Below are 144,179 nucleotides of genomic sequence, written 5' to 3' on the forward strand. Positions count from 1 at the left end.
AGGAAGAGTACAGGATCTTATGGCTGGCTTCAGAAATGGCTCCAAGGCGCTTTCTGGACTCCGATGCCTCCTCTGGTGCCTGATGCTTAGAGTACTGGGGTAGATCAGGCTTCTAAACCCAAATCCCAAAGGAAGACGGGAGGCCTTCAGCCTAATCCCTTCCTTTGAACCTGAGCCGGAGTCCGTAAAGGCACCTGGTATCTGCACACCAGTGCTGGTGCTTGCTGTATCACGCACGGCCACACCACACATTCGCAAAGACTCCTTTATCTCTACCAACTGCATAACACACTAAAAAGGAGTGCCTTTTTGGGAAAGTATTTTCTTAAAATAAAATGTGGAAACTGACTTTCTGCTTTTTTCAGTAAAACTATTTTGCTGAAAGAGAACCAGGCACATTTACGTTTTGTGGGCACAGTTTCCAGTAATAATGAGAAAAGGATGTCAAAGAAATAACAGAAAGAAATTGCAAAACGAGGAATTTAACAGAATGACTTCAGCTTAATCATAACTTTCCACACATCCTACTTTCAAGCCCATGACACTGACTTGCTGACTTGAAAGAATACTGTTCTGGTTACAATCACCTTTGCCAGAATTATCTGTGAGTTTCAGGCTTTTTCCTCCTAATAACCTCATATTGCTCTTTCATAGAGATACAATGGTCTCACAGATCGACACGCACGCACGCACATACACACGCACACACGCACACACATGCACACACACATCCACATCTAATGAACCACTTCACAATCTGGACATCTCTTTAGTCTTGACTTTCTATTTGGACAGACAACCTCTGAGGTTCAGAACATTTATTTATCACATACTGTGGAGATACTCCAGACAACCGAGCAGAGTAAGCTACTGAAGGCTCTTGTACCTTTAAATACTACACAGTTAGAGGAGTTTCGCGTCATCAGATTCTCCATGCTCAATCTACCAGGGGAAAGGCAGACTCAGAGGTTTGTCAAAGACATGTACCATCACAGACATATGTAAGGTAGCAGCTTGGGAAACTCGTCATACTTTTTCTAAGATTTGCTCCCTGGGAGCATTTTCTTGGGATGATGCAGCTTTCAGCTAGGTACTTCTACACTATATAGTTGTCTAAAGTCCGGCAGGGCAAATATTGCCGTCTCCTTCCAGATGTCTCAGGCTAAGTAATCAGATTCACCTGAATTGAGAAGCAGGGCGAAGAGGAACACGGAATAAGGAAGAAGTATCTTCATGGTGCTTCCAGTACAAATAGTGCTCACCCTCCCTTATTCACAACCTGGCCGTCGCTCCCATCAACAAGCACAGGCGGTGCACAAGCGGGCATGTCAAGGAACAGCAGGGACTGGCTGTGGCGGTGGGTGATGGAGCTGGGGTGGGGCTTGTGCACTAGGAAGAGACACTTGGGATGGAAGCCCAGTCACATCTTCCAATAAAGCTACTCTCCTTTAGAAGCCTCTTCTAGTCAAATCTGAAAGAAGGGGAGCAATGACTATGAATACCGAGAACACCATGAAGGTAGTTACTCCCAATTGTCACATACAATAATACAAATATAAACAAATAAATAACACAATACAATACATAGATAAATAAATAAATAGGAAAAATAAATAAACAATCAAACAAATAAAAAATGCTAGACACTAACATTTGGGAAATGAAGCCTACTGTCACGCCTATATGACATGACATCTACCGGCGTTATTTGAAACACCCTCTGTGCCAGCCACTAATTAAATAAACACATCTTAACGCATATTTTGGAGAAAGTGATCGTCTGACACAATTTCTGTACACAACACATTGTTTTTAGACTTGTCCCATTATCGAACACCCTGGACCACAATACATCATTGAACAAGGGTGGCATTCTGTGGACGTGTGACATATAGGTACCCCAGGACACTGAAAAGGGTAAAGGTTTGAGCAACAAACTGCAGTATGCACAGGAAAATCTGACAGTGCACAGTCTAATAAACAGCACATCAACTACAACAAAAACATGGCTGCACATGGCATCACGCCCCACATGTCCAAGGGTTCAGACACACAGGTGCAAGCTACACACGAAGGCATGGTATTCAAGAAATCCAGGCTTGCCTTCCTGGTGCCACACTGCAGTTACAATCATCACAACTAGAGTTGGGTAGTTCAATGCCACTGAGAGGAGGGTGACATGCCAAGTATGGTCTTTGAACTCAAAAGCCTTACTGAAAAAATGATAAACTTATGTGAGATAATGATGGTGAGGCCTGACTCCAGGACCTGCAAACCAAGGAGGGGTCAGTAGGAGAAATCGAGATATTTAACCCTATTAAGAAGCGTTGAGAGAAACTTGGCCCCCTGAACACCGGCTTCATCCTCGAACTCACTGGCGCTTGTCCTCAAATAGGAAGAGTGGTCTTCAGGACTGCGGCCTGGGAGCTTCCACAAGAGGAATGTTCCCAAGTGCTGCAGAGGATGTAATCTCTCAGTCAAGACTGGCTTGTCCTGCCAGGTGAACACTTTAAACCAGGAATCAACACAACAAGGAATTGATTATCTGAGATCAGAAGAAAGTGTAAGAAGCAAAGAACTGTTCGGAAGATCTTCCCTTTTACCTTGTCAATATCTTAAAGCTGTCTTCACAGCCATCCAAAGTGTGTAGGAAACTACTATACCAGACCTATGGCTTTAGCAAACAAACACTTGTAGGCATACTACTTGGTTAACATGGAAATCTGACAAGACTTTAGGTAACAAAAGAGTATGTCTACAAAGCCACCTTGTGCTGATGAAAAACCAGGCTGTTGTTTATCTTTTAAAAACACCTAGATCTTACCAAGCATCAAACTAATGAAACTGCTTCTTTGAAGGCTGCTCTGCAGGACTGACATTCAGATCTGTGTTACATCATCAGGCTGGTACTCATCAAGGACCCAGGAGAGGGAGAAGATCTTCCCAGGAGGTAACCCTTACACAAGCCTCACTGTGAAGAACAATGATCATTTCTTGAAGGTCGGTGGAGCCCTAAGGTCAGTTACAAGCTTGAATATGTTAAATATGTACAGCAGCAACTCTTCCTCCACCACTGAAAGGTCAGCTTTCCTGAGTCTACAAGTTCCAAAAACTCTTAAAAGTAAGGATCTCTATGGACTGCTCATCTCTTCCAAAATTCACTATGACTGATCTTCAGGCAGAAAAGGGGTCGCAAATGAAATACGTCGGATAAGCTTCCTATGTCACTCAGACTCTAACAACCCCAGGCTTGCTGGGAAAGAAACATTTGAGCCCAGACCTGCAAAGCTCTTAAGGACTGAGAAGGGGACATGTTGTGCTTTATAAAAATTCTACAGTACATCCAAGCTATCCAGCAGAATAGAGAATTTATTTCACTTGATGTTCTAAGGGGTTGGAGCGGATGATACATTTCATGCAGTAAAAACCTAAATATAAAAGTGTTCTCACAATGGCAATCCAAAAATTCTGAAAACTTCAGAAAAATAATTAGCATGTGTAAGATGGGAAACCAAGAAAAAATGGGAACATCTGAAGGTCAGAAGAGTGGCATAGAAAAAAGTTCTGTTGGCAAAGAGGAGGAAAGCAGTACCTACCCTTGCACGCTATGGCGAGCCGTGGTACCCTGCACCCAGGGCACCACGAGTCGTGTCCTACTTCTGTGTCCACTGCACACCCTGGTCCACTTTTGGGCATTCAGGGGTTGAGGCTGGCTGGAGATTGGAATGGTAGTGGTGACCGAAGACTTGCAGTACACAGAGGCGTCTGCGATCCCAATGAGGTGGCACAACAAAGCTGGGGCATCCTCAAAAAACAAAGAAGTGCACCGTGTGCGAAAAAGAGAATACGGCTTGGAATGGCAAGTGGAGAGGGAATAAGGCAACAGTGGATTTCCACTCAGTCCCATTTACCAAAGATTGCAATAAAAATAAAAAGCAAAAAACAAAGAAGACGCAGGCTGGCCCTTGTTGAAACACCATACAGCCGTTTAGTAAGTGACGGAAAACTCATAACATTATTTGATAAGCTATGTTGTATAGAATTTGTCATTTTGGTAAGCGTCTTACGAAGCATATATAATTCAACCTTTCCGACGCAATATTTTAGGCTTTACCCCAAGAGTCGACAATATCGACAGCCAGTAAATAATGACCTAATACCTGGTATCTTGTGCCTCCAGCAAGGGTAGAGCATCCTGCCTGCAAAGCGCCCTCTGTCGCAGAAGCACTGGGAGAAGTTGATCCTGAAGTGATCGAGGGTGGGCAATTAGAGGCACCCGGCCACTGGGTCACAAACCTATGGATCCCTATGGGAATCATGCTGAAAAGACCATGAATCCAAAGGGAATTCTTCAGCGGCTGCAGATCACGGAAGGATCCTACGGCACAACTAGAGTTCTCCATGGTGGGAGTACCTGTCACTGGTCACTGTTTGAATGATTCCCACATGCCGAGCGGAGTCCAAGGAGGTTTCAAAAACTTCATTCTGAAAGCCAAATTATACTCAAAACAAACAAAACGTAGCATTTCCAATCTTTGAAAAAATTTATCCTGGGATCAAACTGGGGTGGCATGGTGAGCAAAAGAACAGTGGATAAACCCAGATCTGTGACTGGGGGTGAGTGTTTGAAAGGTTTCGGCACTCCGTCCATCATCTTGTTATGTTGCTGCCTCCTCTTCGTCTAGCAGAGGATACTTGGGCCACTGGTATCGCTCCAAACCCTCTTCATGCCCAGAGACTTCGCCCCTGAAAGGACAGCTTTATATACCAACGCTTTAAGCTCCTTCTATTATCTGCCTCTGTAAACGTTGACTTCCGCTGAGGTGATGAGGGCTTGGGTGAGGTCTTTCGATGAATTGTCCTAATGGGAGATTTGCAGACGTTCAACAAATCTGCAGAATTTCTTGCTACCTTGGGGAAGGAATTCAGATCACCCTCAGGAGATGGGGTAGGAATGACTAAGATATCCGGTGGTAACAAGGGAGCCAGATTTCACAGCTCTAAGTGAGAGGATGTGTCCAAACCAGAGGAACCTGAATTTCCAGTCAAGAATGGCTCTCTGGAAGGTGACACTGGAGGGTGACTTTCCTCTGTGTAGGAGATACAGGCTACTTACATAGTCTTCTTTCCACGAATGTGGTATTTCCCTCAAATGGTGTTATCCACGTCCTGAAGGTGTAGAGTCACTGAGTGTAGAAGGCATTTTACCAATGTCTCAAATAGACTTTCTGGAGTTTGTGCATTTTAAGGATACATGCATGGTTGTAGAACTGGTGTCTCTGACACCAAATGCTTTTTGATGTCCACTTCCTCAAAAAACTACTTAGCAGCGAAACCCTCCGGGTGAAGGAGCTGTCCCTGAAGGGACATCTCTGCATTGACAGAACTCTGCACTTCTATCAACGGCGATCTTCAGGCCGAAGCCCAAGTCATTGTCAGAGGACACTTTGGCAGCGATGAAAGAGCTGACACAGTTGACTCTGGTGGGCAGGCAGCCACAAGAACACCCCTGATTGTATCAGGAGAGTCTGCCAAATGAGGGCATGGATGAGGCATTCCTTCTTTTGTTTCAGATGACTGTGATCTGTTAGAAAGATCTGTTTAGCAAACAACTGCAAGTCTGGGCAGTATCTGGTGCTGGCCAGCCTGAGGTCTCCTGCCTTCCAGCTCCTTGAGAGATGTGTACATCACATCATGGCTGCAACACAACACTCACAAATACACAGATGGAAGTATCTGCTATGACAAACCCTAAAAAGGTAGACAGAGATGGTTCCTAGAAAAACTGCCCAACACAAAGAGAAGAAAAGTCAGATATTTTAAGGGAGTAGACGGCTGGAAGCCTTAATGTGATGGAGTCTGATTTCCAATCTACCAAAATATTTATTTAAAAAAATATTGCAGGCATTCTGGTTTGTTGTATTTTTTTAAAGAAAATTTTAAATATCAGAAATTGAAATGTTTCTCTGTAGGTGTTCAGGATTCTACCTCTGCTGCGAGAATTACTTTAATGAACATCGTAAGACGAAATTCCTGTGATAAAGAATTTTATGGTTTCGGCTTTGGACAACAAATTATTTTTGAAAATGCTAATCCGATGAACTGCTATGAAACAGTTGAAAACATTAAACCTACAACCTAGAAATGTCTTCAAAAGTCTCAAAATGAAGAGACGCCTTGAAACAACTGAAAAAAACACTTATTTGAAAGGAAAAATGTCTATATCTGAAGTAGAGAAAAATCAAAAAAGCAAACCAGAAGTGCTTGATGATATTGTTTCAAGGAGTAGAAAAGAAGGAGGTTGGCCTGGGAGGTGCAACGCAGCACAAGTGCTCATTCAGCGGTAACTTTAAAGGGACGGCCTTTAAGTTTTACACTGAAACTTCTGACTTTTAAATGTCTTGTTTAGGAATTATATAGCTTTGAAAAGGTTTCCAGCTTGATTATTTCAATCTTCTGACTCTAGGCGAAGGTCCTTAGAGGAGGCCCAGTGTTAAGTGCAGGAGATGTCCCTCTGTGTGGGATCCCATTTAGATTCCCCCTTAGAATACAAATCCCATCAGCTCCTACACTCGGAAGTGGGGCTGACCACAGGCTCGGGCCGAACAGAGCTTCGAAGGAGCTGGTGGTTCTGGACGAGACCATCGTGTCGATAGGTAGACGCTGCACCATATTAGAAGGAAATCCCTCACATCAAAGGATTGGAGGTTGTTAGCAAAGGTTGCTGAGTCCTTTGTATCAAAGAATGGGGGTCCTGGACATCTATTCTGAAGCTGCAGAACATCGCAAGGGCACAAGTCTAGGAAGGAACTTACTTCTAAGCGCTTCAAATGCCCATCAATGGAGAACTCACCTCAGAAAGGTGGTGGCCCAGTGGGTTGTGACCTCACTCCATGGACACCGCTAACGTTTCTGTGGACAATCGGGAAACCTTTGTAAATACATCCATTGAGGAGGGCTTCTTGTGTGCTCATTGGTTCAAAATAGGAGTGTCCAGTGTTGTTCCACAAGGGCAAGAACAAGGCCAGATTATCAGGTCATAAACACAAGAGACATTTAATTAACATTAGACTACATAGGAAGAGTTTGTGTTTGCCCTGAGAACTTGTATTAGATGGGCACAAACGCTGGACATTCCTGGAGTAGAAGAGAGAGGGAGGTTCATGGGGGGAGCACACAGCATACTCTACTTGCAGACAGGTGGACGTTCCACTTGCTTCTTCTGTTTTCAGCCAGCTCAAGGTCCACTCATCACTTTTATTTGGAGGACTCTAGATGAAGCGGGCCCTCTTCTAAACAATAGACTGTCACCTCTGGTGGACAGACTGGCACAAGGCCTGGTGGAGCCGCGGTGTCCTCGTGAGGCACCAATGCGGCACCAATGACAGAGATGATTTTCTGGACCAGCACACAAGGATTCTTTGGGTAGGCGGTAAACAGACAATAAGCAGTGTGTCACCAGTCATGGCTGCCAACCCAGGTGGGCAAGTTCATGTTACTGGGTAGAAGCTTCACTGACCACTAGTTGGAGGTTGGACCTGCTCGCAGACATGGCCACTGTCCAGGAGTTCTAGGTGTGACCTGATGGGAGAAACGGACCAGGCACCTGCTCAGGTACATTTGATCCTTTCTCCCCAGCACCACTGGGTAAGGGTGAGGAGACTTCTAGGTAGACATCGGCAGCTGTAAAGGGGGTACCTCTGCGCCCGGTCTGTGAAAGAAACAATGTAACCCCCAAAGGGTACGTTTGTGTGAACTACTTGAGATCACAATCGCAAGGTGTGACCTGTGGGATTATGTATTAGACTCAGCTTTCTTGAAGGCTCTGGATGTGTGTAGTGAGTCTGAGCCCTGTTGTGACCCGTATATTGTGCAGATAACCTTCCAGAGTCTGTCACCTGGCCTATCTGAGTATTTGTGGTTATTTGCTATGTGAGGCACACAGGGCACTCTCCTGGTCCACAGCTAAGATGGAGGCACTAGTGAGGTATTAGAGCACAACACGTGTGCAGACAAGCTCATGACGTGCCTGCTCCTGTACACGAAGCAGTAAAGCTACTGACCCAAAGTAGCGGTGTGCCATCCCAGGGTGATAGATGGTGCCTATGTGAAGAATCCAGGCCCACAACTAGTCTTCTGAAAGTTCAGCGCACAGAAGGGATCTGAGGCCATGCGACCTGAGCTTTACTCCTCACACTCGAAACTTTCTTCCTACAAGGCATATGGGGCGAGAACAGAAGGTGTTTGTGCTGTGAAGACACCCTGCTTTCCTCACACCAGGCTGTGATTCCCCCTTCACGGTTATCCCCGAGCTGATGAGAAGAGGCGTGAGCCGAGCTCAGAGCTGAAGAGGTAAGGTGTGAGCAGCAGAGAAGGATATCTACTCTGGGAACACATCAGCGGAGTTCACTTACACGTCCGCACACAAACAGACACACAAGATGCAGCAACAACCAGAATATACATGGACTGAGCTGGCTTTGTAACCCCACCACAAGAGGGACAAAAAGCACAGCAATGTATGCTAGGAAATAGGGTTTGAGGCACTGTGAAAGGGAGCTGCTCTCTGGTTGCAGGTGTTGCACAGGGGTGGACTGTTCAGGACTGAAACTGGGATTTCTTCATGCACGTCAACACATCCAGGAAATACTGGTAGAGCTGAAGGGTAAATGTCAACTCATATGAATCTCCGCCAGCCCAAGAGATGTCACAAGCTAGCAGCTGGATCACCTCTGCTCCTGAGCCTTCACACCTGGATACACCAGCGAGGACCTGTGGCCCCTCGGAACTCCCACTTCAAGGTCTGTATCGTTACTACCACCAGAAGAACACAGAGGAACTCAGATAAACTCAGGGGGACCCATATGAAAAGAAAGGAACCCAGCTGAACATAAAGGAATCCAGATGAACACAAAGGAACACAGAAGAACCCATGCTTCAAACAACCAAACCTCTTCCACAAGGAGAGAGACACCACAGCAGTAAAGCTCTCTGATGTCTTTTCCACCCTCTGTGGGAATCACAGCAGTTTCGGTGGACACTAAACCACACCAGGGGTTTCTACATCAACCCAACAAGCCCTCCCAGGCTCTGGGAGTACCCAGGATTGCCTGTGGACAAGGGTTGAGAGAGAATCTTGCTAACAATGACATCTACCTATGATATTCTAAGCAGTATCAGGGCATCATGGAACTATAAAGGCTAAACTACCCCATGAGCACATGTGTGCAGTCTGTGCACTAGCAATCTTACTACACAGGAAGTAGGGCATGGTAAACTCAATGCAGTCAAACCCACACCGCATTCACATGGTTTCTCCTCTACAAAGTCACACATCACAGACAGGAGTACTCAACATTCTCAACAAATAGCCCAGACAACAAAGGCGAACCTACACTACATGCGTTGGGTCTCTGGATAACATAATCACACTGGACAGACATGAAGACACTGTAAACCCAAGCCAGGCCACTTGCGGCAAAGGCAAAGCTACACCGCCACAGTGTGGTCTGCACACTACACAATCACACTGGAGAGGCAGGAGGAGAAACCAATCAGAGTGCACAGCTTTGGCTTGTAGGCCACACACAAGCCCCTCCAGCAGGTTTCGGAGAAGGCCACAACTCGCAGGGAGGGATGGAACAAGACCAGCTCAGGACCATTCACCTACCACAGCAGGACAATGTAGAAAAATAAATATGGAGGGGTTGCATACAGAGACACTACTTACAAACCTGCCTAGTTTATTTGCATTACTTTCTCTCTAAAGGGAAAGGACTTTGGTGCAAGGCGAGCAAAGAGACATGTGATGGAAGAGGCGCAGCGCCCGATGGGGCCCTTCAAAGGGCCCACCCAACTTGCGTAAAACTCCCTCTGCAGCTGAAGGCATTGGCTTCTGCTACACAATAGTAGCGTACTGTACAAGGGGTACGCTGTGCAGAGGTTCGCCGATACAGACCTTGTGCAATACCCTGTCCAGCTAAAGGAACCAGACCCACATCAGGAGAAGTGGGACAGCTACAAAGGACGTGCAGTCCTGCAGCATAACAAGCAGCAAGACCAAAGCACACAGGAAGCTGAAGGACTGAGAAAGAGCATCTTCTATACATAGACCCAGGTCCCTGTCCTGCTGACTCTCACTCAAGGGTCCTGAGCAAGAGCCAGAAAACCCTAAGCTGTCACCCAGAAGAGCCGGGCTGCAGACCAGAAGTTCTAACTTCGTACTTGGAAGAGCCGGTATGGAGTCCGGAAACGCTAACTCCTCACCTGGAAAAGCCTGGCTGGAGTCCGGAAACTCTAACTCCTCACCTGGAAGAGCCTGGCTGGAGTCCGGAAACTCTAGCTCCTCACCTGGAAGAGCCTGGCTGGAGTCCAGAAACTCTAACTCCTCACCTGGAAGAGCCTGGCTGGAGTCCGGAAACTCTAACTCCTCACCTGGAAGAGCCTGGCTGGAGTCCGGAAACTCTAGCTCCTCACCTGGAAGAGCCTGGCTGGAGTCCGGAAACTCTAACTCCTCACCTGGAAGAGCCTGGCTGGAGTCTGGAAACTCTAACTCCTCACCTGGAAAAGCCTGGCTGGAGTCCGGAAACTCTAGCTCCTGACCTGGAAGAGCCGGGCTGGAGTCTGGAAACTTTAACTCCTCACCTGGAAAAGTAGAGTTTGCGTCCGAATTCCCTATGGAATTAGAGCCACCACACACAACTTCCTGACTACATGGAGTAGAGTAACAGTCTAGACAGCCTAAACCTTCCACCAGGAGTGCTGATGAAGGTCCTCGGCATGGTAACTTCTCAACCAGGAGAGCTAGGCTGGTGTCTGGGTGCTCTAGCCCTTCACCCAGGAGAATCTGGCTGGAGTCCTTGCCTCGGAATGCAGAGAAACAGTCCTGACTCCCTACCCCCTCACCAACTAGAGTGCTGGATGAGCCCAGATGCCCTAATCCATCTCCTAGGAGGGCGTAGTCTGTGACCTTTAAGCCCTCCCATGTGGCAGCAGAGGAAGAGCCCACATATGCTAATCCGCCACCCAGCAGTGTACCGGAAGAGCTGTTGTATCCAAACTCCTCTTCCAGCACAGCAGAGAGAGTGTATCCGTTCAAGGCCTCTTCACCTGCCAAGGGCAAATTCTGGAAAGTATCTCGCTCAGAAACACCTTTGCTTAGTAGGACGTGTTCATGCAGGCGCTGTGAAGTCCCTAAACCATATAGCTCTTCGTTGAGTAGAACTATTTCTTGCAGAGTCTGGGAGGTCTCCAGCACAGAAAATTCTTCGCTCAGTAGAATGTTTTCTTGCAGATTTTCAGAGGTCTCTAGCCGAGAAAGCTCTTCACTCAAAAGAATGATTTCTTGCTTACTCTTTGGGGTCACTCGCAAAGAAATATCTCTGTTCAGTAGGGCACTTTCTTGCAGATTATGAGATGTGTCTAGTCCACAAAACTCTTCGCTCAGTAATACACTCTCTTGCAGATTGTGGGACCTCTCTATTTGTGAAAGCTCCTGGCTCAGAAGAATTATTTCTTGTAGGTTCTCAGATGTTTCTAGCTGAGAAAGCTGTTGGCTCAGTGGAAATTTGTCTGGTAGGTTCTCAGTTGTCTCTCTCTGAGAAAGCTCTTGGCTCAGTAGAGCATCCTCAGGCAGGGTCCGGGAGGTATCTACCTCAGAATGGTCTTCACTCAGGGGCACACTGTCTTGAAGATTCTGAGAGGCATCGAAACCCAAACACTCTCGGATCAGTAGAACATTTTCTTCCAGATGCTGCAAGGGCTTTAGTATAGAAAGTCCTTCGTCAGGCAGAGCGGTTTCAAACAGATTCTTGTAGGACTCTAGTCCTGAATGCTCTTGGGTCGGTGGAACGTTTTCGTGCAGATGCCAAGAGGTCTTGAAACCACAAGCCCCTTTGCTTTCCTGCTGTGGTTTTATTTGCAAGCCATGCTGAGAATATATCGACAATGTACCCACGGCATTATCTTGAGTAAGGAGCTTTTTCTCTGCATCTAAGCCCTGACAGATGTTCTTGCCCTCAGTCTTGGGAAGAGGCTTAACTTTATCCCTAGCTGAATAATCTAGCATGTCAGCGGTGCTGTCGAAGTGGCATTCAGAGAATGTGATGGTGTCCTGAGTCACGGAAACAAATTCACAAGGCATACAAGACAACACGCTATCCATGGCTTTCCTTTCTGGCGCAGCTGGAGAGCTGTAGCTGGACTCTTTGCTGGTGTGACTCAGTGCTGAGCTCTGAGCATTGTCTCCCGCATGGAAAACTCCTCCTCCTGGCATCTTGGGCAAATCCATTCCAGAACCATGTGCTTTATCTTTAGAGGCTTTTTTGCTACATAGAGCGTTGCCCTCTTCTTCCGCCAATGAATCTTCTAGTGACTTGGACACACAGACAGTAGGCGAGGCCTCTTTCTTCTCAGACCCTTCTTCCTGGAAGCTTGGTGGCAATTCACAGACAGATGAAGCCAGCTCCGCATCCAGGTGGGCCACAGGCATACCTTCCTCCTCCTCTCCACCGTTGGCATGACGCAGTGAGATCTCTTCCGCCAGCCAAGTGTTCAGTATTCTTTTGGTACCTGCCAGATCTAGCGGGGACACATCAGTGTGCCAATCAGTGTGAATGTGGTTCGTGGTCCCCGGGGCAGCGTCTGCCTCACCCGGCTCCTTTAGGTCTTTGGCAGCCTGCAGACGGCTTAAATGAGACAGGTAAAGCTGCTCTAGCTCCGCCTCTACGGCGTCTTCATTGTCGGAGTCCTCCGGGGCTGGGACAACGTAGGGATGATCCAGCCAGCAGCACGACAAGGGACGATCAACTGGTCTTTCAAGAAGAGACCTTCCAGGCATGAGCTCTTGAGCCAGACCAGTTGTGTCGTCTTCTCCATTCAGAAATCTGGAACCAGCATGGCGCAGCATGCTCAGGTCTCCTATCCATGTGCTTTTATCCTTCCGTGGGCGGTTCTCGTCCTCTTCACAGTGCTCCCGTAGCCCTATCATCGGCTCGGAGGAGCTGCTCACACACTTGCCTTGCTTCGTAGCCAGCTCCAGGTTGGACTCTGTAAACGTCATGGGCCGAGAACTGTGAAAAGTCTCTGGAGAAGTGCTGGTCACCACCAGTCTGGGAACCTGGAGAGGATGAAAAAGGGAAAATCAGGCACAGGCTCAGGCTCAGGGTCCAGACAGTCCAAGATCACAGTGAAATTCAACAGAGTCCCCCTAACACCCACATGTTCTTCAAGTGACCACGCGTTTCATGCATGTGGTGCCACAATGTATCCAGCTTTACACAAACTGCTGCGTAGAGCAGGGGCTGGAGTTACCTATTGCAGTGGACGTCTCGGTGCCTCTCCTGTGGGACCCAATGTATCCCTGCACGGTCTGCGTAAGGAGAAAGTGGTCCAGCTTGGATCACACAGTCTCAATTTTTTAACTTAGGATGAAGCATGAAGACACACATAGATCTCTGTGCTTGTGTTTCATCACTTTTGACAAATCCGCTTTCATACATGTATCATTCATTTAATGCAGCCCCTGAAATGGGAGCAAAGACTGCTCGACCGCTGTGTGCTTTGCATCAGCAAACAAAAGTAGGCTGTGTTACTATTTCCTGCTATTATACTCAAATATTTACATCAAACAAACAATATCACGTTATTTGCACGATGCGGCCAGTGACAAATGTGAATTGTAGTGCATGTCAGATGTAAAGCACCGTTGCCTTCCCCAATCTAACTTCAGTATGTAAACTACCATTACTATCCCTCACTGCATGTCAGCATGTAAAGCCCCAGTACCATCCCTCACCTCCCTCAGTATGAAACGCACTGTTACCATCCCTCACCTCCCTCAGTATGAAATGCACCGTTACCATCCCTCACCTCCCTCAGTATGAAACGCACCGTTACCATCCCTCACCTCCCTCAGTATGAAACGCACCGTTACCATCCCTCACCTCCCTCAGTATGAAACGCACCGTTACCATCCCTCACCTCCCTCAGTATGAAACGCACCGTTACTATCCCTCACCTCCCTCAGTATGAAACGCACTGTTACCATCGCTCACTTCCCTCAGTATGAAACGCACTGTTACCATCCCTCACCTCCCTCAGTATGAAATGCACCGTTACCATCCCTCACCTCCCTCAGTATGAAACGCACCGTTACCATCCCTCACCTCCCTCAGTATGAAACGCACTGTTACCATCCCTCACCTCCCTCAGTATGAAACGCACCATTACTATCCCTCACCTCCCTCAGTATGAAACGCACTGTTACCATCCCTCACCTCCCTCAGTATGAAACGCACTGTTACCATCCCTCACCTCCCTCAGTATGAAACGCACTGTTACCATCCCTCACCTCCCTCAGTATGAAACGCACTGTTACCATCCCTCACCTCCCTCAGTATGAAACGCACTGTTACCATCCCTCACCTCCCTCAGTATGAAACGCACTGTTACCATCCCTCACCTCCCTCAGTATGAAAAGCACCGTTACCATCGCTCACTTCCCTCAGTATGAAACGCACCATTACTATCCCTCACCTCCCTCAGTATGAAACGCAACGTTACCATCCCTCACCTCCCTCCGAATGAAACGCACCATTACCATCCCTCACCTCCCTCAGTATGAAACGCACCGTTACCATCCCTCACTTCCCTCAGTATGAAATGCACCGTTACTATCACTCACCTCTCTCAGTATGAAACGCACCGTTACCATCCCTCACCTCCCTCCGTATGAAATGCACCATTACCATCCCCACCTCCCTCAGTATGAAAGGCACTGTTACCATCCCTCACTTCCCTCAGTATGAAACGCACCGTTACCATCCCTCACCTCCCTCAGTATGAAACGCACCATTATCATCCCTCACCTTCACCCAGCATGTAAAGCACCATTGCCTTCTCATGTCTCCCCCATAGATTCTTTCATCTCCTCCTCAACATGTAGGGTGCCACTGCCTTCCCGCACCTCACCTCAGCATGTAAAGTACCAATGCCTTCCCGCATCTCACCTCATCATGTAAAGTACTACTGCCTTCCCGTATCTCACCTCAGCATGTAAAGTACCACTGCCTTCCCTCATCTCACCTCAGCATGTAAAGTACCACTGCCTTCCCTCATCTCACCTCAGCATGTAAAGGACCACTGCCTTCCCGCATCTCACCTCAGCATGTGAAGTACCACTGCCCTCTCGCATCTCACCTCAGCATGTAAAGTACCACTGCCTTCCCTCATCTCACCTCAGCATGTAAGGTACCACTGCCTTCCCGCATCTCACCTCAGCATGTAAAGTACCACAGCTTTTCCGCATCTCACTCTCAGCATGTAAAGTACCACTGCCTTCCCTCATCTCACCTCAGCAGGTAAAGTACCACTACCTTCCTGCATCTCACCTCAGCATGTAAAGAACCCCTGCCTTCCCGCATCTCACCTCAGCATGTAAAGTGCCACTGCCTTCCCGCATCTCACCTCAGCATGTAAAGTACCACTGCCTTCCTGCATATCACCTCAGCAGGTAAAGTACCACTGCCTTCCCGCATCTCACTCTCATCATGTAAAGTACCACTGCTTTCCCGCATCTCACCTCAGCATGTAAAGTACCACTGCCTTCCCGCATTTCAGTCTCAGCATGTAAAGTACCACTGCCTTCCCGCATCTCACTCTCATCATGTAAAGTACCAGTGCTTTCCCGCGTCTTACCTCAGAAGGTAAAGTACCACTGCCTTCCCGCATCTCACTCTCAGCATGTAAAGTACCACTGCCTTCCCATATCTCACCTCAGCACGTAAAGTACCACTGCCTTCCCGCATCTCACCTCAGCATGTAAAGTAGCACTGATTTCCCGCATCTCACCTCAGCATGTAAAGAGCCCCTGCCTTCCCGCATCTCAGCTCAGCATGTAAAGCGCCACTGCCTTCCCGCATCTCACCTCAGCATGTAAAGCCCCACCGCCTTCCCGCATCTCACTCTCAGCATGTAAAGTACCACTGCCATCTCTCATCTCACCTCAGCATGTAAAGTACCACTGCCTTCCGCATCTCACCTCAGCATGTAAAGTACCACTGCCTTCCGCATCTCACCTCAGCATGTAAAGTACCACTGCCTTCCCGCATCTCACCTCAGCATGTAAAGTGCTACTGCCTTACCGCATCTCACCTCAGCATGTAAAGTACCACTGCATTCCCGCATCTCACCTCAGCATGTAAAGTACCACTGCCTTTCCGCACCTCACCTCAGCATGTAAAGTACCACTGCCTTCCCGCATTTCACCTCAGCATGTAAAGTACCACTGCCTTCCCGCATCTCACCACAGCATGTAAAGTACCAATGCATTCCCGCATCTCACCTCAGCATGTAAAGTACCACTGCCTTTCCGCACCTCACCTCAGCATGGAAAATACCACTGCCTTCCCTCATCTCACCTCAGCATGTAAAGTACCACTGCCTTCCCTCATCTCACATCAGCATGTAAAGAACCACTGCCTTCCCGCATCTCACCTCAGCATGTAAAGTACCACTGCCTTCCCGCATCTCACCTCAGCACGTAAAGTACACTGCCTTATCTTTACTCACCTCAGCATGTAAAATACCACTGCCTTCCCTCATCTCACCTCAGCATGCAAAGTACCACTGCCTTCCCTCATCTCACCTCAGCATGTAAAGAACCACTGCCTTCCCGCATCTCACCTCAGCATGTAAAGTACCACTGCCTTCCAGCATCTCACCACAGCATGTAAAGTACCAATGCCTTCCCGCATCTCACCTCAGCATGTAAAATACCACTGCCTTCCCGCATCTCACCTCAGCATGTAAAGTACCACTCCCTTCCCGCATCTCACCTCAGCATGTAAAGTACTAGTCCCTTCCTGCATCTCACCTCAGCATGTAAAATACCACTGCCTTCCCTCATCTCATCTCACCATGTAAAGTACCACTGCCTTCCCTCATCTCACCTCAACATGTAAAGTACCACTGCCTTCCCGCATCTCACCTCAGCATGTAAAGTACCACTGCCTTCCAGCATCTCCCCTCAGCATGTAAAATACCCCTGCCTTCCCTCATCTCACCTCAGCATTTAAAGTACCACTGCCTTCCCTCATCTCAGCTCAGCATGTAAAGAACCACGGCCTTCCTGCATCTCACCTCAGCATGTAAAGTACCACTGCCTTCCCGCATCTCACCTCAGCATGTAAAGTACCACTGCCTTCCCTCATCTAACCTCAGGATGTAAAATAGCACTGCCTTCCCGCATCTCACCTCAGCATGGAGGGTACCACTGCCTTCCCTCCTCTCACCTAAGCATGTAAAGTACCACTGCCTTCCCGCATCTCACCTCAGCATGTAAGGTGCCCTGCCTTCCCGCATCTCAGCTCAGCATGTAAAGCGCCACTGCCTTCCCGCATCTCACCTCAGCATGTAAAGCCCCACCGCCTTCCCGCATCTCACTCTTAGCATGTAAAGTACCACTGCCATCTCTCATCTCACCTCAGCATGTAAAGTACCACTGCCTTCCACATCTCACCTCAGCATGTAAAGTACCACTGCCTTCCGCATCTCACCTCAGCATGTAAAGTACCACTGCCTTCCCGCATCTCGCCTCAGCATGTAAAGTGCCACTGCCTTCCCGCATCTCACCTCAGCATGTAAAGTACCACTGCATTCCCGCATCTCACCTCAGCATGTAAAGCACCAGTGCCTTTCCGCACCTCACCTCAGCATGTAAAGTACCACTGCCTTCCCGCATCTCAACTCAGCATGTAAAGTACCACTGCCTTCCTGCATCTCACCACAGCACGTAAAGTACCAATGCCTTCCCGCATCTCACCTCAGCATGTAAAGTACCACTGCCTTCCCGCATATTATCTCAGCATGTAAAGTACCACTCCCTTCACGCATCTCACCTCAGCATGTAAACTACTAGTCCCTTTCCGCATCTCACCTCAGCATGTAAAATAGCACTGCCTTCCCTCATCTCACCTCAGCATGTAAAGTACCACTGCCTTCCCTCATCTCAACTCAGCATGTAAAGAACCACTGCCTTCCCGCATCTCACTTCAGCATGTAAAGTACCACTGCCTTCCTGCATCTCACCTCAGCATGTAAAGTACCACTGCCTTATCTCATCTCACCTCAGCATGTAAAATACCACTGCCTTCCCTCATCTCACCTCAGCATGCAAAGTACCACTGCCTTCCCTCATCTCACCTCAGCATGTAAAGAACCACTGCCTTCCCGCATCTCACCTCAGCATGTAAAGTACCACTGCCTTCCAGCATCTCAATACAGCATGTAAAGTACCAATGCCTTCCCGCATCTCACCTCAGCATGTAAAGTACCACTGCCTTCCCGCATCTAACCTCAGCATGTAAAGTACCTCTCCCTTCCTGCATCTCACCTCAGCATGTAAAGTACTAGTCCCTTCCCGCATCTCACCTCAGCATGTAAAATACCACTGCCTTCCCTCATCTCATCTCAGCATGTAAACTGCCTTCCCTCATCTCACCTCAACATGTAAAGTACCACTGCCTTCCAGCATCTCACCTCAGCATGTAAAGTACCACTCCCTTCCCGCATCTCACCTCAGCATGTAAAATACCACTGCCTTCCCTCATCTCACCTCAGCATGTAAAGTACCACTGCCTTCCCTCATCTCACCTCAGCATGTAAAGAACCACTGCCTTCCCGCATCTCACCTCAGCATGTAAAGTACCACTGCCTTCCCGCATCTCACCTCAGTATGTAAAGTACCAATGCCTTCCCTCATCTCACCTCAGCATGTAAAGTAGCACTGCCTTCCCGCAACTCACCTCAGCATGTAAGGTACCACTGCCTTCCCTCCTCTCACCCAAGCATGTAAAGTACCACTGCTTTTCCGCATCTCACCTCAGCATGTAAAGTGCCACTGGCTTCCTCATCTCACCTCAGCATGTAAAGTACCACTGCCTTCCTGCATCTCACCTCAGCATCTAAAGTACTCCTGCCTTCTCACGTTTCACTCTCAGCATGTAAAGTACCACTGCCTGCCCGCATCTCACCTCAGCATGTAAAGTACCACTGCCTTCCCGCATCTCACCTCAGTATGTAAAGCGCCACTGCCTTCCCGCATCTCACCTCATCATGTAAAGTACCACTGCCTTCCCGGATCTCACCTCAGCATGTAAAGCGCCACTGCCTTCCCACATCTCACCTCAGCGTGTAAAGTACCACTGCCTTCCCGTATCTCACCTCAGCATGTAAAGTACCACTGCCTTCCAGCATCTCACCACAGCATGTAAAGTACCAATGCCTTCCCGCATCTCACCTCAGCATGTAAAATACCACTCCCTTCCCGCATCTCACCTCAGCATGTAAAGTACCACTCCCTTCCCGCATCTCACCTCAGCATGTAAAGTACTAGTCCCTTCCCGCATCTCACCTCAGCATGTAAAATACCACTGCCTTCCCTCATCTCATCTCAGCATGTAAAGTACCACTGCCTTCCCTTATCTCACCTCAACATGTAAAGTACCACTGCCTTCCCACATCTCACCTCAGCATGTAAAGTACCACTGCCTTCCAGCATCTCACCTCAGCATGTACAATACCACTGCCTTCCCTCATCTCACCTCAGCATGTAAAGTACCACTGCCTTCCCTCATCTCAGCTCAGCATGTAAAGAACTACTGCCTTCCCGCATCTCACCTCAGCATGTAAAGTACCACTGCCTTCCCGCATCTCACCTCAGCATGTAAAGTACCTCTGCCTTCCCGCATCTCACCTCAGCATGTAAAGTGCCCCTGCCTTCCCGCATCTCAGCTCAGCATGTAAAGCGCCACTGCCTTCCCGCATCTCACCTCAGCATGTAAAGCCCCACCGCCTTCCTGCATCTCACTCTCAGCATGCAAAGTACCACTGCCTTCCCGCATCTCACCTCAGCATGTAAAGTGCCCCTGCCTTCCCGCATCTCAGCTCAGCATGTAAAGCGCCACTGCCTTCCCGCATCTCACCTCAGCATGTAAAGCCCCACCGCCTTCCCGCATCTCACTCTCAGCATGTAAAGTACCACTGCCATCTCTCATCTCACCTGTGAGAAAGTAGCCTCTTTCAAGCCTTGTTACCTCCACTTTTGGCCTGTTTGTGAGTGTATGTTAGGGTGTTTTCACTGTCTCACTGGTATCCTGCTAGCCATGACCCAGTTCTCATAGTGAAAACCCTATGTTTTCAGTATGTTTGTTATGTGTCACTGGGACCCTGCTAGCCAGGACCCCAGTGCTCATAAGTTTGTGGCCTATAGGTATGTGTTCCCTGTGTGATGCCTAACTGTCTCACTGAGGCTCTGCTAACCAGAACCTCAGTGGTTATGCTCTCTCATTTCTTTCAAATTGTCACTAACAGGCTAGTGACCAATTTTACTAATTTACATTGGCATACTGGAACACCCTTATAATTCCCTAGTATATGGTACTGAGGTACCCAGGGAATTGGGGTTCCAGGAGACCCCTATGGGCTGCAGCATTTCTTTTGCCACCCATAGGGAGCTCTGACAATTCTTACACAGGCCTGCCACTGCAGCCTGAGTGAAATAACGTCCACGTTATTTCACAGCCATTTTACACTGCACTTAAGTAACTTATAAGTCACCTATATGTCTAACCTTTACCTGGTAAAGGTTGGGTGCTAAGTTACTTAGTGTGTGGGCACCCTGGCACTAGCCAAGGTGCCCCCACATTGTTCAGGGCCAATTCCCCGGACTTTGTGAGTGCGGGGACACCATTACACGCGTGCACTACATATAGGTCACTACCTATATGTAGCTTCACAATGGTAACTCCGAATATGGCCATGTAACATGTCTGTGATCATGGGATTGCCCCCTCTATGCCATCCTGGCATAGTTGGCACAATCCCATGATCCCAGTGGTCTGTAGCACAGACCCTGGTACTGCCAAACTGCCTTTCCCGGGGTTTCACTGCAGCTGCTGCCAACCCCTCAGACAGGCTTCTGCCCTCCTGGGGTCCAGCCAGGCCTGGCCCAGGATGGCAGAACAAAGGACTTCCTCTGAGAGAGGGTGTTACACCCTCTCCCTTTGGAAAATGGTGTGCAGGCAGGGGAGGAGTAGCCTCCCCCAGCCTCTGGAAATGCTTTCATGGGCACACATGGTGCCCATTTCTGCATAAGCCAGTCTACACCGGTTCAGGGACCCCTTAGCCCTGCTCTGGCGCGAAACTGGATAAAGGAAAGGGGAGTGACCACTCCCCTGACCTGTACCTCCCCTGGGAGGTGCCCAGAGCTCCTCCAGTGTGCTCCAGACCTCTGCCATCTTGGAAACTGAGGTGCTGCTGGCACACTGGACTGCTCTGAGTGGCCAGTGCCAGCAGGTGACGTCAGAGACTCCTTCTGATAGGCTCCTTCAGGTGTTGCTAGCCTATCTTCTCTCCTAAGTAGCCAAACCCTCTTTTCTGGCTATTTAGGGTCTCTGCTTTGGGGATTTCCTTAGATAACGAATGCAAGAGCTCATCCGAGTTCCTCTGCATCTCTCTCTTCACCTTCTGCCAAGGAATCGACTGCTGACCGCGCTGGAAGCCTGCAAAACTGCAACAAAGTAGCTAAGACGACTACTGCAACTCTGTAACGCTTATCCTGCCGCCTTCTCGACTGTTTTCCTGGTGGTGCATGCTGTGGGGGTAGTCTGCCTCCTCTCTGCACTAGAAGCTCCGAAGAAATCTCCTGTGGGTCGACGGAATCGTCCCCCTGCAACCGCAGGCACCAAAGAACTGCATCACCGGTACCCTGGGTCTCCTCTCAGCACGACGAGCGAGGTCCCTTGAATCCAGCAACTCTGTCCAAGTGACTCACACAGTCCAGTGACTCTTCAGTCCACGTTTGGTGGAGGTAAGTTCTTGCCTCCCCACGCCAGACTGCATTGCTGGGAACCGCGACTTTTGCAGCTACACCGGCCTCCGTGCACTTCCGGCGGAAATCCTTTGTGCACAGTCCAGCCTGGGTCCACGGCACTCTAACCTACATTGCACGACCTCCTAAGTTGTACTCCGGCGACGTGGGACTCCTTTGTGCGAATTCGGGTGAGCACCGTTTCTCTCCACTTCGTAGTGCCTGTTCCGGCACTTCTGCGGGTTCTGCCTGCTTCTGAGAGGGCTACTTGTCTTGCTTGACACCCCCTCTGTCCCCAGACGCAATTGGCGACATCCTGGTCCCTCCTGGGCCACAGCAGCATCCAAAAACCCTAACCGCACGATTTGCAGCTAGCAAGGCTTGTTGGCGGTCCTTCTTCAGGAAAACACTTCTGCACGACTCTGCACGGCGTGGGGGATCCATCCTCCAAAGGGGAAGGCTCTAGCCCTTGTCGTTCATGCAGAACCTTCATCTTCTACTGTCCAGTAGCAGCTTCTTTGCACCCACAGCTGGCATTTCCTGGGCATCTGCCCATCTCCGACTTGCTTGTGACTTTTGGACTTGGTCTCCTTGTTCCACAGGTACCCTCGACTGGAAATCCATTGTTGTTGCATTGCTGGTTTGTGTCTTTCCTGCAGAATTCCCCTATCACGACTTCTATGTCCTTTGGGGAACTTTAGTGCACTTTGCACTCACTTTTCAGGGTCTTGGGGTGGGCTATTTTTCTAACTCTTACTATTTTCTAATAGTCCCAGCGACCCTCTACAAGGTCACATAGGTTTGGGGTCCATTCGTGGTTCGCATTCCACTTTTGGAGTATATGGTTTGTGTTGCCCCTATCCCTATGTGTCTCCATTGCATACTATTGTAACTATACATTGTTTGCACTGTTTCTAATACTATTACTGCATATTTTGGTATTGTGTACATATATCTTGTGTATATTTGCTATCCTCATACTGAGGGTACTCACTGAGATACTTTGGCATATTGTCATAAAAATAAAGTACCTTTATTTTTAGTATATCTGTGTATTGTGTTTTCTTATGATATTGTGCATATGACACTAGTGGTACTGTAGGAGCTTCACTCGTCTCCTAGTTCAGCCTAAGCTGCTCTGCTAAGCTACCATTATCTATCAGCCTAAGCTGCTAGACACCCTATACACTAATAAGGGATAACTGGGCCTGGTGCAAGGTGTAGGTACCCCTAGGTACTCACTACATGCCAGTCCAGCCTCCTACATCACCTCAGCATGTAAAGTACTAGTCCCTTCCCGCATCTCACCTCAGCATGTAAAGTACCACTGCCTTCCGCATCTCACCTCAGCATGTAAAGTACCACTGCCTTCCCGCATCTCGCCTCAGCATGTAAAGTGCCACTGCCTTCCCGCATCTCACCTCAGCATGTAAAGTACCACTGCATTCCCGCATCTCACCTCAGCATGTAAAGTACCACTGCCATTCCGCACCTCACCTCATTATGTAAAGTACCAATGCCTTCCCGCATCTCACCTCAGCATGTAAAGTACCACTGCCTTCCCTCATCTCACCTCAGCATGTAAAGTAGCACTGCCTTACCGCATCTCACCTCAGCATGTAAGGTACCACTGCCTTCCCTCCTCTCACCTAAGCATGTAAGGTACCACTGCCTTCCCGCATCTCACCTCAGCATGTAAAGTACCACTGCCTTCCCGCATCTCACCTCAGCATGTAAAGTGCCCCTGCCTTCCCGCATCTCAGCTCAGCATGTAAAGCGCCACTGCCTTCCAGCATCTCACCTCAGCATGTAAAGCCCCACCGCCTTCCCGCATCTCACTCTCAGCATGTAAAGTACCATTGCCATCTCTCATCTCACCTCAGCATGTAAAGTACCACTGCCTTCCGCATCTCACCTCAGCATGTAAAGTACCACTGCCTTCCCGCATCTCACCTCAGCATGTAAAGTGCCACTGCCTTCCTGCATCTCACCTCAGCATGTAAAGTACCACTGCATTCCCGCATCTCACCTCAGCATGTAAAGTACCACTGCCTTTCCGCACCTCACCTCAGCATGTAATGTACCACTGCCTTCCCGCATCTCACCTCAGCATGTAAAGTACCACTGCCTTCCACCATCTCACCTCAGCATGTAAAGTACCACTGCCTTCCCGCATCTTTTCTCAGCATGTAAAGTACCACTCCCTTCCCGCATCTCACCTCAGCATGTAAAGTACTAGTCCCTTCCCGCATCTCACCTCAGCATGTAAAATAGCACTGCCTTCCCTCATCTCACCTCAGCATGTAAAGTACCACTGCCTTCCCTCATCTCACCTCAGCATGTAAAGAACCACTGCCTTCCCGCATCTCACCTCAGCATGTAAAGTACCACTGCCTTCCTGCATCTCACCTCAGCATGTAAAGTACCACTGCCTTATCTCATCTCACCTCAGCATGTAAAATACCACTGCCTTCCCTCATCTCACCTCAGCATGCAAAGTACCACTGCCTTCCCTCATCTCACCTCAGCATGTAAAGAACCACTGCCTTCCCGCATCTCACGTCAGCATGTAAAGTACCACTGCCTTCCAGCATCTCACCACAGCATGTAAAGTACCAATGCCTTCCCGCATCTCACCTCAGGATGTAAAGTATCACTGCCTTCCCGCATCTCACCTCAGCATGTAAAGTCCCCCTCCCTTCCCGCATCTCACCTCAGCATGTAAAGTACTAGTCCCTTCCCGCATCTCACCTCAGCATGAAAAATACCACTGCCTTCCCTCATCTCATCTCAGCATGTAAACTGCCTTCCCTCATCTCACCTCAACATGTAAAGTACCACTGCCTTCCCGCATCTCACCTCAGCATGTAAAGTACCACTCCCTTCCCGCATCTCACCTCAGCATGTAAAATACCACTGCCTTCCCTCATCTCACCTCAGCATGTAAAGTACCACTGCCTTCCCTCATCTCACCTCAGTAAGTAAAGAACCACTGCCTAACCGCATCTCACCTCAGCATGTAAAGTACCATTGCCTTCCCGCATCTTACCTCAGCATGTAAAGTACCACTGCCTTCCCTCATCTCACCTCACCATGTAAAGTAGCACTGCCTTCCCGCATCTCATCTCAGCATGTAAGTTACCACTGCCTTCCCTCCTCTCACCAAAGCATGTAAAGTACCACTGCCTTTCCGCATCTCACCTCAGCATGTAAAGTGCCACTGGCTTCCTCATCTCACCTCAGCATGTAAAGTACCACTGCCTTCCCGCATCTCACCTCAGCATGTAAAGTACCACTGCCTTCCCACATCTCACCTCAGCATGTAAAGTACCACTGCCTTCCCGCATCTTTTCTCAGCATGTAAAGTACCACTCCCTTCCCGCATCTCACCTCAGCATGTAAAGTACTAGTCCCTTCCCGCATCTCACCTCAGCATGTAAAAGAGCACTGCCTTCCCTCATCTCACCTCAGCATGTAAAGTACCACTGCCTTCCCTCATCTCACCTCAGCATGTAAAGAACCACTGCCTTCCCGCATCTCACCTCAGCATGTAAAGTACCACTGCCTTCCTGCATCTCACCTCAGCATGTAAAGTACCACTGCCTTATCTCATCTCACCTCAGCATGTAAAATACCACTGCCTTCCCTCATCTCACCTCAGCATGCAAAGTACCACTGCCTTCCCTCATCTCACCTCAGCATGTAAAGAACCACTGCCTTCCCGCATCTCACCTCAGCATGTAAAGTACCACTGCCTTCCAGCATCTCACCTCAGCATGTGAAGTACCACTGCCCTCTCGCATCTCACCTCAGCATGTAAAGTACCACTGCCTTCCCTCATCTCACCTCAGCATGTAAGGTACCACTGCCTTCCCGCATCTCACCTCAGCATGTAAAGTACCACAGCTTTTCCGCATCTCACTCTCAGCATGTAAAGTACCACTGCCTTCCCTCATCTCACCTCAGCAGGTAAAGTACCACTACCTTCCTGCATCTCACCTCAGCATGTAAAGAACCCCTGCCTTCCCGCATCTCACCTCAGCATGTAAAGTGCCACTGCCTTCCCGCATCTCACCTCAGCATGTAAAGTACCACTGCCTTCCTGCATATCACCTCAGCAGGTAAAGTACCACTGCCTTCCCGCATCTCACTCTCATCATGTAAAGTACCACTGCTTTCCCGCATCTCACCTCAGCATGTAAAGTACCACTGCCTTCCCGCATTTCAGTCTCAGCATGTAAAGTACCACTGCCTTCCCGCATCTCACTCTCATCATGTAAAGTACCAGTGCTTTCCCGCGTCTTACCTCAGAAGGTAAAGTACCACTGCCTTCCCGCATCTCACTCTCAGCATGTAAAGTACCACTGCCTTCCCATATCTCACCTCAGCACGTAAAGTACCACTGCCTTCCCGCATCTCACCTCAGCATGTAAAGTAGCACTGATTTCCCGCATCTCACCTCAGCATGTAAAGAGCCCCTGCCTTCCCGCATCTCAGCTCAGCATGTAAAGCGCCACTGCCTTCCCGCATCTCACCTCAGCATGTAAAGCCCCACCGCCTTCCCGCATCTCACTCTCAGCATGTAAAGTACCACTGCCATCTCTCATCTCACCTCAGCATGTAAAGTACCACTGCCTTCCGCATCTCACCTCAGCATGTAAAGTACCACTGCCTTCCGCATCTCACCTCAGCATGTAAAGTACCACTGCCTTCCCGCATCTCACCTCAGCATGTAAAGTGCTACTGCCTTACCGCATCTCACCTCAGCATGTAAAGTACCACTGCATTCCCGCATCTCACCTCAGCATGTAAAGTACCACTGCCTTTCCGCACCTCACCTCAGCATGTAAAGTACCACTGCCTTCCCGCATTTCACCTCAGCATGTAAAGTACCACTGCCTTCCCGCATCTCACCACAGCATGTAAAGTACCAATGCATTCCCGCATCTCACCTCAGCATGTAAAGTACCACTGCCTTTCCGCACCTCACCTCAGCATGGAAAATACCACTGCCTTCCCTCATCTCACCTCAGCATGTAAAGTACCACTGCCTTCCCTCATCTCACATCAGCATGTAAAGAACCACTGCCTTCCCGCATCTCACCTCAGCATGTAAAGTACCACTGCCTTCCCGCATCTCACCTCAGCACGTAAAGTACACTGCCTTATCTTTACTCACCTCAGCATGTAAAATACCACTGCCTTCCCTCATCTCACCTCAGCATGCAAAGTACCACTGCCTTCCCTCATCTCACCTCAGCATGTAAAGAACCACTGCCTTCCCGCATCTCACCTCAGCATGTAAAGTACCACTGCCTTCCAGCATCTCACCACAGCATGTAAAGTACCAATGCCTTCCCGCATCTCACCTCAGCATGTAAAATACCACTGCCTTCCCGCATCTCACCTCAGCATGTAAAGTACCACTCCCTTCCCGCATCTCACCTCAGCATGTAAAGTACTAGTCCCTTCCTGCATCTCACCTCAGCATGTAAAATACCACTGCCTTCCCTCATCTCATCTCACCATGTAAAGTACCACTGCCTTCCCTCATCTCACCTCAACATGTAAAGTACCACTGCCTTCCCGCATCTCACCTCAGCATGTAAAGTACCACTGCCTTCCAGCATCTCCCCTCAGCATGTAAAATACCCCTGCCTTCCCTCATCTCACCTCAGCATTTAAAGTACCACTGCCTTCCCTCATCTCAGCTCAGCATGTAAAGAACCACGGCCTTCCTGCATCTCACCTCAGCATGTAAAGTACCACTGCCTTCCCGCATCTCACCTCAGCATGTAAAGTACCACTGCCTTCCCTCATCTAACCTCAGGATGTAAAATAGCACTGCCTTCCCGCATCTCACCTCAGCATGGAGGGTACCACTGCCTTCCCTCCTCTCACCTAAGCATGTAAAGTACCACTGCCTTCCCGCATCTCACCTCAGCATGTAAGGTGCCCTGCCTTCCCGCATCTCAGCTCAGCATGTAAAGCGCCACTGCCTTCCCGCATCTCACCTCAGCATGTAAAGCCCCACCGCCTTCCCGCATCTCACTCTTAGCATGTAAAGTACCACTGCCATCTCTCATCTCACCTCAGCATGTAAAGTACCACTGCCTTCCACATCTCACCTCAGCATGTAAAGTACCACTGCCTTCCGCATCTCACCTCAGCATGTAAAGTACCACTGCCTTCCCGCATCTCGCCTCAGCATGTAAAGTGCCACTGCCTTCCCGCATCTCACCTCAGCATGTAAAGTACCACTGCATTCCCGCATCTCACCTCAGCATGTAAAGCACCAGTGCCTTTCCGCACCTCACCTCAGCATGTAAAGTACCACTGCCTTCCCGCATCTCAACTCAGCATGTAAAGTACCACTGCCTTCCTGCATCTCACCACAGCACGTAAAGTACCAATGCCTTCCCGCATCTCACCTCAGCATGTAAAGTACCACTGCCTTCCCGCATATTATCTCAGCATGTAAAGTACCACTCCCTTCACGCATCTCACCTCAGCATGTAAACTACTAGTCCCTTTCCGCATCTCACCTCAGCATGTAAAATAGCACTGCCTTCCCTCATCTCACCTCAGCATGTAAAGTACCACTGCCTTCCCTCATCTCAACTCAGCATGTAAAGAACCACTGCCTTCCCGCATCTCACTTCAGCATGTAAAGTACCACTGCCTTCCTGCATCTCACCTCAGCATGTAAAGTACCACTGCCTTATCTCATCTCACCTCAGCATGTAAAATACCACTGCCTTCCCTCATCTCACCTCAGCATGCAAAGTACCACTGCCTTCCCTCATCTCACCTCAGCATGTAAAGAACCACTGCCTTCCCGCATCTCACCTCAGCATGTAAAGTACCACTGCCTTCCAGCATCTCAATACAGCATGTAAAGTACCAATGCCTTCCCGCATCTCACCTCAGCATGTAAAGTACCACTGCCTTCCCGCATCTAACCTCAGCATGTAAAGTACCTCTCCCTTCCTGCATCTCACCTCAGCATGTAAAGTACTAGTCCCTTCCCGCATCTCACCTCAGCATGTAAAATACCACTGCCTTCCCTCATCTCATCTCAGCATGTAAACTGCCTTCCCTCATCTCACCTCAACATGTAAAGTACCACTGCCTTCCAGCATCTCACCTCAGCATGTAAAGTACCACTCCCTTCCCGCATCTCACCTCAGCATGTAAAATACCACTGCCTTCCCTCATCTCACCTCAGCATGTAAAGTACCACTGCCTTCCCTCATCTCACCTCAGCATGTAAAGAACCACTGCCTTCCCGCATCTCACCTCAGCATGTAAAGTACCACTGCCTTCCCGCATCTCACCTCAGTATGTAAAGTACCAATGCCTTCCCTCATCTCACCTCAGCATGTAAAGTAGCACTGCCTTCCCGCAACTCACCTCAGCATGTAAGGTACCACTGCCTTCCCTCCTCTCACCCAAGCATGTAAAGTACCACTGCTTTTCCGCATCTCACCTCAGCATGTAAAGTGCCACTGGCTTCCTCATCTCACCTCAGCATGTAAAGTACCACTGCCTTCCTGCATCTCACCTCAGCATCTAAAGTACTCCTGCCTTCTCACGTTTCACTCTCAGCATGTAAAGTACCACTGCCTGCCCGCATCTCACCTCAGCATGTAAAGTACCACTGCCTTCCCGCATCTCACCTCAGTATGTAAAGCGCCACTGCCTTCCCGCATCTCACCTCATCATGTAAAGTACCACTGCCTTCCCGGATCTCACCTCAGCATGTAAAGCGCCACTGCCTTCCCACATCTCACCTCAGCGTGTAAAGTACCACTGCCTTCCCGTATCTCACCTCAGCATGTAAAGTACCACTGCCTTCCAGCATCTCACCACAGCATGTAAAGTACCAATGCCTTCCCGCATCTCACCTCAGCATGTAAAATACCACTCCCTTCCCGCATCTCACCTCAGCATGTAAAGTACCACTCCCTTCCCGCATCTCACCTCAGCATGTAAAGTACTAGTCCCTTCCCGCATCTCACCTCAGCATGTAAAATACCACTGCCTTCCCTCATCTCATCTCAGCATGTAAAGTACCACTGCCTTCCCTTATCTCACCTCAACATGTAAAGTACCACTGCCTTCCCACATCTCACCTCAGCATGTAAAGTACCACTGCCTTCCAGCATCTCACCTCAGCATGTACAATACCACTGCCTTCCCTCATCTCACCTCAGCATGTAAAGTACCACTGCCTTCCCTCATCTCAGCTCAGCATGTAAAGAACTACTGCCTTCCCGCATCTCACCTCAGCATGTAAAGTACCACTGCCTTCCCGCATCTCACCTCAGCATGTAAAGTACCTCTGCCTTCCCGCATCTCACCTCAGCATGTAAAGTGCCCCTGCCTTCCCGCATCTCAGCTCAGCATGTAAAGCGCCACTGCCTTCCCGCATCTCACCTCAGCATGTAAAGCCCCACCGCCTTCCTGCATCTCACTCTCAGCATGCAAAGTACCACTGCCTTCCCGCATCTCACCTCAGCATGTAAAGTGCCCCTGCCTTCCCGCATCTCAGCTCAGCATGTAAAGCGCCACTGCCTTCCCGCATCTCACCTCAGCATGTAAAGCCCCACCGCCTTCCCGCATCTCACTCTCAGCATGTAAAGTACCACTGCCATCTCTCATCTCACCTGTGAGAAAGTAGCCTCTTTCAAGCCTTGTTACCTCCACTTTTGGCCTGTTTGTGAGTGTATGTTAGGGTGTTTTCACTGTCTCACTGGTATCCTGCTAGCCATGACCCAGTTCTCATAGTGAAAACCCTATGTTTTCAGTATGTTTGTTATGTGTCACTGGGACCCTGCTAGCCAGGACCCCAGTGCTCATAAGTTTGTGGCCTATAGGTATGTGTTCCCTGTGTGATGCCTAACTGTCTCACTGAGGCTCTGCTAACCAGAACCTCAGTGGTTATGCTCTCTCATTTCTTTCAAATTGTCACTAACAGGCTAGTGACCAATTTTACTAATTTACATTGGCATACTGGAACACCCTTATAATTCCCTAGTATATGGTACTGAGGTACCCAGGGAATTGGGGTTCCAGGAGACCCCTATGGGCTGCAGCATTTCTTTTGCCACCCATAGGGAGCTCTGACAATTCTTACACAGGCCTGCCACTGCAGCCTGAGTGAAATAACGTCCACGTTATTTCACAGCCATTTTACACTGCACTTAAGTAACTTATAAGTCACCTATATGTCTAACCTTTACCTGGTAAAGGTTGGGTGCTAAGTTACTTAGTGTGTGGGCACCCTGGCACTAGCCAAGGTGCCCCCACATTGTTCAGGGCCAATTCCCCGGACTTTGTGAGTGCGGGGACACCATTACACGCGTGCACTACATATAGGTCACTACCTATATGTAGCTTCACAATGGTAACTCCGAATATGGCCATGTAACATGTCTGTGATCATGGGATTGCCCCCTCTATGCCATCCTGGCATAGTTGGCACAATCCCATGATCCCAGTGGTCTGTAGCACAGACCCTGGTACTGCCAAACTGCCTTTCCCGGGGTTTCACTGCAGCTGCTGCCAACCCCTCAGACAGGCTTCTGCCCTCCTGGGGTCCAGCCAGGCCTGGCCCAGGATGGCAGAACAAAGGACTTCCTCTGAGAGAGGGTGTTACACCCTCTCCCTTTGGAAAATGGTGTGCAGGCAGGGGAGGAGTAGCCTCCCCCAGCCTCTGGAAATGCTTTCATGGGCACACATGGTGCCCATTTCTGCATAAGCCAGTCTACACCGGTTCAGGGACCCCTTAGCCCTGCTCTGGCGCGAAACTGGATAAAGGAAAGGGGAGTGACCACTCCCCTGACCTGTACCTCCCCTGGGAGGTGCCCAGAGCTCCTCCAGTGTGCTCCAGACCTCTGCCATCTTGGAAACTGAGGTGCTGCTGGCACACTGGACTGCTCTGAGTGGCCAGTGCCAGCAGGTGACGTCAGAGACTCCTTCTGATAGGCTCCTTCAGGTGTTGCTAGCCTATCTTCTCTCCTAAGTAGCCAAACCCTCTTTTCTGGCTATTTAGGGTCTCTGCTTTGGGGATTTCCTTAGATAACGAATGCAAGAGCTCATCCGAGTTCCTCTGCATCTCTCTCTTCACCTTCTGCCAAGGAATCGACTGCTGACCGCGCTGGAAGCCTGCAAAACTGCAACAAAGTAGCTAAGACGACTACTGCAACTCTGTAACGCTTATCCTGCCGCCTTCTCGACTGTTTTCCTGGTGGTGCATGCTGTGGGGGTAGTCTGCCTCCTCTCTGCACTAGAAGCTCCGAAGAAATCTCCTGTGGGTCGACGGAATCGTCCCCCTGCAACCGCAGGCACCAAAGAACTGCATCACCGGTACCCTGGGTCTCCTCTCAGCACGACGAGCGAGGTCCCTTGAATCCAGCAACTCTGTCCAAGTGACTCACACAGTCCAGTGACTCTTCAGTCCACGTTTGGTGGAGGTAAGTTCTTGCCTCCCCACGCCAGACTGCATTGCTGGGAACCGCGACTTTTGCAGCTACACCGGCCTCCGTGCACTTCCGGCGGAAATCCTTTGTGCACAGTCCAGCCTGGGTCCACGGCACTCTAACCTACATTGCACGACCTCCTAAGTTGTACTCCGGCGACGTGGGACTCCTTTGTGCGAATTCGGGTGAGCACCGTTTCTCTCCACTTCGTAGTGCCTGTTCCGGCACTTCTGCGGGTTCTGCCTGCTTCTGAGAGGGCTACTTGTCTTGCTTGACACCCCCTCTGTCCCCAGACGCAATTGGCGACATCCTGGTCCCTCCTGGGCCACAGCAGCATCCAAAAACCCTAACCGCACGATTTGCAGCTAGCAAGGCTTGTTGGCGGTCCTTCTTCAGGAAAACACTTCTGCACGACTCTGCACGGCGTGGGGGATCCATCCTCCAAAGGGGAAGGCTCTAGCCCTTGTCGTTCATGCAGAACCTTCATCTTCTACTGTCCAGTAGCAGCTTCTTTGCACCCACAGCTGGCATTTCCTGGGCATCTGCCCATCTCCGACTTGCTTGTGACTTTTGGACTTGGTCTCCTTGTTCCACAGGTACCCTCGACTGGAAATCCATTGTTGTTGCATTGCTGGTTTGTGTCTTTCCTGCAGAATTCCCCTATCACGACTTCTATGTCCTTTGGGGAACTTTAGTGCACTTTGCACTCACTTTTCAGGGTCTTGGGGTGGGCTATTTTTCTAACTCTTACTATTTTCTAATAGTCCCAGCGACCCTCTACAAGGTCACATAGGTTTGGGGTCCATTCGTGGTTCGCATTCCACTTTTGGAGTATATGGTTTGTGTTGCCCCTATCCCTATGTGTCTCCATTGCATACTATTGTAACTATACATTGTTTGCACTGTTTCTAATACTATTACTGCATATTTTGGTATTGTGTACATATATCTTGTGTATATTTGCTATCCTCATACTGAGGGTACTCACTGAGATACTTTGGCATATTGTCATAAAAATAAAGTACCTTTATTTTTAGTATATCTGTGTATTGTGTTTTCTTATGATATTGTGCATATGACACTAGTGGTACTGTAGGAGCTTCACTCGTCTCCTAGTTCAGCCTAAGCTGCTCTGCTAAGCTACCATTATCTATCAGCCTAAGCTGCTAGACACCCTATACACTAATAAGGGATAACTGGGCCTGGTGCAAGGTGTAGGTACCCCTAGGTACTCACTACATGCCAGTCCAGCCTCCTACATCACCTCAGCATGTAAAGTACTAGTCCCTTCCCGCATCTCACCTCAGCATGTAAAGTACCACTGCCTTCCGCATCTCACCTCAGCATGTAAAGTACCACTGCCTTCCCGCATCTCGCCTCAGCATGTAAAGTGCCACTGCCTTCCCGCATCTCACCTCAGCATGTAAAGTACCACTGCATTCCCGCATCTCACCTCAGCATGTAAAGTACCACTGCCATTCCGCACCTCACCTCATTATGTAAAGTACCAATGCCTTCCCGCATCTCACCTCAGCATGTAAAGTACCACTGCCTTCCCTCATCTCACCTCAGCATGTAAAGTAGCACTGCCTTACCGCATCTCACCTCAGCATGTAAGGTACCACTGCCTTCCCTCCTCTCACCTAAGCATGTAAGGTACCACTGCCTTCCCGCATCTCACCTCAGCATGTAAAGTACCACTGCCTTCCCGCATCTCACCTCAGCATGTAAAGTGCCCCTGCCTTCCCGCATCTCAGCTCAGCATGTAAAGCGCCACTGCCTTCCAGCATCTCACCTCAGCATGTAAAGCCCCACCGCCTTCCCGCATCTCACTCTCAGCATGTAAAGTACCATTGCCATCTCTCATCTCACCTCAGCATGTAAAGTACCACTGCCTTCCGCATCTCACCTCAGCATGTAAAGTACCACTGCCTTCCCGCATCTCACCTCAGCATGTAAAGTGCCACTGCCTTCCTGCATCTCACCTCAGCATGTAAAGTACCACTGCATTCCCGCATCTCACCTCAGCATGTAAAGTACCACTGCCTTTCCGCACCTCACCTCAGCATGTAATGTACCACTGCCTTCCCGCATCTCACCTCAGCATGTAAAGTACCACTGCCTTCCACCATCTCACCTCAGCATGTAAAGTACCACTGCCTTCCCGCATCTTTTCTCAGCATGTAAAGTACCACTCCCTTCCCGCATCTCACCTCAGCATGTAAAGTACTAGTCCCTTCCCGCATCTCACCTCAGCATGTAAAATAGCACTGCCTTCCCTCATCTCACCTCAGCATGTAAAGTACCACTGCCTTCCCTCATCTCACCTCAGCATGTAAAGAACCACTGCCTTCCCGCATCTCACCTCAGCATGTAAAGTACCACTGCCTTCCTGCATCTCACCTCAGCATGTAAAGTACCACTGCCTTATCTCATCTCACCTCAGCATGTAAAATACCACTGCCTTCCCTCATCTCACCTCAGCATGCAAAGTACCACTGCCTTCCCTCATCTCACCTCAGCATGTAAAGAACCACTGCCTTCCCGCATCTCACGTCAGCATGTAAAGTACCACTGCCTTCCAGCATCTCACCACAGCATGTAAAGTACCAATGCCTTCCCGCATCTCACCTCAGGATGTAAAGTATCACTGCCTTCCCGCATCTCACCTCAGCATGTAAAGTCCCCCTCCCTTCCCGCATCTCACCTCAGCATGTAAAGTACTAGTCCCTTCCCGCATCTCACCTCAGCATGAAAAATACCACTGCCTTCCCTCATCTCATCTCAGCATGTAAACTGCCTTCCCTCATCTCACCTCAACATGTAAAGTACCACTGCCTTCCCGCATCTCACCTCAGCATGTAAAGTACCACTCCCTTCCCGCATCTCACCTCAGCATGTAAAATACCACTGCCTTCCCTCATCTCACCTCAGCATGTAAAGTACCACTGCCTTCCCTCATCTCACCTCAGTAAGTAAAGAACCACTGCCTAACCGCATCTCACCTCAGCATGTAAAGTACCATTGCCTTCCCGCATCTTACCTCAGCATGTAAAGTACCACTGCCTTCCCTCATCTCACCTCACCATGTAAAGTAGCACTGCCTTCCCGCATCTCATCTCAGCATGTAAGTTACCACTGCCTTCCCTCCTCTCACCAAAGCATGTAAAGTACCACTGCCTTTCCGCATCTCACCTCAGCATGTAAAGTGCCACTGGCTTCCTCATCTCACCTCAGCATGTAAAGTACCACTGCCTTCCCGCATCTCACCTCAGCATGTAAAGTACCACTGCCTTCCCACATCTCACCTCAGCATGTAAAGTACCACTGCCTTCCCGCATCTTTTCTCAGCATGTAAAGTACCACTCCCTTCCCGCATCTCACCTCAGCATGTAAAGTACTAGTCCCTTCCCGCATCTCACCTCAGCATGTAAAAGAGCACTGCCTTCCCTCATCTCACCTCAGCATGTAAAGTACCACTGCCTTCCCTCATCTCACCTCAGCATGTAAAGAACCACTGCCTTCCCGCATCTCACCTCAGCATGTAAAGTACCACTGCCTTCCTGCATCTCACCTCAGCATGTAAAGTACCACTGCCTTATCTCATCTCACCTCAGCATGTAAAATACCACTGCCTTCCCTCATCTCACCTCAGCATGCAAAGTACCACTGCCTTCCCTCATCTCACCTCAGCATGTAAAGAACCACTGCCTTCCCGCATCTCACGTCAGCATGTAAAGTACTACTGCCTTCCAGCATCTCACCACAGCATGTAAAGTACCAATGCCTTCCCGCATCTCACCTCAGCATGTAAAGTACCACTGCCTTCCCGCATCTCACCTCAGCATGTAAAGTCCCACTACCTTCCCGCATCTCACCTCAGCATGTAAAGTACTAGTCCCTTCCCGCATCTCACCTCAGCATGAAAAATACCACTGCCTTCCCTCATCTCATCTCAGCATGTAAACTGCCTTCCCTCATCTCACCTCAACATGTAAAGTACCACTGCCTTCCCGCATCTCACCTCAGCATGTAAAGTACCACTCCCTTCCCGCATCTCACCTCAGCATGTAAAATACCACTGCCTTCCCTCATCTCACCTCAGCATGTAAAGTACCACTGCCTTCCCTCATCTCACCTCAGCAAGTAAAGAACCACTGCCTTACCGCATCTCACCTCAGCATGTAAAGTACCATTGCCTTCCCGCATCTTACCTCAGCATGTAAAGTACCACTGCCTTCCCTCATCTCACCTCAGCATGTAAAGTAGCACTGCCTTCCCGCATCTCACCTCAGCATGTAAGTTACCACTGCCTTCCCTCCTCTCACCTAAGCATGTAAAGTACCACTGCCTTTCCGCATCTCACCTCAGCATGTAAAGTGCCACTGGCTTCCTCATCTCACCTCAGCATGTAAAGTACCACTGCCTTCCTGCATCTCACCTCAGCATGTAAAGTACTCCTGCCTTCTCGCGTTTCACTCTCAGCATGTAAAGTACCACTGCCTGCCCGCATCTCACCTCAGCATGTAAAGTACCACTGCCTTCCCGCATCTCATATCAGTATGTAAAGCGCCACTGCCTTCCCGCATCTCACCTCAGCATGTAAAGTACCACTGCCTTCCCGCATCTCACCTCAGCATGTAAAGCGCCACTGCCTTCCCGCATCTCACCTCAGCGTGTAAAGAACCACTGCCTTCCCGTATCTCACCTCAGCATGTAAACCACCACTGCCTTCCTGCATCTCACCTCAGTATGTAAAGCGCCACTGCCTTCCCGCATCTTACCACAGCATGTAAAGTACCACTGCTTTCCCGCATCTCACCCCAGCATGAAAAGCGCCACTGCCTTCCCGCATCTCACCTCAGCGTGTAAAGTACCACTGCCTTCCCGTATCTCACCTTAGCATGTAAAGCACCACTGCCTTCCCGCATCTCACCTCAGCATGTAAAGTACCACTGCCTTTCCGCATCTCACTTTCAGCATGTAAAGTACCACTGCCTTGCCTCATCTCACCTTAGCGTGTAAAGTACCACTGCCTTCCCGCATCTCCCCTCAGCATGTAAAGTACCACTGCCTTCCGGCATCTCACCTCAGCATGTAAAGTACCACTGCCTTCCGCATCTCACCTCAGCATGTAAAGTACCACTGCCTTCCGCATCTCACCACAGCATGTAAAGTACCACTGCCTTCCCGCATCTCACCTAAGCATGTAAAGTGCCACTGCCTTCCAGCATCCCACCTCAGCATGTAAAGTACTACTGCCTTCCCGCATCCCACCTCAGCATGTAAAGTACCACTGCCTTCCCGCATCTCACCTCAGCATGTAAAGTATCAATGCCTTTCCTCATCTCACCTCAGCATGTAAAGTACCACTGCCTTCCCTCATCTCACCTCAGCATGTAAAGTACCACTGCTTTCCTGCATCTCACCTCAGCATGTAAAGTACCATTGCCTTCCCTCATCTCACCTCAGCATGTAAAGTACCACTGCCTTCCCGCATCTCACCTCAGCATGTAAAATACCACTGCCTTCCCTCATCTCACCTCAGCATGTAAAGTACCACTGCCTTCCCTCATCTCACCTCAGCATGTAAAGAACCACTGTCTTCCCGCATCTCACCTCAGCATGTAAAGTACCACTGCCTTCCCGCATCTCACCTCAGCATGTAAAGTACCACTGCCTTCCCTCATCTCACCTCAGCATGTAAAGTAGCACTGCCTTCCCGCATCTCACCTCAGCATGTAAGGTACCACTGCCGTCCCTCATCTCACCTAAGCATGTAAGGTACCACTGCCTTCCCGCATCTCACCTCAGCATGTAAAGTACCACTGCCTTCCCGCATCTCACCTTAGCATGTAAAGTGCCCCTGCCTTCCCGCATCTCAGCTCAGCATGTAAAGCACCACTGCCTTCCCGCATCTCACCTCAGCATGTAAAGCCCCACCGCCTTCCTGCATCTCACTCTCAGCATGTAAAGTACCACTGCCATCTCTCATCTCACCTCAGCATGTAAAGTACCACTGCCTTCCGCATCTCACCTCAGCATGTAAAGTACCACTGCCTTCCCGCATCTCACCTCAGCATGTAAAGTGCCACTGCCTTCCTGCATCTCACCTCAGCATGTAAAGTACCACTGCATTCCCGCATCTCACCTCAGCATGAAAAGTACCACTGCCTTTCTGCACCTCACCTCAGCATGTAAAGCACCACTGCCTTCCCACATCTCACCTCAGCATGTAAAGTACCACTGCCTTCCCGCATCTTATCTCAGCACGTAAAGTACCACTCCCTTCCCGCATCTCACCTCAGCATGTAAAGTACTAGTCCCTTCCCGCATCTCACCTCAGCATGTAAAATACCACTGCCTTCCCTCATCTCACCTCAGCATGTAAAGTACCACTGCCTTCCCTCATCTCACCTCAGCATGTAAAGAACCACTGCCTTCCCTCATTTCACCTCAGCATGTAAAGAACCACTGCCTTCCCGCATCTCACCTCAGCATGTAAAGTAGCACTGCCTTCCCGCATCTCACCTCAGCATGTAAGTTACCACTGCCTTCCCTCCTCTCACCTAAGCATGTAAAGTACCACTGCCTTTCCGCATCTCACCTCAGCATGTAAAGTGCCACTGGCTTCCTCATCTCACCTCAGCATGTAAAGTACCACTGCCTTCCTGCATCTCACCTCAGCATGTAAAGTACTCCTGCCTTCTCGCGTTTCACTCTCAGCATGTAAAGTACCACTGCCTGCCCGCATCTCTCCTCAGCATGTAAAGTACCACTGCCTTCCCGCATCTCAGGTCAGTATGTAAAGCGCCACTGCCTTCCCGCATCTCACCTCAGCATGTAAAGTACCACTGCCTTCCCGCATTTCACCTCAGCATGTAAAGCGCCACTGCCTTCCCGCATCTCACCTCAGCGTGTAAAGTACCACTGCCTTCCCGTATCTCACCTCAGCATGTAAAGCACCACTGCCTTCCTGCATCTCACCTCAGTATGTAAAGCGCCACTGCCTTCCCGCATCTTACCACAGCATGTAAAGTCCCACTGCCTTCCCGCATCTCACCCCAGCATGTAAAGCGCCACTGCCTTCCCGCATCTCACCTCAGCGTGTAAAGTACCACTGCCTTCCCGTATCTCACCTTAGCATGTAAAGCACCACTGCCTTCCCGCATCTCACCTCAGCATATAAAGTACCACTGCCTTTCCGCATCTCACTTTCAGCATGTAAAGTACCACTGCCTTGCCTCATCTCACCTCAGCGTGTAAAGTACCACTGCCTTCCCGCATCTCCCCTCAGCATGTAAAGTACCACTGCCTTCCGGCATCTCACCTCAGCATGTAAAGTACCACTGCCTTCCGCATCTCACCTCAGCATGAAAAGTACCACTGCCTTCCGCATCTGACCACAGCATGTAAAGTACCACTGCCTACCCGCATCTCACCTCAGCATGTAAAGTGCCACTGCCTTCCAGCATCCCACCTCAGCATGTAAAGTACTACTGCCTTCCCGCATCCCACCTCAGCATGTAAAGTACCACTGCCCTCCCGCATCTCACCTCAGCATGTAAAGTACCAATGCCTTTCCTCATCTCACCTCAGCATGTAAAGTACCACTGCCTTTCCGCATCTCACCTCAGCATGTAAAATACCACTGCCTTCTAACATCTCACCTCAGCATGTAAAGTACCACTGCCTTCCCTCATCTCACCTCAGCATGTAAAGTACCACTGCTTTCCCGCATCTCACCTCAGCATGTAAAGTACCATTGCCTTCCCTCATCTCACCTCAGCATGTAAAGTACCACTGCCTTCCCGCATCTCACCTCAGCATGTAAAGTACCACTGCCTTATCTCATCTCACCTCAGCGTGTAAAATACCACTGCCTTCCCTCATCTCACCTCAGCATGCAAAGTACCACTGCCTTCCCTCATTTCACCTCAGCATGTAAAGAACCACTGCCTTCCCGCATCTCACCTCAGCATGTAAAGTAGCACTGCCTTCCCGCATCTCACCTCAGCATGTAAGTTACCACTGCCTTCCCTCCTCTCACCTAAGCATGTAAAGTACCACTGCCTTTCCGCATCTCACCTCAGCATGTAAAGTGCCACTGGCTTCCTCATCTCACCTCAGCATGTAAAGTACCACTGCCTTCCTGCATCTCACCTCAGCATGTAAAGTACTCCTGCCTTCTCGCGTTTCACTCTCAGCATGTAAAGTACCACTGCCTGCCCGCATCTCACCTCAGCATGTAAAGTACCACTGCCTTCCCGCATCTCAGATCAGTATGTAAAGCGCCACTGCCTTCCCGCATCTCACCTCAGCATGTAAAGTACCACTGCCTTCCCGCATTTCACCTCAGCATGTAAAGCGCCACTGCCTTCCCGCATCTCACCTCAGCGTGTAAAGTACCACTGCCTTCCCGTATCTCACCTCAGCATGTAAAGCACCACTGCCTTCCTGCATCTCACCTCAGTATGTAAAGCGCCACTGCCTTCACGCATCTTACCACAGCATGTAAAGTACCACTGCCTTCCCGCATCTCACCCCAGCATGTAAAGCGCCACTGCCTTCCCGCATCTCACCTCAGCGTGTAAAGTACCACTGCCTTCCCGTATCTCACCTTAGCATGTAAAGCACCACTGCCTTCCCGCATCTCACCTCAGCATGTAAAGTACCACTGCCTTTCCGCATCTCACTTTCAGCATGTAAAGTACCACTGCCTTGCCTCATCTCACCTCAGCGTGTAAAGTACCACTGCCTTCCCGCATCTCCCCTCAGCATGTAAAGTACCACTGCCTTCCGGCATCTCACCTCAGCATCTAAAGTACCACTGCCTTCCGCATCTCACCTCAGCATGTAAAGTACCACTGCCTTCCGCATCTCACCACAGCATGTAAAGTACCACTGCCTACCCGCATCTCACCTCTGCAATGTAAAGTGCCACTGCCTTCCAGCATCCCACCTCAGCATGTAAAGTACTACTGCCTTCCCGCATCCCACCTCAGCATGTAAAGTACCACTGCCTTCCCGCATCTCACCTCAGCATGGAAAGTACCAATGCCTTTCCTCATCTCACCTCAGCATCTAAAGTACCACTGCCTTCCCGCATCTCACCTCAGCATGTAAAATACCACTGCCTTCTCACATCTCACCTCAGCATGTAAAGTACCACTGCCTTCCCTCATCTCACCTCAGCATGTAAAGTACCACTGCTTTCCCGCATCTCACCTCAGCATGTAAAGTACCATTGCCTTCCCTCATCTCACCTCAGCATGTAAAGTACCACTGCCTTCCCGCATCTCACCTCAGCATGTAAAATACCACTGCCTTCCCTCATCTCACCTCAGCATGTAAAGTACCACTGCCTTCCCTCATCTCACCTCAGCATGTAAAGAACCACTGTCTTCCCGCATCTCACCTCAGCATGTAAAGTACCACTGCCTTCCCGCATCTCACCTCAGCATGTAAAGTACCACTGCCTTCCCTCATCTCACCTCAGCATGTAAAGTAGCACTGCCTTCCCGCATCTCACCTCAGCATGTAAGGTACCACTGCCGTCCCTCATCTCACCTCAGCATGTAAAGTACCACTGCCTTCCCGCATCTCACCTCAGCATGTAAAGTACCACTGCCTTCCCTCATCTCACCTCAGCATGTAAAGTAGCACTGCCTTCCCGCATCTCACCTCAGCATGTAAGGTACCACTGCCGTCCCTCATCTCACCTAAGCATGTAAGGTACCACTGCCTTCCCGCATCTCACCTCAGCATGTAAAGTACCACTGCCTTCCCTCATCTCACCTCAGCATGCAAAGTACCACTGCCTTCCCGCATCTCACCTTAGCATGTAAAGTGCCCCTGCCTTCCCGCATCTCAGCTCAGCATGTAAAGCACGACTGCCTTCCCGCATCTCACCTCAGCATGTAAAGCCCCACCGCCTTCCTGCATCTCACTCTCAGCATGTAAAGTACCACTGCCATCTCTCATCTCACCTCAGCATGTAAAGTACCACTGCCTTCCGCATCTCACCTCAGCATGTAAAGTACCACTGCCTTCCCGCATCTCACCTCAGCATGTAAAGTGCCACTGCCTTCCTGCATCTCACCTCAGCATGTAAAGTACCACTGCATTCCCGCATCTCACCTCAGCATGAAAACTACCACTGCCTTTCCGCACTTCACCTCAGCATGTAAAGCACCACTGCCTTCCCACATCTCACCTCAGCATGTAAAGTACCACTGCCTTCCCGCATCTTATCTCAGCATGTAAAGTACCACTCCCTTCCCGCATCTCACCTCAGCATGTAAAGTACTAGTCCCTTCCCGCATCTCACATCAGCATGTAAAATACCACTGCCTTCCCTCATCTCACCTCAGCATGTAAAGTACCACTGCCTTCCCTCATCTCACCTCAGCATGTAAAGAACCACTGCCTTCCCGCATCTCACCTCAGCATGTAAAGTACCACAGCCTTCCCGCATCTCACCTCAGCATGTAAAGTATCACTGCCTTATCTCATCTCACCTCAGCATGTAAAATACCACTGCCTTCACTCATCTCACCTCAGCATGCAAAGTACCACTGCCTTCCCTCATTTCACCTCAGCATGTAAAGAACCACTGCCTTCCCGCATCTCACCTCAGCATGTAAAGTACCACAGCCTTCCAGCATCTCACCACAGCATGTAAAGTACCAATGCCTTCCCGCATCTCACCTAAGCATGTAAAGTACCACTGCCTTCCAGCATCTCACCTCAGCATGTAAAGTACCACTCCCTTCCCGCATCTCACCTCAGCATGTAAAGTACTAGTCCCTTCCCGCATCTCACCTCAGCATGTAAAATACCACTGCCTTCCCTCATCTCATCTCAGCATGTAAAGTACCACTGCCTTCCCTCATCTCACCTCAACATGTAAAGTACCACTGCCTTCCCGCATCTCACCTCAGCATGTAAAGTACCACTCCCTTCCCGCATATCACCTCACCATGTAAAGTACCACTCCCTTCCCGCATATCACCTCAGCATGTAAAATACCACTGCCTTCCCTCATCTCACCTCAGCATGTAAAGTACCACTGCTTTCCCTCATCTCACCTCAGCATGTAAAGAACCACTGCCTTCCCGCATCTCACCTCAGCATGTAAAGTACCACTGCCTTCCCGCATCTCACCTCAGAATGTAAAGTACCACTGCCTTCCCTCATCTCACCTCAGCATGTAAAGTAGCACTGCCTTCCCGCATCTCATCTCAGCATGTAAGGTACCACTGTCTTCCCTCCTCTCACCTAAGCATGTAAAGTACCACTGCCTTTCCGCATCTCACCTCAGCATGTAAAGTACCCCTGCCTTCCCGTATCTCACCTCAGCATGTAAAGTGCCACTGGCTTCCCGCATCTCACCTCAGCATGTAAAGTACCACTGCCTTCCTGCATCTCACCTCAGCATGTAAAGTACCCCTGCCTTCTCGCGTTTCACTCTCAGCATGTAAAGTACCACTACCTGCCCGCATCTCACCTCAGCATGTAAAGTACCACTGCCTTCCTGCATCTCACCTCAGTATGTAAAGCGCCACTGCCTTCCCGCATCTCACCTCAGCATGTAAAGTACCACTGCCTTCCCGCATCTCACCTCAGCATGTAAAGCGTCATTGCCTTCCCGCATCTCACCTCAGCGTGTAAAGTACCACTGCCTTCCCGTATCTCACCTCAGCATGTAAAGCACCACTGCCTTCCCGCATCTCACCTCAGTATGTAAAGCGCCACTGCCTTCCCGCATCTCACCTCAGCATGTAAAGTACCACTGCCTTCCCGCATCTCACCTCAGCATGTAATACGCCACTGCCTTCCAGCATCTCACCTCAGCGTGTAAAGTACCACTGCCTTCCCGCATCTCACCTCAGCATGTAAAGCGCCACTGCCTTCCCGCATCTCACCTCAGCGTGTAAAGTACCACTGCCTTCCCGCATCTCACCTCAGCATGTAAAGCACCACTGCCTTCCCGCATCTCACCCCAGCATGTAAAGCACCACTGCCTTCCCGCATCTCACCTCAGCATGTAAAGCACCACTGCCTTCCCGCATCTCACCTCAGCATGTAAAGCACTACTGCCTTCCCGCATCTCACCTCAGCATGTAAAGTACCACTGCCTTCCCGCATCTCACCTCAGCATGTAAAGTACTACTGCCTTCCCGCACCTCACCTCAGCATGTAAAGTACCACTGCCTTCCAGCATCTCACTTCAGCATGTAAAGTACCACTGCTTTCCCGCATATCCCCCCAGCATGTAAAGTAACACTTCCTTCCGGCATCTCACCTCAGCATGTAAAGTAGCACTGCCTTCGTGCCTCTCACCTCAGCATGTAAAGTACCACTGCCTTCCGGCATCTCACCTCAGCATGTAAAGTACCACTGCCTTCCCGCATCTCACTCTCAGCATGTAAAGTGACACTGCCTTCCCGCATCTCACCTCAGCATGTAAAGTACCACTGCCTTCCCGCATCTCACTCTCAGCATGTAAAGTACCACTGCCTTCCCGCATCTCACCTCAGCATGTAAAGTACCATTGCTTTCCCGCATCTCACCTCAGCATGTAAAGTACTACTGCCTTCCCGCATCCCACCGCAGCATGTAAAGTACCACTGCCTTCCCGCATCTCACCTCAGCATGTAAAGTACCAATGCCTTCCCTCATCTCACCTCAGCATGTAAAGTACCACTGCCTTCCCGCATCTCACCTCAGCATGTAAAGTACCACTGCCTTCCCACATCTCACCTTAGCATGTAAAGTACCAATGCCTTCCCGTATCTCACCTCAGCATGTAAAGTACCACCGCTTTCCCGCACTTCACCTCAGCATGTAAAGTGCCACTGCCTTCCCGCATCTCACCTCATCATGTAAAGTACTACTGCCTTCCCGCATTTCAACTCAGCATGTAAAGTACCACTGCCTTCCCGCATCTCACCTCAGCATGTAAAGTACCACTGCCTTCCCTCATCTCACCTCAGTATGTAAAGAACCACTGCCTTCCCGCATCTCACCTCAGCATGTAAGGTACCACTCCCTTCCCTCATCTCACCTCAGCATGTAAAGTAACACTGCCTTCCCGCATCTCACCTCAGCATGTAAAGTGCAGCTGCCTTCCCGCATCTCACCTCAGCATGTAAAGTACCACTGCCTTCCCACATCTCACCTCAGCATGTAAAGTACTCCTGCCTTCCTGCATCTCACTCTCAGCATGTATAGTGCCACTGCCTTCCCGCATCTCACCTCAGCATGTAAAGTACCACTGCCTTCCCGTACTTCACCTCAGCATGTAAAGTACCACTGCCTTCCCGCATCTCACCTCAGCATGTAAAGTGCCACTGCCTTCCAGCATCTCACCTCAGCATGTAAAGTACCACTGCCTTCCCGCATCTCACCTCAGCATGTAAAGTACCACTGCCTTCCCGCATCTCACCTTAGCATGTAAAGTAGTACTGCCTTCCTGCACTTCACCTCAGCATGGAAAGTGCCACTGCCTTCCTGCATCTCACCTCAGCATGTAAAGTACTACTCCCTTCCTGCATCTCACCTCAGCATGTAAAGTACCACTGCCTTCCCGCACTTCACCTCAGCATGTAAAGTATCACTGCCTTCCCGCATCTCACCCCAGCATGTAAAGTGCCAATGCCTTCCTGCATCTCACCTCAGCATGTAAAATACCACTGCGCGCCGGCATCTCACCTCAGCATGTAAAGTGCCACTGCCTTCCCGCATCTCACCTCAGCATGTAAAGTACTACTGCCTTCCCGCATCTCACCTCAGCATGTAAAGTACCACTGCCTTCCCGCATCTCACCTCAGCATGTAAAGTACCACTGCCTTCCTGCCTCTCACTCTCAGCATGTAAAGTGCCACTGCCTTCCCGCATCTCAGCTCAGCATGTAAAGTACCACTGCCTTCCCGCATCTCACCTCAGCATGTAAAATACCACTGCCGTCCCGCATCTGACCTCAGCATGTAAAGTACCACTGCCTTCCCGCATCTCACCTCAGCATGTAAAGTACCACTTCCTTCCCTCATCTCACCTCAGCATGTAAAGTACCACTGCCTTCCCGCACCTCACCTCAGCATGTAAAGTACTACTGCCTTCCCGCATCCCCCCTCAGCATGTAAAGTACCACTGCCTTCCTGCATCTCACCTCAGCATGTAAAGTACCAATGCCTTCCCTCATCTCACCTCAGCATGTAAAGTACCACTGCCTTCCCGCATCTCACCTCAGCATGTAAAGTACCACTGCCTTCCCACATCTCACCTTAGCATGTAAAGTACCACTGCCTTCCCGCATCTCACCTCAGCATGTAAAGTACCACTGCCTTCCCGCACTTCACCTCAGCATGTAAAGTGCCACTGCCTTCCCGCATCTCACCTCAGCATGTAAAGTACTACTGCCTTCCTGCACTTCACCTCAGCATGTAAAGTACCACTGCCTTCCCGCATCTCACCTCAGTATGTAAAGCGCCACTGCCTTCCCGCATCTCACCTCAGCATGTAAAGTACCACTGCCTTCCCGCATCTCACCTCAGCATGTAAAGCGCCACTGCCTTCCCGCATCTCACCTCAGCGTGTAAAGTACCAATGCCTTCCCGCATCTCACCTCAGCATGCAAAGCACCACTGCCTTCCCGCATCTCACCTCAGCATGTAAAGCACCACTGCCTTCCCGCATCTCACCTCAGCATGTAAAGTACCACTGCCTTCCCGCATCTCACCTCAGCATGTAAAGTACTACTGCCTTCCCGCACCTCACCTCAGCATGTAAAGTACCACTGCCTTCCAGCATCTCACTTCAGCATGTGAAGTACCACTGCCTTCCCGCATCTCCCCCCAGCATGTAAAGTACCACTTCCTTCCGGCATCTCACCTCAGCATGTAAAGTAGCACTGCCTTCGCGCCTCTCACCTCAGCATGTAAAGTACCACTGCCTTCCGGCATCTCACCTCAGCATGTAAAGTACCACTGCCTTCCCGCATCTCACTCTCAGCATGTAAAGTGACACTGCCTTCCCGCATCTCACCTCAGCATGTAAAGTACCACTGCCTTCCCGCATCTCACTCTCAGCATGTAAAATACCACTGCCTTCCCGCATCTCACCTCAGCATGTAAAGTACCATTGCTTTCCCGCATCTCACCTCAGCATGTAAAGTACTACTGCCTTCCCACATCCCACCTCAGCATGTAAAGTACCACTGCCTTCCCGCATCTCACCTCAGCATGTAAAGTACCAATGCCTTCCCTCATCTCACCTCAGCATGTAAAGTACCACTGCCTTCCCGCATCTCACCTCAGCATGTAAAGTACCACTGCCTTCCCACATCTCACCTTAGCATGTAAAGTACCAATGCCTTCCCGTATCTCACCTCAGCATGTAAAGTACCACTGCCTTCCTGCATCTCAACTGATCATGTAAAGTACTACTGCCTTCCCGCATTTCAACTCAGCATGTAAAGTACCACTGCCTTCCCGCATCTCACCTCAGCATGTAAAGTACCACTGCCTTCCCTCATCTCACCTCAGCATGTAAAGAACCACTGCCTTCCCGCATCTCACCTCAGCATGTAAGGTACCACTGCCTTCCCTCATCTCACCTCAGCATGTAAAGTAACACTGCCTTCCCGCATCTCACCTCAGCATGTAAAGTGCAGCTGCCTTCCCGCATCTCACCTCAGCATGTAAAGTACCACTGCCTTCCCACATCTCACCTCAGCATGTAAAGTACTCCTGCCTTCCTGCATCTCACTCTCAGCATGTATAGTGCCACTGCCTTCCCGCATCTCACCTCAGCATGTAAAGTACCACTGCCTTCCCGTACTTCACCTCAGCATGTAAAGTACCACTGCCTTCCCGCATCTCACCTTAGCATGTAAAGTAGTACTGCCTTCCTGCACTTCACCTCAGCATGGAAAGTGCCACTGCCTTCCCGCATCTCACCTCAGCATGTAAAGTACTACTCCCTTCCTGCATCTCACCTCAGCATGTAAAGTACCACTGCCTTCCCGCACTTCACCTCAGCATGTAAAGTATCACTGCCTTCCCGCATCTCACCCCAGCATGTAAAGTGCCAATGCCTTCCTGCATCTCACCTCAGCATGTAAAATACCACTGCGCGCCGGCATCTCACCTCAGCATGTAAAGTGCCACTGCCTTCCCGCATCTCACCTCAGCATGTAAAGTACTACTGCCTTCCCGCATCTCACTTCAGCATGTAAAGTACCACTGCCTTCCGGCATCTCACCTCAGCATGTAAAGTACCACTGCCTTCCTGCCTCTCACTCTCAGCATGTAAAGTGCCACTGCCTTCCCGCATCTCAGCTCAGCATGTAAAGTACCACTGCCTTCCCGCATCTCACTCTCAGCATGTAAAGTACCACTGCCTTCCCGCATCTCACCTCAGCATGTAAAGTACCACTGCCTTCCCGCATCTCACCTCAGCATGTAAAATACCACTGCCTTCCTGCATCTGACCTCAGCATGTAAAGTACCACTGCCTTCCCGCATCTCACCTCAGCATGTAAAGTACCACTTCCTTCCCTCATCTCACCTCAGCATGTCAAGTACCACTGCCTTCCCGCACCTCACCTCAGCATGTAAAGTACTACTGCCTTCCCGCATCCCACCTGAGCATGTAAAGTACCACTGCCTTCCTGCATCTCACCTCAGCATGTAAAGTACCAATGCCTTCCCTCATCTCACCTCAGTATGTAAAGTACCACTGCCTTCCCGCATCTCACCTCAGCATGTAAAGTACCACTGCCTTCCCACATCTCACCTTAGCATGTAAAGTACCACTGCCTTCCCGCATCTCACCTCAGCATGTAAAGTACCACTGCCTTCCCGCACTTCACCTCAGCATGTAAAGTACTACTGCCTTCCTGCACTTCACCTCAGCATGTAAAGTACCACTGCCTTCCCGCATCTCACCTCAGCATGTAAAGTACCACTGCCTTCCCTCATCTCACCTCAGCATGTAAAGAACCACTGCCTTCTCGCATCTCACCTCAGCATGTAAGGTACCACTGCCTTCCCGCATCTCACCTCAGCATGTAAAGTGCCACTGCCTTCCCGCATCTCACCTCAGCATGTTAAGTGTCACTGCCTTCCCGCATCTCACCTCAACATGTAAAGTACCACTGCCTTCCCACATCTCACCTTAGCATGTAAAGTACCAATGCCTTCCCGCATCTTACCTCAGCATGTAAAGTACCACTGCCTTCCTGCATCTCACTCTCAGCATGTAAAGTACCACTGCCTTCCCTCATCTCACCTCAGCATGCAAAGTACCACTGCCTTCCCGCACTTCACCTCAGCATGTACAGTACCACTGCCTTCCCGCATCTCCCCTCAGCATGTAAAGTACCACTGCCTTCCCGCATCTCACCTCAGCATGTAAAGTACCACTGCCTTCCCGCATCTCACCTCAGCATGTAAAGTACCACTGCCTTCCCACATCTCACCTTAGCATGTAAAGTACCACTGCCTTCCCGCACTTCACCTCAGCATGTACAGTACCACTGCCTTCCCGCATCTCACCTCAGCATGTAAAGCCCCACTGCCTTCCCGCATCTCACGTCAGCATGTAAAGTGCAACTGCCTTCCCACATCTCACCTCAGCATGTAAAGTACCACTGCCTTCCGCATCTCACCACAGCATGTAAAGTACCACTGCCTTCCCGCACTTCACCTGAGCATGTAAAGTACCACTGCCTTCCCTCATCTCACCTCAGCATGCAAAGTACCACTGCCTTCCCGCACTTCACCTGAGCATGTAAAGTACCACTGCCTTCCCTCATCTCACCTCAGCATGTAAAGAACCACTGCGTTCCCACATCTCACCTCAGCATATAAAGTACCACTGCCTTCCCGCATCTCACCTCATCATGTAAAGTACCAATGCCTTCCCGCATCTCACCTCAGCATGTAAAGCCCCACCGCCTTCCCGCATCTCACCTCAGCATGTAAAGTGCCAATGCCTTCCCGCATCTCACCTCATCATGTAAAGTACCACTGCCTTCCCGCATCTCACCTCAGCATGTAAAGTGCCACTGCGTTCCCGCATCTCACCTCAGCATGTAAAGTACCACTGCCTTCCGGCATCTCACCTCAGCATGTACAATACCACTGCCTTCCCGCATCTCACTCTTAGCATGTATAGTGCACTGCCTTCCCGCGTCTCACCTCAGCATGTAAAGTACCACTGCCTTCCCGCATCTCACCTCAGCATGTAAAGTGCCAATGCCTTCCCGCATCTCACCTCAGCATGTAAAGTACCACTGCGTTCCCGCATCTCACCTCAGCATGTAAAGTGCCACTGCGTTCCCGCATCTCACCTCAGCATGTAAAGTACCACTGCCTTCCGGCATCTCACCTCAGCATGTAAAGTACCACTGCCTTCCGGCATCTCACCTCAGCATGTAAAGTACCACTGCCTTCCCGCATCCCCTCTACAAAAAGTAAACAAGCCTTCGATTCTTATTCTCACATCACCCCTCAGCATGTAAAGCATAACTGCTTTCCTCATCTTTCCTCACTATATGAAGTATTGTTGCCTTCTTCATCTTCTTCACAACCTGTAAAGCACGACCCTTGACCCTCTTCCTATGTCTCTCCATAACATATAAAACTCAGTTGTTGCCTCATCTCCTGAGGCAGGTCACACTCCCAGTCTCCCTCCAGCGTGCAATGCACCACTGTCTTCCCAAGCACCTCCCCTTTACCATCATGAGTCGGTCTCACCTGGTTGTGGGGCCTCTCTGGATGAAGGGGTGTGGGTTTTACAAGGTTGGGTACAACATCCTGTTCAGTGGTTAGCCCTGAGGAAAGAACAAAGTGACATCAATATTCAATCATAGACCACTCATGAACTTGTGAATATAGCAATCCAATGCACAGACATGAATAGGGGAGCACACTGTACAGACATGGAGGAGGGGGGCACACTGTACAGACATGGAGGGGGGGCACACTGTACAGACATGGAGGGGATCACACTGTACAGACATGGAGGGGGAGCACACTATACAGACATGGAGAGGGAGCAAACTGTACAGACATGGAGGGGGAGCACACTGTACAGACATGGAGTGGGAGCACACTGTACAGACATGGAGAGGAGCACACTGTACGGACACGGAGGGGGAGCACACATGGAGGGGAGCACACTGTACAGACATGGAGAGGGAGCACACTGTACAGACATGGAGTGGGAGCACACTGTACAGACACGGAGGGGGAGCACACATGGAGGGGAGCACACTGTACAGACATGGAGAGGGAGCACACTGTACAGACATGGAGAGAGAGCACACTGTACAGACATGGAGGGGAGCACACTGTATAGACATGGAGGGGGAGCCCACTGTACAGACATGGAGGGGAAGCACACTGTACAGACATGGAGAGGGAGCACAGTGTACAGACATGGAGAGGGAGCACACTGTACAGACATGGAGGGGGAGCACACTGTACAGACATGCAGGGGAGCACACTCTACAGACATGGAGGGGAGCACACCGTACAGACATGGAGTGGGAGCACACTGTACAGACACGGAGAGGGAGCACAGTGTACAGACATGGAGAGGGAGCACACTGTATAGACATGGAGTGGGAGCACACTGTACAGACATGGAGAGGGAGCACAGTGTACAGACATGGAGAGGGAGCACACTGTACAGACATGGAGGGGGAGCACACTGTACAGACATGCAGGGGAGCACACTCTACAGACATGGAGGGGAGCACACCGTACAGACATGGAGTGGGAGCACACTGTACAGACATGGAGGGGGAGCACACTGTACAGACATGGAGAGGGAGCACAGTGTACAGACATGGAGAGGGAGCACACTGTATAGACATGGAGGGGGAGCCCACTGTACAGACATGGAGGGGGAGCACACTGTACAGACATGGAGGGGAGCACACTGTACAGATATGGAGAGGAGCACACAGTACAGACATGGAGGGGGCACACTGTACAGACATGGAGGGGGAGCACACTGTACAGACATGGAGTGGGAGCACACTGTACAGACATGGAGGGGAGCACACTGTACAGACATGGAGTGGGAGCACATTGTACAGACATGGAGAGGGAGCACACTGTACAGACATGGAGGGGGAGCACACTGTACAGACATGGAGGGGAAGCACACTGCTGACATGTAGGGGGAGCACACTGTACAGACATGGAGAGGGAGCACACTGTACAGACATGGAGGGGGAGCACACTACTGACATGTAGGGGGAGCACACTGTACAGACATGGAGGGGGAGCACAGTGTACAGACATGGAGGGGGAGCACACTGTACAGACATGGAGAGGGAGCACCCTGTACAGACATGGAGGGGGAGCACACTGTACAGACATGGAGGGGGAGCACACTGTACAGACATGGAGAGGGAGCACACTGTGCAGACATGGAGGGGAGCACACTGTACAGACATGGAGGGGGAGCACACTGTACCAAGGTGGTGTGATGATGCTGAAGTGGGAAGCAGTTTGGGTGTTTCAGAAAGCTGGATGCCAGCAGGGTACAGATGTTAAGCTTCTGGCTGAGTAACATACCTGCTGTGAGGAAAGTGTCCTGTGCTTTGACCATCCCTGCACACTCCTCTGCAAACCTGGAAAAGCAAAGGGAACACAGGGCCATCAGGATGCGGATTGTACATACAGACCCCAGTGCCCAGCTTAACCTCAGAATTGAAAGGAGCCCACAAACAAATGTCCATAACCAGAAGAAAGTAGAGTCAACCAAAGACAAGGACACAAGTATCAGTACCACAAGAACAAGACCCCACTGTCATGAAGGAAACAAGAAGACATTCAGCCTAAAGAAGGTGAAACAACACAAAGTGCAATCAGCACCCGAGGACAGGAGCAGACAAGAGGGCACTGTCATGAAATAAGCAAGTCAACCGTCAGCCCAAAGAGAGTAAACCAAAGCGAAGAATAAGAGACCATCAGCAGAGAGGACAGGAGCAGACAAGAGTCCACTGTCATGAAGTAAGCAAGTCACACTGCCCAAAGAGAGTAAACCAAAGCGAAGAATAAGAGACCATCAGCAGAGAGGACAGCAGCAGACAAGAGTGCACTGTCATGAAGTAAGCAAGTCACACTGCCCAAAGAGAGTAAACCAACACGAAGAACAAGAGACCATCAGCACTGGTGACAAGAGCAGACAAGAGTCCACTGTCATGAAGTAAGCAAGTCACACTGCCCAAAGAGAGTAAACCAAAGCGAAGAATAAGAGACCATCAGCAGAGAGGACAGGAGCAGACAAGAGTCCACTGTCATGAAGTAAGCAAGTCACACTGCCCAAAGAGAGTAAACCAAAGCGAAGAATAAGAGACCATCAGCAGAGAGGACAGCAGCAGACAAGAGTGCACTGTCATGAAGTAACCAAGTCACACTGCCCAAAGAGAGTAAACCAACACGAAGAACAAGAGACCATCAGCAGAGAGGACAGGAGCAGACAAGAGTCCACTGTCATGACGTAAGCAAGTCACACTGCCCAAAGAGAGTAAACCAACACGAAGAACAAGAGACCATCAGCACTGGGGACAAGAGCAGACAAGAGTGCACTGTCGTGAAGTAAGCAGGTCACACTGCACAAACAGAGTAAACCAACACTAAGAACAAGAGACCATCAGCACTGAGGACAAGGGGAGACAAGAGTGCCCTGTAAAGGAGAAAACAAGCCAATCTTCAGCCGAAAACACAGTAAACCAACACAAACAGAAAAACACCATCAGCACTGATGACAACAGCAGACAAGAGTCTACTGTCATGAAGTAAACAAGTCAATCTTCAGCCTAAAGAGAGTAAACCAACATAAAGAACAAGAGACCATCAGTACTGAGGACAAGAGGAGACAAGAGCGTACTGTCATGAAGTAAAAAGGTCAACCTTCAGCTTAAAGAGGGTAAACCAACATGAAGAGTAACATACCATTAGCACCAAGGACAAGAGGAGATACGAGTGCCCTGTAAGGAAGTAAACAAAACAACCTTCAGTCTAAAGAGGGTAAACCAACACAGAGAATAAGAGACCTTCAATACCGAGGACAACAGCAGATGAGAGTGCGCTGTCATGAAGTAAACAAGTCAACCTTCAGCCTAAAGGGGGGAACCCAACACCAAGAACAAGAGACAATCAGTACAGAGGACATGAGCAGGCAAGAGTCCACTGTAAGGGAGTAAAAAAGCCAACCTTCAGCCTAAAGTGAGTAAACCAACACAGAGAACAAGAGACCATCAACACTGAGGCCAAGAGGAGACAAGAGTGCACTGTCATGAAGTAAACAAGTCAACCATCAGCCCAAAACAGTGTAAACCAACACAAAGAGCAAAGGACCATCAGCACTGATGACAAAAGCAAAGACAAGAGCCCACCGTTAAAAATTTTAACTATCAGCCTAGAGAGAGGTAAGAAACAATCCTTCCAGTCACAGAATGAGCCCTTCACTCTCAGCCACTCCTTCCAGTCACAGAATGTGCCCTCACCCTCAGCCACTCTTTCCAGTCACAGAATGCGCCCTTCACTCTCAGCCACTCTTTCCAATCACAGAATGTGCCCTTCACTCTCAGCCACCCCTTTCAGTCACAGAAAGTAGCTTTACCCTCAGTCACTCCTTCCAGTCATAGAATATACCTGCACCTTCACTTTTAGCAGCTCCTTCCAGTCACTGAAGTTGCCCTCACTCTCAGCCACTGCTTCCAATCACAGAGGGTGGGCTCAGTCAGTCCTTCCATCAAAGAATGTGCCCTACTCCACAGCCACTCCTTCTGGTCACAGAAGGTGCTCTCATCCTAACTTAACCCTCTCAGTCACAGAAGGTGCCCGCGCCTTCTCCACCAGGTCACAGACTGTACCTTCATACTCAGCTACTGCTTCCTGTCAAAGAATGTGTCCTTGCTCTAGGCTACTAATGCATCTGCCTTCATCCTCACCGACTGACACACAACACACACAGCAACCTCTCTAAGCGTACCACAGAGACAAACAATCTCTGCATGTCTGCTACACGATACCAGACACATTACTGAAGTTAAGGGGTCGCCTTTCGCTGCTGAATTCTTTAATTATCTATTTAAAGAAGTGACAATGTTGTCCAGAGAGTCTAAAGCTCCATGGTTGATGGAACAGCTAAGGGCTTTTGTCTACAACCAGAAATAAAAACTTTAATTAACTAACTGTAATTCGGACAGGGTGTATAGGTTCATTTCTGGTGATATTTATCATTTCCATGTTAACACAATCTTAAGTACAGATCACAAGCGTTGTTTTCAGGAGCAAAACGACCCACATTTGCAGCAGTTCCTGTTTACCCTACTTGAAACAATCTCACAGTGCACCTTGCTCCTAAAATTTATGATGGAGAAACCTGTCCTCCCTTGTGCAAAGTCTGTGCGCCCACGCAGAGGTGTAGCTGGGAAAATGAGCAGTGCCCTCCTCTGTGGTCACATAAAACCGATTCTGGAGGGTAGCTACTTTCTCACTGGGTTAGGTGCCAGGCTGGCTGCGGGAACAAAGGCTTGTCTTCTCAAGGTCTCACCATACATTTACCTGTGAAAGTTAACAGTAACTTTTTAATAGTTTATTTTCCTACGTATTTGTTAAAAATCTAACTTCACAATTGAATTGGACTTTTACTAAATATGAAACATTGTCTATGAGTGATTATTTTGCCGTTCACAGTCAAAAGTTACAGATTAAAGCTTATAATGAGTATTTTGATATTTGCTAGTATTCAGCCACAGCCATTCCATTGAAAATAGCTTTTGGGGCCTAGTCACTGGAGGACCATGCCAACATTAATGTCACATATGTTCCACTTTAAACAGGCACCTTAGCTATAGTGAGAGTCCCACCGAAAGGCAGTGGAGGCCTGTTCACAGTCAACTGCTAAGTTAAAGCCGAGCTACAATTCAATTAAGTTAATGCCTCCATCTTCTCGAAATGAAAATCAACCACAAAATGAGTGAATTACAGACGCACACTGAGACGATTGTTTAACTCGAAACAGCAATTAAATGCCTTCTCTACTCTTCTTGCCAATATAGGTCCATCTGGAAAGGAATTATGACATGCATCTATTTAGAAATACTATATTATACTCCTACTGAAGCTACAGGCAGAGATCCTACAGGCAAGAGATAGCTTTCCCTGACTTCGAGGCCACCTAGTAACAATACCACAAACAACACACTTTGTGAGCCATCACAATTAGCATAAAAGCCTGGATGTAATTGACACAGCACATTTACCTGCCACATGGCATAGTGAGCAAACCACAGCCATAGAGTATAGCTGCAGAATAGAACATAATTCATATTAATTCTGAATCAATACATCCAAGCCCAAACACCTCCTTCAAGAAGAATCATCTAGATTGTCTTCTGGGGCATCGTGACCGCAATGGTTCATTTAACATAAGAGTATCATACTTTCTCAAAGTCCTTATGACTGTCAAATCCTTCCAGTAGCTGGCAGTGAGGGTCCTCCAGCCACTCACCCTCTAGCAGAGAAGGAAACGCTATTTCACCACAACATCTACAAACAAGCTACTGGTCCCGGGACAGCTACAGCCCTGATCCGCACTAAATATCTCAGTCAAGTGTGGATTCAAAGACAATGAAGAAGTCAAACCCACCTTTGAAATTAAAAAAATATTCCATCTTTGTGTTAGTTTCACACCATCCTTAGAGATGACCAGCAATTAAACAGAGCAATGAGTGCCCCTCAAATACATCTGTGACTCTCCTTCATGCTTGTTGAGTAGATCACCCCAACCACGATGCATTTTGGACTCTAGGTCCTTCATCTGGGGGCACTTTAGAAATAACACTCAGTCAAAGTATTTCTATACAAAAACAGAAAACCTACCTTGAATGAATTGAGTGAGCACAGAGTATGTAAGGTAAATAATTCACATCCTCTCGCCTATGAGAGAAATGGAAACCTGCTTCCCAAGACCTATTTAAAAAACACTGACTCTCAAATGTCCCAACTGAGAAGTGCGCAGTGTTCAAATACCATGCGTGCATGCTGGAATACAGCTGGTTTGCAAGTAACAGGTGTAAAAACGTATTCACCTTTTATAAAAATTACTCAGATGCACACAAAAAAACAATATACAAGAATGTGCAATCCATGTTCCCGTTTACAATAATGTGCAAACATGCTCACATTTAACGAGGGCAGTGCATTAGGCCAAGAGACACACACAATGTGTCCTTCCAGTTCTTGTGTCCACGATAAACGTTTACCTTCTGTGCTGGGTCTGTGGCGGAGGCCTGGGGGTGTCTGTGAGTGTTGTGTAGCTGTGCCACATCCAATGTGTGGTAAACAAGTGTCACCGGTGGAGTGTACGATGAAAAGTCACATGTCTCTGGGTGTCACTATGGTTGCTGTGTGTAAGAAGAGTAAGGTGAGGCATAGAAAAAAAACAGCCACACAAACTTGGCAATGAATTAAACAGCTACGCACGCACTTGACAATTAATTAAACAGCTACACACACACTTGCAATGAATTAAACAGCTACACACACACTTGGCAATGAATTAAACAGCTACACACACACTTGGCAATGAATTAAACAGCTACACACACACTTGGCAATGAAATAATCAGCTACACACACACTTGGCAATGAATTAAACAGCTACACACACTTGGCAATGAATTAGAACAACAATTTTCAAGAGAGACCAATCAGGTAAAAACCTAAAATAATGAAAAAAAAAATGAAGCAGTTCATAATTTGAAAATTAGCCCGTGAAAGATAAATCAAATTTACACATCTTTGCTACCACTCATTTGTGTTGTTATTCCAAGAAGCTTGACATTTCGATAAGACTGCTGAGTCCTCTCAGTTGTAATGTGTTAATTTTGCGATTCCAAATTTGTTCCAAATAGGGGCCCTGTAATATTTCTTTGCCAGGTCCCCGAAAACCTTTTAGATCAGTGGTTCTGAGTTCTGTGGACCCCCAATTTAACATTACTGGAACCCGGGGACCCCCACTGATTCATTATTGTACTCCGGGGACCCGCTCACTGAGTCATTACTGGAAGCAGGTGACGCCGACTCAAACATTGTTGATGATTTGAAATCCAAAACAATACACAAAAAATACAGAAAGAAGGATTCCATCAAACACATACAGAAAGTATAAAAATTTTATTAAATTTGCAAACAAATAAAATTAAGAAAATACAAATTTTAGTAGGAAGGTTGGCGCTTTTCTAAATTCAATTGAAGCCAAATGTCGTCTATAGTACATTCTGTTTGATGCACCTGCGCGGCTCCAACACATCAATCTGAGGAGACTAATCACATTTTTTGCCTCCAGGTTCTTACACCTTGACATTTACAGTACGTTTTAAAATGTTCAATTGTACATTTAGCCACTTTATTTAGATACACTTTTTAAATCTGTTAATATCAGGTAATTTTCTAAACAGTCACGGATGTCCTAAGGAGGCTTCGCGCACTCCCATGGGCCCCCGACCACAGGTTGGGAGCCGCTGCTTTAGATGGCCCTCCCTAGCACAAGCTTTCTCTGACGATCACTGCTCCGACCCCCCCATCCATAGCTGCGGATAGACTCATGACTATCGCTCCAACTGCTCTGCAAATTCTTGTTGCCTCCACCGAACATGAACAGTACTTAATGGTCAGGAAAGGGCTTAAGGAATATTTCTGGGTTACACTTTAGGACCCGCCTCTAACCACATACATGATTTCCACTGCTACTTACCCTCCACACTTTCGGTGGAACCAGGGATGTTCACATACGGAAAGAGGCAGTGACTGTCAGAATGATGCATCCCACAGGGTTCATCAACATCTTTCAACTTCATGGTTCTTATATTTGGGGTTTCATCAAGGCACACGAACGCCTTTGACCCTCAGTAGAAGCGATTACTTCACTGTGCTTGGGTGGAAACAGAGGAAGAAGATCTGGTGGAAAACTGCACAAGTTTAAAGCTTTCTGGGGTAAAGGCAGAAACAAAGATGAGATCACAACCTACCTTGCAGGTGTTTGGTGATGTTGATACAACAGTGCAGCGCACCCATGGTGAATCAACAAGGCAGCGTGGGCTGAATAATTGGACAGCAGTGACATGGACATAGCAGAAGCCTGCTAAAAGTAAGGACTGATAAGTAGATGAATAGTCCGCAAGGGTGTGGGTGATTCCAGCAGGAGCGAGTAGTATAGCTTAAGTGAATTCATGAGCCACGTGGGATCTGAAACCCTGCGCATGTGTCAAAGACAACATCTGCAGGAGCACATTTAGGCCCTCATTATGACTTTGGCGGTCTCTAAGCGAGACCGCCAAAGCCACGGACGCCAGAAGACCGCCAGTGCTGGCAGTCTTCCGCCCGCCAGTGCTGGCAGTCTTCCGCCCGCCATATAATGGGTACTGCAGGATTTCCGCCACACTCTGGGTGGAAATCCAGCAGTAGCCATGCTGGCGGACGGCGGTGCCCTGGCGCTGCTACCACCTGCACCGCCCTGCCAGGAGGATGCCGCAAGCCGTATCAAGACCATTAATGTGGCCTGGCGGTTTCTTGCTGACGGGAGGCTGCTGGCGGTAGCAGCGACCCTTCTTGTTCCCTGCCGGATGACCTCCTTGCCGGAAAAGGTAAGCCAGGTGTCCAACAGGGGGTGGGGGTGGAGGTGTGAGGTGTTGTGTGTGTGTGTGTGCGTGTGTGTATGAATGTGTGTGCATGTGTGAATGTGACTGTGCGTGTTGTACCGTATGCGTGGTTGTATGCGTGTAAGTGTATGCGTGTACAAATGTTGAAGTGAGTGCGTGTCTGTATGTCAGTGTGTATGCATGTGAGTACGTGTGTATGGATGTTTGTGTGTATGCATGCCTGAATGCGTGCAAGTATCTGAGTGAATGTGTGTATGGATGAGTGTGAGTGGATGTGTGTATGGAAGTGTAAGTTAATGGGGGTATGTGTGCTGCGTGTGGGTGTATGTGTGCATGCATGCAGGGAGGGGGTCGTAATGTAAGTAGGGGGGTGAGGGGTAAGGTGCTTACTGGGGGGGCCCGTCTACCAGTGACAGGAGTTCCCTGTCACCGGTAGCCCTACCGCCTTGGTTTTCATGGCGGTGCTACCGCTGCGGAAACCATGGCAGTAGGCAGGCTCATAATGGCGCCGGTGGTCTGTTGTGGACGCCGGGTCGGAGATCTACATCTCCAGCCCGGCAGTTCCTACCGCTATGGCGGTGCAAGTGGAGATGTGGCGGGTTGGCCTGTGACGGTATACACCGCCAGCATGTTGGCGGTGATACCGCCACATTAACCCAATGAGGGCCTTAGGAGGTCATTACTGTCACGACTCACGTGCTGCTTGCGCCTGGAATTTGCAGATCTGGTGGCGTGAATCTTCAATGTTCGGCTTTGGCCCAAAAAGGGGCGACTCTTTCTGGTAGCCACTGTGCTGTAGGCAATGGAGACACCAAGAACAGACCGTGCCCTTCAGAAAGTAGCGCCAGAGGGAAAAACCCCTTCAAAAGGGGAAAAACCTCCAAACAGGAAGAGTCCTGGAGAAAAACAAGAACAAACAAACAGGAATCCAAAAGGAGCAAAAATCAGAAAACACAGAATGCTGAGTCCAAAACCAAAAGGCAAGGAAATCAGGAGCGAAGACACCAACTGAGCAGAAAGTGTTGCAGCGCAAAGAAAGAGGAAAAACACAGCCCTTATATACCAAAAAACAGGAAGTGACCCACAGGAAGTAAAAGGACACCATCTTAGATAGGGAAACAATATATAACAGAATAGTAGAGGAACCATAGAGAATAGGGAACAAGGAATGCTGGGAAAGCACAGGAATCTGGGAAGGAGGAAAAAACATAAAGAAAGGCACACAACAGACTGCAAAAAGAAGAAAGGACAAAGAAACGAAGAAAAACAGGTAAGAGGGTTCAGAGACCCCTGGGACAGTGAAAGGCAGAAGGAAGAACGAGGCCCCAAGCAAATCTGGGGCCTCGAAACGCGCAGGAGAGGCTGGGGGCGCGCCGCGTCTTAATAACGCGGTGCGCGGCCCGAGCCGAACGCCCGGCAGAAGTCGAGCTCTCGACTCGCGCCGCACCGCGCGGCGCGAGAATTACGACCCTGGCGGAAGGCCGAGAACCGGCGGTAAGACCGCCAACAGGCTGGCGGTCTTACCTTGTGGAATTATGACCATGGCGGTTACCGCCATGGTCATCTGCCGGTTCTCCGTTCCGCCCACCAGGGCGGAGACGACAGCCGGGCTGGAGACCTGGGTCTCCAGCCTGGCGGCCGTCACTATACCGCCGCCGGTATTTTGACCCGGCTTACGGCCGCGGATTTCCTGCGGTTTGAACTGCCATGAAATCCATGGCGGTAAGCACTATCAGTGCCAGGGAATTCCTTCCCTGGCACTGATAGGGGTCTCCGCCACCCCCCACCCCGACTCCCTCCCCTACACCCCCCACCACCCCTGCCACCCCCAAAGGTGGCAGGGCCCCCCTCCCCACCCCGACCCCCAACATCACAGAAACTCACACACACACGACACGCACGCAGGCACCACCTACACACTCACACACGCCAACATACATGCCTACATACACACACACAGGCAGACACGCACACCCACATTCACACATTCACGCACACATCCATACTGACATAGCCACAGACATACACGCACTCATTCCCATACACACAACACCCCCGCAAGCAAACACGTACTCACACACCCCCTCAACATACACACACCCCCATGCACGCACACAACACCCAACACCCCCTCAACCCCCTCCCCTCACGGACGATCGACTTACCTGATCCAACGATCCTCCAGGAGGGGACGGGAGCCAAGGGGGCAGCTCCGCCGACACCACACCGCCAACAGAACACCGCCACGGCGAATCACAGGACGTGATTGGCAGGGCGGTGTTCTGTTGCCGTGGCGGTGGAGGTGGAGCAACCTCCACTTTCCCGCCTCCCGCCAGTATGGCTGCTGGCGGCTCTCCGCCCGAAAAAGGACGGAGAGCTGCCAACGGTCATAATAGGCAGAGCGGAAAACCGCCACCACTGGCGGTCTTCCGCACGGCGGTCCCTCGGCGGTCTTTCCAAAAGACCGCCAAGGTCAAAATGACCCCCTTAGTCTTCTCACATTATGAGGGAATACTCAATTTGTGTTCATTGTAGCTACTGCTTCAAACTTTTGTATGTTTCCCTAAAAAGGATGATTTGAACTAATGGTATTGCCAAACCAGAGTATGACATTACAAACTTCAGCTGCCAGCTCACATTTTTCACCTTGTGGCGCTGTTGTCTTGGGCTTTCCTGTATGGTTCTCTTTTGCTGCTGTTTCTCTGAAATCCTGACCTCTGCCTCTACGTGCCAGCTCTTTCGTCTACCTTTACTTTGACCTTTGTGACTTCTCTCCTCAGCGCAGCTGTGACAGGATGGCCAGTGGTTCCCAACCTGTGTTCCGGGGACCCCTGGGGGTCCACAAAGCTTCCTCAGGAGGTCCAAAACTGCTTAGAAAATTAACTAATATTAACAGATTAATAAAGTGCATATAAATAAAGTAGCTAAATTTACAAATAAACATTTTCAAATGTACTGTAAATGTTAAGGAATTTGAAACTGGAGGCTAAAAATTAAATTTGTATCCTCAGGTGATTCGTGGGAGCAGTGCAAGCACATGAAACAGAATACAGTATAGATGATGAGTGGCTTCAGTTGAATTTAGAAAGCCCCAACCTTCCTATTAAAATTACATTTATTTATTTTGCTTGCAAATGAAATATAATGTGTTATCTTTTTAATGGAATATTTGTTTCTGTATTTTTGTGTCTTGTTTTTGCAGTTCAAATCATCAACAATGTTTAGTCTGGGATCCCCGGCTTCCAACAATGATTCAGTGAGGGGTCCCCTGGTTCCAGTAATGATAATGTGAGGGGGGGAGCCGGGAGGGGGGCAGGTTCCAGTAATGATTCAGTGAGGAGTCCCCTGGTTCCAGTAATGATAAAGTGGGGGGGAGGGGCAGGTTCCAGTAATGATTCAGTGAGGGGGTCCCCTGTTTCCAGTAATGATAATGTGGGGGGGGGGGGGGTGGGGGTGCTGGCTCCATTAATGATTCACTGAGGGGTCACCAGGTTCCAGTGATGATAAAGTGGGGGGGGAGGGGCATGTTCCAGTAATGATAATGTGGGGGGGGGGGGAGGGGGCAGGCTCCGGTAATGATTCAGTGAGGGGTCACCAGGTTCCAGTAATGATAAAGTGGGGGGGGGGGGCAGGCTCCAGTAATGATTCAGTGAGGGTTCCTCCGGTTCCAGTAATGATAAAGTGGGGGGCATGGGGGGGCAGGCTCCAGTAATGATTCAGTGAGGGGTACCCTGGTTCCAGTAATGATAAAGTGGGGGGGGGGTGGGGGGGCGGGCTCCAGTAATGATTCAGTGAGGGGTCCCCAGGTTCCAGTAATGATAAAGTGGGGGGGACGGGGGGCAGGCTCCAGTAATGATTCAGTGAGGGGTCCCCAGGTTCCAGTAATGATAAAGTGGGGGGGATGGGGAGCAGGCTCCAGTAATGATTCAGTGAGGGGTCCCCCGGTTCCAGTAATGATAAAGTGGGGGGTGGGGGAGGGGCAGGTTCCAGTAATGATTCAGTGAGGGGTCCCCAGGTTCCAGTGCGATAAAGTGAGGGGTCCTCGGGTTCCAGTAATCATAAAGTGGGGGCTCCCAGAAGTCACAAGGTTGGGTACTACTAGTTTAATGCCTCTGGGGTCCTCTTTAAAGTCCTTTTCCAATTTACTCAATTTGCAAGTATCTGGAGCTCTGCAGCGGGCACCAAACTACTCCCATCCTGAACACGGCACTGACCTGCTGTCGCCCGGCTATATAACAGCAAGTTCCCTTGTCCTGACTTGTCCAACAATGTGTTTATGGAACTTCCTTGCAAGCAGGAGCTAGATGCCACTGTGGTGTTTAGGTCATCAACTGTGGGTTTCCATAAGTAAGTAATCTGGCCACATATACATTTTGTTAAAGTATTTACTAGCAAATACATATTCTCCTGTGGGTGACTCAGTGCTATCCACTAGGAAGCGGGACCCGGATAGATGAAAGGTCCACTTAAAGAACAGGGGTTCAGTACTGGGCTTGTGCGTGCAGCCCCAGCAGCGTGCCACGAACAGTGTCGTCCTCATCTGTGGTGTTCCACGGGTCCCAGTGGGTCCAGGGTGTGTGCCACAGCATGTAAGCCTCACAGTCTGGCGACTCCCTTCCAATACCTTTCCGGGGGTTTTGCCGACTCCAGGTGAGCAGCCGTCTGTGACCAGCTGCGATGGGCATCCTTGGCATTCATCAACCATATGAACCAGGTACAGAGGAGATACTCAGCACCCAAGGTCCGCGTCACCTCTATCTCAGATCTGAAGATGACTCTCTAAACTAGAGCAGAAGCTATGTTTATCCCCCTCTGAGGCGATGTTTAAAAAAAAACTCAAGACCTGGCTCTTTAAGGAATAGCTAATTCCTCCCTTCACTGAAATCCAGCGCAATAGCACCAGGAACAACGCACTATGCAAGATACGGCGGCTTCACAGGCTTGGAGCCTGAGGGCCAAACTCGAGATCAGCCTTTGCCCTGGGAGTGCCTCTTCTCAGTGCCCCATCACATTGGGCACCTGCTTAAACTGAGAAACTCTTCACTGCCCCTTCTCAATTCGTGAAGCGCTCTGAGGTGGCGTCAGAGTTTGAGCGCCCTAGAAACACTCTAGTGGATAAATTAAATGTTCTTAGCCCTAAAGCTGAAAGCAAAACCATTGACTCCATGTGGCTAGATTTTAATTGTGGCTACATCTCAGGGCTGAATCTACTTAATGGGAACACGTTCTTGGTGAGTAAAGGCAGGGTGCAGTGCCATCGCTTCAGGGAAGGGTCTTTTGGGGAAAAAAGTTGTCTTTCGTTTCAAACCCCATGAGATGTAATCAGAAAGACACTTGCAAGAGGGCAGTGTAGCAAAAACAAAGGGTGCAACCTAACCTCTCACATGGCTAGAGAGCAGCTGGGTCCAAAGCTTTTCTACTGCCTAGGGAAGGCACTCAGTAATTTCCACACTGTTTGGCTAAGGTGCATTGACCACAAATATTTCAACAAACAACTCCCATCAGCAACACAAGGGGATGCAAAACAGAGATGCCTGAAGGCAATGAATTTACTAAATTTACAGATGATGGACGGAATGTGGAACAAATCCAACATTCACCCCCAGTCACAGATCTGGGTTTAAACCATCAGTTTTTTCGCTCACCACACCAAGCCAGTTTGGACCCAGTCATCTGCAAATCAGCCTGGATGCTGCTCTCAGTGGGAACAGTCCAGCCCGAACTTCCAGGCCAGATGCTCCTGGGACCTGCATCAGGGTATCACTCCTCATCAGCCAGGCTAGTTTGAATCCAGTGGCACAGTGAGCACAGCATCATCTGTGCTTGGTTGGCGGACTTGCCGAGGCACCAACTATAACCATAACACCCTGGGGTCCCAGGAGGCGGCCCAGTGATTAGTGGCACCTGTGGGCATCAAGCGATATATAGCACGTGCACCCGTCCCGCCGCACAGGCCGTGCCCAGGTGAGGCTCGGGACAAGGGCAGGCCTGTCCTTGCCCATCTTTGCCAGAACGGCCAGGGCCGGGCCACCCCCCTTGAATTGGTTTTCAGGAAACTGTGAGTAGACTCAGAATCATCTGGTAAACTACTTTTTTATGTTGTCCTTTTATTTAAAGTTTCATCCTGTCCCCTCAGTACGTATCTGCATTGGAAGTAGTTTATTTTGCTTACATGATTGAGTAAACGAACACTTTCTGTAAGACAGCGCGGGTAAGTGGCACCTACTGCCCACTGCAGGAGCATGTTGTATCTCCCCAGGCGTCGCCGACTTAGAAACCGCACGGACCAGAGGAGGAAGGGTTAATCTTACCTTACCCCGCTGTAAATCACCAACTGAGTATTCCATCATTGTAGCGCAACACGCACTGATGTCAGTTAATGACTGAGGTTGGCCGGGGCAATTTTGAACTGTCGTGAACGTTGGAGAACTTTTAAACATAGTTAAAAGGAAACTAACCGAAGGTCCTATGGGGAAAAGCCATAAGAAAACCACTAACACAATTACCAATTATTTAATGAACGCTGTGGGCTTAATTGAAAGCGAAATAATGAATGTGGAAGAGAGGCTTCTTGCAACTAAGCCTGCCGTAAAAGAGGTTTTATGTAGTGCCATTATGGAAACCGTACGGAATACAACATTTATACCCATACAGCCCCCTGACACCTCAAACCCCTCAAAAAGGTCTTTAAACACTGAAAACGCCCCATGTGCCTCTAATCAGTCATTGGATCTAGTCGAGATCTCTCAAACTCACCCCCGGCACAGAGAAGTAAGCAGCCGGGGGGACACCTGTGGCTATTCCCAATAAATGAATAAGGCCCCCCATGCTGTCATAGCTAGGAAGAGTGATAACTCCAAGGGGTGTGCAAAGACACACGATACACACACAAAATGTTATAACGTAGAATGGAAGGGTCTCCTGAAACCTAAAGCAACCACAGAGAGGGTGGTGGCACTTGGGACCAGAGCTCAATGCTCTCACAACGATGGTGCCACATGCACTGTAGAGATGGGGGATCCTGCAGCCTGCTCCAAGAGCTTTGGTTCTCTTTCAAGCCTCAGCCAGCAGGACTGACAAGGGAAGGGGGCAGTGGACATCTGGAAGATGCTAGTGGATTGAGGAATGCAAGCATTGTGACTATGAAGCAGAGGCAGAAAACAAGAGAAGCATATCTAGACAGCATGTTAGGAATCAGATCCTGGCATCTTCGGGCATTAAAAATAAAACTGACAGAAAAGGGAACCTGCACTTACAAAAATGTAACATCGATGGCACCCGCAACACCATCACCCCATGGGCGGGCTGAAGGAGGCCTGACGACTGATACATACCACAGCTCCAGTGACTTTAAAGAAGACATATCCTAAATCCCTTTTTATCAACTGGTCCTGCAAACAGACACGAAGAGACTCTTTGTACTGATACCTTTATAGTAATGTTTTAATAATACACAGTACAGAGTTGTGGAAGATCTGGATACCGATCTTCCTAAATGTGTTAAGGTACATGGGAGTAACTGTGTTTATATCTGGGTGGGGGTTTAAATATTAGTAAATGTCGATATTCAGGGTTGGGTTTATGTGGATACACTGAGGCCCTGGGGAATAATCAGGCTCATTTCCCTCACAATAGATATGGGGATCTAATAAATTATTTACTGTGCAAACATAATCTACAATGTTTGGAACAGGTTGGAGATTAAGAAAATATATCATTATCTAGCTTTCAAGGGAATGGGAATTCATCCTGCGTTGACCATATTATTATGTCAACAAATAACCTGGAGCTTTTTAGATCTTTTCTGTAAAATTCAGCACTTTAGTGATCATTCTACACTTACTTTAACTATGAAAATGAAAACGGGGAGATGCTAAACTACACTCCTAGTATCTAATATCATGGAAGCAAGGAAACATGGAATTAGCCTTAAATGGACGGGGATAGATGAAGCGTCCTTGTTGGAAAGGCGGTAAGGGATAACAGGTAGACATGTGTAGTCAGCACTGACATTGAAGGTCCCCTGATGTGGTTGTGGCAGCCTTTGGTAAGATGGCATCGGCCATAGCAACCAACTTAAAAGTGGTTAACAATGGTGCACAGAAGCGGAGGGCAGGTTGTTTTGATCACAAATGCATGCGGGCTAACCAGAATTTACGAAGAGCCCTAAAGTCAAACCCTAGGGACAAAGACGCTGAACAGCTTAGACATACATGTAAACGGTCTGTAGGCCAGAGGAGGCAGCTACGAGGACAGGCGTGGGCTGATCTGGGATGGCAAGCGGGGTCCACATTGTTCTGGAGGGTGACGAGCTCCCCGCTCCTGGAAGATGATTCAGAACTGAGGGCGGAGACTCTCGTCGCTCCAGCGGATTAGGTAACTCATTTTTGGAAACATCTTTAATTTTGGGAATGAGTAACCAAGTATAACCAAAGGTGACTCAATCTCCAGTCTTTATGTCCCCCTGCAGCATGTCAGTAGTGAGGTCATACTTGCCATTGAAAACTCTGCTAGTGGGAAGGCCCCAGGCCCCAACAGGTTCCCAGTGGATGCTTTCAAGTCTTATACGACTTTATGGGGCCCAATACTGACGCAGGTCGGTAACGCAGAGCTCGAGGATGTTTACTACCAACTTGGACAGATTGTATCACTGTTCCCATTTTAAAAAAGGGGCAGGGAGATGCTAAATTTTACCGCCTTATATCCCTCCTGGATTCACCCGCAAAGATAATGGGGAGGATTGTACTTGACAGATTAGATACTTGGGAAGCCAAGAATCATGTGCTAACAGGCTCCCAATATGAATTCAGGAGGGATGCTGGGAGAGTGGATAAACCTAAATCTTCTTATTGGCAAATACACGTTAGCGAAGAAGGGCTACATTAATCTCTGCTTCACTGCTTTAACTAGTGCTAAATTATGGAAGACTGTGACTGATATGGGCGCATCAGAAGAAACTGTATCACACCTGTCGCAATTGTATTCCTCAGTGACTGCACTGGTGAGCTATGGGTTAGAAGGGCAACGCACCTCAAGTTTCAGGGTCGCCAGCGGCATTAGACAAGGCTGTGTCCTCGCTCCTTTTCTATTCTCATTATATATTAATGGGGTGGATAGAATGCTACAACAGGTGGATGCTGGTGCCCCGAAAACTGGCTCCCGCCCGACTCCTCCTGTATGCAGATGATGCGGAATTAATATAAAAAAAACGCCACTGGTCTCAACAAGTGATTCGTTTATTCATTGCATACATGGAGCAGAAAGATTTCAAGCTTAACGCATACGTGAAATGCTGCAGCTGTACAAGAGCAAATAAATTCTGTCTCCTACGGAGCGACCGTATAGGGTATGGTTGAGTCCTCTACACTGCAATCATTAAAAATTATTTCTTTGCTGACTCCTGGCCATTTCCCATTCTGTAGTGGTATATATTACTAGCAGTGAAACAAATGTACCATGGGTCTAATTACGAGTTTGGCGGACGGGAACATCCGTCAGCCAAACTTCCAAAAGGGTGGCGGCCTCCCCGCCGGCCCCATTAAGACTTTCCCGCAGATAGCCGGCGGCAATGCTGCCACCTACAGGGGGCTCCGGCACCCTTGTAATGCACACTGTCTGCACAGCAGGCAGTGCACATTATGAGGGTCCACGGGCATGGGCATCCCCCTGCACCTGTTCTCCACCAGCCTTTTCAACCTGCATGCACTGTCAGCCCGTTGGGATTACTGATCCCAGCAGAGACAGCGGCGCCTTCGCACTCTGACCGGCAGTGTCGTGATGTGGCGGTCAGACAGCAGCTGCGGTCCAGAGCGCCACTGCGAGTCTGGCGGTCTAGTAACCGCCAGATTCGTAATTGTGCGCTATATCTTGAAGACACAGTACATGTGAGTGCAATTACTAGTTGGTACAACATCTGCAGCAAGCAAGGAACTAAGTTTACAAGGGATGTTAACAAAGATTGCTTCACACTTGAGCATTATGAAAAGATCCCTTGGCTGGAGTATGTAGACGTATTACTTAAAGAAATTGATGACCACATAACCACTAAGAGTCCTGCTAGTATCTTGCAGTTTGACAAAAAAAGGGTTGAGAATGACATTTCTAAAGAAACAAGGGTACGACAGAGAAAGAAGAGAAGGTAAACAAAATTGGGCGTATCACGGTATGTAGCAGGACCAGTACAACAGGATTACAAGGGTATCTATTAAGGGTAACAAATGTTAAGGAGAGATTTTATTTGACAAGATTGTGGATGGTAATTTTACATCATTCAGCTGTATTCCCAAAAAAGGGAGGCATGAACGAAAAATATACCCAAACGTCGTGTGATGGGAAAGCCACCCAATCCGCAGCACATTTTATTTTGTTTTTATAGGTTTTATGATGACAGAAGGTCCCTTACACATCTACTTTTTCAACTGAAAAATTATTATTTTATCAAGATGCACTAAATTGCTTATATAAACTTGAGAACGATGTTATTTGCTGAACTGTCTTTGCCTACATTTCTCAAGCACTGAACAGATGAAAACGTCTTAGCTACATGGGTGGCGTGACTTTATAGCATATTACCAGGAATAGGTCTCTAAGGGCCTGATTACAACTTTGGAGGAGGTGTTAATCCATCCCAAATGTGACAGATATACCACCAGCCGTATTATGAGTTCCATAGGATATAATAGACTCGTAATACAGCTGGTGGTATATCCGTCACTTTACCGTCACTTTTGGGACGGATTAACACCTCCTCCAAAGTTGCAATCAGGCCCTAAGTGTTGTATGTCAACAATACTTCTTATCTCATTATGTGGCACTTGAATGTCATGTATTGCTGATACTATCTGTATATAATTGTGCTTATTACAGCTATTTGAAATACATTGTTTTAATAGTTGGACATTTTGCACATATGCCCCTCTGTATATTAGTCTGTTTCACAGAGTGTCACAGATGTATTTTTCTGATATTCTTCCTACATGCTCATTATGTTTTTATATTTTACAGAATGTTTTTAAGATTTTGTCCATCTGTTATTTGTGCATATTAGTTTGCACTATAGATGCTGTGCATGTATGTTTTTTTGGATATTAGTATTTTCAGAGAGCTATGACGGCTTTTGTCCTAAAGGGACATTGTGCACATTGTAATGTCATATAACTTATACGTGTAAGATCCAAATATTGCTCTCAGTGTACAAATTTGATAAGTAATGTATGATTTTTTTTTACATTTTTTTATTTATTTAAAAAAAATCCCAAAAATGTTTTATTTGACTGATTACAGATTTCACTAAACTGGCAAATATTATTATATAGGTCATATTGTAACGAAAGGTTGTTATTGAAAATGACTGCATAATTTGGTGTGGGTTTGATGGATTTTAAGTGCAAACTTGATCGGAGAATGTTGCTGAGAGGTATGTATATGTATGTGGTACTTGTACAGTGCAAACCTAGCCAAAAGTCAGCCGAGCTCTGCACAGTCAGAAACAAGACTACAACGAGCGCTTGGAGGGGAAGCTAGATTCAGAGAATGGAGGCAACTGAATTGCCAATCGCACTAGCTTTGTAGATGGTGCACCTGGCACAGGCTGACAAGTGGTATACCAGTGGAGTTCCATCAAGGTGGAAGTAAGGTGGTCATATTTCTTCAAGCCTTTGATGAGTCTGCTGTAGTGCATAAGACGCCCTAGAGGGGACAGTGCAGTCTTGGAGGCTGTGAAGTTGGGTGCTGTCACCACCCATGAGTAGGGGTACGAGGGCCTGAGCAGCACTTTCTGAAGTAGACAGAGCTGACACCAGCTCTTAACTGTTTTCTCGGCACTCTGTCCCTTGAAGACGAGGTCGGGGTCCAAGGTGAATCTGAGACACTTCCATTCAGTGAAGGATGGGGCTCATGTCATTCATCCTGATTTGTACTGTTTTTTGTTTGTTGTTTTTGGGGAGTAACAGCAGGTTTGTTTTGACTGTGTTGGGATTCAGGTGAGTGCTGGACATTCAGCTCTGGCTCAGGTGCAAGCAGTGCTTTAAACTCTGAACGTCAGCAGCGGAGGAGACTCAAGTAGAGTTGTCTCTCATCAGCTTTCACACACCTATTTCTGAGATGGGCTCAACTGTGTGTTTTTTCGTATGTAGGCATGTACGCTCCAGGGAACTCAAGCTTTCAGAGGAGATATGTTAATTGCTGGAGGTGTATAAACGAAGGGGAAAAATTATAATACCACAATTCAAGGGAAAAATGACTGCACGTGGCAGCATGCAGGGCATAAAGGTCTTCAGGCATTCTAACGAAAGACTTAGAAATGCTTCTGTGGCAAGCGGCGAGTTTTAATAGCAGTGATTCTGCCACTTATGGTGCTCAGAAAGGAAAGGACAGGACAATTATCTGTCACAAAGCCAACCATTTTGCAGAGCTTGTTAGTGTGCCAGGTTGATCTGTAACTGCTTAACATATTTTATAGTCTTCAGACACTCAGGAGGGTTTTGAGGCAGGGTTGGAGTAAAGTGCCTGCCACTTACGAGCCTTGCGCTCTATCGTAATTCAAATGTAGTCTTTACAAATGTTTAAAGGGAGGCACTTACACATCTATTTAACAAAATTATCACATCTTCCTGAATATTATTATTTTTGTAACACCTGTTTTCTATAACTCCTTTTATAATTTTATATTTCAGATATGTACTTGGAATTAATTTACTCTAACCAAGAAAACAGTTTTATTGACACAAAATGATTTTACCTGGGCCAAGAAAAAGAAGTGCTACACGCAGCGTGATTGACATCACACACGATTCGTATTTTCCAAGGTTCACTGTTTGTCAACTACATTTATATTCCTTCACATTTCATTTGTAAATATGGTTCATTGCAAAACCCAAAATATGTGTTGGCTGTTAATTATAATGTTTATTTATCCAAGTGAGATTAAATTCATCATTCATTAAAATAAATTGTGCACTTCACTCCCCTTAATTAGTGTATCAGAAAAATAGATAAATTTACATTTGCAATTATAGTAATAATAATGTATCAATTATTTTTCTGATAATATTTGAAGAGTGTCACTCACCAAACATTAATAATCCTTATAAATGGATATTTTATTAATCTAGAATCGAAATTTGCCTCGTGATGGCTACGACCTTGTTCTGGATGTTATAAACTGCATGACTAGGACATTTAGAAGATCAGCATTACTCTGTAGTTCTTTTACAATACATCACCCCTCTCTGAGGCATGAATAAAAGTCCCAACTTTAAAAGTTATTTTGTTTCCATTTTAAATTCTGAATACACAGATGTTTAGCAAGAAATTAGAACCAAATTTCTTGTGACCCAACAAATATTTCATCCCTACTAATTTAATTAAAAGGTACACAATGTTTAATGTCCATAAAAGTAATTAACTGGTTCATTGTAAATCTAAAGTATTTGCAGACTGTTATAATACAAAAGATCACAAAACAGTTATAACTACGGGTCTGGAACACACGCCCACACACAATAATAGAGGCAGGGACTTTCGACCTGATTACGAGTCTGGCGGTAACAAGACCGCCAGACTCGCGGAGGCAGTCAGGAACGCCGCTGCTGTGGCGGTCCAACAGCCACATTAAGACCCTGGCTGTCAGACTGCCAGGTTACCACTGTCTTCGTTGAGATCGGTGATCCTGGCGGGTGCAGGTCGCAATTAGCCAGGGCAGCGCTGCATGCAGGGCCGCCCTGCTGATTACGATCTGGTTCTCCACCAGCCTTTTCATGGGTGTTTTACCACCCAGAAAAGGCTGGTGGAGAACAGGGGCAGGAAGCCACAGGGGGCCCCTTGACTGTCCATGCACTTGGCATGAGCAGTGCAGGGGTCCCCCTCCCCAGCACTCTCACAATGCTCACTATCTGCTATGCAGACAAGTGAGCATTGCAAGGGTGATGGTGTCCCCTGCGGGTGGCAGCATTGCCGCCGGCTCGATTACGAGCCAGCGACAATGCTGCCACCACTTTCCCGCTAGGCTGACAGACGGAAACCTTGGTTTCTGTCTGTCATCCCAGGGGGAAAGTCGTAATGGGCCCAGCGGAGAGGAAGCCAGTAAGGCGGCAACCTCCCCATCGGAAGTTCGGTGGACGGGTCAACCCGTCTGCTGATCTCATAATCAGGCCCTTATAATAGAACTGGATTCAAGCTAGCCTGGCTGATGAGGATGATATCCCGAAAACAGTTCCAGGATGCTTGCTTCCAGTCTAGGGAAGGCCTGGCCTAACAGTTCTGGCTGGGCTTTTCTAAATGGAGCAGGTTCAAGACTGATTTGCATATGGCTAGGTCCTAACTAGGGTCACATGGTGTGCAAAAGAACGATGGATTTAACCCAGATCTGTGACTCGGAGAGAGTGTTTGAAAGGTTTCAGCTCTCTGTCCATTATCTTTTTGTGTTACTTAAAATAGAACCCAACCGGAGATAATGGTAAAGTAAATTTGTTTAATTTGACTTGTAAAGAAAATAAATATAAACAAAAAAATGTAATTGTATTAAGTTTTGAATAAATGTTTAAATGTAAGAACAAACTAAATTTTAAATAATTATTTTAATTTAAATAATATACCTAACTTTTAATAACTTTTAGACAAAATCAATAAATATATTTTACATTAGGTGAGATTTTAAATAAAGTTATATAAAATTAAATGTTTGTATTAAATATTTTAATTATTATTTGTATTGCAGTGTTTACCAAAAGGGTTTGCTGAGCACGACTGTAACTGTTGATTTAGTTACTGCTGGGGGCTACTGATTAATGTTTTCACGGATTTCCAAAAGAGTAAGAGAGAAACCTGTTTAAGACTCTGTACAGGCAGAGGATTCCACAGTTATGTAGCCGCCTTTGGGAATGCCTGATTTCCAAAAGATTGAAGAACGACCTCTAGGAATTTGTAAAAGGAACTGCATGCTGGATTGTAGATATCTTGTAGGGTGATACCAAGACAATTTGTTAGCCATAAAAGCAGGGTTGTTGGGCTAGATGGTTTTATGAACAACTGTTAAAGCTTTATGTACAATTCTGACATATAATGGTAGTCAATGTAGTTTGTTTCTGGCTGAAATAACTGAAACAAATTTCTTCAAACAACAGACCAGTCAAATTGACGCATTCTGAATTAACTGCAGGTTGGTGCAATCGATAGGACTGAATTGTCATAATGAATTCTTGACTGAATTAGTGCCTTTAGCACCTGAATTTATCTAAAAGTGGTAGAATTGGTAGAAACGATTTCAGTTGAGAATGACAGGAGTTTGTAGTGTTGGGTTTACAAGTTACCAGGCTTAGGTTGGAAATGAGGTAAATTCCTATGGTATGCACTGACAATGACAGCACAAGCGGTGGGCTAGCATGTTGTGCAGGTGTAAACCATCAATCCTAGCTTTACGTGATATGAATAGCAATTGTTTTGCTGGGATTAAGTTACACGTAATAGGCAGAAAGCCACTATCTTGTCTCAAGACTCATAGGTGAAAGTTTTCCACTTTCTTTAGACAGATTTCCATATGATGAGAGGCCAAAAAACAACTGAGTATCATCATGAAAAATGTAATACCTAAACGATGTAATAAAAGGACTAGAGGGCGCAGGTTGGTATTGAACAGCAATGTTCATAAAATGGACACCTGTGGGACTCCAAATAAACTGCTTAGGTGTTCACAGAAGTGGGGGGAAACTATTTGTGTTGTGTTGTGTAAAAATGATTCAAACCAGGCCAACACGATTCCTTTACTCCCTGCGTCTGACAATTTTTCAAGCAGGATATTAGGATCCATTGTTTCAAATATGACAGAGAGGTCCAGAGGGAACAAGAGCTGCTGAACTTCTACCATCCACCATTCTATGTAGGTGAAATAGAGGAGAAATTACAACTAACCTCTACTATGACTTTGCTGGAACCCTGGCAGTGATGTGTTTGTTTAATGAACATTAGGTGGGAGAAGCAAACATGGTCTGTTCATTGCACATTTAACAGACTGTAAAGGCAAGCAGGGATGGGGATATGTAGTGTGGACTTGCAGAGTATGGATGGAGTCGTGATTACACTCATGGACTTGAAGCATGCCAACGAGGAGGCGATGCCAGTTTCAGATGTGTAACACAAGGAAACATGAATGCTGGCAGAAATGAAACACTCACACCAACGCTCAATCAATATTTCAGCATTCGATAATCGATAACAAGTACGATTCAGTGGCAAAACTGAACTGTATCGATTATCGCCCCACCCTTGGCTAGGCGAGGGTGGAGTTACCTATTCTTCACTGGTTTCAAGCAGCTTTTCAGACGCCTCGGCTCCGGCAACGAATGTTTCACGGGTGGCGATGCTGGGACACCCCCAGCCGCCTTCAGCAGCACACCGTAATTCCTTCCCCCATTGTTGGCCCAAAATGTCTGGCCGGGTGTTTCATATCGCACGACAAATTCCAGCCTGGCCCCGTCGTAGTCGTAAGGTGGGGCGAAAGCCAAGCGGAACGCGAACTGGTCGGTGCGGCCGTGGTCGCAAGGCGCGAGGTAGTCGGCGGGGTGGTCGTAGAAGGAGGCCCAGCGGTCGAAGGTGGCTCTGACGTAGACGCTCTTGCGGTAGGAGAGGTTGAGCACGCGCAGCACGCCGCGCATGGCCCGGGGCTCGGCGGGGCTGGGCAGCAGGCTCTCCAGCTCCACGCCGCAGGCCTGCACCCGCTGCTCCAGCTGCTGCGGGCTGGGGGGCAGCAGGAAGGAGGGGGAGAGGTAGAAGTGGCTCTGGGGGCCCCGGCGGGGCAGCCCCAGGGCCCCCAGCTCCTGGGCTGGGTCTGGGGAGAGCGCGGGGCCCAGGATGCCATTGCACAGCGCCTCCTGCTGGTGAGGGCTGCAGGGCTGGCTGCAGCAGGGGCTGCAGTGGCGCTGGGCGGCCGCCAGGGGGAGCCCGAGAGCCGCGCCCAGGCTGTCATAGCACTGCACGGCCGCCAGGGGGAGCCCCAGCGCGTCGGCGAAGCGCACGCGCCGCGCGCCCCCGGTCTCGGCGCGCGAGGCCGCGACCGCCTCCTCCTCGGCCGGGCGCGGTCTGGGCGTGGGGGAGGAGCGCGGCAGCAGCCGGGGCTCCGCCTCCTCTGCCTCCTCCTCGTCCCCTCCGGGCGCCGGAGGAGAGAGCGTCGAGGCCGGCCAGGCCATGGCTGGCAGAGGAGAGGGCAAGCCTGCCGCAGCGGCCTGGAGGAGACTAGGGAGCTACCCAGCCAATGTGGGGCCCGCGCACGGAATGAGGCGCGCAGGGGGACCAATCAGCAGAGCTCGTACAGCGACGGGTCGCAGCGAGAGCGAGGCGTCCTTGCTGGAACGCAAACACGGCAGAGAGAAGGCGGGGCGAAGTGAGCGCCATGTTTCTTGTGATCAGGGTGCAGGAGCGTGCGTCCTGCGCATGCGCAGAGTGATGAGGACCGGGGACGGGAGGGGGGGGTGAGGAGGGGAAGCAGGAGCATGCGCAGAGTGCAATGTCTGCTAGGGCTGGGGCAGGATGTAGGCGCATGCGCAGAGTGCAATGTCTGCTAGGGCTGGGGCAGGATGTAGGCGCGTGCGCAGAGTGCAAGGTCTGCTAGGGATGGGGAAGGATGTAGGCGCGTGCGCAGAGTGCAAGGTCTGCTAGGGATGGGGAAGGATGTAGGCGCATGCGCAGAGTGCAAGGTCTGCTAGGGATGGGGAAGGATGTAGGCGCATGCGCAGAGTGCAATGTCTGCTAGGGCTGGGGCAGGATGTAGGCGCGTGCGCAGAGTGCAAGGTCTGCTAGGGCTGGGGCAGGATGTAGGCGCATGCGCAGAGTGCAATGTCTGCTAGGGCTGGGGCAGGATGTAGGCGCGTGCGCAGAGTGCAAGGTCTGCTAGGGATGGGGAAGGATGTAGGCGCATGCGCAGAGTGCAAGGTCTGCTAGGGATGGGGAAGGATGTAGGCGCATGCGCAGAGTGCAATGTCTGCTAGGGCTGGGGCAGGATGTAGGCGCATGCGCAGAGTGCAAGGTCTGCTAGGGATAGGGCAGGATGTAGGCGGGGGTTGTGGACTGGCATGTGTTGGGGGTCAGCAGAGGAGGGCAGCCAACACATGAACAGGGAGAGCCCAGCCAAGGGTCCGCCCAGGCTGGAAAAACCCGACCAGCCGTGGACATGTCCTGGCATGTTAATCATGTAACATACATGTATCACATGCACTGGAAAAGCAGCGGGTATTGCCTGCAGATGTAGACCTGTCAGCTGTGCCTGTGGAGTTTTCCAATGCACTTCAGCGCTGGAAGAAGTGATAAAAAAAAAAAATGCCTTAATGTGCATACATGTGCACCATCATGCATGTGCACTTGTGCGTCACAATGCTGGTGGCAGTGTGATGATGAAAAGTGAAAACTTACCTCTTTACCTCAGATATTCTGACCTCACTTCTTCACTTGCTGTAACACCTCACTCTGTCCATCCCATGTGTGCCCACTGGGGTATGTATGGCCTTTGTACTGGTCCATGGCTTGCCAGCTAGGTTTGTGCTTTGGAAATACCAAAACATATGTATATATATGCAAGGCAAGCAGCTGTGAGAAAAGGCCTCTGTCATGGGTAGCCCCAGACATTTTGCCTGGTATGTAATGCAGTCTCAAAGTTGTTAGTGCCCAGAGTCCCTGCTAACTAGGTTCCCTGGGCCAGATCTCTTTCCCTAAAACTGTTATGATGCATTGGCGCGATTGTCAACACCTGTAGCTGACAATATAAGACCATAGTAAATGGTTCTTAGGTACAAAGGACAGGGGGTGCTGAGGGTAGGTCCCTGAGGGCATCAGCACAGATTGTGCCACCCTCAGGGACCATGCATCCAGAAGCACCCAGCACTGCCCTTTGTAGGCTGTGTGTTCTGATGCAATCCTAAAAGACAAACTCAACACAGCACACAGCCTGTGTGCACTGTCCACTACACATTGCATGCACTATAGGTAAGTCACCCCCCTGGCAGGCCTTCCAGCCGTAAAGTAGAATGCACTATACTATATGTGAGGGCATAGCTGCATGAGCAATATGCCCCGTGTCCTTGCCAAACCTGGGACATAGTGAGTAAACAGAGCAGCCATTTTAATACATGTGCTGGACACTGGTCAGTACAAGTTTCACAGTTACATGATGGCCACTTTGAACCCTGGGTTATTTGGTATCAAACAACTTAGAATATTATGTTATAAAACAGGAGCTGGCATCCGAAAAAGAAGGAAAGAATAAATAAAGGGCACATCATCGCTGGTCATCTGGCTTCAGTTCAGACAATGTAAGCAATAGGGGTGCAGGCCCAAGAGGCCATCACCGCAACTGCCACCTAGCTTCAGGCCCATTTTGGGCTAAGGAATGGGCAAAGGTAAAAGCCGTACTTGGAGAAAGCAGCAGCACACATAAGTAGATGGCTCCTCGTGAGTAACAGGCAAAAGGGGAGCGTCACAAGTCAGCCAACACCCCCAGTAAATGCAACAGTGAGTGACCTAGAAGCAGATATCTTTTCTAAGTCTTACAGTAAGAATGTTTATTCTTACTCTCAGATCAATCTACATGATACATGAAGCAGAACCTGAACCCTACGAGTAACCTACAGAGTGAGATCAGTACATTGGTGGCAGAAGCTAAAATTGGTGGTTTGATCATCAAGAAAGGAGCTAAGTACCTTAGGACTGTTAAACTAATTGTTTCTTATTCTTACACACTTCTAAAGATCCCCAACGGAAAGAATACCATCTTGGACTTCCATTTGTCTTAGGGATTGGATCAGTGCTTGAACCTTTATCTAGATGTTGTGACTGTTTTCTGAGACCTGTAATGGAGAGAGTTCCTTCCTTTCTAAAAGATCCAACAGATGTACATAACCGAACTAAAGACCTGGACTTTGACCCAATCAGGGCACCCCAATGAGCCTTGATGTAGAAGCCTTTAATAGCAATCCACCATGGGGGGCCTGGTGTAAACAGTAGAGGAAGTAATCTGCACAAGTGACGGGCCTTCTAAGATCCCAGTCAGTTTTATAATGAAACATGTGCGACTAGCACTAAGAATGTACTATTTTAAATATGAAATTTAAAGCTGTCTGCATGCACAGGGTACTTCAAGGGGTAGTTCCTTTGCGCCAAGTCTGGCGAACCTCTACATGCACCTCACATTCCAGTTCACACAGACACAACAGGCATGTTAGGAAATGTTATATCAATGATGTCTCAATACCTGGACAGGCAGTGAGCAAGAAGCAATGGAATCCACAAGATGTATGTATCTGAAAGATCTGCATCTTCATATCACTATTGCAATAAGTTATTTGTTGACTCATCTACCATAGCAAAGGATAGCACACTTCACAGGGAGGTGCATTATAAGACACCTAACAGGAATGTACTCCTTAGCTTTGATAGCTATGATCTTGCAGCATTATGAGAAAACCTACTCTTTGGACAGTTTACATATCTGCTGTACTGCACTGAATTAGGAAATGTCTCATTCCTTTATGGCCTTCGCTAGATGGTCATGATGAAAAAAAAGTAAAAATTTATCACTGAACACAAGAGTAGTGTATGAGCGACAGGTTACTTACGAAGGGCCTGATTTATAGTTCGGCAGATGGGGCTAGTCCCTCACAAAGGTGTAAGATCTCCCGTCCACCATGTTATAGTCCCATTATAACCTTTGGAAGTCGCAATACGGCGGGTGGGATATCTGTCATGTTTCTGACGGAGTAACCCACAGCCAGACTCTTAAGTCAGGTCCTGAGTTGGTAACACATCACCCACAATGTGTTACGACGATCTAAAGCATTTTACCACATCATGAGATACAATAGAAATGAAACAATACAAATTACAAAAACACATTTCTGACTTAGTTGCACTAACAAAATGTTTTTAATAAAAAAAAGTTCTGTTGAAAATAATTAAGATCATGGGGATTGTAGCTGCATCAAAAGTAGTGACCGTTAGTAATCTCACAAACTGATCACGGGGACTGTAGCTGCCCACATCAAAAGTAGTGACCATTAGTAGAGTCACGGACTGATCACGGGCACTGTAGCTACCCGCGTCAAAAGCAGTGACCATTAGTAGTGTCACAGACTGATCACGGGGACCGTAGCTACCCGCGTCAAAAGTAGTGACCATTAGTAGTGTCACGGACTGATCACAGGGACCGTAGCTACCCACGTCCAAAGTAATGACTGTTAGTAGTGTTATGGACTGATCACGGGGACCATAGCTACCCACCTCCAAAGTAGTGACTGTTAGTAGTGTCATGGACTGATCACAGGGACCATAGCTACTCGCATCAAAAGTAGTGACCCTTGGTAAATGGCAGGCTCTCAGCTGATGAGCTAGATGCCGCAATCATGGTGAACATTTCTAAGGAGACTTGTGGCCTGGGTCTCCGGCACAAGAAAACATGCTGACTGAGCCAGAATGAGGTTTAGAGACCTATACAGGCAGGTGTAGTGACCGCTATATGAACGTGTAGAGGTGTAGAGTGACCCAGGCAGGCAGGTGTAGAGTTACCTCTACTGGCAGGTGTAGAGTTACCTCTACAGAAAGGTGTACTGACCTCTACATGCAGGTGTACTGACCTCTACATGCAGGTGTAGAGTGGCCCAGGCAGGCAGGTGTAGAGACCTCTACATGCAAGTGTAGAGTGACCCAGGCAGGTATAGAGACCTCTACATGCAGGTGCAGTGACCTCTACAAGCAGGTGTAGTGACCTCTACATGCAGGTGTAGTTACCTCTACAGACAGGTGCAGTGACCTATACATGCAGGTGTAGAGTGACCCAGGCAGGCAGGTTTAGAGACCTCTACAGGCAGGTGTAGTGACCTCTACAGGCAAGTGTAGAGTGACCCAGGAAGGTGTAGTGACCTCTACATGCAGGTGTAGAGTTACCTCTAAAAGCAGGTGCAGTGACCTCTACAGGCAGGTGTAGAGTGACCCAGGCAGGCAGGTGTAGTGACCTCCCACTACATGCACGTGTAGTTACCTCTACATGCAGGTGTAGAGTTACCCAGGCAGGTGTAGTTACCTCTACATGCAGGTGTAGAGTTACCCAGGCAGGTGCAGTGACCTCTACATGCAGGTGTAGAGTGGCCCAGGCAGGCAGGTATAGAGTTACCTCTACAGACAGGTGCAGTGACCTATACATGCAGGTGTAGAGTTACCTCTACAGGCAGGTGTAGAGTGACCCAGGCAGGCAGGTGTAGTGACCTCCCACTACATGCACGTGTAGTTACCTCTACATGCAGGTGTAGAGTGGCCCAGGCAGGCAGGTGTAGTGACCTCCCACTACATGCACGTGTAGTTACCTCTACATGTAGGTGTAGAGTGGCCCAGGCAGGCAGGTATAGAGACCTCTACATGCAGGTGTAGAGCTACCTCTACAGACAGGTGTAGAGTGACCCAGGCATAGTCTGACCGTCTGCTTCTAGCTTTCCACCCCCAGACGGTTGAACATTTCTTGTCACTTTGAACCCGTTTTGGGGATTTCACAAGTCTGACATTTTCACCATCAGCCTCAGAGCTGTGACCTTTGTCCGCCCCGTGTCTGCACCGGGGGCTGTGACTCACACCCGGCCAGACAGCTGCAGGCGGGGCCCCGAAGGTCGGTGGAGCCGGGCGGGGTCAGTCACATGTCAGGACAGACTGAGGCCCTGGGGAGTCAGTAGGGCTGGGCAGAGTCAGTTACAAGTCAGGAGGAGCCAGTGTCTCTGGGGAGTCAGTAGGGCTGGGCAGAGTCAGTTACAAGTCAGGAGGAGCCAGTGTCTCTGGGGAGTCAGTAGGGCTGGGCAGAGTCAGTTACAAGTCAGGAGGGGCCAGTGTCTCTGGGGAGTCATTAGGGCCAGGCAGAGTCAGTCACAAGCCAGGAGAAGCCAGTGCCTCTGGGGACTCAGTAGGGCCAGGAGGAGTCACTCACAAATCAGGAGAAGCCAGTGCCTCTCGGGAGTCAGTAGGGCTAGGTAGAGCCAGTCACATGTCTGGGCAGACTGAGGCCCTGGGGAGTCAGTACGACTGGGCAGAGTCAGTCACATGTCATTATAGGCCGGTGCCTCCTGGGAGTCAGGAGGGCTGGGCAGAGACAGCCACGTCAAAACAGGCTGGTACCTCTGGGGAGTCAGTAGGACTGGGCAGAGTCATTCACGTCTCAGCAGAAGCCACTGCTTCTGGGGACTGAGTAGGACCAGGCAGAGTCAGTCACATGTCAGGAGAAGCCAGTGCCTCTGGGGAGTCAGTACGACTGGGCAGCGTCAGTCACATATTTGAAAAGCCAGTGCCCTTGGGGAGTCAGTAGGGCCAGGCAGACTCAGTCACATGTCAGCAGAAGCCAGTGCCTCTGGGAAGTCAGAAGAGCTGGGCAGAGTCAGTCACATAACAGGACAAGCTGGGGCCTCTGAAGGTCGGTAGCACTGGTCAGAGTCAGTCACATGTCAGGAGAAGCCAGCGTATTTGGGGCGCTAATAGGGCTGGGCAGGGTCAGTTGCGTCAGGACAGGCCTGTGACTCTAAAGGGTATGGTTGGGCAAAATCAGGCACAGCCAGAGTCAGTCAAATGTCAGAACAGGCCGGTGCCTCCTGGGAGTCAGAAGGACCGGGCAGAGTCATTCACGTCTCAGCAGAAGCCACTGCTTCTGGGGACTGAGTAGGACCAGGCAGAGTCAGTCACATGTCAGGAAAAGTCAATGCGTCTGGGGAGTCAGTAGGGCAGGGCAGAGTCAGTCATAAGCCAGGAGAAGCCAGAGCTTCTGGGGAGTCAGTAGGGCCGGACAGAGTCAGTCACAAGTCAGGAGAAGCCAGAGCTTCTGGGGAGTCAGTAGGGCCGGGAGGAGTCAGCCACATGTCAGAACAGGCTGGTGCCTCTGGTGAGTCAGTAGGGCCAGGCAGAGTCACTCACATATCAGGAGAAACCAGTGCCTCTGGGGAGTCAGTAGGGCTGGGCAGAGTCAGCCACATGTCATGAGAAGCCAGAGCCTCTTGGAAGTCAGTAGGGCTGGGCAGAGTCAGTCACAAGTCAGGAGAAGCCAGTGCCTCTGGGGAGTCAGTAGGGCTGGGCAGAGTCAGTTACATGTCAGTAGAAGCCAGTGTCTCTGGGGAGTCAGTAGGGCTGGGCAGTCAGTTACATGTCAGTAGAAGCCAGTGCCTCTGGGGAGTCAGTAGGGCTGGGCAGAGTCAGCCACATGTCGGGAGAAGCCAGAGCCTCTTGGAAGTCAGTAGGGCTGGGCAGAGTCAGTCACAAGTCAGGAGAAGCCAGTGCCTCTCAGGAGTCAGGAGGGCCGGACAGATTCAGTCACAAGTCAGCAAAGGTCAATGCCTCTGAAGATTAAGGCTGTAGATTCAGACACATGTTGATATATGCCAGTGACTCTGTAGGGCTGGGCAGAGTCAGTCATGTATCAGGAGGAGCCAGTGCGTCTGGGGAGTCAGTAGGGCTGGGCAGAGTCAGTCACAAGGCAGGAGAAGCCAGTGTCTCTCGGGAGTCAGCAGGGCCAGGCAGAGTCAGCCGCATGACAGGAGGAGCCAGTGCGTCTGGGGAGTCAGTAGGGCTGGGCAGAGTCAGTCACATGTCATCAAAGGCCGGTGCCTCCTGGGAGTCAGGAGGGCTGGGCAGAGACAGCCACGTCAAAACAGGCTGGTACCTCTGGGGAGTCAGTAGGGCTGGGCAGAGTCATTCACGTCTCAGCAGAAGCCACTGCTTCTGGGGACTGAGTAGGACCAGGCAGAGTCAGTCACATGTCAGGAGAAGCCAGTGCCTCTGGGGAGTCAGTACGACTGGGCAGCGTCAGTCACATATTTGAAAAGCCAGTGCCCTTGGGGAGTCAGTAGGGCCAGGCAGAGTCAGTCACATGTCAGCAGAAGCCAGTGCCTCTGGGAAGTCAGAAGAGCTGGGCAGAGTCAGTCACATAACAGGACAAGCTGGGGCCTCTGAAGGTCGGTAGCACTGGTCAGAGTCAGTCACATGTCAGGAGAAGCCAGCGTATTTGGGGCGCTAATAGGGCTGGGCAGGGTCAGTTGCATTAGGACAGGCCTGTGACTCTAAAGGGTATGGTTGGGCAAAATCAGGCACATGTTAGCACTGGTCTGTGCGTTTGAAGGGCCATCAGGGCTGGGCAGAGTCAGTCACATGGCACTAGAATCCAGTGTCTCTGTTTGGTCAGTAGGGCTGGACAGAGTCAGTCACAAGTCAGGAGAAGCCTGAGCCTCTTGGGAGTCAGTAGGGCTGGGCAGAGTCATTCACGTCTCAGCAGAAGCCACTGCTTCTGGGGACTGAGTAGGACCAGGCAGAGTCAGTCACATGTCAGGAGAAGACAATGCTTCTGGGGAGTCAGTAAGGCTGGACAGAGTCTGTCACTAGTCAGGAGAAGCCAGTGCCTCAAGGGAATCACTAGGGCCAGCCAGAGTCAGTCAAATGTCAGAACAGGCCGGTGCCTCCTGGAAGTCAGGAGGACCGGGCAGAGTCATTCACGTCTCAGCAGAAGCCACTGCTTCTGGGGACTGAGTAGGACCAGGCAGAGTCAGTCACATGTCAGGAAAAGTCAGTGCGTCCGGGGAGTCAGTAGGGCAGGGCAGAGTCAGTCATGAGCCAGGAGAAGCCAGAGCTTCTGGGGAGTCAGTAGGGCCGGAAAGAGTCAGTCACAAGTCAGGAGAAGCCAGAGCTTCTGGGGAGTCAGTAGGCCCGGGAGGAGTCAGCCACATGTCAGAACAGGCTGGTGCCTCTGGTGAGTCAGTAGGGCCAGGCAGAGTCACTCACATATCAGGAGAAGCCAGTGCCTCTGGGGATTCAGTAGGGCTGGGCAGAGTCAGTCACATGTCAGGACAGACTGAGGCCTCTGGGGAGTCAGTAGGGCCAGGTAGAGTCAGTCACATGTCAGGGCAGACTGAGGCCCTGGGGAGTCAGTAGGGCTGGGCAGAGTCAGTCACAAGTCAGGAGAAGCCAGTGCCTCTGGGGAGTCAGTAGGGCTGGGCAGAGTCAGTTACATGTCAGTAGAAGCCAGTGTCTCTGGGGAGTCAGTAGGGCTGGGCAGTCAGTTACATGTCAGTAGATGCCAGTGCCTCTGGGGAGTCAGTAGGACTGGGCAGAGTCAGCCACATGTCGGGAGAAGCCAGAGCCTCTTGGAAGTCAGTAGGGCTGGGCAGAGTCAGTCACAAGTCAGGAGAAGCCAGTGCCTCTCAGGAGTCAGGAGGGCCGGACAGAGTCAGTCTCAAGTCAGCAAAGGTCAATGCCTCTGAAGATTAAGGCTGTAGATTCAGACACATGTTGATATATGCCAGTGACTCTGTAGGGCTGGGCAGAGTCAGTCACGTATCAGGAGGAGCCAGTGCGTCTGGGGAGTCAGTAGGGCTAGGCAGAGTCAGTCACAAGGCAGGAGAAGCCAGTGCCCCTCAGGAGTCAGTAGGGCCAGGCAGAGTCAGTCACAAGTCAGGAGAAGCCAAAGCCTCTGGGGAGTCAGTAGGGCTGGGCAGTCAGTCACAAGGCAGGAGAAGCCAGTGCCCCTCGGGAGTCAGTAGCGCCAGGCAGAGTCAGTCACAAGTCAGGAGAAGCCAAAGCCTCTGGGGAGTCAGTAGGGCTGGGCAGAGTCAGTCACAAGGCAGGAGAAGCCAGTGCCCCTCGGGAGTCGGTAGGGCCAGGCAGAGTCAGTCACAAGTCAGGAGAAGCCAAAGCCTCTGGGGAGTCAGTAGGGCCAGGCAGAGTCAGCCACATGACAGGAGAAGCCAGAGCCTCTGGGGAGTCAGTAGGACCGGATAGAGTCAGTCACAAGTCAGCAAAGGTCAATGCCTCTGAAGTTTAAGGCTGTAGATTCAGACTGGTGTTGGTATATGCCAGTGACTGTAGGGCTGGGCAGAGTCCGTCATGTGGCAGCAGAAGTCGATGCCAGTCCTGTACTTCCACAGGCCAGTGCTTCTGGAGGTTGGTAGGGTTGGGCATACTCACATAACGGTACAGGTCGGTGCCTCTCAAGGCCAGTGGGGTTGGGTAAAGTCAAGGTAGGCCAGTGCCTGTGAAGCATCGTCATCTTAGTGGCCACACAGTGACCGCCCACTCCCCGCACCAGCCTTACAGTCAATGGTGGAGCAAGAACCCCACGGGCCCCTGTGCGAGCAGGGAAAAAGGGCCCCCATAAGTGCTGGGGGTAGCAAAAGGCAGAAGCAATCAGGATTCAGTGGGCCCTGGTGCCACTGCACCTGCTGCATCATTGATAGCTGCGACCCTGCTCTGCCCGGCTTTCTCTCCCGTTTCTACCCTGTCCCTTGCTAAGACAGGGGCCGAGACAGGCAGAAAGAGCAACAGGGGCTGAGGTACAGATAGATAGACAGATAGACAGAGTCTACTCTAGCCAGATGGATGGTTGGATGGATAGATAGATAAATGGATGGACAGAGGAATGGATGATGGATGGACGGATAGATAGATGGGTCCCCTACCCCTCTGGGCCCCGGTGCACTGCACCAACCGCACCTGCCCCCGCATACAATGTACACTTTCCTGCACCAGCCACACGGTGCCCCTCCGTCCCAAAGTTCCCTTCGTGAGGCGCTTCTTTCAATGCGCTATGCCCTGAGTACAGACGCTCAGTGAGCGCGTAACACGCCTCATGTGTGCGTGACACGTGCATCCAAACAGCGTGACCTTTGAAAGTGCTCACACTGAACTCACCCGAGGGACTCCCTCAGTACAGTACCGGTCACTGACATTCAACTCACCAGAGGGAATCCCTCAGTACAGCACCGATCACTCACACTGAACTCACCCGAGGGACTCCCTCAGTACAGCACCGATCACTGACATTCAACTCATCCAAGGGACTCCCCCAGTACAGCACCGATAACTCACATTTAACTCACCAGAGGGACTCCCTCAGTATGGCACAGATCACTCAACTCACCCGAGGAACTCCCTCAGTACAGCACCGGTCACTGACATGCAACTCACCCAAGGGAATCCCTCAGTCCAGCACGATCACTCACACTGAACTCACCCGAGGGAGTCCCTCAATACAGCAGCGGTCACTGACATTCAACTCACCAGAGGGACTCCCTCAGTACAGCACCGATCACTGACATTCATCTCACCTGAGGGACTTCCTCAGTACAGCACCGATCACTGAACTCACCCGAGCGACTCCCTCAGTACAGCACCGGTCACTGACATTCAACTCACCAGAGGGACTCCCTCAGTACAGCACCAGTCACTGACATTCATCTCACCCAAGAGACTCCCTCAGTACAGCACCGGTCACTGACATTCAACTCACCCAAGGGACTCCCTCAGTACAGCACCGATCACTCACACTGAACTCACCCGAGGGACTCCCTCAGTACAGTACCGGTCACTGACATTCAACTCACCAGAGGGACTCCCTCAGTACAGCACCGATCACTGACATTCAACTCATCCAAGGGACTTCCTCAGTACAGCACCGGTCACTGACATTCAACTCACCCAAGGGACTCCCTCAGTACAGCACCGATCACTCAACTCACCCAAGGGACTCCCTCAGTACAGCACCGATCACTCAACTCACCCGAGGGACTCCCTTAGTACAGCACCGATCACTCACACTCAACTCACCTGAGGGACTTCCTTAGTAGAGCGCTGTCACTCACACCCAACTAAGTGGAGGGACTCCCTCAGTACTGCCGTGTGAGATAGATCAAAAATCTATCAAGCCATGGAACTTTTCCTCAATAAAGGACCGACAATCCAGGATTGGGTTTTTATTTTGATATCACCCATTTTTCCTTCATTTTCGATTTTCTACCCAAGCCCTGACTGCTTCGGAACTCAGCTGTACCTCTTCATCCTTGGAACTAAAAGTTGTGTACTTCCGGTACAAGTTTCCTGGCAGTTTAAGGCAGTCATTCTGACAGATTCTTCTGTGGGGTCTCCTCCAATCCGTGCTATTATTAGCTCATCACAGCACTGACTGCCTTTCATTCGGCTGCACTTTGGTTTTCAGTTAGTTCATCAGTCGGCACTTACAAGAGCCACACCAGGCACCGGCGGGCAGTGAAGATTGCTAGGCGCTGTGCCGGGTGTGAGCTGCCGCTCTCTCCCAGTGCCACCCCTTGCTCCTCAGTCCATCTGATGTCCTTCAGATGGAGGGTTGGGCTGGCATTCCTCAGTCTCTGTAAAGCCCTGAGACAGCCCGAGGAGCTCTCAGATGTGACTGCTGCAGACGGCGCTGACCCTGAAAGAGACTGCTCCACATTTCACCAGTCTCCGCACTCAGAGGCCTCCTGAGGATTTTGGGGGCCATCTCTGATCTCCAGTTGCAACATGTTCCTCCATCCAGGAACTCAGAAGAGGACTCAAGACCTTCTCTCTGACCAAAGCCCCCAGGCAGCCTGGACCTAGCGGCTGGAAACCCTCACAGATGATCAGCGCGCTATTTAAATCCTGATTGATTGACTCCATGTCAAGGATCTCAGGGGTGTGTACACTGGATATGAGAGATGGCGTAGGGCCCTCCAGGATACGAGAGATGGCATAGGGCCCTCCAGGGTACGAGAGATGGCATAGGGCCCTCCAGGGTACGAGAGATGGGGTGGGCCCTCCAGGGCACAAGAGATGACGTAGGGCCCTCCACAAGAGATGGTGTAGGCCCCTCCAGGGTACCAGAGATGGCGTAGGTCCCTCCAGGGTACAAGAGATGGCATAGGTCGCTCCAGGGTACGAGGGATGGCGTAGGGCCCTCCAGGGTACCAGAGATGGCATAGGTCCTTGCAGGGTACAAGAGATGCCATAGGACCCTCCACGAGAGATGGTGTAGGCCTCTCCAGGGTACCAGAGATGGCATAGGCCCCTCCAGGGTACCAGAGATGGGGTAGGCCTCTCCAGGGTCCCAGAGATGGCATAGGGCCCCTCTGGGGTACGAGAGATGCTGTAGGTCCCTCCAGGGTACGAGAGATGCTGAAGGCCCCTTCAGGGTACGAGAGATGCTGTACGAGAGATGCTGTAGGCCCCTCCAGGGTACAAGAGATGCTGTAGGCCCCTCCAGGGTACGAGAGATGCTGTAAGCCCCTCCAAGGTACGAAAGATGCTGTAGGCCCCTCCAGGGTACCAGAGATGGTAGAGGCCCCTACAGGGTACCAGAGATGGTGTGGGCCCCTACAGGGTACGTTAGATGGGGTAGGCCCCTCCAGGGTACGTGAGATGGTGTAAGGCCCTCCAGGGTACCAGAGATGGTGGAGGCCCCTCCAGGGTACCAGAGATGGTAATGGCCCCTCCAGGGTACCAGTAATGGTGTAGGCCCCTCCAGGGTACCAGTGATGGTGTAGGCCCCTCCAGGGTACCTGAGATGGCGTAGGGCCTTCCAGGGTACGTGAGATGGGGTAGGGCCCTCCAGGGAACCAGAGATGGTGGAGGCCTCTCCAGGGTACCAGTGATGGTGGAGGCCTCTCCAGGGTGCCAGTGATGGTGTAGGCCCCTCCAGGGTACCAGTGATGGTGTAGGCCCCTCTAGGATACCAGAGATGGCATAGGCCTCTCCAGGCTACCAGTGATGGTGTAGGCCTCTCTAGTGTACCAGTGATGGTGAAGTGACGACACCCAGCTGATCCTCTCCCTCACAAAAGACCCTACAACTGCGAAGTACAACCTCCACAACGGACTTCATGCCATCGCCGGCTGGATGGAATCAAGCCGCCTCAAGTTAAACACGGACAAGACAGAAATCCTCATCTTCGGCACCAGCCCCTCAGCATGGAACGACTCCTGGTGGCCCACCTCCCTAGGAATCGCACCCTTGCCCACCACCCAAGCACCACCGCCAGAGGAAGATCCTTTTCTCATCTCGCTGCCAAATCCTGGAACTCCCTACTGATTCACCTTTGCCAGACCCAGGACCACCTGACATTCAGGAAACGCCTCAAAACATGGCTCTTCAACCAGTAGCTTCCCCCTCCCCGCGCCTTTAGACCCTACAGGTGAGTAGTGCGCTTTATAAATCCACTGATTGATTGATTGATTGAAGTGATGGTTTAGGCCTCTCTAGGGTACCAGTGATGGTGGAGGCCTCTCCAGGGTACCAGAGATGGCGTAGGCCTCTCCAGGGTACCAGTGATGGTGTAGGCCTCTCCAGGGTACCAGTGATGGTGTAGGCCTCTCCAGGGTACCAGTGATGGTGTAGACCCCTCCAGGGTACCAGAGATGACGTAGGCCCCTCTAGGGTACCAGAGATGGCGTAGGCCTCTCCAGGGTACCAGTGATGGTGAAGGCCTCTCCAGGGTACCAGAGATGGCATAGGCCTCTCCAGGGTACCAGAGATGGCGTAGGCCTCTCCAGGGTACCAGAGATGGCGTAAGGCCCTACAGGGTACCAGAGATGGTGTAGGCCTCTCCAGGGTACCAGAGATGGTGGAAGCCTCTCCAGGGTACCAGTGATGGTGAAGGCCCCTCCAGGGTACTGGAGATGGTGTAGGCCCCTACAGGGTACGTGAGATGGTGGAGGCCTCTCTAGGGTACGAGTGATGGTGGAGGCCCATCCAGGGTACCAGTGATGGTGTAGGCCCCTCCAGGATACCACAGATGGTGGAGACCTCTCCAGGGTACCAGAGATGGTGTAGGCCTCCCCATGGTACGTGAGATGTGGTATGCTCCTACAGAGTACGTGAGATGGTGTAGGTCCCTCCAGGGTACGTGAGATGGTGGAGGCCTCTCCAGGGTACGTGAGATGGTGTAGGCCCCTACAGGGTACGAGAGATGGTGGAGGCCCCTCCAGGGTACCAGTGATGGTGGAGGCCCCTCCAGGGTACCAGAGATGGTGGAGGCCTCTCCAGGGTACCAGTGATGGTGGCGGCCTCTCCAGGGTACCAGTGATGGTGTAGGCCCCTCAAGTGTACCAGAGATGGTGTAGGCCTCTCGAGGGTACGTGAGATGGTGTAGGCCCCTACAGGGTAGGTGAGATGGTGGAGGCCTCTCTAGGGTACCAGTGATGGTGGCGGCCTCTCCAGGGTACCAGTGATGGTGTAGGCCCCTCCAGTATACCAGAGATGGTGTAGGCCTCTCGAGGGTACGTGAGATGGTCTAGGCCCCTACAGGGTAGGTGAGATGGTGGAGGCCTCTCTAGGGTACCAGTGATGGTGGAGGCCCCTCCAGGATACCAGAGATGGTGTAGGGTCCTCCAGTCTATGAGAGATGGTGTAAGGCCCTCCAGTGTATGAGCTTAGGGCCCTTCAGGGTAGGGCCCTCTGGTGTACGAGAGATGGCGTAGGGCTCTCCAGGGTATGAGATGTAGTAGGGCCCACCGGTGTACAAGAGATGGCGTAGAACCCTCCTGGGTATGAGAGATGGCATAGGGCCCTCCAGGGTACGAGAGATGGCATAGAGCTCTCCAGAGTATGAGATGTAGTAGGGCCCACTGGTGTACAAGAGATGGCGTAGAACCCTCCCGGGTATGAGAGATAGCGTAGGGCTCTCCAGGGTAGGAGAGATGGCATAGGGCCCTTCAAGGTAGGAGAGGCGGTGTAGGGCCCTCCAGGGTATAAGAGATGGTGTAGTGCCCTCCAGGGTACAAGAGATGGCGTAGGGCCCTTCAAGGTAGGAGAGGTGGCGTAGGGCCCTCCAGTGTATGAGAGATGACGGAGGGCCCTCCAGTTTATGAGATGATGGCGTAGGGCCCTCCAGGGTATGAGAGATGATGGCGTAGGACCCCTCAGGGTAGGAGGTGTGGGGTAGGGCCCTCCAGTGTACGAGAGATGGCGCAGGGCCCTCCAGTGTACGAGCAAAGGCGTAGGGTCCTTCAGTGTATGAGAGATGACATAGGGCCCTCCAGGGTACGAGAGACGGCGTGGGGCCCTCCAGGGTACGAGAGATGGGGTGGGCCCTCCAGGGTACAAGAGATGGCGTAGGTCCCTCCACGGTACAAGAGATGGCATAGGTCGCTCCAGGGTACAAGAGATGGCGTAGGGCCCTCCATAGTACCAGAGATGGCATAGGTCCTTGCAGGGTACGAGAGATGCCGTAGGACCCTCCACGAGAGATGGTGTAGGCCTCTCCAGGGTACCAGAGATGGCATAGGGCCCCTCTGGGGTACGAGAAAGCTGTAGGCCCCTCCAGGGTACCAGAGATGGTGGAGGCCTCTGCAGGATACCAGGGATGGTGGAGGCCCTACAGGGTACCAGTGGTGGTGTAGACCCTACAGGGTACCAGTGATGCTGTAGACCTCTCCAGGGTACCAGAGATGGCAGAAGCCCCTCCAGGGTACCAGTGATTGTGTAGGCCTCTCCAGGGTACCAGTGATGGTGGTGGCCTCTCCAGGGTACCAGAGATGGTGGAGGCGCCTCCAGGGTACCAGAGATGGTGGAGGCGCGTCCAGGGTACCAGAGATGGTGGAGGCGCCTCCAGGGTACCAGAGATGGCAGAGGCCCCTCCAGGGTACCAGTGGTGGTGTAGACCCTACAGGGTACCAGAGATGCTGGAGGCCCCTCCAGGGTACCAGAGATGGTGGAGGCCCCTCCAGGGTACCAGAGATGGTGGAGGCACCTCCAGGGTACCAGAGATGGTGGAGGCGCCTCCAGGGTACCAGAGATGGCGGAGGCCCCTCCAGGGTACCAGTGGTGGTGTAGACCCTACAGGGTACCAGAGATGCTGGAGGCCCCTCCAGGGTACCAGAGATGGTGGAGGCCCCTCCAGGGTACCAGAGATGATGGAGGCGCCTCCAGGGTACCAGAGATGGTGGAGGCCTCTCCAGGGTACCACTACTTGCCCCGCCACTGGTTCTATGAAGGGAGTTATCGATCTCATGAGCCAGTGATCGGCGTGAATCGGAGCTGCGGTCACCGGTGCTGGGCCTCCCGCAGAAGCTGAGGTGTCTTCAGCCCTGTGTACAAGGATGCCTGAGACGGGGTTATTTTGTCTCTTTTGAAACTAGAGATGTTCTGAAAGTTTCACCAGTTATCTGCTCTTGCACCCCAATGCCCTCCTCGGTCTCTTTATTTAACAGCAATTTAGAATAGTTATTTAGACAAACTTCTGTTTCCCTTCGGTTTCGAGCCCACAATTGAATAATAAGCCAGGGGGTTCGGATGGGGTTTTTCAATTTGTAAAAATACAAAAAGTCACTTTCTCCAGCCTGCCCTCCCCCCCCCCAACACTTCTAATCGCACTGCTGCCTCAGGAATACTTATACAAATTATAAATTAAAACCTATAATTTCATAAACTGGTATTAACATTTGGTGCACAGACAAACCAATAAATGGATTCGTCTTCAAGTATATAGGTGAAAACAAGAGCCAGTATCTCACTGCACGGAGTGAACCCCCTGAAATGCGTGCAGAATACATCAGTGCATTCATTAACCCACAAGAGGGGCGTACCGGTCAGTGAGTTTGGGGGGACTTCAGATCTCCCAGTGGTCGGGCTGGTATCTAATCGTGAAATCCGTGGTGTGACCAGCGGGGCACGTGAGGGCAGAAGGGGCAGCGGGGGGGGGAGGAGAGGGGGGGTAGCACTGGTCGGGGTGTTGCAGACAGAGGGGAGCCGGGCCTGTTGTTCGGTGTTTGTGTGAACACTCCTGGTGAAACCTGAGACACCTCAAAACACCCGCCTGGAAGCCCTGACCCACTCTCCACACGGACACATCATAATTGGGGGGATGTGGGACCCCAAACCCCCCCTGGAGCTCCGCCCCAGCACATACATCCATAGCAGATGGACACATTCGCATGTCTAAGTGACTGGAGAGAGAACGGGGCGCCTGAGGCAGAAAGTGTGGGCGCCCCGGTGCCCGTGCTGCGCAGGGTGTGGGGGTGCGGTGTATATTCTGGGACGCAGTAAATGTCACCTGTCTGCAGACTGACGGAACTTATCTGGAACTTACAAACAGACAGACAGAGAGAGCGAGAGAGAGGGAGACAGAGAGAAAGGAAGAGAGGTGAGGTGAGAAGGAGACAGACAGAGAGACAGAGGGAAAGCCAGAGAGAGAGTGAGACAGACAGTGTGTGGGAGAGAGAGGAGGGGAGGTGAAAAGGAGAGAGACAGAGGGAAAGACAGAGAGAGAGTGAGACAGACAGTGTGTGGGAGAGAGAGGAGGGGAGGTGAAAAGGAGAGAGACAGAGGGAAAGACAGAGAGAGAGTGAGACAGACAGTGTGTGGGAGAGAGAGGAGGGGAGGTGAAAAGGAGAGAGACAGAGGGAGAGAGAGGAAGAGACAGAGAGAGAGTGAGACAGAGTCAGAGAGAGAGAGGAGGGGAGGTGAGAAGAAGAGAGACCGAGAGAGACAGAGGGAGAGACAGACAGAGAGAGTGAGTGCGTGCACCGTGCGTGAAGGGCGTGCCTGGCTGACTACGCCCCTGGCCTGGGACCTCCCAGGGGCCTGGTATAAAAGCAGCGTGGTGCAGCTCTCTGTGCTGCTGTCCAGGTCAGGCGCTGAGGGATGCCTGGAGAGGGGCGTGGATCAGGGGTGAGTGACTCTCCAGTTAATATATTACCGCACTCAGTGACCCTTGTTAACTCCTTACAAGTCGTTTTGGAAGGGCCCAGTGGGACAGAGACGTTTTAAGACATGGCAAAAGTGGGCCCTGGCCCGGGGCCCCCAGTCCTTCAGTGTCCCCCTGATACAGCCACCTCTGTTCTGCAGAGAGTCTTGTCCTGGTGCCCTTGAATAATTCTTGAACAGATTGTTTTAAATACTGTTTTCCTTTAATTTCCATTCATTTATTTTTCATGTGTGTGATGTGTGAGAGTCTATTACTGACATTTGGCAGAGAAATGTGTGTTTGTTTCATACCACATCCATAAAAATGTTCTTTAAATCAAAACAGAACCTCAGCTCCGAGACATGTGAGGGTGTCACGGAGATTGTTTGCAGTAATATTAGTGGCTGCTGAAAATGTGCGTCACTGTCCCTGAATATTAGATGGAAACACATTTAGAATCTGGACCAGTGTGTCACAGTCAGTGGCCTGGACCAAGAGGGCAGGAAAGAGCTGCAAGGGTATTATAAATTGAACGCTGCCCCAAGTGGCCCCTAACGTGCTTGAGATGTCCGTGCAGATGGAGCCCCCTCAGCATGTCCCGATGAAGGGGAAATCCCCATGTGACGTGCGCTGTGAGAGTGGGTGATAGTGCGGTTATCACATGGGGAGTGTAGGGTGGTCTCTGCAGCCTTGGTTAGCAGTGGTCAGCGGAGGTCCATCTGTGCCAGGCGTGTATGTGTACTGGCGGCACCAGGGTCAGCAGCGATGCGGACTACCGAGGGGACTAAGAAACTTATATCTGTAGCACCCTCTCTCCCGCTGTGCCGATAGCGTCACCGTCCTGCCCTCCCACAGACTCCGCTGACATTCCCAAAACTACTATCGTACAGCCGCACTGATGTTCCTGTGTCCAACATTTATTATTACATCTCTTTACAGTATTTGTTTATTATATCTTTTCATTATTTATCTATTTATTACACATGCTCTCATTATTTATTCACGTATTTATTTATTATTACACGTCTTTGCAGTATTTATTTGTTGTTATAGTGTCTTTTCATTATTTATTCATTATATGTCTTTGCATTATTTATTTATTTATTAGTACATGTATTTTCCTTATTTATTTCTGTATTAATAAATATATTAATATATTTATTATTACACCACGTTACAGTATTTATTTATTATTATATGTCTTTTCATTATTTATTCATTACACGTCTTTACAGTATTTAGTTATTATTATAGTTTCTTCACATTATGTATTTATTTATTACACGTCTTTACATTATTTATTTATTACACGTCTTTACAGTATTTATTTATTATTATGTCTTTTCATTATTTATGCATGTATTTATTATTACACATCTTTTCATTATTTATTTATTTATTTATGTATTTATTTATTATTACACGTCTTTAGAGTATTTACTTATTAGTACATGTCTTTTCATTATTTATGTATTTATTTATTTATTATTACACATCTTTACAGTATTTATTTGTTTCTATAGTGTATTTTCATTATTTATTCATTATATGTCTTTACATTATTTATTTATTTATTATTACGCATCTTTACAGTATTTATTTATTATTATAATGTCTTTTCATTATTCATTTATTATGTTTTTCATTATTTATTACACGTCTTTTCATTATTTACTTATGCATTTATTTATTATTACACGTGTTTACAGTATCTATTTATTATATTGTTTCATTATTTATTTATTATATGTCTTTTCATTATTTATTCATTTATTATTACACATCTTTACAGTACTTATTTATTATTATAATGTCTTTTCATTATTCATTTATTATGTTTTTTCATTATTTATTTATGTATGTATTCATTATTACACCTACTATGTGTGTGTGTACTTAAAAGGCATTCACATATTTATTGAACCTACCTTTACATGTGTATTTATGCATTTTTACATTTACTCATTTATTTATTTACAAGTGTTTGAATATATATGATACATTTTTGTTTAGACATATGTACAGAGAAAGAAAGTTATACGATATGTGGGTGCTTTCATTGCATCAAATGCTGTGGTATAAAAACCCATATTTCACAGGGCAGTCTTAGACCGTGAAGTCCGCGTTTGATCATCATAGTACCAGCCCGACAGCCCCAAACTCCCCTGAAGACCTGTATCCTTGTCAGAGCTATTGGGATTACAGGGCATGGAGTATGAACTTAAGTGGGAAGGTTTCATAACTTATGTAAGAAAAAGTGCGGGTATCAAGGGACATTCTAAGCCAGTGGTTCCCAACCTGTGGTCTGGGGACCCCTGGGGATCCGTGAAGCCTCGTCAGGGGGACTGCAGCTACTTAGAAAATTAAATAATATTAACAAATTAGGTCCCCAGCTTTCAGCACTGATTCATTAGGGGGTCCCCGGATTCCAATAGTGATTGAGTGGGGGTCCCCGGGATCCAGTAATGATAAAGTGGGGGTCCACGGTAGTCAAAAGGTTGGGAAACACTGTTCTAGGAAATATTATTTTCATCCATTTGAGCTAGACACATTTTTTAAAGAAAATCTGGTAATTCTTCCACTCATGTGTCAAATGTTGTAGATCATAAATACGCTATAACTGGTGCAGCCACAGAATCACATAAATACTGGTCCTCACCACTGTTCATTGTTTATCCACAATTTATTCATGAAAAGTAAACAAAATCGAAATATTTGAAATTCAATCAAGGTCTGTTGTTAGATACACTTTGAAGAAAGCACCTTTTTCAAGGTGACTGTCCCAACATAAAAGTGAAACAAAAAGTACATAAAGGGTAAGATCTTTAATGTGGCCCATTGTTGCCATTTTGGGGTTCTAGTAACATATACAAATTACGTGGTCGGCCTCGTGGTTTGTGATGTCACCAGTACCCCTCAATGGAGAAAGTGGACCCTACTACACGGCCACCTTATAGGTATAAATGTATCCTCTCACTCTCCCTCTCTCTCATATATGTGTGTGCACATGTGTGTGCGTGCATGCGTGGATGTGTGTGATTATTATAATGGAAGCAAGTTGGCTCTCTAGTTATGGTTTTGTCAGACTTTCAGTTCCACAGGCATTTTTATGTTCTCTTAAATACTTGGAAGCTACTAGATAGATTAGCACAAAACTTTCCAACCAAAGATGTTTGTGCGGTTTGGGTTCACCACCACCAGAGTCGTGGAGACCCCCCCAGGTGGGAGCCACCAAAAAGCGGGGTTCCAAAAAGTGTCATTTCCCATTTTAACTCCCAGGGGATTCTGTCTGATGCAGAAAAACCGGTGAACGGAATTACACAAACTTTACTCACGGTGCGCCTCCGCCTGTGTCCACGCTCCACATCTAATACATTAAGGAGGGTTCATGCGCAGGAACGGGAGAATCCTGCACTTTAATGCGCACTGAAGACTGTTAAACTGCAGACGGCGTTTCCTGTAGTCAGCATTTGTAAAATTATTCAAATAATAGTATCATAACAGAAAACAATAGTTAATCAAAGGTTTATGACGTCACCAGTCACGTAGCATAAAACAAAATCTCAATAAGCGTAATAATGCAGTGTGTTTCTAAAAACGATAAACAAGCACAAAACAGATCCGTCAATCGATCGCATTACAGATCGTAAATGATGAATGCAGGAAGGACCTCAAGCAGCGAGCCCTCTCTAAGCAACACCGAAAAGTCTGGCATCCTGAGAAGAAGAAATCATGTGGCAACTTTACTTTGAATTTGTGTCGGGCTGCGTCCCTTTTGCAGCACACACAGAAAGAGGAAACGCCTTTAAGGATTGTTTTTGTACAGGAAGATGTCCCTTCCCTCTCACAGTCTTGGCTGTAAGACAGACACCCTTGTACCATGGTGCAACGGTGCCTGCATTGGTGCTAAGCGGCACGCGGCCGCAGCTCCAGGCGGGATCGGGAGTGCGTCACATCATAGCAGACGCTGCACGCTTCTGCAGTCTCCCTTACACGCAGTGCCCCAACTTTGCTTGTTGTCCTGTGTTGCCAGAAAGATTAGTCAGTATCCCCCTGGCTCTCTCCCAGAAATCATGTCTTTCATGATGCTCTGCACCTTGAAAACACTCGCATTCAAAGCATAGTTTTACACACAGAGGCAGCGTCAAGAATGGTATTTTCACAACATCAGTCACATTATTAATTTCAAAGGAACACACGCTTGCATGTGATCTTCATTATTTTTTCAGTACATGATCTGTTAAACAGAAGAAATCGTATGTTTCATTAATGCAAAAATAGGAACGAACAAAGAACTACGTGCGATGTTACCACATAAGTGCGTCACAGCCCAAGGAAGCCGGAGGTATGTTAACATTTGCACACAAGGACAGGGGCCGCGGTTTGAAGCTGAGGACGCCTGAACGAGTGTAGCTCGTACGCAACAAATAAACATGCACTTTTCTGCGATGTGACGAGTACTCTAGTTATGGTTACTACATCACAGGCCCTACTTTCTAATAATATATTTCACTTCTACTCCTGGCTTGGTGTAAGTCCGCACCGTTCAGTAATTTTCAAAACATCAATGTTTAAAATGATTTTGGAGACAAAAAGAAATATCAGGACCATTAATTTGCAGATTCCGATTCCACAGGGGATCAAAAACTCATTTAATAAAATAACGCCACACCACTGGACAAGGGGTATTTTTATCTGTCATCCATCGTACATTTGCAAATCTTGCTGCAAATGTGTGACCCTGCCATCCTGTGACCGGCTGGCCATCACAAAGGGCCTAATTATGAGACAGACTCCCGACAGGGTGGCTGCTGACATAGTTGCGACCACCCCGCCGGACCTACTACGAGTTTCCCGCTAGGCTGAGAAGCGGAAACCGAGGTTTCCACCCGTCAGCCTAGTGAGAAACTGGTAGCAGCATTGTCTCCGGCTCAAAATCGAGCCATAGACAATGCTGTTCCCTGCAGGGTGCACCAGCACCCTTGCAATGTTCACTGTCTCCACAGCAGGGGAACCTCTACACTGCCCATGTATTTGGCATGCCCCCCGTGGCCCCCTGCACCTGTTCTCTGCTAGCCTTTTCATGGTGGAAACTGTCTGACCACCAGGCTCTTCATGTGCAGGCCACACCAGCGGCGGTTCTGACAGCCACCACGAGGCTGGCGGTCTCAAGACCACCAGCCTCGTAATGAGGCCCAAAATCTTTTTGCTGCAACCACTATTAACCAAAATACTGCACTGAACACCATTTCAGGAAAAACAAAAACGAGAGGGGCAAAAGGAGGCCAGGTGAACCTAGCATGCTCTCAGGTGCATAAGAGCGATGCCCACGGACCCCCTCTGAATTAAAGTAGTTAGTGAACTACAACTGTGCTTGGCCAATGACCACATGTGGAGGTTGGCAACCAGCAGAGGCTGGGAATAGGCCCTAGACAAAGTCCATAGCCTCTTCCCACTCCACACAGTGCACGGCCTTGTGGAGTGAAGGATGGCCTGCAGTTGTGGGTAGAACACAGAGCTTAGCTGTAGGCTAGACCCTGCACCCAGTCCCCACCGTGCACGGCCTTGTGGAGCGAAGGATGGCCTCCAGCTGTGGGTAGAACACAGGGGTTGGCTGTAGGCTAGACCCTGCACCCAGTCCCCACGGTGCACGGCCTTGTGGAGCGAAGGATGGCCTCCATCCATGGGTAGAACACAGGGGTTGGCTGAAGAATAGACCCTGCACTCAGTCCCCACGGTGCACGGCCTTGTGGAGCGAAGGATGGCCTCCATCCATGGGTAGAACACAGGGGTTGGCTGAAGAATAGACCCTGCACCCAGTCCCCACCGTGCACGGCCTTGTGGAGCGAATGGTGGCCTCCATCCATGGGTAGAACACAGGGGTTGGCTGTAGGATAGACCGTGCACCCACTCCCCACTGTGCACGGCCTTCAGGGTTCACACTAGGGATTAGAGACCCGTGGCATGTTGGGCCGAATGCCATGTTGAGTGAGGAGTTGGTCACGGTGGGTTGGATGCAGAAAACTGCTGCATGTGGTATTTATGGGCCACTGGAATTATGCGATTGTGTGACTGGGGCGTTTTTTGCATGATTATGGATTTGCGGCTTTTGCCACATAATCCATTATCTACCGCATAATCTGCAGATTTTAACAAATAAAATGTTGCTAGTTCAAACTGCAAAGTTACTAAAATCGCTGCAATGTGTGCAAAGGCTGACGGGTCTCGCTTCTGCTGCTCACCGCGATTCTGCGGTGTGAAACTGGGACTAGCGAGGTGCAACCAACGCCCACCCAGTGTGAACAAGTGTAAAAACGAACGAAGTAATTTTATCACAAAATGTGCTGCATTAGGTCGCATGCTTTGCCTTTTCTTACAGTATAATTTACTCAACCTTGCCGCATAATGTGGCCCTCACTGCTGCATAATTCCAGTGGCCTGAATATATCATCAAAAAAAAAAAAACTTCACTAAAAAAATAAAGGTTAAAGTGCTGTTCATTTAAAATCTTTGTTAAATTGGATTTTATGGTTGTGAATTAAAATTTACAAGTTAACCTGTGATTTTCCATTTGTTTCAGTGTTAATTCAAACTAGGACTCCACTTAAACTGTATTTTTCATTGGATTTATCAGTGCTAAAAACAAATAAAAACTACATTCCTTACTGGCCATGTTTAAGCGTCGATAGAACTGTTAATATCTCCAAAAATCTATTTTATAAAAAGTCAGATGACCCGTTAAATGTTGTAAACTGGTTACACTGTTTGCAAACTAATGACAAACCCCTCGCCTTTTCGGTTTACATCATTTCCCATTCAAAGTCATTGATTGACAGATAGGTGCATTCATCCGCAGTATTTTTAATAAATAAGAGCTCACCTCAGGGCAGGTAGATTTGCCTCGCTTGCGTTTCGTACTATGCGGAGGAAGGCTTTAGACTCTCTTGGAAGAGGTAAAACCCGACGCTCCTTCGAGCCGTCTCCGCATCACCAAGTGCACCGCGTAAAATATTTTGTGTTTTTACCAGGCTCTTTCCATTTTAAAGGTCGCTCAGCATACGTCCTCAGCACCTGGGAGTACTTTTTAAAACACACACCAGTGGTTCCCAACCTGTGGTCAGGGGACCCCTGGGGTCGGCGAAGGCTCCTCAGGGGATCCGTGACTGCTTAGAAAATTAACTAATATTAACAGATTAGTAAAGTGTATATAAATAAAGTGGCTAAAAGTACTGTTGAAAATTGTAAAATGTACTGTAAATGTCAAGGAATGGAGGATAAAAATTAAATTAGTCTCCTCAGATTGATTCGCGGGACCAGTGCGGGTGCGTCAAACAGAATACAGTGTGGACGATGTCTGGCTTCAATTGAATTCAGAAAACCTCCAACCTTCCTATTAAAATGTCATTTTTTTATTTTTTATACTTTTTATTTTTTGTGCTTATATTTGTTTGCAAATTAAATACAATGTATTATCAGTTGTGTATGTGTTTCATGAATGCTTGTTTTGTACTTGTTTGTGTATTGTTTTGGGGTTCAAATCATCAACAATGCTTAGGCCAGGGTCCCCGGCTTTAGGCAATGAGTCAGTGGGGGCCCCCAGGTTGTAGTAATGATAAAGTGGGGGTCCACAGTATTCAAGAAGTTGAGAATCACTGACTTAAACAGTGTTTTTTTCATAAGTAAGTTATTTTTCAAAACTTATTTCCCAAGGAAAATATTTTGCATCTGTTTTTTCCAGAAACTTCACTCAAAAGCCGAATACAAGGAAGTGAAAGGTGTGCTGACCGGACACAAGGGAGTGAGAGGCAGGGGTGGTGCACCCAGAGAAGTGCACGTGTGCTTACACTAGGACATTAATACCAGTTGTGTGTTCTGACCGGATACAAGGGAGTGAGAGGGAGGGGTGGTGCACCCAGAGGTGTGCACGCGTGCTTACACTAGGACATTAATACCTGTTGTGTGTTCTGACCGGATACAAGGAAGTGAGAGACAGGGGTGGTGCACCCAGAGGTGTGCAGGCGTGCTTACACTAGAACATTAATATCTGTTGTGTCTGCTGACCGGACACAAGGGAGTGAGAGGCAGGGGTGGTGCACCCAGAGGTGTGCACGTGTGCTTACACTAGGACATTAATATCTGTTGTGCGTGCTGACCGGACACAAGGGAGTTAGAGGCAGGGGTGATGCACCCAGAGGTGTGCACGTGTGCGTACACAAGGACATTAATAACTGTTGTGTGTGGTGACCGGATACAAGGAAGTGAGAGGCAGGGGTGGTGCACCCAGAGGTGTGCACGTGTGCTTACACAAGGACATTAATAACTGTTGTGTGTGGTGACCGGATACAAGGAAGTGAGAGGCAGGGGTGGTGCACCCAGAGGTGTGCACGCGTGCTTACACTAGGACATTAATACCTGTTGTGTGTGCTGACCGAATACAAGGGAGTGAGAGACACGGGTGGTGCACATGTGCTGACACTAGTGCTGACACTAGAACATTAATACCTGTTGTGTGTGCTGACCGGATACAAGGGAGTGAGAGGCAGGGGTGGTGTACCCAGAGGGGTGCACGTGTGTGTACACAAGGACATTAATACCTGTTGTGTGTGCTGACCGGATACAAGGGAGTGAGAGGCAGGGGTGATGCACCCAGAGGTGTGCACTTGTGCTTACACTAGGACATTAATACCTGTTGTGTGTGCTGACCGGATACAAGGAAGTGAGAGGCAGGGGTGGTGCACCCAGAGGTGTGCACGCATGCTTACACTAGGATATTAATACCTGTTGTGTGTTCTGACCGGATACAAGGGGGTGAGAGGCAGGGGTGGTGCACCCAGAGGTGTGCACGCGTGCTTACACTAGGATATTAATACCTGTTGTGTGTTCTGACCGGAGACAAGGGGGTGAGAGGCAGGGGTGGTGCACCCAGAGGTGTGCACGGGTACTTACACTAGGACATTAATACCTGTTGTGTGTGGTGACCGGATACAAGGAAGTGAGAGGCAGGGGTGGTGCACCCAGAGGTGTGCACGCGTGCTTACACTAGGACATTAATACCTGTTGTGCGTGTTGACCGGATACAAGGGAGTGAGAGACACGGGTGGTGCACCCAGAGGTGTGCACGCGTGCTTACACTAGGACATTAATACCTGTTGTGTCTGCTGACCGGATACAAGGGAGTGAGAGACACAGGTGATGCACCCAGAGGTGTGCACGCGTGCTTACACTAGGACATTAATACCTGTTGTGTGTGCTGACCGGATACAAGGGAGTGAGAGGCAGGGGTGGTGCACCCAGAGGTGTGCACGTGTGCTTACACTAGGACATTAATACCTGTTGTGTCTGCTGACCGGACACAAGGAAGTGAGAGACAGGGTTGGTGCACCCAGAGGTGTGCACGCGTGCTTACACTAGGACATTAATACCTGTTGTGTGTGCTGACCGGACACAAGGAAGTGAGAGGCAGGGGTAGTGCACCCAGAGGTGTGCACGTGTGCTTACACTAGGACATTAATACCTGTTGCCTGTGCTGACTGGATACAAGGGAGTGAGAGGCAGGGGTGATGTACCCAGAGGTGTGCACGCGTGCTTACACTAGGACATTAATACCTGTTGTGCGTGTTGACCGGACACAAGGAAGTGAGAGACAGGGTTGGTGCACCCAGAGGTGTGCACGTGTGCTTGCACTAGGACATTAATACCTGTTGTGTGTGGTGACCGGATACAAGGGGGTGAGAGGCAGGGGTGGTGCACCCAGAGGTGTGCACGTGTGTGTACACAAGGACATTAATACCTGTTGTGTGTGCTGACCGGATACAAGGAAGTGAGAGGCAGGGGTGATGTACCCAGAGGGGTGCACATGTGCGTACATTAGGACATTAATACCTGTTGTGTGTGCTGACCGGATACAAGGGAGTGAGAGACACGGGTGGTCACATGTGCTGACACTAGTGCTGACACTAGGACATTAATACCTGTTGTGTGTGCTGACCGGATACAAGGGAGTGAGAGGCAGGGGTGGTGCACCCAGAGGTGTGCACGTGTGCTTACCCTAGGATATTAATACTTGTTGTCTGTGCTGACCGGATACAAGGGAGTGAGAGGCAGGGGTGGTGCACCCAGAGGTGTGCACGCGTGCTTACACTAGGACATTAATACCTGTTGTCTGTGCTGACCGGATACAGGGAGTGAGAGGCAGGGGTGGTGCACCCAGAGGTGTGCACGCGTGCTTACACTAGGACATTAATACCTGTTGTGTCTGCTGACCGTATACAAGGGAGTGAGAGGCAGGGGTGGTGCACCCAGAGGTGTGCACGCGTGCTTACACTAGGACATTAATATCTGTTGTGTCTGCTGACCGGATACAAGGGAGTGAGAGGCAGGGGTGGTGCACCCAGAGGTGTGCACGTGTGCTTACACTAGGACATTAATACCTGTTGTGTCTGCTGACCGGATAAAAGGAAGTGAGAGGCAGGGGTGGTGCACATGTGCTGACACTAGTACTGACACTAGGACATTAATACCTGTTGTGTGTGCTGACCGGATACAAGGGAGTGAGAGGCAGGGGTGGTGTACCCAGAGGGGTGCACGTGTGTGTACACAAGGACATTAATACCTGTTGTGTGTGCTGGCCGGATACAAGGAAGTGAGAGGCAGGGGTGGTGCACCCAGAAGTGTGCACGCATGCTTACACTAGGACATTAATACCTGTTGTGTGTGCTGACCGGATACAAGGGAGTGAGAGGCAGGGGTGGTGCACCCAGAGGTGTGCACGTGTGTTTACACTAGGACATTAATATCTGTTGTGTGTGCTGACCGGACACAAGGGAGTGAGAGGCAGGGGTGGTGCACCCAGAGGTGCGCACATGTGCGTACACAAGGACATTAATATCTGTTGTGCGTGTTGACCGGACACAAGGGAGTGAGAGGCAGGGGTGGTGCACCCAGAGGTGTGCACGCGTGCTTACACTAGGACATTAATACCTGTTGTGTGTGCTGACCGGATACAAGGGAGTGAGAGACAGGGGTGGTGCACCCAGAGGTGTGTACGTATGCGTACACAAGGACATTAAAACCTGTTGTGTGTGCTGACCGGATACAAGGGAGTGAGAGACAGGGGTGGTGCACCCAGAGGTGTGCACGGGTGCTTACACTAGGACATTAATACCTGTTGTGTCTGCTGACCGGATACAAGGGAGTGAGAGGCAGGGGTGGTGCACCCAGAGGTGTGCACGTGTGCTTACACTAGGACATTAATACCTGTTGTGTCTGCTGACCGGATACAAGGGAGTGAGAGGCAGGGGTGGTGCACCCAGAGGTGTGCACGCGTGCTTACACTAGGACATTAATACCTGTTGTGTCTGCTGACCGGATACAAGGGAGTGAGAGACACGGGTGGTGCACCCAGAGGTGTGCACGTGTGCTTACACAAGGACATTAATACCTGTTGTGTGTGCTGACCGGATACAAGGAAGTGAGAGACAGGGGTGGTGCACCCAGAGGTGTGCACGCGTGCTTACACTAGGACATTAATACCTGTTGTGTCTGCTGACCGGATACAAGGGAGTGAGAGGCAGGGGTGGTGCACCCAGAGGTGTGCATGTGTGCTTATACAAGGACATTAATACCTGTTGTGTGTTCTGACCGGATACAAGGAAGTGAGAGGCAGGGGTAGTGCACCCAGAGGTGTGCACGTGTGCTTACACTAGGACATTAATACCTGTTGTCTGTGCTGACCGGATACAAGGGAGTGAGACGCAGGGGTGGTGCACCCAGAGGTGTGCACGTGTGCTTACACTTGGACATTAATACCTGTTGTGTGTGCTGACCGGACACAAGGAAGTGAGAGACAGGGTTGGTGCACCCAGAGGTGTGCACGCATGCTTACACTAGGACATTAATACCTGTTGTCTGTGCTGAACGGATACAAGGGAGTGAGAGGCAGGGGTGGTGCACCCAGAGGTGTGCACGTGTGCTTACACTAGGACATTAATACCTGTTGTGTGTGCTGACCGGATACAAGGGAGTGAGAGGCAGGGGTGGTGCACCCAGAGGTGTGCACGTGTGCTTATACAAGGACATTAATATCTGTTGTGAGTGCTGACCAGATACAAGGGAGTGAGAGACAGGGGTGGTGCACCCAGAGGTGTGCACGTGTGCTTACACTAGGACATTAATGCCTGTTGTGTCTGCTGACCGGATACAAGGAAGTGAGAGGCAGGGGTGATGTACCCAGAGGGGTGCACATGTGCGTACATTAGGACATTAATGCCTGTTGTGTGTGCTGACCGGATACAAGGGAGTGAGAGACACGGGTGGTGCACATGTGCTGACACTAGTGCTGACACTAGGACATTAATACCTGTTGTGTGTGCTGACCGGAGACAAGGGAGTGAGAGACACGGGTGGTGCACATGTGCTGACACTAGTGCTGACACTAGGACATTAATACCTGTTGTGTCTGCCGACCGGATACAAGGGAGTGAGAGACAGGGGTGGTGCACCCAGAGGTGTGCACGTGTGCTTACACTAGGACATTAATGCCTGTTGTGTGTGCTGACTGCACTCAGGGGAGGTGAGAGACAGGGATGGTGTACCCCTAGGTGTGCACATGTGCTTGCACTGGGACATTAATGTTCTCATAGCAGCCAGCTGTCCTGTTGTGTGTGTTGTGTGCAGTGCTTAAATCCATCAGACATGTATGTGACTGTGCACATTCACCAATGACGTATATGTGGAACCAGCTTACCTGAAACGTCACTTCTTATAGGACACCAAGGCACATAGGGGGTCATTCCGACCCTGGCGGTCCCGGGGACCGCGGATGCACCGCCAACAGGCTCGCGGTGCATCCATGGGCATTCCGCCGCGGTCAGAAACGGAAAACCGGCGGTGTCCCGCCGGTTTTCCGCTGCCCTAGGGAATCCTCCATGGCGGCGCTGCTTGCAGCGCCGCCATGGGGATTCCGACCCCCTTACCGCCAGCCTGGTTCTGGCGGTTTTGACTGCCAGAACCTGGCTGGCGGTAACGGGTGTCTTGGGGCCCCTGGGGGCCCCTGCAGTGCCCATGCCACTGGCATGGGCACTGCAGGGGCCCCCTAACAGGGCCCCACAAAGATTTTCAGTGTCTGCCAAGCAGACACTGAAAATCGCGACGGGTGCAACTGCACCCGTCTCATCCTTTCCACTCCGCCGGCTCCATTCAGAGCCGGCATCCTCGTGGAAGGGGGTTTCCCGCTGGGCGGGCGGGCGGCCTTCTGGCGGTCGCCCGCCCGCCCAGCGGGAAACTCAGAATCACTGCGGCGGTCTTTTGACCGTGCAGCGGTTTTCTGGCGGGGGTACTTTGGCGGGCGGCCTGCGCCGCCCGCCAAAGTTAGAATCACCCCCATAGTGATGCGCAGTTTCCATAGGGCAGCTCCGCAAGTCTTCTTGTGCGCGGCGCTGCCCAACACCAGTGTGAAAGGGCAGGAGTGCCCTGTGTTAATGAATTACAGCGCATTCCTGTCCTTTCACCAATCCCCAGCACACTATTTGTTGCCTAGCACCTACGCAAGAACCATAGCACCATGGTAAAGGGGGCCTGTGTCGTTGGCATGATTGCTTTTGTGCAGGAAGGGGCACCTTCCTGCACAAAAACAATACCAGGAGGCGTTTTCCTCTTTCCATGGGTGCTGCAGAATGCAGCACACAGAGAAAATGGAAAAGCAAGGACACATAAGACCATCTCTCCTGGTTACACCTGCTCTGGAGAGGCGGGAGGTTTTGGCGCTGCCCCAGGTTTACGTCATTTAGTCAATCTGGGGCAGCGTCAAGATCAATGGTTATTGCATGGGAACAGCCACCGCAACGCCCATGGAACTCTTCCCTGGCGCAGAGTCAGCCAACGCAGCGAGGTGCTCGGCTTTGGCTTACTCCATATCAGTGAGCATGAAAAGCTGCACAAATACTTGCATCGCCGGAGCATCAAAATAGTGACTCTCGCAAGTGTGCCCCGGGGTAACTATGGACAAATGTGCACAGAAAACAGATCTTCACGGTGACAGACAGGAATGGAAACAACCAGGAGCTCTAATTCAAGTAATGAGGGTTTACAACATTTAATTCTGAAAGTGGAGTGGAAATCACAAACCAAGCAAAGTTTTCTGCTCACCGCCGCCCCTTCTCCACCAGGGTTTGCCCCAGCAGGTGTGACCACCCCACATTGGTCGTCATCGGGGTAAAAGAGGACCCCTCATACACCATCCCCCCAGAGTGAGGGTCTGCCCTAAATTATCGCTGTCCCAGCCCTCTGCACAACTTGTAATGTGATACAGACTTGTAGAGCAGAGTATCACACGGAGGTATCCTGGCGCGGGGTTTATTTACAGACGAGCTGGGGGGGTGAGAGACATGCTTACACATGGATCCCCCCACCCACCCCCAAATCCCCCACGGTGGCTCTGCCACTGTAAACCTCTGACCTGGGGGGGTGAGAGCCGTGTTTACACATGGACCCCCCACCCCCAAATCTCCCCCCGGTTGCTCTGCCACTGTAAACCTCTGACCTGGGGGGATGAGAGCCATATTTACACGTGGACCCCCCCCCCAGTGGATTTGCCAGTGTAAACATCTGATCGAGGGGGTGAGAGCCATGCTTACACGTGGACTGCCCCGGTGACTGCCAGTGCTTCACAGTTTCAATCGGTGTCAGAAGGTAGCCTCTTTCTAGCATGGTTACCCCCACTTTTGGCCTGTTTGTGAGTGTATGTCACTGTGTTTTGCCTGTCTCGCTGGGATCCTGCTAGCCAGGACCCCAATGCTTATCGTTTATGGCCTAATGAGTATGCCTGTGTAGTGACTAACTGTGAGGTTCTGCTAACCAGACCTCAGTGCTTAAGCTCTCTCTGCTTCCAAACTAGTCACTATAGTTTAGTGACTTCATTTACCAATTCCAATTGGCCCACTGGACCCCCCTTATAAGACTGTAGTATATGGTACCTAGGTACCCAGGGCATTAGGGTTCCAAGAGATCCTTATGGGCTGCAGCATTTCTTTTGCCACACATAAGGAGCTCAGACAAACCTTTCTTCAGGCCTGCCATTGCAGCCTGAGTGAAATAACGCACACGTTATTTCACAGCCATTTTCACTGCACTTAAGTAACTTATAAGTCACCTATATGTCTGACCTTCACTTGCTGAAGGCTAGGTGCAAAGTTACTAAGTGTGAGGGCACCCTTGCACTAGCAGAGGTGCCCCCACGCAGTCCAGGGCCAATTCCCCAGACTTCTTGAGTGCGGGGACTCCATTGCACACGTGCACTACATATAGGTCAATACCTATACGTAGCTTCACAATGGTAACTCCGAAAATGGCCATATAAGGTGTCTAAGATCATGGAATTGTCCCCCATGCCAAATCTGGTATTGGAGGGCCAATCCCATGCATCCTGGGGGCTCCACCATGGATCCCCAGTACTGCCAAACCAGCTCCCTGAGGCTTGCACTGCAGCTACTGCCACCTCACAGACAGGGTTCTGCCCTCCTGGGGTCTGAGCAGCTCAGTCCCAGGAAGGCAGAACAAGGCATTTCTTTGGGGGGGAGGGTGTTACACCCTCTCCCTTTGGAAATAGGTGTTACAGGCTGGGCAGGGGTAGCCTCCCAGAGTCTCTGGAAATGCTTTGAAGGGCACAGATGGGGTCCTCCTTACATAAACCAATCTACACCGGTTCAGGAGCCCCCAGCCCCTGCTCTGGCGCGTAGCTGGACAAAGGAAAGGGGAGTGACCACTCCCCTGTCCATCACCACCCCAGGGGTGGTGCCCAGAGCTCCTCCAGTGTTTTCCAGACTTCAGCCATCTTGCTTTGCAAGATAAGGTGGCACTCTGGAAGCCTCTGAGTGGCCAGTGGCAGCAGGTGATGTCAGGGACCCCTCCTGATAGGTCCATACCTGATAAGATAGCCAATCCCCCTCTGAGGGCTATATAGGGTCTCTCCTGTGGGTTCCCTTCAGATTCTACTTGCAAGTTTCCAGCAGGAATCCTCTACAACTCCTGCTTCATTCTCTGACCTCGGATCAACTTCAGCCTGCTCCAGGAACCGCTCTAACAGCAACAAAGTATCCACAAGGGATACTTTTCTTCTGCAACTTCAGCTCCATCCAGCAACTGCAACAGTTTCCATGGTGTGCATGCTCTGAGGGCTCCCTGTCTTCATCCTGCACCAGGAGGACCAAAGAAATCTCCTGTGGAGTGACGGAGTGACTTCCCTGCTCCAGCAGGCACCTTCTAAGACGACGACCGGTTCTCTGGGACTCCTCTCCTGGCAAAGAGCGTGCTCCTTGGAACACTGGTGGTGGGCCCCTTCGACACAGACTGTCCTAAGGTCCTGCTGTCCAGACTTGGCGGAGGTAAGAGCTTGCCTTCCCCGTTTGCGACAGTACCCCTGTGCACCACGTCATCTCTACCTCCTGAGGCCTCTGTGCACTATTTGCAAGAATCCTTGGTGCACAGCCTGGCCAAGGTCCCCACACTCTATCCTGTGACGCTCAACTTGCTGAGTTCTCCTCCGGAGGTGTGGGACCTTCTTTTGTAGTGCTGCAGCAACCGCAATTTGCACCTTCTTTGTCCCCATGTCCTGTGACCTCCGTGGGTGCTGCCTTGTCATCTGCAAGTTCCCTCCAGTGTTGGGAGCACCCTCTGCCTCCTCAGTCTGGGTTGAGGCCCCCAGGTCCCTCCTGGGTCCAGGCAGCGCCATTTTGATGCAAACCGCAACATTGCTTGAACCAAGGCTTGTTGGATGAATCCAGCACTGCAACTCACCTGCATCCAACATCTTGACGTGGGACATCTTTGCATCATGCAGGAACCTGCAGCCCTCTCCCTTGGTGCTCTTCTGCAGACTTCTTCTAACGGGAGAATCCACTTTTGCACCATCTTCTAGGTGGGCAGGGGCTCCTGTCCTTCCTGAAATCTTCTGTGACTTCTGGACTTGGTCCCATCTCTTCACAGGTCTTCAGGTCCAGGAATCCACCATTTGTTGCTTGCAGCTTTGCTTGGTTCTTGCAATAACTCTAATCACGACTTGTAGTGTGTCCTGAGGAAACTTGCAGTACTTTACTCCTACTTTGCTGGGATCTGGGGTGGGGTATTTTACTTACCTTTGGTGTTTTGTTACACTCCCAGCGCCCCTCTACACACTACACTTGCCTAGGGGGGAATTTGTTATTCGCATTCCACTATTTTAGTATATGGTTTGTGTTGCCTCTAGGCCCATTGCAATCTATTGTATTTTCTACTGTTTGCACTATTCTATGACTGTTTACTTACCTGATTTTGTTTACTAGTGTATATATTGTGTATAATACTTACCTCCAGAAGGAGTATTGCCTCTAAGAAATTTTTGGCCTTGTGTCACTAAAGTAAACTACCTTTATTTCTGGTAACACTGAGTATTGTCTTTACTTGTGTATAAGTACTGTGTTACTATAAGTGGTATTGCAAGAGCTTCGCTTGTCTCCTAGTTCAGCCTTGGCTGCTCTGCTATAGCTACCTATATCAGCCTAAACTGCTAGACACTACTACACTCTACTAATAAGGGATAACTGGACCTGGCACAAGGTGTAAGTACCTAGAATATCCACTACAAACCAGGCCAGCCTCCTACAATCGGCGAGTGATAGAATTAATGAAATACGATTAATACTGAAAAGCACCCACAGGCCCCCTCCAGGACATGCACCTAAGAAGGTTGGGACCTCCCTATGGCCCTCAGGAGTCAGAGGACTGGACAAGGGCGCTGGCCCCAGAGGGCTGAGACCTGCAGCACCGTCAGGAGTCAAAGGTTGGACAAAGTTGCAAACCAAGTTTTGTGCACCATGACATGACCTCTGTTGCTGAGATGTCCCTCAGACCATCTGGAGACAAAGATCTGAGAAGTGTGCAGGTCAGGTCTCTTTTCAAGGACATTACCTTTAGTAGTACCCTCTGAGCTGAACCTAAGAAGAATGCCGGGGGCCTGACAGAAGATACACTGCCAGAGATACCACTCGGTGCTTTCCAGTCTCCGTCTCATATCCGCTGTGCCTCAGAATCCTCAGAAACATCTTCCGGAAAGTACAGCATCAGATTTCCGAGCATTTCTCCGACGCACGCAATGGTGGAAAGTACACTGTGGCCTGTCGTCCATGACGCAGCCGAACAATAAGACAATGACTGCAACTGCGTCAATTTTAGATTTAATAAGCCCGAGGAAGAAGCCGGGAGGAACAAGTATAATTATGTAGGGTTCCAAGAACCTCTGTAAAGGGTACCGAAACCAGGTTTTCATGAAGCAGTCCCACAGTTTGTCGTCTGGAAGAGAGCTGGATGTCGTTAGAAGCGTCTGAAGGTCACAGACACCGAGGCGCCTGCACGAGTGAGACTGAGAGATCATTTGAATAAAGGTACTTTTATGTGCTCTTGAATCCTTTCCCCAGAGATATCTAACTGTACTTTTAATGTCACCCATAGACACCAAGGGACCGCAAACCCAGAAAAAGGCAACAACCCACCCTCTTCCATATAACGACCACAGCTCAACAACCCTCTGAGTCTCAGACTTCATCCAGTCCGAACCCCAACCCCTTCAGTCCTAGGTGCCCAACCCTACAGCCAGGAGAGCACGAAACAACCTTGCATCAAAAATGCCTACTCAGTAAGAACAAGTCAAATTAGCCTCTTCCACTCCAGAGCCCCGTCTTCCTCCCGTCGCTCGATGACCCCGCCTATTTAAAAACTCCTGAAATTTGTACTTATTTCATTATTTCATTTTTTCATTCATTTCCAGACTGAGAAACAGTATTATTTTGTGCAAGTAATTTTACACAAGAGCATAATTGTAAATATATTATTTTCTTATTGAAATAAACGACGGGATAAATTTAATGTATCATGAAAATAACCAGATTTCCTGCAAGTACATGAAGGTTTAAGGAACTGGCTTTTGAAGAGAAAGGATGCAGAGGAAGCATAAGATATTCTGCAATAATGGGTATTAGGACCAGCACAAGAGGTGTAGCTCTCTGGGGCCTGTGGGATAAAACATGGAGGGACTCCAAGAAGCGGCCATTTTCAGAATGATGTTTGTAATAAAGTTCAGCCATCTTGGAATGGGCAAGAGCTGCTCTCAAAGAGTGTTTACTTCTGGGCCAGAATCAATTTAATCTACAATGTTGCAGACATGAAACAAATACACTTTTCACCTTTTCAGCTGCTTCCATTTTAGGGAAGGTCACACAAGGGCTTTGCTTTAGTCCATGGTGCAGACTTTTTTTTCACAAGAGCAGAAAATTGAGAAGCCTTAATATGAGTTTTGTGCATTTAGACAAATGTAGTACATGTATTTTTATTCAGTTTTAAAATGTGTTAGATGAATCCTAGACTTGTGTGTGGGGGAAGGGATCCTGTTGAGGGGTGGAAAGTTTGATTCCTCCAGTAGTGTTACGGGAGAGTTGTTAAGCTATGTCATGAAGGACACCGGAGATAGTAAAAATGAATAGCAGAGTTAAACTGTCATATTGGTGGCCAGAAGTAGAAAGAGAAATTGAAGTATATGCAACAGAATTCCTTAGGTGCATTAATTGTATTGTATTGTATTGTAATAGTATTTATATAGCGCTTACTACCCCTGACATGGTGTCGAAGCACTTTTCGGTGAGTAGCACACTACTCCAATTCAGACCAAGCAACAGTTACGTTCAAACCACCTTTACATCCTACTGAGGGTCCGCAAATGCCTTGGGAAAGGATAGGGGGTGGACATTTGTGGTCCCGTACAGGATGTGTGGGGTTTGTCCAAACTCATCCTAGTAGCTGTGGACCATTTTTCAACGTGGCCTGAGGTACACTTGTACAGGAAGCAGATACTTGGGTGATTGTGAACTTTCTGGAAGAAGTGTTTTGCAGGGAAGGTCCACCAAGGGTGGTGGTCACTAACAATGGGGGCAGGGTGTTTCTGATGTCTTCAAAGCATTTATGGAGAAAACTGAAATTTTACACGAAACTACGACTGTTTATCATCCGGAGTGGAATGGAAGCATTGAGCGGTTTAATTGAGTATGAAGGGTACAATTGAATTATCCAGCAGCAACAACGTGAATTGGGAAAATTAACTTTTGAAAACAGTTGGTGCTTACAGAGCAACTCGATGCGAGGCAGCAGAGCACAGCCCTTTTGGGCTGATGAGAGGGAGAAGCCCTCGCACTAAGGACAAGATGTGTGGATAAGAAAACCAAAAGAGTTGATTGGTGACCAGGAAAGGTGAAATATCAGCAGAGATACGACTCTGTGCGTGGTGCAAAAAAAGTTAAACTGAGAGGGGGGATTTAGTAGAAGTGAAAGAGAAGGCTAGTTAGGAAAGGAGAGGGCAGGTGTTCGAAGCCCCCACAGGTGGTCAGGGTTCTTTGTTATTCCGCATCTCAGTGATGGGACGGTGTGGCGTGCCAGGACGCTGTCAGTATTCAAAGGAGACAACCCTCAGTCTTCTCAGCAGTCACTCGGTGGACGGGGAGGAGTGTGCCACCCTGGCCCTGAGATCAGTGTGGAGGCCGAGGTGGGTAGGCGCGGGTACTTCCTTCCTTATGAGCAGCAGAGGGCTGTCCGTGTTTCCACTGCATGTATGATCAGTCAGTATTTCGGTGTTTAGATAATCGAGCACGTCCTTGTGCAGTCTTGGGGGTGTAGGGTAGACCTCGGCTTGTCAGGACGGTCAGGGAGTTTCTCATCTCTCACGCAGGCTCCTCAGACAGGGGGGGCCCTCAGAGATCCACGTGTCCAGTGGACGCTATCAAGGGAGGGTTGAAAGGTGGCGAATGGGAGAATCCAAAGTGACCCTGAAAGTCAGTGACACGTGTGTCCCTGGTGTGCGGGCGGCACTCCGGTGCGCCTGACCTCACATACATGAATGTTGTATGTGCAACACTTCCAAAGTAACCCCTAAAGTGAGAGCGAGCTCCGCCTCCGTCGTGACCCCAGGTACAATTCTAGGATATAAAATGCAAGATGTATGGAGTGAAAGTAAAACTGAGGTCCCCACCCACGCAGGGGCCTGTCTGAGGTTGGGGCTCCACCTGGGGCCCCGGGGCGGGGTCACAACCCTGCCTGGCACGGGACCTCTCGGGCCATGGCTGAAGTGGATGACCCATTAACCGGGTCACCCTTCTAGCTTCGCTGCCCCCCACACCCCAAGGAGCCGAGTAATCAATCGATCGGGATTTATAAAGCGCGCACATCACGGGAGAGGGCCTCAAGGCGCTGGAGTTGCCGCTGCTTCACGGTGCACTGTTCATTGAAACGGTATTAATTCATGTTAATTTGTGGTAGACAACCTACCTCCCTCTCGCAGCCCCCACTGTGCATTCATCCAACTACGGCTTCCAGGCGCTACTCTAGCACGGCAGTGAAGAGGTTACCGTACTTCCAGAACCTCCTGGGGCTGAATATCAGATGTACTGCCACGACCCCGGACCCCGTGCCCCGGTGCATTCAGCACCCCCTCCTCCACCCCCCCTCCCCTCCACACGAGCAACCCCAACATTAATCACAAGAGTTATCTTGACGTGAATTGTTTCCTGAAGGCTGGACGCACAGGGAAGTTTTCAGCGGCTGCTTTTAAATCGCTGTTTTCGTAAGTCATTGTTGAACAGAGCGCCCCACGGAGGTCAGCGCCCCCACAACCAGGTCAGCACCCGGTGCGGTCGCACCGGTCGCACCGCGTGCACTTAACACTAGCCGTTCCCCGAGAATCACCAGTGCATTGATGCTGCCGCCTACAAGTGACGCCTCTTTCAACCTACAATCCGAACTATCTGAGTTCAACCAGTTTCGTGTTCCGCATCCGTCTTGGGACTGATGCATACATTTCTGCAGATTGTATAGCGCGGCCCAGACCAAGACGGCATCGGGGCGCTTTACGCGAGCAGAGGCGCTGCTGTGTGCAAGGAGCTTGTATGAGGGACGTTGATAGCGCTGCGAGCACCAGCCTGCGCGCTTCATGTACTCGAAGGATAGGCATTGTTGTAAAACCACTTACATCGAATCAATAACCGTGCTGCCCAGTGCTTAATTTGTGCTGGTTGTGTCCGGTGTGGAGCACTTCTTGAGGGCGGCGCTTAGTCTTCAGCCTGAAGCATTTGCTGCGAGCAAAAGACCCATATGGGGAAGACGGAGGAAGAGAAAGACTGAAAAGAGCCACAATGGGAGAAAGCAGAAAGCTGCAAGGGTGAGATGAAGGGGCAGGGAGTGGCTGTAAATGGATTGAAGAGGTCCGAGATGGCTTCAGCATTACGCTGCCTCGGTATTCCATGTTCACATATTTAACTGCAGCAGCTGCGGGTTTAAGGGGAGGGCTTTTATTTACAATTATGCTTTTATGTAAAAATGAAGCACCGGTGCTGCCCCCGCCCGGCACAAGGTATTCACTACAGACCCCAAAGGCTTCTCATAGATCAGGGTCTGTTGTGTGTTACACGCGCAACAAAAGGTAGAAGTGAAAAGCACATTTTAGCTATAATTTCAGAGTTTCTTTAGTTCATTTCCTCTCACACACGGGAGCGAGCCCCCCAGGGGTCCCTCCAGGGTGCAGTTTGTGCAAGGAGTTCACTTCTCCTGCAGAGTGCTGGTGTGTTAGAAGGAGGGGACAGCCTGCTGACACTGGGGGCGCAGGTGATCCCCGCACCCTCAGAGAGAGACGCCCCAGTGCACATACAAACATACGTGTACATGTGCACGTACATACATATGTACTTATGTAGATACAGGCATACATAGATACGTACATACAGAGATACCTACATACATATATGAATGTGTAGATACATACACATATACATACATACATCCTTAGATACATACAAACATTCATACATCTGTATGTACACATGTACATAGACACATACATACATACATACGTATCTACATAGACACATACATACCTAGATAGATACATGCATACATACATACGTAACTACAGAGACAGAAACATATGTACATACATACATGCATACATACATATGTACCTACACAGATACATACATACAGAGTTACATGCGTAGATACAGGGCACAAGTCCTAAAAAAAGAAGTGGGGCGACTAACCTAGTTAGGCGCTGTTAGAACTGGGGTGTCTAGCTGGCAGTCGGTTTGCACCCTGTCCAAGTAGGGACCCTCACTCAGGTCAGGATAAGGGAGATACCCGCTCAGATAACCCCTGCTCACCCCCTTGGTAGCTTGGCACGGGCAGAGAGACTTATCTCAGAAGCAATGTGTAAAGCGTTTGTACCCACACACACAGCAACACAGTGAAAACACCACAGAAGTGACACAACACCAGTTTAGAAAAACTAGCCAATATATATCTGAGTAAAACAAGACAAAACGACAAAAATCCAACAAACACAAGCAACAATATGATTTTTAAAAGCATAAATCCCAGTAAAAACACTTAGAAACACATTAGCTCCAAGTAAGCTATCACAACGTCGTTGACGGACTCGTTCCCAACAGTCCAACGCCACCCACGGGGAAGGCTGCACCAGTTACGGAGTTGAACGGACTCCCAGGTACAGTACCTTTGGTAAAGAGGAAAACAAGCCAGTGCCTGGAGATGGGGAGGTGAGGCGTCGGATACTTACTGCAGAACACGAGAGGTGATGGGGCGTCAGTGTGAGGCGTCGTTCCATATGATCCGGCAGGGTCGATGAATCTGACAGGTCGAAACACGGTGGGCAACCTCTCAGGGTTGCGGTCACGCCACAGAGCTACAGGTGCTGCGGCAGAGTCAGGTGTCATGGATGTCAGTGACACAGCACTCAGGGCTCATGATGTTCTAGGACTTCAGCCAGGATGCTTGAATCCAGTGGCATAGTAACCAGGGACCCACGTCTTTTTTCTGGTCCAGGGAGGACCTGGCCTGGCAGTTAGGGATGGACTGTTCCCATGGGGAACCTGGTCAACACTGATTTGCATATGGCCGGGTCCAAACTGGAATGGCACGGTGAGCAAAAAAAATGATTGATTAAACCCAGATCTGTGACTAGGGGTGAATGTTTGATTTGTTCTGCATTCTGTCCATCATCTGATTTTTTGCATTTTCTTAAAGTGGCATTTCCAAACAGACAATCTAAAAACCAACTTTACCAAAATATGTATTTTTAAATTGGGAGTTCGGAGACCCCAAACTCCATATCTCTATCTGCTCCTAATGGGAAACTGAACTTAAAAGACATCTCAAAGCAATCCCAATGTTATCCTATGGAGGAGATAGGACTTGCAATAGTGAAAACCGAATTTGGCAGTATTTCACTGTCAGGACATGTACATGCTGCAGGCCCACTAGTAGCATTTGATTTACAGGCCCTGGGCACCTCTAGTGCACTTTGCTAGGAACTTACTAGTAAATCAAATATGCCAATCATGGATAAAACAGTCAACAGTACAATTTACCTAGGGCTCACTTGCACTTTAGCACTGGTCAGCAGTGGTAAAGCGCTCAGAGGACTAAAGCCAACAAAAACTGGGCAGAAAAACATAGGAGGAAGAAGGCAAAACATTTGGGGATAACCCTGCAAAAAGGGTCAGGTCCAACAGGTGGTATTCAAGTGGCATCATAGCGTGTGACATCACAGCTTGTGACATCTTACATGTCATCACAGGAAGTGGCATCACAACCCATGACCTCTCAGGAACTGACATCATAAGAAGTGATATCAGATCTGAAGACCTCACACATATGTTTAGCAGGTCGAACATGAGTAAATTTGGGCGCATTACAATACTTAACAAATGAGAGTTTGCGTTGGGGTTGTGGCAATAAAAGTAATGCAACCAATGCAAAATCTGGGCTTCAACATATACATTTATTTTTTAACACTCTGCTAAAAGAAATTGGAAACACAGATAAACATGTCAGTTAATTTGTTCTGCTTAATTGGTTGGAAAGTCTTCATCAAAAATATCTTATTGGGTTAACGCACCTGCTGCAGAGATCTCTGTGTGCCCCGTAATTATAATAATAGTAAAATAACTCTGGAGATTAACATATTTTCCAGAGAGATCTGTGTTTTGTCCAGTCCCAGTTTAAATCAAAGTAACACAGCGGGTTCATATGTCTCCTGCAAAGCACATCATGTGACATGCAGATGGCAGATCTTTATTTCATGTAGGTAGGAGGGTCACTGCTTTTAACCCAGAGACCCTTTTGTTACTTGCTTCTAATATAGCACAGTGAGCTATGCAGGGCATGCAAATCCACCACACTCTAACCCTCTAAGTCTTATGTAACATCCTGTACATTGTATTACACACATGATTTATTGTCAATGCATGATATGTACGTGTGATGTGAAGCGCTCTGACACAGAACATTGGAATTCTTGCAGGCAGGTTGCTTCCTCCTCACCACCGCTCCAGGTGCCAATTCGATTTTGGGTATTTTTACCTGTCCTGAGATCGGACTCGTCGCTGCGTCCCCGCCCCCCTCCCTCCACCTCGTCTCCCTGTTTCCCTTTTCCCGCTCGGAGACTTGCTGCCCCGCACCCCCTGCTCTCCCATTGAAGGATCCCTCCCTCCTCCCAGCTGCCACTCCCTCCCACCTCCCCTCTTATGCCGGCCGTAGCGCGAACGCGCCACTGGCGCACCAAAAGCAAGCCCGTCTGCGCCCGTCCGCGCCAAGACCGCGCCCAGCACCAGACCTCCTGGCCAACACGCCCCCGTACCACCAATCACCACTACACTGCCGACGAACTCCAAGCACTCAATCCAGGACGCTCCTCTATCTGCTTCCAGTCCACACTGACGCGCACCAAAGGACCCTTCTCCTGCAAAGCCTGCAATTTCACCTGCAACCTAACATCCAAGCTCCAACTCAAAGCCTCAGACTGCCGCCTAAGATGCATCCTGCTCAACACCCGCTCCGTCCACAAGCACGCAATCGAACTCTGGGACCTACTGACCACATCATCGCCCGACGTCGCATTCCTCACCGAAACTTGGATGAATTCGGCCTCGGAACCAGACATAGCCATAGCCATACCAGAAAACTACAGGATCACCAGGAGAGACCGCAGCAACAGGCCAGGAGGAGGAATCGCCATAGTCCACTCAAACAGCCCTCGGACTCCCACCACAGACCCAAGGCCAGCTGGTTCACCCCTGACTTGCAGGCCTCAAACGGGAATGTCGTAGAATGGAGAAGACCTGGCGCCTTGCACTACCAAAAGAACCAACTACAAAAGCCGAATAGACACCAATACCCACAACAACCAAGAGCTCTTCGGCATCATCAAAGAACTCTCCTACCCCAAGACCTGCTCCCACGAACCCTCGCCATCACAGGAATTCTGCAACTCCCTCGCCACTCACTTCCTTCAAAAGATCGAAGACATCCACAACAGCTTCAAACCCCTGACCCATCAGCCAACCACAGACAACCACGAACCCAACGCATCAAACACCAACCATCTTTGCTCCTGGACCCACATCAACAATGAAGACACCATTAAAACCATGGCCTCCATCCACTCCAGCTCCCCCTCGGACCCCTGCCTGCACCAGATCTTCAACAAAGCCAACAACATCATCGCACCCCACCTCTGCGCAATCATCAACAGCTCCTTCGAGACAGCCACCTTCCCGGAGAGATGGAAACACGCCGACGTCAACGCCCTGTTGAAGAAACACAAAGCAGATCCAGATGACCCCACCAACTACCGACCTATCTCCCTCCTCCCCTTCCCAGAGAAGGTCATTGAAAAAAATCGTGAACAGCCAACTTTCCTGCTACCTGGAAGACAGCAAAGCGCTCGAAACTTCCCAATCCGGTTTTCGCAAGAACCACAGCACGGAGACCGCACTCATTGCTGCCACAGATGACATCAGGACCACGCTCGACAAAGGTGAAACCGCAGCGCTCATCCTCTTGGACCTTTCCACAGCTTTCGACACGTCTGTCACCACACCTTTCGTACACGCTCCACAACACCGAAATCCGCGGCAAGGCCCTCGACTGGATCTCCTCTTTCCTCTCCGGCAGAACCCAGTGAGTCTGCCTTCCGCCCTCCCTGTCCGAATCCTCCAAAACTGTCTGTGGCATCCCTCAAGGATCCTCCCTCAGTCCAACACTTCAACGTCTACATGGTTCCCCTTGCCAACATTGCACAATCCCACCACATCAACATAGTATCCTACGCAGACAACACCCAGCTGATCATCTCCCTCACGAAGGACCCCACAACAGCAAGAAACAACCTCCACAAGGGACTTCACGCTATCGCCGACTGGAAGGATTCAAGCCGCCTCAAGCTAAACGCAGACAAAACAGAGGTCCTCATTGTAGGAAAGTACCATCTTGCCTGGCATGTTACCCCCATATTTCACTGTATATATGTTGTTTTAGGTGTATGTGTCACTGGGACCCTGCCAGCAGGGCTCCAGTGCTCATAAGTGTGCCCTGTATGTGTTACCTGTGTTATGACTAACTGTCTCACTGAGGCTCTGCTATCCAGAACCTCAGTGGTTATGCTCTCTCATTTCTTTTCAAATTGTCACTAACAGACTAGTGACCAATTTCACCAATTTATATTGGCATACTGAAACACTCTTATAATTCCCTAGTATATGGTACTGAGGTACCCAGGGTATTGGGGTTCCAGGAGATCCCTATGGGCTGCAGCATTTCTTTTGCCACCCATAGGGAGCTCTGACAATTCTTACACAGGCCTGCCCTTGCAGCCTGAGTGAAATAACGTCCACGTTATTTCACAGCCATTTACCACTGCACTTAAGTAACTTATAAGTCACCTATATATCTAACCTTTACCTGGTAAAGGTTGGGTGCTAAGTTACTTAGTGTGTGGGCACCCTGGCACTAGCCAAGGTGCTCTCACATTGTTCGGGGCAAATTCCCCGGACTTTGTGAGTGCGGGGACACCATTACGCGCGTGCACTATACATATGTCACGACATATCTATAGCGTCACAATGGTAACTCCGAACATGGCCATGTAACATGTCTAAGATCATGGAATTGTCACCCCAATGCCATTGTGGCATTGGGGAGACAATTCCATGATCCCCGAGTCTCTAGCTCAGACCCCGGTACTGCCAAACTACCTTTCCCGGGGTTTCACTGCAACTGCTGCTGCTGCCAACCCCTCAGACAGGTTTCTGCCCTCCTGGGGTCCAGCCAGGCTTGGCCCAGGAAGGCAGAACAAAGGACTTCCTCAAAGAGAGGGTGTTACACCCTCTCCCTTTGGAAAAAGGTGTCAGGGCTGGGGAGGAGTAGCCTCCCCAGCCTCTGGAAATGCTTTGATGGGCACAGATGGTGCCCATATCTGCATAAGCCAGTCTACACCGGTTCAGGGATCCCCCAGCCCTGCTCTGGCGCGAAACTGGACAAAGGAAAGGGGAGTGACCATGCCCCTGACCTGCACCTCCCCTGGGAGGTGCCCAGAGCTCCTCCAGTGTGCTCCAGACCTCTGCCATCTTGGAAACAGAGGTGCTGCTGGTACACTGGACTGCTCTGAGTGGCCAGTGCCAGCAGGTGACGTCAGAGACTCCTTCTGATAGGCTCCTTCAGGTGTTGCTAGCATATCCTCTTTCCTAAGTAGCCAAATCTCCTTTTCTGGCTATTTAGGGTCTCTGCTTTGGGGAATTCTTTAGATAACGAATGCAAGAGCTCATCAGAGTTCCTCTGCATCTCTCTCTCCACCTTCTGCCAAGGAATCGACTGCTGACCGCGCTGGAAGCCTGCAAAACTGCAACAAAGTAGCAAAGACGACTACTGCAACCTTGTAACGCTGATCCTGCTGCCTTCTCGACTGTTTTCCTGGTGGTGCATGCTGTGGGGGTAGTCTGCCTCCTCTCTGCACTAGAAGCGCCAAAAAAATCTCCCGTGGGTCGACGGAATCTTCCCCCTGCAACCGCAGGCACCAAAGAACTGCATGACCGGTCCTCTGGGTCTCCTCTCAGCACGACGAGCGAGGTCCCTTGAACTCAGCAACTCTGTCCAAGTGACTCCCACAGTCCAGTGACTCTTTAGTCCTAGTTTGGTGGAGGTAAGTCCTTGCCTCCCCACGCTAGACTGCGTTGCTGGGAACCGCGTGTTTTGCAGCTACTCCGGCTCCTGTGCACTCTTCCAGGATTTCCTTTGTGAACAGCCAAGCCTGGGTCCCTGGCACTCTAACCTGCAGTGCACGACCTCCTGAGTTGTCCTCCAGCATCGTGGGACCCTCCTTTGTGACTTCGGGTGAGCTCCGGTTCACTCCACTTTGTAGTGCCTGTTCCGGCACTTCTGTGGGTGCTGCTTGCTTCTGAGTGGGCTCTTTGTCTTGCAGGACACCCCCTCTGTCTCCTCACGCAATTGGTGACATCCTGGTCCCTCCTGGGCCACAGCAGCATCCAAAAACCCTAACCGCAACCCTTGCAGCTAGCAAGGCTTGTTTGCGGTATTTCTGCACGGAAATACCTCTGCACGACTGTTCACGACGTGGGACATCCATCCTCCAAAGGGGAAGGTTCTAGCCCTTGTCGTTCTTGCAGAATGCACAGCTTCTACCATCCGGTGGCAGCTTCTTTGCACCCACAGCTGGCATTTCCTGGGCATCTGCCCACTCCCGACTTGATCGTGACTCTTGGACTTGGTCCCCTTGTTCCACAGGTACTCTCGTCAGGAAATCCATTGTTGTTGCATTGCTGGTGTTGGTCTTCCTTGCAGAATTCCCCTATCACGACTTCTGTGCTCTTTGGGGAACTTAGGTGCACTTTGCACCCACTTTTCAGGGTCTTGGGGTGGGCTATTTTTCTAACCCTCACTGTTTTCTTACAGGCCCAGCGACCCTCTACAAGGTCACATAGGTTTGGGGTCCATTCGTGGTTCGCATTCCACTTCTAGAGTATATGGTTTGTGTCGCCCCTATCCCTATGTGCCCCCATTGCATTCTATTGTGACTATACATTGTTTGCACTGTTTTCTATTGCTATTACTGCATATTTTGGTATTGTGTACATATATCTTGTGTATATTTGCTATCCTCATACTGAGGGTACTCACTGAGATACTTTGGCATATTGTCATAAAAATAAAGTACCTTTATTTTTAGTATATCTGTGTATTGTGTTTTCTTATGATATTGTGCATATTACACTAGTGGTACTGTAGGAGCTTCACTCGTCTCCTAGTTCAGCCTAAGCTGCTCTGCTAAGCTACCTTTTCTATCAGCCTAAGCTGCTAGACACCCCTCTACACTAATAAGGGATACATGGACCTGGTGCAAGGTGTAAGTACCCCTTGGTACCCACTACAAGCCAGACCAGCCTCTAACATTTGGTTGTGCAGCGGTGGGATAAGTACTTGCAACTACTTACCACTTTGTCATTTTGTACTTTTCATAAGAGAAAAATATACAAAACAAGTTCAGTGTATGTACACCTAACCAAAAAGTTTTGCTTTTCTTCTCTTACTCTTTTGCTAAGTGCTGAAAAGTACCTCTAAAACTTTCAAAAAGTTCTTAAAAAGTTTTAAAAGTTTTTTTTTCTGTTCTTTAAAAAGTTCTGAAACTTTTTCTTTCTTTTTCTGTCCCTTAAACCTTTTCTATAATGTCTGGTACAGGCCAAACTGTTGATCTGACCAAACTTGCTTATGATCACCTTAGCTGGAAAGGAGCAAGGAGTCTCTGCATTGAAAGAGGTTTAGGGGTAGGGAAGAATCCCTCTAGAGAACTGTTAGTTAACATGCTCATTGAACAAGATAAGACCTTAGTTGGCACTTCTGTTGAGAGATTAGCTGATGGTTCCCACTCTGATTCTGGGGCACCCCTAGTAAAAGAGTTAGAAGGGAACCTTCCCAGCCTGCCCCCTAGCAAGCCACCTAGCATTGCTGGTACTAATGTGAGTTCTCATCACAGTAGGAGTGTTACTTCTGTAGGCCAGAATGTTAGAGTGCCATCTGTTAGGGACAGGTCTCCCTCTGTTCATTCTCACCATTCTTCTGTGTCAAGGCATGCCCAACCCAGCCTTCCTGAAGACAGAGTGTTAGAAAGGGAGCTCAATAGATTGAGAGTGGAAGAATCCAGACTGAAGCTCAAGAAGCAACAGCTGGATTTAGATAGACAAGCATTTGACTTAGAAAAAGAAAGACAGAGGTTGGGGTTAGGACCCCATGGTGGCAGCAGCAGTAGTATTACAGATAGTAATCCTGTAAAAGAGCATGATTCTAGGAATCTGCACAAGATAGTTCCCCCTTACAAGGAGGGGGATGACATTAACAAGTGGTTTGCTGCACTTGAGAGGGCCTGTAATGTACAGGGGGTCACTCAAAGGCAGTGGGCTGCTATCCTATGGCTATCTTTCAGTGGAAAGGGTAGGGATAGGCTCCTTACTGTGAAGGAAAGTGATGTCAATGATTTTAAAGTTCTTAAGAATGCACTCCTTGATGGTTATGGCTTAACCACTGAACAGTACAGGATCAAGTTCAGAGAAACCAAAAAGGAGTCTTCACAAGACTGGGTAGACTTTGTTGACCATTCAGTGAAGGCCTTGGAGGGGTGGTTACATGGCAGTAAAGTTTCTGACTATGAAAGCCTGTATAACTTAATCCCGAGAGAGCATATTCTTAATAATTGTTTGTCTGATTTGTTACACCAGTACCTGTTAGACTCTGATCTAGACTCTGATCTGACCTCTCCCCAAGAATTGGGAAAGAAGGCAGACAAATGGGTCAGAACAAGGGTGAACAGAAAAGTTCATACAGGGGGTGACAAGGATGGCAAGAAGAAGGATGGTAAGTCTTCTGACAAGGGTGGGGACAAATCTAAAAATGAGTCTTCATCAGGCCCACAAAAGCACTCTGGTGGGGGTGGTGGGCCCAAATCCTCTTCAAATCAAAACAAAGAAAAGAAACCATGGTGCTATTTATGTAAAATAAAAGGCCATTGGACAACTGATCCCAGTTGCCCAAAGAAAAGCACCAAACCTCCTACCACTACAACCCCTGCTGCTACACCTAGTGCCCCTAGTAATAGCAGTGGTGGTGGGAGCAAACCTACTAATAGCCAATCCAAGGGAGTAGCTGGGCTCACTTTTGGTAATTTAGTTGGGGTTGGTCTAGTTAGGGAGACCACAGAGGCTGTGTTAGTCTCTGAGGGGGCTATTGATTTAGCCCCCTTGGTTGCTTGTCCCCTTAATATGGATAAGTACAAGCAACTACCCCTAATAAATGGTGTTGAGGTTCAGGCCTACAGGGACACAGGTGCCAGTGTTACAATGGTAATAGAGAAACTGGTCCACCCTGAACAACACCTACTTGGTCACCAGTACCAAGTGACTGATGCTCATAACAACACTCTTAGCCACCCCATGGCTGTTGTGAATCTCAACTGAGGGGGGATTACTGGTCCAAAGAAAGTTGTGGTTGCCTCAGATTTACCTGTAGACTGTCTACTAGGGAACGATTTAGAGACATCAGCTTGGGCAGAAGTGGAGTTGGAGGCTCATGCAGCAATGCTGGGCATTCCAGGGCATATTTTTGCTTTAACCAGGGCTCAGGCCAAAAAGAAAAAAGGACAGGGTGACTTGGATCCTGGAAGAATGGACCAAGTGCTCCCTAAAGCTAGGGTTAGTAAAGGTAAAACACTACCTACTATCCCTCCCTCTACAGTGGATTCAACTTCTGAGGAAGAAGAATTTCCACCCTGTGCAGAACCTACACCAGAGGAGCTGGAAGCAGACACTGCTGAGCTTTTGGGTGAAGGGGGGCCTGCCAGGGAGGAGCTGAGTGTGGCACAGCATACCTGCCCCACACTAGAGGGTCTAAGGCAGCAAGCTGTCAAACAAGCAAATGAGGATGTCAGTGACTCTCACAGAGTTTACTGGGAGGACAACCTTTTGTATACTGAAGCAAGGGATCCAAAACCTGGAGCTGCCAGGAGATTGGTGATTCCTCAGGAATACAGAAAGTTCCTCCTAACTCTAGCCCACGACATTCCCCTAGCTGGACATTTGGGGCAAATGAAAACTTGGGACAGGCTTGTCCCCTTGTATCATTGGCCTAGAATGTCAGAGGACACAAAGGAATTTTGTAAGTCCTGTGAAACCTGTCAAGCCAGTGGCAAAACAGGTGGCACTCCAAAGGCACCCCTTATTCCACTGCCTGTGGTTGGGCTTCCATTTGAAAGGGTAGGGGTTGACATAGTTGGCCCCCTTGACCCTCCTACTGCTTCAGGCAATAGGTTTATCTTGGTGGTAGTGGACCATGCCACCAGATATCCTGAAGCAATTCCTCTAAGGACCACTACAGCTCCTGCAGTAGAAAAGGCCCTCCTGGGAATCTTTTCCAGGGTGGGCTTCCCAAAAGAGGTGGTATCAGACAGGGGAAGCAATTTCATGTCTGCTTACTTAAAGGCCATGTGGAAGGAATGTGGTGTGACATACAAGTTCACCACACCCTATCATCCACAAACAAATGGACTGGTTGAGAGGTTTAATAAAACTCTCAAAGGAATGATAATGGGACTCCCTGAAAAACTCCACAGGAGATGGGATGTCCTGTTACCTTGCCTCCTTTTTGCTTACAGGGAGGTACCCCAAAAAGGAGTGGGCTTCAGCCCCTTTGAACTCCTATTTGGACATCCCTGTAAGAGGTCCTCTAACACTTGTGAAGGAGGGTTGGGAACAACCTTTAAAAGCTCCTAAGCAAGACATAGTGGACTATGGGGCATATTTATACTCCGTTTGCGCCGAATTTGCGTCGTTTTTTTCGACGCAAATTCGATGCAAAACTAACTCCATATTTATACTTTGGCGTTAGACGCGTCTAGCGCCAAAGTTCATGGAGTTAGCGTAATTTTTTTGCGTGAACACCTTCCTTGCGTTAATGATATGCAAGGTAGGCGTTCCCGTCTTAAAAAATGACTCCGATGCATATGCGTCGTATTTATACTCCCGGGCAAAAATGACGCCCGGGAGTGGGAGGGTCTAAAAAACCCGCATTAGCGCCGGATTTTAGCGCCTGGGTCAGGGCAGGCGTGAAGGGACCTGTGGGCTCAGAATGAGCCCAGAGGTGCCCTCCCCTGCCCCCAGGGACACCCCCTGCCACCCTTGCCCACCCCAGGAGGACAACCAAGGATGGAGGGACCCACCCCAGGGACATTAACGTAAGTTCAGGTAAGTATTTTTTTTTATTTATTTTTTTGGCATAGGGGGGCCTGATTTGTGCCCCCCTACATGCCACTATGCCCAATGACGATGCCCAGGGGACAGAAGTCCCCTGGGCATGGCCATTGGGCAAGGGGGCATCACTCCTGTCTTTGCTAAGACAGGAGTCATTTCAATGGGGGTTGGGCTTCGTAAAAAAATGGCGCAAATCGGGTTGAGGCGATTTTTTTGCCTCAGCCTGACTTGCACCATTTGTGGACGCTCATACGCCATTTTCCCCCTACGCCGGCGCTGCCTAGTGTACGTCATTTTTTTTCACGCACACCAGGCTGCGCCGGCGGATAACGCCGGTGGCTAACGCCGGATAACGTCATTCAATAAATACGGCGCCCGCATGGCGCTTCAGAATGGCGTTAGCCGGCGCTAATTTTTTGGGCGCAAAACTGCGTTGGCGCAGTTTTGCGTCAAAAAGTATAAATATGGCCCTATGTACTTGGCCTAAGATCTAGGATGGCTGAGTACACGAAAAAGGCCAGTAAAAACCTTCAGGCCAGCCAAGAGCTCCAAAAGCAATGGCATGACCAGAAGGCTGTTCTGATTCAGTACCAACCAGGGCAGAAAGTGTGGGTCTTGGAGCCTGTGGCCCCAAGAGCACTCCAAGACAAATGGAGTGGTCCCCACATTATTGTTGAGAAAAAGGGAGAAGTCACCTACTTAGTTGACTTGGGCACTGCCAGGAGTCCCCTTAGAGTGCTCCATGTCAATCGCCTGAAACCCTACTATGACAGGGCTGATCTCACCCTGCTCATGGCAACAGATGAAGGACAGGAAGAAGAGAGTGACCCTCTCCCTGATCTCTTCTCTTCCACAGAACAAGATGTTCTAGTGAAAGGTGTAGTTTTGGCAGATTGTCTTACTGCTGAGCAGAAAGACCACTGTATAAATCTCCTGGGTCAGTTTTCTGATCTCTTTTCTACTGTGCCAGGCACCACTTCTTGGTGTGAGCACACTATAGATACTGGAGACAGCTTGCCTGTCAAAAGTAAGATCTATAGGCAGCCTGACCATGTCAGGGACTGCATAAAACAAGAGGTTCAGAAGATGCTTGAACTGGGAGTGGTTGAGCACTCTGAAAGTCCATGGGCCTCTCCTGTGGTACTTGTACCAAAACCTCATTCCAAAGATGGAAAGAAGGAAATGAGATTTTGTGTAGATTACAGAGGTCTCAACCAGGTAACTAAAACTGATGCTCACCCTATACCCAGGGCAGATGAGCTAATAGATACACTGGCATCTGCCAAGTATCTAAGCACCTTTGATTTGACTGCAGGGTATTGGCAGATCAAGTTATCAGAGGATGCAAAAGCAAAAACTGCATTTTCAACTATTGGAGGGCACTACCAATTCACAGTAAAGCCTTTTGGGTTGAAAAATGCACCTGCCACTTTTCAGAGGTTGGTGAATACAGTCCTGCAAGGGTTGGAGGCTTTTAGTGCAGCATATCTAGATGATATAGCTGTCTTTAGCTCCAGCTGGGATGATCACCTGGCCCACCTATGGAAAGTTTTGGAGGCCCTGCAAAAGGCAGGCCTCACTATCAAGGCCTCAAAGTGCCAGATAGGGCAGGGAAAGGTGGTTTATCTGGGACACCTGGTAGGTGGAGAACAGATTGCACCGCTTCAGGGGAAAATCCAAACTATTATAGATTGGGTTCCCCCTACAACTCAGACTCAGGTGAGAGCCTTTTTAGGCCTCACTGGGTACTACAGGAGGTTCATAAAGAACTATGGCTCCATTGCAGCCCCTCTTAATGACCTCACATCTAAGAAAATGCCTAAAAAGGTATTATGGACAGCAAACTGTCAGAAAGCTTTTGAGGAGCTGAAGCAGGCCATGTGCTCTGCACCTGTCCTGAAAAGCCCCTGTTACTCCAAAAAATTCATTGTCCAAACTGATGCATCTGAATTAGGGGTAGGGGCAGTCTTATCACAACTTAATTCTGAGGGCCAGGATCAACCTGTTGCTTTTATCAGCAGGAGGTTGACCCCTAGAGAAAAGCGTTGGTCGGCCATAGAGAGGGAGGCCTTTGCTGTGGTCTGGGCACTGAAGAAGTTGAGGCTATACCTGTTTGGCACTCACTTCATTGTTCAGACAGACCACAAACCTCTACTTTGGCTAAACCAAATGAAAGGTGAAAACCCTAAATTGTTGAGGTGGTCCATATCCCTACAGGGAATGGATTATACAGTGGAACATAGACCTGGGAGTACCCACTCCAATGCAAATGGACTCTCCAGATATTTCCACTTAGACAATGAAGACTCATCAGGTCATGGCTAGTCTGATTGCCCTTCGTTTGGGGGGTGGGGGTTGTGTAGGAAAGTACCATCTTGCCTGGCATGTTACCCCCATATTTCACTGTATATATGTTGTTTTAGTTGTATGTGTCACTGGGACCCTGTCAGCAGGGCCCCAGTGCTCATAAGTGTGCCCTGTATGTGTTACCTGTGTTATGACTAACTGTCTCACTGAGGCTCTGCTATCCAGAACCTCAGTAGTTATGCTCTCTCATTTCTTTCCAAATTGTCACTAACAGGCTCGTGACCAATTTCACCAATTTATATTGGCATACTGGAACACCCTTATAATTCCCTAGTATATGGTACTGAGGTACCCAGGGTATTGGGGTTCCAGGAGAGCCCTATGGGCTGCAGCATTTCTTTTGCCACCCATAGGGAGCTCTGACAATTCTTACACAGGCCTGCACTTGCAGCCTGAGTGAAATAACGTCCACGTTATTTCACAGCCATTTACCACTGCACTTAAGTAACTTATAAGTCACCTATATGTCTAACCTTTACCTGGTAAAGGTTTGGTGCTAAGTTACTTAGGCCAATATTTATACTTTTTTAGCGCCGCATTTGCGTCATTTTTTGACGCAAAAACGGCGTAAACTTGCAAAATACAATTGTATTTTGTAAATTTGCGCCGTTTTTGCGTCAAAAAGCGGCGCAAATGCGGCGCTAAAAAAGTATAAATATGGGCCTTAGTGTGTGGGCACCCTGGCACTAGCCAAGGTGCTCCCACATTGTTCGGGGCAAATTCCCCGGACTTTGTGAGTGCGGGGACACCATTACACGCGTGCACTATACATATGTCACGACATATGTATAGCGTCACAATGGTAACTCCGAACATGGCCATGTAACATGTCTAAGATCATGGATTTGTCTCCCCAATGCCACTCTTGCATTGGGGAGACAATTCCATGATCCCCCGAGTCTGTAGCTCAGACACGGGTACTGCCAAACTACCTTTCCCGGGGTTTCACTGCAGCTGCTGCCAACCCCTCAGACAGGTTTCTGCCCTCCTGGGGTCCAGCCAGGCTTGGCTCAGGAAGGCAGAACAAAGGACTTCCTCAGAGAGAGGGTGTTACAACCTCTCCCTTTGGAAAAAGGTATCAGGGCTGGGGAGGAGTAGCCTCCCCCAGGATTATATGATGGAACACCGAATTAAAAACAACGACTAACCTTAACAACGAGGTCGGAACACCGACCTCGTCCTTACTACTAATGATTTTACTACGAATGCCTTAACAACGATATTTTGTTGTAAAGGCATTCCTGATAAAATCATTAGCAATAGGCACCATTCTCCCTACATCCCTCACCCCACCCCCCCAACCCCACCCCAAAACCTAAAACCCCCTGACCCCCCACCCACTCCCCAAAACCAAAAAAGCCCCACCCCCCAACCCCACCCTAAAATCTAAAACCCCCTGACCCCCCACCCACTCCCCAAAACCAAAAACGCCCCACCCCCCCAACCCCACCCTAAAACCTAAAACCCCCTGACCCCCCACCCACTCCCCAAAACCAAAAACGCCCCACCCCCCCAACCCCACCCCAAAACCTAAAACCCCCTGACACCCGACCCACTCCCCAAAACCAAAAACGCCCAACCCCACCCCAAAACCTAAAACCCCCTGACCCCCCACCCCCTCCCCAAAACCAAAAACGCCCCACGCCAAAACCTAAAACCCCCTAACCCCCCACCCCCTCCCCAAAACCAAAAACGCCCCACCCCCCCAACCCCACCCCAAAACCTAAAACCCCCTAACCCCCATCCCCTCCCCAAAACCAAAAACGCCCCACCCCCCCAACCCCACCCCAAAACCTAAAACCCCCTGACCCCCCACCCCCTTCCCAAAACCAAAAACGCCCCACCCCCCCAACCCCACCCCAAAACCTAAACCCACCACTTACCTTCGCCAACTCCCTTCTTTGTACCTTAACCACGCATGTTCGTTGTTCAGAACATACGTAGTTAAGGCACAAAAATACAAAGTCGTGGTTAAAAAAAGCGTTGTTACGCTTTCGTTAACCACGACTTTCGTAATAAAAAAGTCGTAAAAAAGGATGTTTCCCTCCCCCAGCCTCTGGAAATGCTTTGATGGGCACAGATGGTGCCCATCTCTGCATAAGCCAGTCTACACCGGTTCAGGGATCCCCCAGCCCTGCTCTGGTGCGAAACTGGACAAAGGAAAGGGGAGTGACCACGCCCCTGACCTGCACCTCCCCTGGGAGGTGCCCAGAGCTCCTCCAGTGTGCTCCAGACCTCTGCCATCTTGGAAACAGAGGTGCTACTGGCACACTGGACTGTTCTGAGTGGCCAGTGCCAGCAGGTGACGTCAGAGACTCCTTCTGATAGGCTCCTTCAGGTGTTGCTAGCCTATCCTCTTTCCTAAGTAGCCAAACCTCCTTTTCTGGCTATTTAGGGTCTCTGCTTTGGGGAATTCTTTAGATAACGAATGCAAGAGCTCATCAGAGTTCCTCTGCATCTCTCTCTTCACCTTCTGCCAAGGAATCGACTGCTGATCGCGCTGGAAGCCTGCAAAACTGCAACAAAGTAGCAAAGACGACTACTGCGACCTTGTAACGCTGATCCTGCCGCCTTCTCGACTGTTTTCCTCGTGGTGCATGCTGTGGGGGTAGTCTGCCTCCTCTCTGCACTAGAAGCTCCGAAGAAATCTCCCGTGGGTCAACGGAATCTTCCCCCTGCAACTGCAGGCACCAAAGAACTGCATCACTGGTCCTCTGGGTCTCCTCTCAGCACAACGAGCGAGGTCCCTTGAACTCAGCAACTCTGTCCAAGTGACTCCCACAGTCCAGTGACTCTTCAGTCCAAGTTTGGTGGAGGTAAGTCCTTGCCTCCCCACGCTAGACTGCATTGCTGGGAACCGCGTTTTTTGCAGCTACTCCGGCTCCTGTGCACTCTTCCAGGATTTCCTTTGTGGACAGCCAAGCCAGGGTCCCCGGCACTCTAACCTGCAGTGCACGACCTCCTGAGTTGTCCTCCGGCATCGTGGGACCCTCCTTTGTGACTTCGGGTGAGCTCCGGTTCACTCCACTTTGTAGTGCCTGTTCCGGCACTTCTGCTTGTGCTGCTTGCTTCTGAGTGGGCTCTTTGTCTTGCTGGACGCCCCCTCTGTCTCCTCACGCAATTGGTGATATCCTGGTCTCTCCTGGGCCACAGCAGCATCCAAAAACCCTAACCGCAACCCTTGCAGCTAGCAAGGCTTGTTTGTGGTCTTTCTGCACGGAAACACCTCTGCACGACTCTTCACGACGTGGGACATCCATCCTCCAAAGGGGAAGTTTCTAGACCTTGTCGTTCTTGCAGAATCCACAGCTTCTACAATCCGGTGGCAGCTTCTTTGCACCCACAGCTGGCATTTCCTGGGCATCTGCCCACTCCTGACTTGATCGTGACTCTTGGACTTGGTCCCCTTGTTCCACAGGTACTCTCGTCAGGAAATCCATCGTTGTTGCATTGCTGGTGTTGGTCTTCCTTGCAGAATTGCCCTATCACGACTTCTGTTCTCTTTGGGGAACTTAGGTGCACTTTGCACCCACTTTTCAGGGTCTTGGGGTGGGCTATTTTTCTAACCCTCACTGTTTTCTTACAGTCCCAGCGACCCTCTACAAGGTCACATAGGTTTGGGGTCCATTCGTGGTTCGCATTCCACTTCTAGAGTATATGGTTTGTGTTGCCCCTATCCCTATGTGCCCCCATTGCATTCTATTGTGACTATACATTGTTTGCACTGTTTTCTATTGCTATTACTGCATATTTTGGTATTGTGTACATATATCTTGTGTATATTTGCTATCCTCATACTGAGGGTACTCACTGAGATACTTTGGCATATTGTCATGAAAATAAAGTACCTTTATTTTTAGTATATCTGTGTATTGTGTTTTCTTATGATATTGTGCATATGACACTAGTGGTACTGTAGGAGCCTCACTCGTCTCCTAGTTCAGCCTAAGCTGCTCTGCTAAGCTACCTTTTCTATCAGCCTAAGCTGCTAGACACCCCTCTACACTAATAAGGGATACCTGGACCTGGTGCAAGGTGTAAGTACCCCTTGGTACCCACTACAAGCCCGGCCAGCCTCCTACACTCATCCTCGGCAGCAACCTCTCCGCCTGGAACGACTCCTAGTGGCCCACCTCCCTCGGAACCACCCCTTCCACCCAAGTACGGAACCTGGGCATCATCCTTGACTCAGCACTCAGCATGACTCAGCAGGTCAACGCAATCTCCTCTTCCTGCTACAACACCCTCCGCATGCTCCGCAAGATCTTCAAATGGATTCCCGTTGAAACCAGAAAAACAGTCACCCACGCCCTAATCAGTAGCCGACTGGACTTTGTCAACGCGCTCTATGCAGGAACCATGGCCAAACTACAAAAGAAAATGCAACATATCCAAAACGCCTCCGCCGGACTCATCCTTGACATCCCACGCCGCAACCACATCTCTGCCCACTTCAGAGAGCTACTCTGGCTACCCGTATCGAAGACGATTACCTTCAAACTACTCTCCCACGCACGCAAAGCCCTCCACAACACAGGTCCGACCTACCTCAATGACAGGCTCACCTTCCACACCCCCACCCGCCAGCTCCGCTCCGCCAGCCTCGCCCTCGCCTCCGTCCCCGCATTCACCGCACCACCACCGGAGGAAGATCCTTCTCTTACCTCGCGGCCAAGACCTGGAACTCCCTTCCGCTCCAGCTACGCAGACCCAAAACCTCCTGGCCTTCAGAAAACACCTCAAGACTTGGCTATTCCACCAATAGCTCCCCCCCCTCCAGCGCCATGAGGCCCTGACGGGTGAGTATCGCGCTTTATAAATAAATTGATTGATTGATTGGAATGAGTAGCGCTAGATCACTATAAACGAAATAAAACAAAATAGTGATATTTACATTTTTATTTGGGTAAATACTGGGACAGACCATGCTTATGTCTTACATACATGGGATGAATAAAGCCACAAACATACTCTCAGGACCTGAGAAGTGATAGGCTGTGAGCCGTCCTTCCCCTCCATTGCACACAGGTGTGAGCCTTTTAATGGCTGGAGCCAGGATACTTCAGGAACAGGAGGCCCTCGGCCCTTAACTGCATCCTCTGTTGTGCTCCCAGTTGGAATCTGATGAGCCCCCACCCCCCGCACTCCCTGGGCGCTGCTGATTGTGCCCTGGTGTCTGAGAATCACACTGGAACAAGCAGAGCATGTCTCTCTGGGACCCACATATTCTGCAGGGGGCTCGGCGTCCACCCTGTGAAAAAGGTGGGTGGACATCCCTCAACTGCAGCCCAGCCTAGAAACACACATACATGCAAACATATTTATATACACGCATACGTTCATAGGCATATACATAGATTGATACATACGTACATATTTACATACATGTACAGGTTCATACGTACAAACATGCGTACATCAATACACACTACACACATGGATACACATATACATACGTATACTGACTGTGGCAACCCTCTGCAGGGCACCCCTGGCTCACACCTCACATGACCCACAACATGCCTGAGAGGCCCACTCTGAAGCTGTGCTAAAGACGCAACACTTCATTGTATAACCGCTTGGGGGCGCTGTGACACCAGCCACGTTTTACCCTCAGTCGCATGTCCTTGCTGAGGCTCTGATAATACACCAATGCATTACATGAAACATAGCGCCCTGAGCTGGCGGTGCACTGTTACCACCGGTCTAGGCGCTCGTCCACAGTCCCTGCTGAGGATTTGTTAATGCACCAATGCATTACATGAAACATAGCGCCTTGAGCTGGCGGTGCACTGTTACCACCGGTCTAGGCTCCCATCCAGAGGCTGCCCAAAGTCTGAAGCAACACCACAGGCATGTGTTGCATGGTACCGCTAGCTGGTGCTGTGGCATTACTTATGTGGGGCATCCAGACTCCAGGCTGTGGAATAACCGGTGCTAATAATGTTTATACCAAGGCAGGGTAGGTATTACAATCTTTCTGCTGTTGATAATAACAATTAAAAAAAAAAGGAAAAAAACAAGCACTGGCAAAGGCAACAAGTTTCACCTATCAAAGGCTTCTGGTGACCTGCCAACTTTGAAAAGACTTTACCATGTGATCAGGGGGCAGGGCCTTGAAAGAGTGGGGTCTGGAATGGGGAAGAGGAGCTTTGAGCCACCTCCACCGGACAGCAATGGAGAAGGTGGAGGGCAGCAAGGAGAGAGAGAAGGGCTCAGAGTCCACCACTGTCAGAGGAGACCTGATTCCCACAAAAACACTAATGACAGAGGTTTCTGAGGCTGCTGCCAAGGTCTTGGGAGGCTGTAAAAACCTGATGGGTGTCAGATGGGCAGAGCGCTCACACAATGAGATGGGGAACTGGGGCCTCACTTACAAAGAATGAGGGCAGGGCAGCACCACTGGTCTTCTTACTGCACTGCCCCAGGCCGAACCCAAAGGGCAGCATTGTATTTACAAGATATGGTGCACTCCTGCCCTGTCAGCCAGCGCTGGCGCACATGCCGCGCACCATGGGGCAAGGGCGCCTGCGTTCTCAGCAGGATTGTTTTTGTTCGGAAATGGACACCTTCCTGCACAAAAACAGTCCAGAGAGGCGTTTTCCTCGTTCTTTACGTGCTGCAGAATGCAACACACGTGGAAAGGGTAAAAAACGAGGAGAAATAAAGAGATTTCTCCTCGTCACGCCTGCCCTGGGCAGGCGTAAGGTTTTGACGCATCCTCATGTTTACATGACTTTGTAAATGTGGGGAATCGTCACATCCCATGGGAGTTGTGTGGAAACAGCCACCACTACGCTTGTGGAACGCCTCTATGGTGCAGAGTAAGGCAACACAACGCTCTGCGCTGCTTTGCCCTACGCCATATGGATGAGGCCATTTAAAGCCGCACAGGGTGGCACTGCAGCGCCTCATAGATGTGATTGAGGGGCCTGCGCCGCCTCAACGTCTAAAGAAGGGATCTTCTGGTGGCGCGGACCTCTCGTAAATAAGACCCCCGGTCTCTGCAGGGGTCACACCTCACTGCATACACGGCGTGTGATATCAGCTCTTCATCGGGAGATACTGTGAGACACACGGTGCATGGTGCGAGTTGGCAGCTCTGTTTATTGGCTTTTCCAATGCTCTTGTGACATGGAGCCCCTGTGCACATGTGTATTATTATTATTTTTAATTAACTGTTCTAAGCTAGCCAGCGTAAATTAAAAATTTGAAAATGGCTTTCGGTGTGTTCTGACGTACAAGTACACAGTTGCACATATGGTGGCCATCTGGCAGAGCCACTAGAATTATAAAATTGTGCAGCCGCTGCGATTTTCACATAATTATAGATTTGCCGCATTTGCATCCATTATCTGCTGCATATTCTGCAGATTTTAACAAAAACAATATTCCTAGCTCATATGCTTCAAAAGTTACACTTGTTGCCAAGCGGTGGAAGGCCCTTTGGATAGCTGGTCTGGTCACCTCTCTGTTGCTTATTGCTATAGAGATGTGTTAAACTAGTGCTAAGGAGGCATAATCAATGCCTACTGAAGCAGTACTATCAATCAATCAATCAAAGAAATTTGTAGAGCGTGCTACTCACCCGTGAGGGTCTCAAGGTGCTGGGGGGGAATGGGGGAGGGGTAGGGAGGGGCAGTGTTCGGACAACCATGTCTTGAGGTTCTTTCTGAAGAGCAGGAGGTCTTTGGTTTTGCGAAGGTTGGTGGGGAGGGAGTTCCAGGATTTGGGGGCGAGGTAGGAGAAAGACCGGCCTCCTGTGGTGGTGCTTTGGATGCGGGGGACTGTGGCTAGGGCGAGGTCGGCTGATCGGAGGTTGCGTGTGGGAGTGTGGAAGTTCTCTCTTTCGTTGCGGTAGGTTGGGCCGGTGTTGTGGAGGGATTTGTGTGCGTGGATGAGGATCTTGAATGTGATTCTCTTGTCTATGGGGTGCCAGTGAAGGGATTTGAGGTGTGGTGAGATTCGTTCGTGGCGGGGGAGGCCAAGGAAGAGGCGTGCGGCTGTGTTCTGGATTCGCTGGAGTTTGAGTTTGAGTTTGAGTTTGAGTGTGGTGCTGGTGTAGAGGGCGTTGCCGTAGTCCCGTCTGCTGCTGATGAGTGCGTGGGTGACTGTCTTTTTGGTCTGTGGGGGGATCCATTTGAAGGATTTTTTTAGAGTGCGGAGTGTGTGGAAGCAGGAGGAGGTTAGAGCATTGATTTGCTGTGTCATGGAGAGGGAGGGGTCCAGGATGATGCTGAGGTTGCGTGCGTGGTTTGCATGGGTGGGTGCGGTTCCTAGGGCGGTGGGCCACCAGGAGTCGTCCCATGTGGTTTTGTTGGGGCCATAGATGATGATTTCGGTTTTGTTTGAGTTGAGCTTGAGGTGGTTAGTGGTCATCCAGTTGGCGGTGTCGAGGAGAGCGGCGTGTAGGTTGGTTTTGGCGGTGGTAGGGTTGCGGGTGAGGGAGAGGATGAGTTGGGTGTCATCTGCATATGAGAGGATGGTGATTCTGTGTGCTCGGGGAATGTTGGCTAGGGGGGATCATGTAGATGTTGAAGAGTGTGGGGCTGAGGGAGGACCCTTGGGGGACTCCGCGGGTGATCTTGGTAGTGTTGGAGTGGAAGGGTGGAAGGCGGACTTGCTGGGTTCGGTCGGTGAGGAAGGAGGTGAGCCAGTCTAAGGCTTTGTGACGGATTCCTATGTTGTGGAGGCGTGTGCGGAGTGTGTGGTGGCAGACGGTGTCAAAAGCTATTATTGTACTATTACAAAATGTTCTGCAGATTGCTGCATAATTTGCCTTTCCTTGCTGCATAATTTACTCAATCCCGCCACATAATTCCATCGGCCCTGCTATCTTGCAATGGTGGGAAAGGTTTACTTGCGTGCACCCATCATAACGCAGCGACGGCCATTTTTAGATTCAAGTGTAAAGCGGAACCGGAAGTCACTCCCACCAGCTCTCCGCACAACCCCGAGTAATTTAGGATAAACCTATGAACTTCTAGCATCCACTTTTCTAACTTATCCAATCTCCAAGACATGAACTGCTTGACCTTTCACCCCTGATAGGAGCCGCTGGATCTGTCAGTTTCCTTTGTTGCTGACCTGGGGTCACATGAAGGGGGTTTTCTCTATGGCAAAGCCAACAGGCCGCACCTTTGGGACCTATTGGCTTTGACAGTTTCTTTTGGCGGGACTGTACGGCACTGGGATACACATTTGTGTGTCTTTGCACTGTAGCGCTGTTCTCTTGGTGTGCTCAATCACTACTGACTCCAGATATAGAGAGCTTTAAATGCCCGGGGCCCGTCCTGATGCCAATTACAACCATACACAGCTCGCGCTCACGCATTGGTGTTATTTCCTATTCATCTGCAGATGCTGGCCAAGTTCTTCCCTTGTAGTTACCTTTATTTCAAAGCAGACCATCACTTGTCCAAGGTCTAGAGCGCTGTCGCACAAACTTTCTAATAAGCAAATGGGTGTTCATCTTTCATGTGCTTAAGAGTGCGCCAGGAGGGTACCCCGGTGCGGAAAGAGCCATCTTACTCCGTGGCTGTGTATTGACAAGAGAGATGGGAAGGGAGTACCAGGGAACTAAAGAACCCCCACTTTGAGCCAAACCTCAAAGTGGTGCCCCGGCCTTCTTAGAATACTTCCCATCACGCAGACATCCACACCTCTATCCATCCATCATCCGTTTCACTCCCCACCCTTCACCCATCCTTCCATTACTCTAACCATCCACAGAGACTCCATCCGCCCAACTCTTCTCACTTTGAGCAAACCTTCACCTTTCCATCTTTCGTACGTCCAGTGGCCATTAATCTGTCCACACTCTTCTATCCGTTCATCGTTTCACGCGTCATCCTTTCACTATCAGTCCGTGCATTCATCCTTCCTTTTCCCCCAACCCTTTCCTCCCGTCTTCTCATGTTCCCTCCCTTCACCTTTCCTACGTTCACTCTTTCCTCCTTCTCCGCTTTGTCCTTTAGAGATTCTACCAGCATTCTTTATTTCGGGGTTTATATTGCCTCTCCTCCCTTTGTCTCTCCCACTAGTTGCTGCTCCTTTAGCCTGCTTGGTCCTCGTTTACATGATGTCTTTCTGCTTCACTGAGCTTGGGCTACATAACAACAGCTAACCCTGACCTCTCAGTCATCTCCTTCCGTTCCCCGCGATCCCTTGTGTCTGCAGCCTTGCAGATACTGAGACTTTTACTGGTTACCCACACTTAAGCCGCTAAAGCAGGAGAGCAGGGGGTTCACAACGCCACTGGAGATGGGGCTAGGGTTACCTCTTCCTTGAGATAAGAGAAGCTATGTGGCCTTTAATTAAGAAGGACAGCTGCGCATGACAACCCTGTGTCTCCTGGAGGTGGTCATTGGCTCAGGAGAGGCCTCAGAATCTCCTCTGAAGCAGGGGGTGAAGAATGCCCGCATTTTATAGCCCTTGTAATCTCAAGACAGGAGCGCGCATCTGACTCCCGGGAGCCCCAAAGACAGTCACAGCTTCAAAAGGTTCTTAGTTTTACTGGGTGTAAATAACACATCAAGGAAGTACAATTAGGCGATTATATCTAAAAATCAGTATACGCTAGACAATAAACACAAGGGAACACCTTTTGTCAAAGCGCACACTAGTGCCTACCCCTATCCTACCCCTTCTACTGCAGCACTCCCATGACTCATTCAGGAGAAGGGCTTCTTTCTTTTTAATGAAATGTGACCTCTTTTGAACCTGTCCAAATGATGCTGTAATTGCCCTTGGTAAACACCAGAGCAAGATCTTTGACGCAGCTGCTTCCTGAGACAGACCAGGCTGGAGATGCGTCAGGCAACACAGAGGAAGGAGTAACCAGGTCCTACCCTTCAAACAGAAAACAAACTCGCCACTATCAGTGCTTTGTGTTCGATTTAAGCAGGAAATTGGCACCACCTAATGTAAGATCAGTTAAGTGCAGCACACCAGCCATGAGCTGCCTTCAGAATAACTAGACTTACCTAGTCGTGCTGCGAGGAGTGCTAGCTAATTACAGTATACAATTTATTTATATGCATGTGTATCATTTTTTTAACAGCGCAATGACGGCACCAGCAGCTAAATACCTGAATTTAAACAGCACACGTATTTACCACAGAGGGCACCCTTCCCAGGTCTCTTTGTGAGTAGGCCATCCAATCCTGGTTTTCCTCTAGGCATTATGAGGCTTGGACAAAACAGGACTGCAAGCCATCACCCTCTCACATTTTGGCCTGAGAAACTGGAGAGCTCTGAGGTAATGCCGTGAGAGTGTGCCCTTTGAGAGGCAAGCGCTTCAGGAGCAGGAAACAAAGCAAAAATAGTTCCACAAAATGAATACATAAACAATCAAAGCGTAAAGATGCAATACTAGAGCTGTGCTCTATGAGAGGAAACAAAACACAAAAAGGAGGGACAAAGAAGAAGGATTCACCAGTAGCAAGTAAGCGTTTTTTTAAGGAAAATGGAAGAAACAAATAAAAAGTTAACAGACAGGCTGTAAGCCTACAAAGTATATACAAGAGTTCTTGAAGAGACAATGCGAGCACTGTCTACGCTCGACCTAAAAATAGAAATAAAGTGTTCATGGAGCATCACAACTGTTCAGTTGCATGTTTGGGCACGACCGGAATATTCTGGCAAAACAGAAACAAAATAGTGCACAGGGCAGTTTAGAGAGAGTAGACCTCCTGGGAGGCTGGACTCTCTAGAGAAGGGTCTGGCACAGAGCCCAGGATGATCTACAAGCAGGACAGACTGACACAAAGAGCACTGTGACCAGCTAGTGGGTGTCCCCATGAGCTCCAGGAGCAACACATGCTTTGCACCACCCCATGTGCTACCCCCGCAGCTTGAAAAGAGGTGTCCCCAACTGGGGTCACCACAGAGGTTCTGTGTGGCCTTGGTAGAGAGACCCATACCCTGTGCTGTAGTGTCTCACCTCCTCTTTCTTTTTGCATGCCCTCCTCACAGCCCTCGAAGACCACAGACTCCTCCTTAGGCGTCATGGAGAACACAGTGCCCCCAGAGCACACAGTGCGGGTGCAGCCTCGCCGGGAGCAAGCCTTCTGGAAGCAAGCAGTGGTCAACAGCACTACCGCCTCGCAGGTACCACAGGATGTGGGATGTGTGATGGTGCAGTGCAGGAGGC

General features: G+C 49.6%; 1 protein-coding gene across 1 annotated transcript; it reads right to left on the bottom strand.

Moving 5' to 3' along the window:
* Positions 1–803: 803 nt before the first annotated feature.
* Positions 804–77,290, bottom strand: PPP1R3F (protein phosphatase 1 regulatory subunit 3F). Its single transcript, XM_069209305.1, has 4 exons — positions 76,334–77,290; positions 52,950–53,005; positions 51,117–51,193; positions 804–13,117 (listed from the first exon to the last, which is right to left on the bottom strand). The coding sequence occupies exons 1-4, from the start codon at positions 77,227–77,229 to the stop codon at positions 9,980–9,982; spliced, it is 4,167 nt and encodes a 1,388-aa protein (XP_069065406.1). The 5' UTR covers positions 77,230–77,290; the 3' UTR covers positions 804–9,979.
* Positions 77,291–144,179: the final 66,889 nt, after the last annotated feature.

Source organism: Pleurodeles waltl, chromosome 10 (assembly GCF_031143425.1).
Source record: "Pleurodeles waltl isolate 20211129_DDA chromosome 10, aPleWal1.hap1.20221129, whole genome shotgun sequence".
NCBI classification, from domain to species: domain Eukaryota; kingdom Metazoa; phylum Chordata; class Amphibia; order Caudata; family Salamandridae; genus Pleurodeles; species Pleurodeles waltl.

Bases quoted from the DNA above. Each gene is read 5' to 3' on its own strand.
- PPP1R3F (XM_069209305.1), bottom strand. From the start codon at position 77,229: ATGGCCTGGCCGGCCTCGACGCTCTCTCCTCCGGCGCCCGGAGGGGAC. The intron at 53,006-76,333 runs GTAACTCCACCC...TTGCTTTTCCAG, and splicing joins TTGAAACCAGTGAAGAATAG to GTTTGCAGAGGAGTGTGCAG. The intron at 51,194-52,949 runs GTATGTTACTCA...TTCTTTCCTCAG, and splicing joins GGACACTTTCCTCACAGCAG to GGCTAACCACTGAACAGGAT.